This window comes from Larimichthys crocea, chromosome XIV (genome assembly GCF_000972845.2).
Source record: "Larimichthys crocea isolate SSNF chromosome XIV, L_crocea_2.0, whole genome shotgun sequence".
Classification (NCBI taxonomy): Eukaryota; Metazoa; Chordata; class Actinopteri; family Sciaenidae; genus Larimichthys; species Larimichthys crocea.
Window position 1 is genome coordinate 5,167,632 of NC_040024.1, and position 144,179 is coordinate 5,311,810.

Below are 144,179 nucleotides of genomic sequence, written 5' to 3' on the forward strand. Positions count from 1 at the left end.
ACCTGTATTTGTAATAGTATGTGGCTCATTATATACTATACATAAATGTGTGTCATGTCTTCACTGTACTTAAGGTGGTTGAGTATAATAATTCAGGGAAAATCTGTTAATTAATAGTGTTTCTCTGTAAAACTATGACTGCGCATTTCAGTAAATCTTGGGTTTTGGACATTTATTTGAATAAATGAACTGTTTGGTAGCCACTGCTGCCAGTCTTTTGATTTTTTATTTATTATTTTACTTTTACACTGTAAATCAAGTCATGATGGAGAAGTAGACGTCAGCTAAACATAAAAGTTTAAGTTTTTAAATGTAATTTAAAGGTTAAGGTCACATTTTAATGCATTAAATTCATGAAATAATTTCCGCCATTAACTTCCCTCCTTTCTAGGCTATAAGAATGAGTCAACATTATAACACAACAATGCATCAAATGCACTCAAATGAAATATTCACCTCAGAAAATATCGGTGTTGGCAGATCGACTGTGATCAAGCGGCGAGGCGGCGGCTGCACTCTCGATGTGTTTGTCCGTCTCCGCTGTGAAAGCGATGAAATTAACTGTAATGACATCATCCTCGGAGGGGGGGGGGCGCGTTGGCCGGCAAAAATAGAGCGCTGATAGAATTTATGTGATCACAATTAAATCTAAGTTATTGCAGGAGTTTCCTTATGAACTTGTTTATTTGTTCCATCCACTACACATAAAAAAGTTAGCCCTCCAATCCCTGGGTGCGTTCGTAAAATAAATATGAAACAGAAATCAATTTAACAAAGCCCTAACTGCTATTCCTCGGATGCCATTTCCCGCCGTTGCGCTCGAAAAATAAAATTCAAAGACAATAAAAGAGTCATAAATTGTGGATATCAAATGGCTTCCTCTAAGGTTTATGGTCGAATTCCCCTCGCTGATGTGATTTTGAGTCGTTATTTCGCGCCAGTGAGCATAAATGGGAATGGAATTTATATTGAAATGGCATATCTCATGTTTGATGTGGGAGAAGTGATCAATGATTTCATTAATTAGCTATACATATTCGAGCTCGGGGAATAGTACCTTCGATATTCTCACCCCCATCTTTCTCTTGGCCCTTCGAACACACCGAGCCTGTTCCCCCATCCTCTCTCCTCCTGCGCCTGCAAGGTTTATCTGCCTGCCTGTCCCACACTATCTCCCCCTCATAGGCTGGTTGAACATGACACCGCTGCAGAACTGGACCTCTGATTCAGGCGAATGCACGATTATTATCAAGGCTTCACCTCTGCCTGTTTTAGGGGGCTTGTACTCTCACAGCGATACCTGTGCGTGGGAGGCCAGTGCATGGCCTGGACCTCTTTTTCTTTCATGTAGAGAGGAGACTGTTTGCAACTTTGCATGGAGATAGGGCAATGTCAACTATGATTGCTGGCGAGTTTGTTGTTGCCAATGAAAGAGCTTCAGGTGCTTGTGAACCTGTTGTGCAGCACAAACAAGTCGCCTACACAATCAGAACTACTTTAACCTGATGGTAGCCCGACCTGATGAGACTTGTTTTACAGTAAGTACCAAATATAACTGACGCCTCCTCCTATCCAATCATATCAGTGCACCTACTCCTTTTTCGGCTCTTATTCTTATTTATGGTATTCATAGCATTCAGCCACTGTTTTATTAATTAGAAGGGAGAAAAAAAAATCACACAACAGTTCATTGGTATGCATTGCCTAAACATTAATTACATTCAAATTCATTCTAATTTGTCTTAATTTCCCCCTCTCTCAACAGAAAAATTAATACTACCCGCTGATTATTCCATGGCAGGGAATTCAAAATGCTTCAGAGAGGACAAGAAAATGAGCGAGATCATTTGCATATCAACATGATTCAAAACCTAGTATTTCTTAGAAGTGGCATCTTTTGAAGACAAACATGTGGAATAGGGGGAAAAAATGCTCACAGCTTTGAATTTACTATTGAAATCGTACACAAACAAAACTTCCCAGCCTCGCAAGGGGGGTAAAAAAACTACGGTTAATAATGATATCGCACCACCGTGAGTCGTACGTCCTCTAATATCCCCGTGACAGTCGAGAGGAAAAACTTTCTCCAAATTATTCAACTTCGGAGGCGTAATTTTACAGTGCATTGTAGATTCCTATTAAGACTTCCATTAGCGATTTTGAGGGTGTTGGAGAGGCTGCAGTGGTGCTGTTAATCAGAGCGTGGGGGAAAGGAGTGGAATGGATCTCTAATCACCCAGACTGTAATCACCTCATACATCACCTAGGCATACAGCAAAAGAAAAGAAGAACAATGAATGTATGCACATATGCCAGCATGTGTGGACAAATGAGTGGAATGAGTTTTGGACATTCCACATTAATGTGAATGCGACTTTTGACGTCATTATTGGATCAAATGACCATGTGTCATGAGAAAGTATCGCTCATAGTGACAACCTTGCACTAACTCTATACTTCTCTTCAGCTGTTGGAGTTTTGTATCTGCCCTGAACCACATTGTTTCCAGCCAGAGCCGTTAGAAAAGCCAGTGATAAACCCATTGAACATTTACTACAGGGTTAAAATGCCCAAGAATTTCCACCAGAGTTGGTTGAGACCAAAACAGAGTAAAAAAAAAAAAAAGAAGAAAGTTAATTTTTGGATAGAAATTCATAAGTTGGGCAGAAACACAACTCCAAATGTGAATGTTGCACCGTGTCTGCATGTTGTCCATAACTAAATCATCAAAAGAACATTTTTAGCTTGTGTTGTCGCCCCCAAGTGGCCAAAAAATCACTTATAGCAGCTTTAAATAAGAGTTACATTACAAAATGTAATGTAATATAAAATATGTTAGAATACTGTTCGTATACTTAATATTGGATATTTCATTTGATTATAACTACATTATAACACAGTTTCATTAACATACTGAGATGATTGATGAGTAAAATGAGTTACTTTACTTAAATAACTAAAAGTGTTATGTTATGGTGTTGCTTTACCAATAAATTAATATTTTTCTTTTCTGTTGTTCGAAAAACAAACATCACAGACAAAACTTTGTTTTACCGTGTTATATTTTAATTTCTGCAGAGACAAAAATGACAAGCATTTATTTACACAAACCTGTACAAAAGCAAATTAAATTATGTAAAATATCTCATAAATAGAAGTGGACTTGCGTTCAATACACTTTGCCATGTTCAGCTAAGCTGCGTGCATAGTGACTCATATTAAACGATGATAAATTTGTTCCTCAATTTCTATATCAACATCCAAGTCGCAGGACAAATAGTAATGGTTAATATTACAAATCTCATTACACACTGTGAAGGCTATACGAATAGAGGAGGGCGCAGACTGAACACACACCTCGGACAGCAAGATTCAAACATTTTTTTATGTTTTCTGTCAAAAGCTAAGAAAAATAACTTTATACCGCCTAAAAGTGTCCAGACTTCTGGAGCATAGCTCGGTGAATATCCGAAAAGCAGAAATGAACTAGTGTGCACTGTAGTTAGTGAAGTTGCCAATATTTTGTCACCGTTTCTTTCATGCCTCCCTTTTTTTTTTTTGTCTGAGGCTCACGCTGCCGAGTCTGCTTTCACTTCATCTGATCTCGAAATTCAAAGCACCTCCTTGCAGTATCACAGCAAACATCGCTGCGCTCTCATTTGTCGGGCCCGGGTTTCATCACCTACCCATATGCACGTTACTGTAAATCTGCACGTGAGCGTCGTTGTGTTGCTCGGCACATCCTGAGGTGTGTGTTCTGTCAGCCACTCTCCCTTGCAGCTTTTTTTTTTTCTTCTTACTCTCCCCCCTCTACACTTCTACTCCTTCTAGTATGCCGTCACATTAGCATTTTTATCTCTCGGCTCCCTCAGCTCTCAGCAGTCAAATGTCTCCAAGCATTTTTTTTTTTTGTTCTTTTTTTCCCCCCACACTATCTCTCTCTGCTTCTATATTCAGTCCTAGAGCTTGTTTCATGCACAAAGAAGGTTACTTGACCTCTGATGTCATACATGTACATGAGTGGAACACGACAAAAAAATCCATTATATCATTATTAATACTACCAACAAGCAACTTTTTGAATGTACCTGTACTCATTCGGTAATGCACTATGCTAGAAATGGATATTTCAACAAGATAATTGAACCCAGTGAACAATAGCCATTTGAGTATTAGTCTTACAGGCTCGCTGATATTTGACTGGTCGTCCTCCAATAAGCCTTTGACATCATGGGATTTCATCTAAGAGATGCAAATGTATTTCAGTCCGTTCTAAAATGCCAACCCATCTACTTTTGTAACCATGTCAACGTAATTGTTTATGCACCATTCCAAACCAACATTTTTAATCATACCAATTGGTATAAAAAGGCACAATTGCATATTTGCATTCACTCTAGTATTTTTTTTTTTATGTAGTTTTTTTCCCTTTTTTTTCAGAAGCACTCTAAATATACAAAGTGGCACCAGATAAAAGAAAGAAAGAAAAAGAATATGATCATTTCCACGGTTTTGACTGTTATCGTGTAGGAAATCAATGCATGGGATCACAAAGTAAAATACAAGATGCGGGTAAAAAATTGCAATTCTCGTGGTATAAAGTCGGTGTGAATGGAACGTGTGAGAGGTTTGAGTTTGCGTGGTGACACGAGAGACGTTGACGGAAATTTGGTTAAGTATGAAAAATTCCAAAAACAAAAAAAAGGAACAAACCGGATGGTCTTAACTGATGTACTAAGTTGTACTACATGTTTCTTTAGGTATAACAAAAGCAAGCAACAAGGTGGATTTCCATGTTTACAGGGAAAACATTTTTTTTTTTTGTACATTTTGTTTTACAGTTTTTTTTTTCTCCTTCCTTCTCAGTAAGTGAAGTAAGTTCCCATTTAAACGTGCAGTAAAAAGTAAATATTCATGTATACAGTTGATAAGTATAGGAGCACTTTCTTTCGAACAACGAGTAGTACTTACAGACTATAGATTGCCGGAAATGCAGAAAAAAAGCAGCTCCGGTCAAACCAAAGGGGTTTTGCTAACATACAAAAAAAGTTCCATTGCATCTGATATTCTTTTGCTTTATTACAGTCATGAGATTTTGCGCCTCTGTATAGCTGCGGGAAAAAAAAAAATAGAAAAGAAAAGAAACGTCACTGTAGACCAGGGAGGCACAACATCTCAACATTGTCATGTTGTGTGTGGTCAGCTTCGAGAGAGAGTAGTGGATGCTTTTTTTTAAGTTGAGAAGTCACATTCTTAAATCCTTCATTTTAACTTCAAACAAATCATGTAATGTGTACTTAAAGCAAAGTTCTCCCGGAAAGCTATTTTTCTGTGTAATGGGGGGGGGATGCTTCATCCTGTTTGCGAAGCTTTGGTTTCACTTTGACACCATTTTTTTTCCAGTAATCAAAAAAACAAAAACAAAAAAACCTTCCTGGTATCTGCGCGTACAGACGTTGCTTTTTGATTGTTCTCCATTGAGCTGATTCTTACATTCGTGCTCAAAGATGCCATCACCATGTACTTTATGGAAAGCAAACATCTACAAGTGCTAAAAAAAGGACTCTTGGACAGCCACGTCGTGGTGGGTTATTGTCACATTGGAGGCTTTGAGATAGAAGTGGAGAAAGAAGTTGATGCTTGTTGGTCACGTGTACATTATGATATTTATTGCTCAGTCTATCACACAACAAAAAAAAAAAAAGATTAAAAAAAAAAAGAGGAATAACAGTAAAAAGCTGTCCTTGCAGCTGTTTTAGGACCAGCTTGGCCATGTTTACGCTCTCCTAAGCCTATAATCGGTGTACATCTACAGTATACACTAAATATAGTCAAAACACACACACTATATACTGCATATCTGGCCCATACACACATACAATTTCAGTTGCACCTCCATAATTTTAATCTCGGCATGCCACACACTGTGCTTACCCAGGATTTTCAGTCAGTACAGCAGCGCCACTGGCCTCAGTTTAAATGAATCCGCATGTGTGATTTGCGTAAAACAGGGTTTCACAACTCGATATAGCAACAGTAGCAATCCCGACTGAGGTGATCCGAATATGCACAAACCATGTACACACATGCTTTTTTTTCCAGCCAAATGCGGCGATATGTCATGGCTCTAAATTTTGCATTTCGTAAGAAGGGGGGGGTGTGGGGAGGGTTTGGTCTCCACCTCGCCAATCAAAGACAAAGAACGAGAGACTGAGGAAAGGTAGCAAGACAAAAGGGAATGAGAGCAGTAAGCGTTGTTGCTGTGGTCCAATGTTTATGTACAATGAGTGACTTTTCACCCGTGGAGAGCGTACGCACTGGTAGGTTAGACTCAGTCATCGTTTCTGCTCGTCATACCAGCGGTGTCGTAGTCTGCAGCGAGGTGTTGTTGCAGTAAATTCCATTGGCTCTTTGTTTGTCTGTCCAAGAATCTCCCTTTTCGAGAGAGACGAGTGTTGTTTACCGGGCTGAGTATTTAAAGCTTAGTCTTTTTCCGTCCATGTACGAGTTGAATAGTTTTGGTCTGCTATTGAGCGACTTTTATCACAGTCAAGATGACGAAAAATCCACGGACAGCTCGGTATGATAGAGACCACTATGTCCAATATATTGTTGCAGCCACTGAACATCATGGCGAGAGTGCTGCACTGTTCTGAAATAATAATAATAATAAAAAATAAAATAAAAAGGCATAACCAGACACACTTTGAAGTCAAAATAGTCCACATGTACAACTTTGTTTCTAGAAAAAACACAAACAGAAAAAGAAAAAGTCTCTTTTTGTACAGTGTCATCTTCAAGGAATGGGACCTTCATGTAGGACGGGGCAGGGAGGGGGAGCGGGTTAATGCATGCATGTACTGTATTATGTAAAATGAGTTGATTATTGTACAGATTGACTGTCAGGCAGCAGATCATGTCCCAAGAGCCTCATCCCAAGTCCCCATCAATGCCCTCAACAGTTTTTCCTCCTCCTCCTCGTTTCTTCCAGGTCACGGCCGGAATTAGCACTTTAAAAAATGGTACTATGTTTATATATCCACTTAGATTTTTCATTAAGGAGCTGTTGTAAAAGTCTTTGGAGAAAGATTAGTCCTACCTTGCGTAGAACAAGGGCGGCTAAAAGCTTCTAGAGCTGTAACGGTGGTGGGTAGTAAGCAACTATGCTTAGTGTTGTGTTTTAATGCCATATATTGTGGCACAGCAGGTGCGTCAAACCCTCCCAGCTCACAGGTACACCTCCCGTCGCGTCAGAGTACCACAGGACGTGGGCTTGTACTCCCCAGTAGGTGCCAGAGGGATCTCCTCGGTGGGGTGGCCCAGCGTCTCCTCCCCACTTCCTGGCGAGCCGTAGGAAGGCGAGCCGAAGGCCTCGTAGGAGGAGGAGGAGGAAGCCATCTTTTTGTTGAGCAGGTTGCGATTGCGGTCGCCCATCATGTGAGCGGCAGTTGGGTCTCCGTTGGCCATGGCGGCCATGGCGAGGGTCTCTTGGCTGCCGGGATGCTCTGCGCTGCTGCTGCCGCTGCCGTTGCCGCTCATGAAAGTTGAAAGCTTTGGTTGTTGTGGGGTGGTGGTTGACTTGGATGGCCGTCGCTCAGGCGACGTGCGCACAGGCATCCAGCAGGAGTCCGAGTGGCCGTACTCGTCGCATTCCCGGGTGCACTTGCCAGTCATGGCTACGTCAGGCAAAGGCCGGGCGTCTAGAGGAAGCAGAAGGAGAAAAAAAAAAAGTAAGTGACCTTGTTTGCTTCACTAAAGTGGGATATTTAATGATAAACTGCCTTTTTTTTTTCGGCTAAAAAATTTCCTTGCAGTAAGTGTTTGGTGTGTGTCACATGATTGGGCTATTATGATGTCCTTAATTAGATGCGTGAATCTGTATTTTCTCCCTAATGAGGTCATCACCGCATCTCAAGGTTTGATGGAGAAGGGTGAAAACCAATCAAAACTTGCCACAATGGTTTACCTATTGTCACAGTCTGAATTGTATCACCCAGTGAATAGAATCAATCTTGTACGGATAAAAAAAAAAACAATTGCATGTTTTCATGCAGAACCCATACCACATGACAGAAACGGGAACAGAAAACAACAATAAAAATATAAATTAAAAATAAAAAAGAAGAAGAAGAAGACTCCACTGGCTACGACAACAGCCTCAAACTAAAAAACGGTGGCGTGAATCAGAGTTGAAATAATGTCATGCTTTCAAAACGTGTTTGTGCGGAGAGGGGAGGGAAGGAGGGCAGCGATGGAGAGAGTAGGTAGAAGGTAAGCTGCATAATTAGGCCTGCTGTCTGTGTGTATGTGTGTGTGTCTGTAATGTGTGTGTATGTTTACGAGGCAACACCGACAACACCCTTAAATTTCTTATCTGGTGATTGACAGGCAGCAATCACATCCTGATCTAAGTAGCTTAATAGCTTTGTGCGGCTAAAACGTCCTGATACCCTCTTAAGTTCACTAATGAGGGGGGGTCTTAACCAATTACTTAACTAGGAGCTGTCCTCAGATTAACTACGTCTACTGTATTATCGTGAAAAGCAAATTATGTGCTTACAATAGTACAACCAGGACAACAACTGTCAGACAGTGCGAGGAGCTTTATTCAAGTGCAATATGTGACGTTTATCCCGGATACAGCAAACCAAAGTTGAGTGAACGAAAAACTGTAAGGCGGGAAGGAAGGAAGGAAGGAAGGAAAGGAAAGAAGGAAGGAAGGAAGGAAGGAAGGAAGGAAGGAGTCTGCTCCAAAAGCCCTGACTGAATGCTTAAGACATTGCACAGTGCCAGAGTTAATACGAGTGCCAATGTTATGTTAGATGTAATTTATTCATGACCTGATGCAAAGTATGGAGAACCAAAATCAAGCAGAAGCGAGGGTGAGTGCAAACCAAGCCAAGCATGCCTTTGCCCATAGTTACAAAAAAAAACAAAAAATAATCAAAATAAAAACAAGAGTTTGGACCATGGCTTACTTTTAATGCTCTTTTTCTCCTGTAAAAGAAAAAAATAGAACAGAAATCACTCTTTATGTTTTGCACTTATGCAATAATATATATATATATAATTTTTATATATATGCTGTGTGAGAACCCGCAGCTGCATTTTTGAAACTGTAAACTAAAAAGACACAACAGCACCAAAAACAGTGTTTATGCAGAGCAGACACATGACTGAGGACACGATGCAGCCGCAGACAAGGACAGCGAAGGAAGAGAAGACAGAGAAATCAAACTAAAGAGCTGGAAAAAAACAAAAAAAAACAGGATGACAGTCCTCTGTAGGCCTACTGATTTGAGGTTTTAATCAACGCTGCGAATGCCTCTCAGCGAAATGTTCGACGATACTTCAAGAATGCCAGAAAAATGTCATTTTCTACTAAATACCTATTAGGATCCATTTTCATGTCACAAATTACCTTTGTAAAGCATCAACTGATGATTGCCAGTCAATATATAGCCAATGCCTCGGGGAGCAACCGCCACTCGATAGAAAAAAATCAAATAACTTTCATCAGCCCGAGCCCAAAAACGACTGAGCGGTTCTGTTTAATGAAATGTAAATCGTGAAATAATTGGGAGAAATAAAAACAACTAAACAAAAACGGAGAGACACGATGGCAAATCACAAATAGTCAACGTGCCGGCTGATGGGGTGAAAATGGTAACGGCGGCTGTGGATCATGGATGATCTTCCTCTCCTCTCCGTCTCATCTTGACGAACACAGACGTCAAAAAGAAAGTCAAGCGGATACTGATACTGATCGTCCTGCTCGTTTGCACCTACAGTCGAGCCATCAAGGCTACCTACAATGCACCATAAGGCCTCCTCAACCCTGGTCACATTTAGACAAACTCTTGGGGGTAAGCAGCCAATCTTCGGCATCGCATCTCCGCTGCCCCGCGTTCTCGTGTGCCGCTGTGTTGTGCGTTGAAAGGAGGCTGATTATTTCCTAGCCACGGTCCATTGACTCTGCAGGCTTGCTAAAAAAAATTAAAAATGAAGACGTTTCCCACTGAGCTAATGAATTGGGCTGCTATATCAAAGCAAAAATATGCTTTTGTTTTCCCTCTTGAGGTTGGACCATCGAGTACTTTAAAACCACTTAAATCCATCTGTCCTGTAGCTCCGGACAAATAAAGTACGCTGGGGTCAGCTTCAGCTTGGGCTAATTGGGATTGCTAAATTAATTTTAACGTCCCCTTGACGTCATTCATACTTCAAGAATCTCCTCTTCCTGGATTCAGACTTGATTATAAATCTAAGAATTGAAGTCCACAGAATAAAAGCATTAGAAATTGATTTATTTTTTAAAAATCATCAACTGTTGTTGTATTTCTGCAGTTAAGACACACAACATCGCTTCCAAACATATCCATGAGCCCTTTCAAGACCCGATTCAGAAATCAGGACGTAGAAAATATCTTCAAAGAAAAAGCCCTTAAGGCGCGGCGCAGCAGTGTAGCAGGCTTTTTTTGTTACATATTCAGAAACATCCCGCGAGCCCGCACTATCAGCCACAACATAACACAATACAAGTGGGTCAAGCCTCTCTGCAACACTGAGAGCCCCTCCAACAAGGAGGGCCCCCTCTATACCAGGTTACGTCCCCCACCCCCGTTGAGGCGGGTGAGAACAAGCACAGGCCGGGCGCCGCTATCTCGGTGCTCGTAATAGCCCTCAACGCGAGCCATTAGCCCTCTTTTACATTCACTCAAAAGAGCGGGGAGGCGGATGAGGGGGAGGTGACTGGCAGGTGGGTTCGAGGAGAGACGGCGTAGGAACGGGAAGACGAATTTTCGGAAGATGTAACTCCATATGGATAAAAGTCGCGCGTCGCTGAAGCAATGATTACCCAGTGGGACGCCGATGTGGAGCGGCGCTCGGAGATATTTGTGCCTCACGCTGTGTCTATACTGAAGACTTTTTCATTTTTTCGAGGGCTGAAGGCTGAAAAAAAGTGGGCCAGTGGCTGCACTGGTTGGAGCTGTGGCTTTTCTTAGCTGGCTTTTAGTCAGCCGCTCTGGCTTATCGGCTGACTAGATTACACTGTGGGGGTATTTTCAAAAAAGAACCTCCGCCGCCCGGGCTACAGCAGCGATTTGATGCGGCGTCTTTAGCGCCCGCTAAGATGCTGCAGTGGCAGCAGAGGAAAGAAAACAAAGAAACACGGAGGGTTAGACTGTTATCGCTTCTGGGCATATGCACCCTAATGTCTGTTGCGTGGGCATTTCTGGGCAATTACAGTTCAGTGTGTTTGTTTGTGTCATCGTACTGTACACTGTGTTTTCACTGCAGCGTGTCAAGCAAAGTCCACTTGCCAGTCCACAAGTGGACCCCCCGCTTCTTCACTTCTTCTTCTTCCCTCTCATTCCTCTATAAAACTCTTCTTACTAGCTCCCTAACCTTTTGCCCTCTTTCTTTCTTCGGGCCGGCGGCTTCAAGCCAAACAGCTGAGGCATTCAGAGGGAAGGAAGGGAAGAAGGGGAGGGAGTGAGAGTTGGAGTGAAGAGGACAAAACAGAGGTGATACGCCTGCTTTTTTTTTTTTTGTGTGTGTGGGTCGACGCTCTGTCTTTGACGGGCCTCGCAAGTCGGACCGGACAGCAGATAGGGGTCAGAGCAAGGAAAGAGGAGGAGGATGCCATGAGGGAGAAGGATAGACAGAAAGAGAAAGTCAAGGAGGGGAAGGAGTGTGCGCGAGCTGCTGAGTATAGCAGGGTCAGGGCCTGGGAGAAGAAGGGAAAACGGCAGATTGAGTAGAGAAGACAGCATGGCTGCCTCTGGGCCGTCACAGGCCAAACACACTGCCAAAGAGAGCAGTGGAGAGGAGAGGAGAGTCAGGGAGACGGGAGGAGAAAGAATCGGGGACGTTAGCAAAGACGGGAGAAGGAGAAACAGCGATGACATGACAACAGAAGACGTACTGTAGTCTCCAAAAAGAAAAAAAACAACACGTGGTCCCAAGGTGCTCTCACATATTAACTTATCAATCCAAAAAGACCTCGATTTAGCTCGTTTAAGGTTTCAAATTATCTCTCCGACAATGAAGCCCTGTGTTGCAGGCAGATGCCGGGGCGCCGCTCACCTCGATCTAATATGCCTCCATCACATTTCCCACATTAAGAAAACTCAAAAAATCAAAAAAGAACACACTTTTAGCCTCCAAATGCCATTAACACCGCGGGCCGCATGGTTCCAATTTGAAGCCAGAATGGAACATCTTGTTCGAGACAAGAAGGGAGAGAAAGAGTTTTTCTTTCTTTTTTCGGGGGGGAGGCACGAGAGGGCGCCTGTGTGGGAACAGCGAGTCTGGGCTCGTGATTGCCTCGCACCCCTCATCAAAGGGGCCCGCCTGTACGGACAGATCTATTTCGGCGGCGCTGAGCAATCAGCGCGGAGATGACAGTGTACATTGCTGGGTGTCATACAGATTACTCCATGCAGCCGAGGGAAGGAAAATGAAATATTTATCCTGAACAACCGTTGCTGTTGGAAATACTCATGACTGAATAAAAAGAGGCGATACAAGGAGACGGAGATAGGAATGAAACCAGCAAACAACACCAAAGAAGAGCCGCGGTCCTCTTTTTTTCTCGTCTTTCCCTTTCTACTCGTTCCCTCCTCTAATAGGGTCCCGCTTAATTAGGTGAAACTTGCCGACTAATTATGGTGTAAGAGCGCGAGTCTCCCCGCGTTTGGCTGTCTGGCTTTGCAGGGGCCCCTGTGGCATTGCCTCATAGCCGAGAGAGGTCCTCCGCATCAAAGACAGGCAGACAGACGCTGAACACACATGCACACATGTGCGACCAAAGGTGGCTGTGGGGCAACGGGAAAAAAAAAGGAAGGAAAGAGGGGAGAAGAAGGAGGAGGAGAAGGGCCTGGGAGGAGAGGAAAATAAGGTGAAGGGAAGGAAACGATCCTGAGAGGCTGAGGGAAAAAAGAAGAGGTGCTTAATTATTAACGCTGTGACGGCGAGTTCAGACGGAACAATATCCACGGGAAAAAAAGGCGATATTTGTCTTTCCCTCGCTGAGATGTTTGCGAGACAATTAAGGGAGGGACGGGGAAAGAAAGAGAGAGAGAGAGAGAGAGTCCTGGGGAGCAGTGACCTTTTGAAAATCCGAGTCACGGCGTGCACCGCGAGCGACGGCATTAATTGACGGCGTTAACGTCGGCGAGTGCACACTAATTTAAATCCGACTCTCAAATATGCGACCCCCGTTGGTTCCACTTAATATCTCGCAAGCAAAGGGGGAGTGGGCCAATTTTGATCGAAGGAGAAGGAGGGAAATGACATATTTAACGCAGCCGTATACGTACGAAACGACAATTGTTCACCGACTCGTATTTGCCCTGTGCAACCTTTCCTCGCTCTAACAGTGCTGCTTATTGGCCGGCCGGGGGAACGCTGTTGAAAGCGGCAGCAGGTGATTCATTCTTTGGCCTCCCGAGCTTCTGGAAGTATTTACCGACTTGGCGAGGGGGGTGGCTCGGGGAATAATCTGCCGCCCCGCCATGCCTTCAAGAGGTGCACAGAAGAGATGAGGAGGAGAGGAAAGGTTGAGCGAGTGAGCGGGAGGAAAGATTAAAAAAAATATTTTTTTAAGGATGCCTGAAACTCAAACTGTACGGGGAAGGTCATCCATACTTAAAGGTGACTAGATCTGCTAACTAGTACGACAGTAACCCTGCAGGTAGGCGTTGTGGGTATGATATGGTTGCTTTTTTTTTTCCTCCCAGCAGGGTCAATACTCTTTCTGGAATAATGAATGTACTGCGGCCTGCTCCTGAGGTAATTAATTGAGGAGAGATTAACTAGCATAATTTCATTCTGGTGACGATCTCTCAGCCAATTATCAAATGCGGCCTGCGCTCTCCCTCCTCCTCTGCACACGTTCCTCTTTCTCTCTCTCTCTCTCTCTCTTGGCCCATATGAACAGTCAGCACTCAGTAAATAAAGTGTCCCTGCATGTCATGCTCCCTCGTGCGTTAATAAGCGCACGTGCAGGGCCGACGCTGCCTTTTTTACGGCAGGTGGTAGTCGTGTTTAACGGAGGCATGTCTTTGCACAGGAATGCAGACGGCACAGGCCGCTGTCCTCAGAGCACTTCTGACCCCTGACCTCATCTATAAGTGGAACAACAGCAGGATGATGTGGAGAGGAGAGGGAGCGGAGTGACTCATCCACTCTGCTAATAAGAATGATGGTGCTGGCTTCCTGCCACAAACACACACAGATAAACGCACAAGACTAGTGAAATGAAAAGCTAAAAAAAAAAAAAGAAGACCTCTTAAATATGTTCTGAATCCACAGAAAATCACTAGATGCATCTCACATCTCCGTACGTGTAATTCATTCATGCCTCCGAAACAAACAAACAAAAACACCCAAGTATAGTTATAAAGGAGCTCCTGTGTTTTCTTTTTCTTTTCCTTCCAGCGTGGCACTCCGAGCTTATACAAAACACTCCGGAGAAAGACCCACAAGGATTAGCATTAGCCGCTCTGCCATGGTGCACACATGCAACGCTGCTAGCGACCGATAAAACAATACGGCTCAACACCACGCAGACAATGTGTGGTGTGGTGGGAGCAAAAAAAAACAACAAAAAAAAACCTTACATTAACCATGCAGCATGTGTGTGTGTGTGTGTGTGTGTGTGTGTGTGTGTGTCGGCATTCCCAGCCACAGACAAGAAGAAGAAAAAGCACACAGTATTATTTGATAAGACAAACACAGGATGAAGGGGGTGTGGGTGTGTAGAAAATGGTAGGGCTTAACTGAGCTACTGTGTGAGTGTGTGAGCGAGGGGTTAAATCAGTTATAATAAATAAATAAAAAGTGTGTGTTTTTTTATTGTTTATTATTCCTCTAAATTCTTCTTCTCTCAACCACCTCTCTCTCTCTCTCTCCAGTCTTTAGAAAAAGAAGTGTCATTGCTTCTCCTCCACTGTTACTCTTATCGCACACTCCCAGGCACACTCACACAATAGCCTGTTTTACACCATTAAATGGTTATTTGTCAAAATACAATTTCGATTAAATCCTCCCTAAAATAAAAAAATAAAATAGTGATTTTTTTATTTTACAGATCGTACCAATGACAGAAAACATCTAAATCACGGTGAAGCATATTCTAAAAGGGGCAAGAGTTTCCGAGATGACTTAGGGGTAGCAACTGTGGCTCTCCAGCCGATACACTTGAAATGAATGGTGACCGCGCGGAACATGTTTAGCCTTAAGCGGCGCATAAAATATGGAGCTTTGACACTAGCAGTGGATTGTGTCTTACTGTGCGTTTAGTATGACCTACATATTAAAAATGACTGTCGCACGAGTGCCATTTTTTTTTCAGAATTACAAAATAAAAGCACCCAAACCGACACCAAAGTAAAAAAGAGTCCGTCCTCCCAATCCATCACAGAGTCCAGCTTCCTCAGCAGCGGATGTCTAATACAAAGGTTCTCCTTGTCATAAGTGGTAAACAGTGACAGGCTAGCTAGTTAGCTCGTGAGTCAGCCGAATGACACCCACTACATGCTTATCATCCCGACTGTAGCAATTAGCGCCCGGCTCAACATTCGAGACGGCCGTCGTGAGTCACGACCTTAATGGAAAAGCCAGTGGTGGAAATGTGGAGGTGGCGGCGAGGGTAATTATGCTGACCTCGAGGGGACAGGCTTTGGGCTTTTCACAGTGTAGGCTGATAAACAGGCACACAGAGGCTCCACTCCAGGGCAGAATAAAAAAATAAAAAAAGGCACATTATCCCCGAGCCCTTGTTTTCCAGAGGGATTCGTTTTCTGTGTTTCAGCAGGTTCTCAGAACATGATGTGTGTGTTCTGCCTCGAAACACTGAGGGGGACCGAGCTGATCAAGGCTCGCTGATGGCGGGTAGAGCAGTGGTTATTTTTGAACTTATTTTGTGGGAGTTGTGAACATTATGCGCATTAAAATGATGACAAATTTGGACAAAATGGACCTTGGAATCAAGACAGGGCATCTGTTTCTCAAATCTAAAGCAAAAGGCTGCCTTTAACCTTTTATTTGGTACTTTTTTTTTTTGGTAATCTTGCTCATCTTTCCTCTCTGTTAATGGCTTCATTATTAAGATACTGGGATGTGACAACACTTCAAGACACAGGATTGCAGAGCGATGCCCGGGGAAACCAAACAAGTGATCAGACAGGTTTTTTTTCCAACTCCTACTGGGAAGGCTAAAAACAAACTGCATCAAATGTCTCTGCACAGCGCAGCCCCTTGATGAAAGCGCTAAAAGGATGTGCCAGTCAGCAAATAGGTTCTCCAGAACCTCTTTAATGTATCCTTGAGTCTGACCAGGGTGCCTCGGCTGTGAAAACCACCCACAGTGTTATCCTTCAAACATGGAAGGCTTCTGTGACAGCATGGAGGCTTCATTCCTACATGGCAGACAACCTTGATCAGCTCCGATGCGCATACCAGTCGTATGTACAAAAAAAAAAACGTGTCCAGATATTCCGCGTGATGACAGAATGTCATCATATATCAGGCGTGTTCTCGCTAGGAGAGGCTTGGGAGCTCGGTGAAAATCGTGATCTTTGATTTCTTGAGTGCCTTAAACACTATCCAGCCACTCTTGCTGAGGCAGAAGCTCAGAGCGATACAGCCTGATAACGCCAAGGTGTCCTGGATTATAGACTATCTCACAGATAGGCCACAGTTTGTTCCCTCCCGGAGCAGTATATTGGATTTGCTGCTGCAGAGAGGCACTGTGCTGTCACCTTGCTTATTCAGTAACTATCTTTGACTTGAAACTCAACTGTGGGTCACGCCACCTCCAGATTTTCTCTGATGATTCCTCCATTATGGGATGCATCCATAAAAGAGAGGAGGAGGAGGAGTGGGGTGTACTGTCAATGAGTCTGGTGGGGAAATCTGCTGCGTGGTACACGGAGGACCATCTGCAGCTGAACATTTGTAAACTGGAAAGGCTTAAAAAGAGGGTTACTGATGACTGTCGTCCTAGATTTGTCAATCGACATTTTCATAGTTACTCATTATTAAGATGAGATACTCAGATGTTAGAAATGAGCAAAGATAAATAGAGAAACAGATATAGCAATAGAATAAATTAGAAGCACTACAAGAGCAATTAAACAACTTGCATTGTGAGGCTTTGAATAATGTCTTAATTAAAGTGCACGTCCGGAAATAACGGTATATCATCTGCAAAAATGATTGCTTTCTGGAGCACGAAACTCTTTTTCTCAGAAACTGGCTTACAAAATCAACCTGAAACACCGTACAGAGACACGTTTAGCACCAGAAATGAAAATCTATGTTCACAGAGTCATCACTGAACCGTTTAATATTGAATATATAAATTATTCAAATGTACGTTTGGATTGGGACGACGTGCAAGTTGTTCTGAGCCTCAACTCTCCTGTTTACGTCCACCTCACTTGGTTAGGGTTATATATGACAAGGCTGTCCTACATGTCCCCACATAGCACATTGGCCTAATCAGAACTATTTTAATAGATTAAAATCGGTGTAATCCAGTCTGACTCGGTTCAGAGAGATCACAGAGTTTGTCATCTATCCTTGGATAAAAACTCGATCATCGATTATCTTTATCATGATGTAACAAAACATCTTTTCATTGGTTGAATAAGAGTCTAACCGCTGACCGTAGAAAATATGCACATCCCATACATAGAAATCACCTTTTGAGATTGACAGCATTAACAGATAGTAATGCATGTACATATTTTTATATCTCCCCCATATGTGTTTATATTCATATGTGCTTCGACGCAAGGACATTCAAGCTGTGTTGCACACTAACCCGAGTCCTCTCCTCATCCTTAAGAGGTTTTGCGTGTTGGGTCACATTATGCAGCATGAAGCAGCAAGGGGAAGAAAGGGAAAAAAAAAAGCCCATTTGAACATTTTCACTATCTTTCACTCCCTGCCCTGCTTCACCAGCTACGGAGGTGTCAGCAACAGTGGCACACCACATCTTAAACATTCATCAGCGCGTGATTCTGTTTCCAGTAACAAACGCCACAGGGAGACAACAAGGCTCTTTTCAGTCATCACTCAAAAGTCACTTCCTATCCTTTGGAAGCTCCAGATCTGGATGCGAATGCAATTGGAGACTAGAAAGCAAGTTTCAAATTAACATTTGCATGCATCACATGGATGAACAAGAAAGGGAGATGATTGGAAGTGAAATAGGCCCTGGATTGAAGTCACTAACCATGCCACCTCTTTAAACCCACAACATTCACCCTGCTTAACAGGCCAGTTTAGCAATATAGAACTACACCACCATGGCTGGAGCCATACACAGTGTATTATTTAAAGCACCAGGGGCCCAATTTGTCACTCTGGCGGGCTCATCACAGGCGAACATCCTTTATGAAATGCACTTTTCACGCTGCCTGTCGGAGGGATCAAAGCAGCAGCAGCAGCAGCCTTGCCCGTTTCTCCCTCTTCAGTTTCCCTGCTTCGATTCCCACTGACAAAATGAGTCAATTTAAACCAAATGGATCCCCTATCAAAATAACGAGAGTGAGGGAGGGAGACGGACAGGGAGAAAGAGATTCATATCATCGCTGGGTGAAGTTTGGACAGGTGGGAGGTAACTGGGGAACATGGACGCTCAGCCTTTCTTATATTGACCGAAAATGGTTGGATATAGGACATAAATGCCACGACCGTACTCGAGTCGAAGTCAGTTTTCAGCCAAATTAAATAGATTGTTAGACCAAGCTGAGCTGCTTCAATGAGATCCATGCAAGGTCATTAAGCCCTTTTCTGACATATAGACATGTGCACTATTTCTGGTCTAATCGAGACGTTTCACGTGTCTTTTTTGACAGAACATGTTTCTGGTATACCTTGAAGGTGTATTTCAGTACAATAGGACTCTTTAGTAACATCCAGCGAAGGTGTAAGCAACTACAACATCATTGGAACAAATGCGTGTCCTGAGCAAATCCTTGGGGACTTTAAAACATTAAAGTTTCGAGTATATTAGAATTCCAAATATTTCAATTTGCTGTCTCCGCAAGCACATGCTGACTCCATTGAAGCCATATTATAGCATTCAAGTTTGCAGTAACCAAAGTGGGCATGTCTCCGTTCCATCACGACCTGATAGAAACCCATGAACAGCTGGCAAAAAGATGCAGCGGTAGTACCATTGCATCTTTCCAATGGTAGTCTTAAACGTCTTGAACATGGAGTTCCAATATCTATGTAGACATAAGCTGGCCCAGAACATACAGTATATATCAGGGTTTCTATTCCGGTTTTGTTCCATCTTGGGGAATACTGAGGCTTTATACTCAAATTAATTTGACATTAGATGACACCGGGTACATAACATAACTTCACTATGCCTTTTCTCCTTTGCCTTTGAAGCACAGAAAACATGCTTCATTATTCATCCAGCTTGACAGGCCTATTTCCCCCCCTCTTGTAGCCCCTCTCCATCACCACCACCACCACCCTCTTTTTAGCAAAGCTCTCGACCAATTGATTTTTCCTCTGTCTGCTCTCTCTCTCTCTTTTTTTTTTTCCCTTCACCGCGTCCTTGATTGTAATGCTTCTGAGTTGTGGGAAATATTTATTCACATTGATCGACGACGGAGCTGATGGGTCTTTCATGAGCGTCAGAACTCAAACTGTTTTTGTCCCACCGATGTCTCCAAATATCAATCACCAGTGGGAGTAGTGAGGGCCGGACTGCAGATTAGGGCAATAAAGCCCCCAAAGGCCAGACTCATTTTCCTACAGAGGAATGGAGAAGAGGAAAAAAATATACTCCAGACACAAACAGTCTGACCCGTGATGGACTGTTTGTGTATTCCGTGATGCCCCCTACGAGCTGTCGGCGCTCAGACACAGCGTTTTAAGAGACAAATAGAACTTTTCCAATACCTAAAGCAGTTCCAGACACTGACTAAGTTCGACCCGGAGGTGCAAAGTCGTTTGGGTGCTTGTGCATGACTCGGCTTCTGAGGGGCTACAGGGAGCGCTCCGATGATAATTCCCGCATCCGCGCGGTCTCCATTAAAACTGCAACGCCGACAGGATATTTTCCGCATCAAATTTTCATAGCATCAAACAGTCTCGACAGCCCCCCGTCTTACAAACACTCTCACACGAGACGACGCTGAAGTTCTTGAAGCCTCTATGCGTCCCTCCCTTTCCTCGCTGAGTGAAAAGCAGTGTGGCTTATGTATGAGGCATGCAGACGGGGTATTGTGCCATGGTTCATAGACAGTGGTATTCCTCAAGGGCCCTCTACTTCTGTATGTGCGCTATTCCCCTGATGCACACCTTCAGCAGTGACTCACACGCGTGGACGCACACATACACCCACATCTCTGTTTGCTATCTCTCCTGTAGCATGGATTGTGCCCCAGTGAGGCTGATTATTATTTTCACAATAAAAGATCTCAAAGGCGCCCCGGTACCTCATGACCAGTTGTCACTGAGGCCTAGAGGACAGTATGAGCAACATGTACATGCATCTAACTAGTCAGCAGCAGGCCACACACACCTTACACTACTGTACAAGGCTTTGACACAATATACAGTACAGTTGGCAGCCGAGCTGGTAAACACATTATGTCTAATCCTCATGAATATCACAGGCCTGATCTGACTCAACTGCTCTTTTCACATTTTCATATTCATATAGCGCTGTCACATCCAAGATAAAAGCACATCATTCCAGCAAAATAAAACTCGGCGAAGCCCCCCCCCCCGTTCCACCAATTGCCGCACGCAAGGTCATATGTAAATGGCGAGGGAGACGGAGGCATCACAATCCGTGTCAGCGTCATAAAAATAAACTAAAAAAAATAAAAAAAATGGCAAGAGCCGCGTTTAAAAAAATACGCTTAAAAATCACTTGGCCCTCATAGCACATAGTCCTGCGTTCTCTTGTCATATGTGGAGACCAGAAAAAGTCCTGCAGCTCATTTCGGACCACATTAAAAAAAAAAAGTGTTATTGTGGTGAAAGCTTTCCAGAAAGAAGTTGTAGTGAAATACGATATTTAAACTAAATAGTACTGGATTTATCACTTTTCTGTGCACAGAGAAAATTCTTTTGATGACTCCCAACTTAATCCGGGCAAAGCTGACGGGAGTGTTTGCTTTCTATCCGGTTCACTGGTTGAAAGATTAGCATTATCTCTGTCCTTTCTGATGAAAAAGAATCCACCAAGAACGGTCTGAAAAAAAAAAAAAACGCCACACTGTACGCATATGCAGAGAGTAAGCAAGTCCTGTGAGCTATGGAAAAGGGGGGCATGCTGTGTTAATACCTGATGAGCATTGATTGAAGAGAGAGAGAGAGAGAGAGAGAGAGAGAGAGAGAAGCAATAATATGTATTTACTTCCTTTGTTTCCTCACAGGAAAGGATGGAGGATGGTGGGAGTGTGTGCTGCTGAATTAAGAGAGAGAGAGAGAGAGAGACATAATCAGCGAGTGGTAGAGAGAGAGAGTAAGAGATGCAAGTGTGTACGAGGCAGAGAGAGAGAGAGACTGGTAATATGCTTGGGAATTTAATAAGGCTCAGCGCTCCTCAATAATATCACCCGCTTCACAGAGTCCTCTGGGAAACATGAAATGTGCCGATAAAGGATGATGCCTCCCTCTGACAAACGGGGTGTGCTGCTAAAAGCGCCGCAGAAGAAGAAGAGGAAAAAAAAAAAAAAAAAAAAAAAAAAAAACAGCCACGCGCCGCCGCCGTAGCTACCGCGCATGCTAATGTGCCCCAGGCTACACTTTAAAGAATTATTCACTTTCTTCTCCTTATGCTGCGATTCTCCAGATCTCCCCTCTTTAAGGTCACACACACACACACACACACTGCACACACTTATTCAGGCTGCAGCTGAATAATGGGCGGTTTTATTCGCAGAACTGTTAGTGGACATGGGCAGTGCATTTAAGAGAGCTTCCTGTTTGGCTTTTTTTTGTGTGTGTGAGCGTTTAAGCCGGTCCAGCCATGTTGAATATACAGAAAGCTGCGGCGGAGGAAGAAGAACTGTCATGAGAGGAGGCACTGCTCTGTAGATGATTAAACGATGCAGACACCTAAATATGACACCTATATGTTGATTGTTGAACTACTATACAGCCGACACTCTCTCTGGGTGGAGTTTGGAACCTGGCTGCTCACCTTTGCTGATAGTTTTAGGGTACACTCAGACAGAATCCAGAGCTTGGGGTGGGGGTAGAGCGTTTTGGCTGCTGTGGTGAGGAGCAGCAACTCCATGTCTCGCCAATCAGACCCCGAGACCAATCAAACTCTCCGCAGTCAGCCCTGAAATGTCTCTGAAACTGAGACCATCCAGGTGGATTCACTGACTAAACTCTGATACTGTTGCGTTCCTTGGCTTTGTTTATTTCATAAACCCAGCCTGTAAATCCGTGAGTCTGGCTCGCTGCAAAGTAATGACACAGCAAAGTTTCATTCGCTTTGTGTGTCCAGTGGTTTGAGACAGAGGCGAGAGATAAAGCAAGCGGTGGTCTAGAGACACAGACAGTGAATGAGAGCGAGCGAGCGAGCGCCGGCATCGATAAAGTCGGTTAATCGGTAAAATAAAAAGTGACTCCCTGATTGTTTCACAGCGGTTACGCTCAGCAAAAACACATACCCCAGTAGTAGCACCCTCATCACCCTTAAATTTGCTGAATTTTTCCCCCCACATGTTACACTGTTGACAGGGTCACTGCCCCTTTGCACACTGTTTTCTAAAATATCATTATTTCCTTTATCTGGAACTAAAGGGCTCAGGCTCACATTACCACTTTCGCTGGTCTTGGTTTTGGCCTCAGTGGCTCAGCTGTATTAAGTGCTAATGCGTAGCTGCATTTAGCCCACCGTTGCGCTGCCGTTTAGGCCCACTACCTGCAGACTGTCTGGAGACTGGATGGTCGGATTGTTGCTTGAGCTCACCATTGATCTGCCCGGGATTACAGCGGTATCCACGTAACATAATCAAACGAGCCGGTATCTGTTACATCTGTTATTTCTCTCATAGTACTTTTCCGGAGTTTTCCGCTCATGTGTGTCGAACCCACAGTGTTCGTGTTGACACCCACATGACAAAGAAACTCTCCCCCCCCTGACCTGCCATGTCCTGTCTAACAGAAAATGACAGGCCTCTCACTCTGTTGATCCCTATGACATTTACATACACTGCCTGGTAGTGCAGGAATCACCCTAAGGCTGTACCGGGTCTTGAATTTAGGACAGGCACCCACCACCTTCTTTCCCCTCCACTCTCTCTCTTGTCACTACCTCACCAGGACCTGCTCACGCTTGACAAAAAGAACCCCAAACATGTACCTTGCTCCACTGCCGCCAAAACGGGCCGCTGGCTTTCAGACGGGGGACACAAAGCGTGAAAGGGAAAAAAACATGGCCCATTTCTCTCCCACATTTCCTCCCTCCCTCCTCCTGTTTCCTATCCGAGCAGACATTGATGTTCACATTCTTTCTTCCACGGCAGGTCTGTCTATCAAGGCTCACCTGCTCTTTTGTCTCCACTAATCCATCACTCCACTTTTCTCCCCCTCCTCTTTTTAATACCTTTTGAATATTTCCCCATTGTCATTCTTCCTCCTTCCCTTCTTTCCACCTTACCCCTCACACCCGCCCATTTCTCTCATTATCTGCCTCGGTCTCTGCTGATCGTCCAACGACTCCCCGTTGGCAAATTCATGAGATTGATCATTTTTTTTACACGGGTGGGTGGATTTACTAAAAGGATCCCCTCTCCTCTCCTCTCCTCTCCTCTCCTCTCTCCCTACCTCCCTCCATACACGACTCCTACACGGGCGCGCTTATGTGGCACCCACACCCCTTGCCGGTAACACTCTGAAGCCCTATCACTTAACATGCACTGGGCTCAACTCCCAGGAGGCGAGGGGAGAGGCTATGGGAGAGATGGGGAGAGAGAGAGAAGAAAGCGGAGTAACGTCTGAGTGGAATACTAATAAAGAGTAGCACTCGAGAAGAAGGAGAAGTGGGGAGGGAGAAGACAGTGGCTGCGTTCTGGTGCAACAGAATTACCACTTAATTTGATTCAATATGCCAGCGTCTCCGTTTTCTGTCCGTCCGGTGTTTGTGTGCGTCAGATGATGTGAATATGTGTACAACTGCGTGTAAAGTGTGGCCACAGGCAGGCAAAGATAGAGTTATAGAATTTTCCACTTAAGATATTCATATGCCATAGGGGGACTTTGGGCACTCTATTCTTTCTCTCGTCTTTCTTTAATGTGTCCGTGCATGAGTGTGTGTGTGTGTGTGGTCGTCTTCCATGAGCGGGCTGCATTAGCATGATTAAAAGGACAGTAACAAATGACTGCTGTCTCAGAGAAGCCATGTGACTATCACAACAGGATATAGGCCAAGTATATCGAGAGACACACACACGCATGTACGCGCACGCGCCCATATGCTCCCTCGTGATTTGACGTCGCTTCTTAAAGAGAGAGAGACGAAGCGGGGACGACGCAACGCGACATCCCGCGTGTGACGACTTTTTTAGAATTTACTCGATTGTGTACGTTGCGCGTGGTGTTTTTAAGACGTTCTGTATGTGTGTGTGTACGTGTGTGTGTGTGTTCAGATGCATCAAATATTAATGGGTCGCTGGTGAAGCCTCATTATCACAATTTCTTTTGGGGGAAGAATACAGAGGAGAGAGAGAGAGAGTTTCTTTCATTGCTACAACTGCTGAGTTGCAGGCAAAGGCGGGCGCTAAAAATAGCCTCAAGGTTTCATGTGCCGTAAACCCAATTCTATGCTCTCATACTGGGTGGAAGAGGTGGAAAATTACTTTTTTCATACTGGTTTTTGCTCATTATTATTCAATAACTACGTGGACTATTTCCCACTTCATTACAGCTTTTAATAATTTAGCCAAGAATGACTCGCCTGGTGCCGGTTCAGCTTTCAATAATAAGCAACCCTGAATGGATAAAGTCATTACTTTGTGCTTATCACTTGGCTAATAGTTACCCATGGCTCTGCGTTAAACCTTTTTGCAAGCCGAGTTGCACCCTTTTCCACTTCCACTCAGATTAAGGGAAAAAAAGCTTTAACCTTGTCCATGTTAGCATAGTGGAAAGAACGTGTTTCTATCTTTGCCCGTGGCAGCGTTCAGACGTTCATTAATATTAGAGGCGGAGTGAGAGAAACGGATTCTGCGGTACATTAGCAGCCAGATTTATTGACGTTTTTGCGCCACGAATGTGGCAGGTCGCTCTTAGGCTACTTGTGAACAGCGGAACTCCCCTCAACTCCTGCCTCGGGAGATAAGTTCGGAAAGATGGGGAGGGAAACACACACACACACACAAGCCGCATTCTGTCAAGGTTGCTGAGACGTTTGCGGGAACTTTATGAATGTTCTCTGTCTTGTCAGGGCACAGTGTGCAGCCTCTCACTGACAGCAGGCACAAAATGATGGAGGGTCTGCGCGTGGCGTTGCCAACGGCTGAAAATCACCTGCTGGACCTGTGGCCAGACCTTGAAAACAGACTTGGACCAGACTTTTTTTTTTGCGGCCTGTAAGTCATATTTGAAAATCTTTCAGACAACTGCGAATGCTCATCTATGAATAGCCACTTTTGGTACCAGAGCTTTCTGAGCACAAGGCCACATCATTCCAACTAAGGGTGAGGAGAGGACACAGTAGAAAAAGCTACCTGCACAAAACAACCTGAAAAAAAAACAAAAAACAGCTGTACCATTAATGCCACAGTCCTGTTTCCTCTCTTGATAAGTGAAGCTCATTTTACAGTTATAAATCAGCGCTTGTTTATTTTCCATCGCCTTGACAACACAGTTGGTAGTGTGACAAACCAAATCAATTTCATCCGCGACAAGACCTCGCGTCGTAGCTTGTTTATCAGACACTCGCTGCACGATGCTTCTGTCTGCCGCTCTCTACGTCACCATCTCCATCTGCTCCGACGTTGACGATACCTAATTGAAGTCTGAAGGCGTACCCGCGCTATGTGTTTGTGATGAATACGTGACATCAGTCCTGTTCAAATCCTCTCGACTTTCTTACGACGAAGGCTCCGCGAGATCCATTTCTTGGCTCCTAGCCCAAGCCACAATCATAACCTTTTAACCCCAGATCATATGTCTCTCTCTCTCTCTGTCTCTCTTATGCCTGAGGCAAACACAGAGCTCCATCGTTCACTGGATGGGAACTGATGTATGGGACCACGCATCGGTTCAATACCATTTAATTGTATTAGGCCTAAAGTATGAGATTAGTCTTCAAATCTGTCCAGAAGAAACAGGGGATGCTATGCGAGCGCCGGCAGTAGCGTACCAAATTGATGTGAGTCCGACACAGTTGGAAAAGGAAAAGGAGGGGAAGGAAGGAAGGCTCACTCTGGTCTCAGGAGATAATGACTGCTTGGTTTGTTTCTGCGGGTCAGCTTGGACGTTTCAGGGACGAAGAAAGTGTAGCCATTGATGTGTCAAAACTATTTACCCCCAACCCGTCCCCGTCCCCTGCCTCCTCATCACTAAATATTCCAGGCGAGTTGATTTTCATCCCATGCACCTTTTTTGCTCTAAGCTCTGAGACAAGTTGTCTGCTATGACGCTTGTGAAATAAATTAGAAAAGGGAAGGGGAGAATAAATCACATTTTCATTGGATTTCGTAGCGGAGGGAGCCTCGGTAAGAATCAAAGGAATGAGCTTAGGCTATGAAACGCCATCTATTCTTGGATTGTGCTCGTCCTATATTTTTGGGTGTTACTGTGTGTGTTGCTGCATAGCATAAATAATATGCTGCTATAGTGTGCTTATGAAATGGTTTTGTGGCATATGAAAAGCCCTCTGTGTCCGCGGTAAAGAAAAGAAAGGAGGACAAGCACTTCTCCCCAGCAGGTACACGCTGTACGTTAAGAATGCCGACAGCCACTGTACGTACAGTACAGCCTCATTTATCTGTCTCTTTTATTTCCCTCCTGTGCAGTGCATAGAACATATTGTGTCATCCTTAAAAAAAAAAGCCTTAAACAAAGCGTTTTTTTTTTTGTTTTTTTTTGCATGTGTGGGAGTGCAATGTCACGCGAACGCGCCGAGCGATCTTCAACACCATGCATAGGTTTTTGTAATTCAAACGCCGAGGCATTCTGGGTACTAAATCTCCACACCAATCGATTGGAGCTGTGGATATCATAGCAAAGCGGCAGGAAAAAAACCAAAAAAAAACACCAAATATTTAATACACAACAAACATATCAGCCGCTAACAGCTGAGTATGGATTAGGCCATCCATTCCTGAAAGTGAGCGCATGTTTACTGACACAAACGAGCTAGGGAGCATATTACCGAGATGCACATAGCTCAGTGCCACCATATGAATGTTAAATTAGACAGTATGGAGGCCTGGGATGGCTGTGACATATTGCTGCAAAGAGGAAAGAATATAAACAATAATGCTGCATATAAAGCTGGTAAAAATCACCACATTTAGATGTTATTCTTTTGGTCATATCCCATGCACTTATTTTCTGTTTCTTAGTTGACTAGTTTAGCACATTTTCATGCTCTCATCCTTCACCTTCATACTTAATCTCTTCGCCGTTTGACGGCATTTTGACAGAAGAGCACCCGCCACTGGTAAACAGGAAAAACAAATGGGCCCTGAGCTCATGGATGTAGATGGGCATTGTTTTTTATTGATTTCCACAGGCTGAGGAGCTGGTGACAGGGAGTCTCCACTCATCTGGGCAGGTTATCGATTAGCTGAGGAGGAGCAGGAGCAAGCAAGCGGCGGCAAGGGGAGGGTTGGGTGGTGGGGGGTTACATAAAGGGGTCAAGCGTGCGAGCAAAAAAGAGTTGGAATGTTGCTCGTTGGAACTGCAAAGCCCAGCCGTGTTCCCTGACACCGGTAATTAACGTGTGAAACGCGGTCAATTTCTCTCCGGGTGGAAAAAGGGGCTGTTGCAAAGTCAACATTTTGCTCGCGTAAGCAAACTGTCTCACATCCACGAGCGCTTACAGAATTAAAGTATCCTGCGAGAAGACGCCGCGCCGCAGAGCAAAGTCACACTTGATGATGGCATTAGCTTTAAATATTTGCCCAAAACAACAATAAATCCCATTACCTTTGCGCCTTTAAATAACCATCCCCGTGTTGTAAAAAGTCTGTGCTTGGAGGACAACAGTACACTCGGAGGTAGGTGAGACAGATGACATTTTGAACCCCCGCAAGGACTGAATCATTACAAGCACCTCCCCAGTGGAAGTGTGGTGGGATCAGCAATATTTCACACTGACAGAAGGACCTGACAGCAGGCGTCCACACACAAGCCCGACTCCTCTTCTTTTTTTTTATTATATATATATATATTTCAGTGTCTCTTTCTTTCTTTGCCCCCCATAAATTTAGGAGTTGCCAGATTGGATCAAAAGCGTGTCGACTTCAGATGTACTCTTTTTACTCGATCGCAAACTTCTCCGCTTGAAGATATGCGCTCGCCTGGAAAACGCGTGCGTGATTAGAAATCTGAAACTCGACAGACTTTCCCGACGTTCTTCTTTATGTTTCTAATCAGCTTCTGAATGTAAATGTGTCTTTGGCTCCGGTTGGAGTGATAGGACCAAAGTGTTTAAAATGCCCGCTGAGTGCCCCTCTATCTTACTCCGTCTTTCTTTCCTCTGACTTTGTTGCTGATGTATATGCAGAAGACACAACATTAAGACTGGTTCAGCTGATTGAACCCATTTGCTGTAGACTCTTGCCTCTATCCCCAGCACCCATTAGATAATACCTTATCGCACAACAGTCGCTTGTACCTCTCTTACATCTTACAAAGGAGATGAGCTCATTTGATCTGAATACTCATGTTCTTAATGCATTTCATTCCATGTGCTATTTATTTCCATTTGGGCCAAAGCCTTTCTTCCTCTTTAGGACCCATGAATAGTGCATCATTCTTTGCTGTGAGCGCTTTCACAAAAAAACACAAGGAGCCTTGTAAGTCTAAGTTTAACTCCGGGGCATGTCCCTTTCCTTGCCCCACTCATCCTGTACCCCTCACTTTAACCTCTTTTTTTATCTGACAACAGCTTTGGCGTCTGAACATCGTAATTCTCCAAAACAATCGAGGCGTATTAGCTTTGTAAGCTACTGACATGGAATGATGTTTGCTGACAGTCACCACGCTAAATCACTTAGGAGGACTCCCTCTCCTGTCTTCTTTCTTGCCAAGAAGAGGACACCACTGCTTGGGTGGCCCATTGGGATTAAGACATCCATCACCAATTGTCTTTCAAGTGTGAAATCTCAACTTCTACACGTTACAAAGCTGAAGTTTATCCAGGATTTGATTCCCAGTGGGATACGAACTGGCAAGAACTGGTCCCTTGGGAGTGAGTTGCCAAATAAATAAGTAAATACATCATTTATTTGGTTTCTGTTGATGTTGAAACACAATTTCAAAATTTGCCAACATACAGAAATTCGACCGCAACTCATTGTAAAACTCTCCAAAAAAAATAAATAAAATGATTCCACTATCGGCAACCATGAGTGGTGACTTGTACCATTTGCTGGGATCAATTAGGCTGATTGGCTTAGGCTCTGTCTTGGCCAGTCCAGGGGGTTGGCAGTTGCAGACAAGTTGTCCAATTAAGTGAGCACAAGTCCTTGCCAATAATGGCTGAATAATGGGCCTTAAGGGGAGCGTGATTCATCTCCAATGTTAGGCACCAGGGAGGCAGCCATTGAGTGTGTAAAAACCATAGATTTCTCTTTTCAGATTACAATCAATATCCCCCCCATGGCTTTGACAACGGCCTCAATGAAGGATTAGACTGTAAAGATGTTGGTACCCTGGGTTGATGCCAATAGTTATTTTCAGAACCACTCTACCAGCGTACAAATGTACAAACATCTGCTCGGAAGAAAAGGGTGGATACAATTGAAGTGAAGTTAGAGTTCACAGAGCATTTTTTCTGTAAATGCAATGTCCTGTTATTCTTTTGGGCTGTATTTGCATACGTAGAACACTCTGTCACTCAAATGGGACCTTATTTTATCAGGCTGGATGGGTAAACATTAGAAGAGGCCGCTAAAGACCACAAACCAATAATGCCTTGGCATTGTATACGCTCTCTAAACTTGCTCAAAGAGTGAGTTACTTCCCAAGAAGAGGTCGGAAGCGTTTCCTTCTGTCCCTCCATCATCCTCGAGAATAATAGTCGATAAGTAGTTGAAAGCCTTTCATTTCTTCTGACATCATCCAGCGCCTATCTCCCTCCTCTTTCTCTCCACTCTCTGTATCTCTTTTGTCGACGTGTCTAATACTGGCAGGTTTCTTAATGTCACATGTAAGCAGCTGTAATTTAATGCGTCGGGTGTGGCGTCTGACAGTCGCGTGTTTAATCTCTCGCTGTCGAACGCTTGTTAGTGCCACCACCTGATCATAGGCCCCTGAGTGGGAGATGCCACGTCGTCGCACAAAAGGACCATTTGAAACAAGAGAGCGACAAGACAAAAAGGGATGAGCTGGAGAATTGCTGCCATCTTTGATGCATTCTTTTATCTCTCTTGTTTCCGTTCCCCCTGTATTTATTGTATATATTGTGTGATCATTTAAGATGTAACTCGTGTGTCATAATGAGGACAAGAGGGAGTGACAAACAGAATTGGCACTTTGCTGAAGTAATAGCACACCTCCACAGTGCAGTCATTTCGAATGCGCCTCTCTAACACGCCCCTCGCTCTGCTTGCGTTGCTCTGTTGATCTCAAACACTCTTCAACTGGGTACTACTGCACTTGGTTACCTCTCTCGACTTATTTTTCTATTCCTCCTCTCTCCCCGTTATCGCACTCTCTCTCTGCTTTGAGTCCATCTGTGCGCATTGGCTGTGCGAGGGAACATGTTAAAACCTTTCTTCCCTTTCTTTCTTTCTTTCTTTCTACTTCCTTTCCTCTCCCAGGCGACCGTCTCTGGCCAACCGTGCGCACCAGCACATCGGGGTCAGCAACAAAACGGACCACATTAGCGGGGGGAAATGCACGCTTGCACACATGTGTGCGTGCTCACCCGTTCCAACCCCCTCGCCGATATCAAAGCTGTCAATCATGACGGCCTGGGAAAATGTGTGATTCGGCACGGCAACAGCCTGGAAATAACACAAATCCTCTGTGCGGGCTGTGCGCGCCCCTTCTTCTTCTTATTCCCTCTCTCCATCGCTATCCATCCTCTCCACCTCTTCCACCAGATACTCTGCCCCCCTCCCTCCTTGTTCATCCTCTGTTTGGAACATCGTGTAATCCCTCTTTCACAAGAGGGTACTTGTTTCTTTATGTACCTACTATATTGGTTGCCAGCAGATAATTGTTTAGAAGACACATTGCCGTTTTAGTTAAGATTTAAAACTCAGACACAGGAGAGAGAGAGAGAGAGAGAGGCGAGCAAGTGACATGTGCAGCCTGAATCTCATTAGATATATTTGAACATCAGGGCTGCATGAGATTTCGCTGACCACAATGCCATACAGTTACCAGCGGGGCATTATGGGAGAAAAAGCAATTTGCTGCGGCAAGGCTCAATGGCCTCATGAATCAAGCCAATATGGACAAGGCGAGAGCAGTTAAGAGACCAGCACATGCCGCCTGGAGATTTCACTTAATGCTGTTCTCCTGGAACAAAAAAAGAAAAAAAACAAAACAAAACACGCCACATCTCAAAGTACCTCAACCCACAGGTTAACAGCCTTTTGTGTTGCTTCACTGTCACCTGACGCAGGTTTTCACGCGACAGGTTTTTGGTGTTTTGCTATGAAACTTTCTCACTTAGCATTACCGTGCATGTATACAGAGGTATAAACGGCAGTTTTGGAGATGTGACACATTTGCTTCCAACCTGTTGACTTTGGGCTTGAGTTAAAACACCTGTCGTACCCCACTGCCAATCCCTTTCCTGGTAGGTAGCTGCGCCGCTCAAGCTGCTAATGATAATGACGGCAATCAAAACATTGGCACTAATGCTGTTAATAGTGATGATAGCGCTAATGAGGACACTACCTGGGAGGCTGTTTGCTTAAGCTGTTTTCCTGGCTCGACCCTCTGGGACCCGTGAATGAGGGGCCTGATATCCTGTTGCAGCGGTCCCTCTGCGGTCTCCTTTATGTCCTGAAAGGCCCTCGTCTGCACGGGCTAACTGCTAATGCACGCCGCTAATTACAAACAGGGGAAATGAGGTAACGCCGAGAAAGCCTCGTGGGGGCCCTCCGGAGATGCACCCTCCGCTCCGTCCCCTTCCTTAGCTTTACAACCCCTCGTCCCCTTCCTCCTCGTGGGGTTTACGACGAAGTTTCTAAACAGCAATTTTTCATCCCCCTGGCTGTTGTGAGGTTTCGTTGAGAACACACAAGGGGTGAGCAAGTGAGGAAGAAGCCGGGCATGTTGTTATTCTCTGCCCGCGCTCAGCCTCTCTCCGCGCGGCAATTAAAACCTGAAATATTAGTCTGCAGAGAGGCTGCATTAATGATCAATGTGGCGTAGGAGGGACGAAAGTGAACGCGCACACATAAAGAAAAAGAGACAGAAAAGAGCTCTTAAGCTAGTCTATGTTGATAAAAGCGATTTGTGTACTGTATTTCTCGTCCCCGGACAAAAGTGTGAGGGAGGAAAGGGGGTGAGGGGGATTACAATGATGTGGGACCACCTTTGTAATGCTAAATCCCATTCCTAATCTGCCAGTATTGATTGGCCATCACAAGCATCCATTTACCAAACAGGAGGATCATGGGGGAATTAGAGATGTGTGTGTGTGTGCAGGGGGACGAGGCAGCACAAGACAAGGCTCTCCCAAATGGCTGACACTGGATAAAGTCAAAACGAGGATAATGCCTTCCTTGTCATCTACTGTTTCCACGAACACGAGGGATAGCATAATCGCCGGAGCAAGACTGAGCTAAAAAAAAAGAAAAAAAAAAAGAAGGGGAACAGGTTAGAAATGAGCCCTCCTGCCTCCATTTTGGCTCGGATATCTGGCAGTTGCCCTTTAAGAGTGAGAGTCTGCAGGGTCCAATTGGAGACAGGAGCCCAATCCCCTGTCCGGTCATTAAAAGCGGTTTCCTAGAATGGCATCCATCTGCTGCTCCCTCATTACCGCCGTGAGTGATGGCGGTAATGTTCCTAAATACGGTACTGGCGAATTGTCATTGTGACCCTTGACACAGGAAGTGGACACAAGCCGGCTAATGATGCCAGCCAGTGTGGACAGAAAGCGAGCTTTGGGTTTTTCCAACTTGGACCCCGATGCAGGTGGCGCATGCGGTCGCATCATTAAGCTTAAATGACCTGTCCTCTCTCTCTCTCTCTCGAACGAGGCTTGGGTCGCTGTGGACGTTCATCCATCGCCGTCTGAGCGTCAATCAGTGTCGTCTGGTTCCCCTAACCCCCCCCCCCGCCCGCCCGCCCTGCCTCCCCCCCCCTGCCCGCCCTGCCTCCCCTCCCCTTGGACCTCATTCTTTTCTTCAAGCGCCTTTTGACAGATGGAAAACTCAAATGTGTGAAATGAGTAATAAAGCGTCGCTAAAGAGCTAAGCCGTGACTCAGCAAACGGCGCATTCACCGAGGATAAAAGCCCTTTTTCCACGGCAGCCATTTTGATTTCACATCCACGACGTCAAGTCCGAGGCCCGGCGTTATTTTCCCCCCGACGGACTGAAAATCTCTCCACTGCTCGGAATATATATATATATATATATTTATATATATTTCCCCAGCTTTCCTCTAAACTCGCCCCTCCCGCCTCCCCTGCTCTCCATCCATAGCTGCAGCGCTCACTCCCATTAATTACCTGCTTACAGAGGCTCTGCATTAGGCCTGCCAAGACACCAACAGAAATAGACCGCGAGCGAGAGAGAGAGTGAGAGAGTCACCCATGTTCTCCGGGCTTGTGAAGAATGTCTTACCCACCCCAGACACACACACACACACACACACACACACACACACACTCACAAAACGACCAAACCGCTCCTCGTTGTTTGCTTCAGACAAATAGACTCGCAAACGCCGCCTGCTAACAAACAACTTCATATGCATGCGGCGATGAATCTCAATATGCAAATAGATACAGTAAAATCGAAAACAACACAACACACACACACAAATATTACTCATCACTCCGAGGTGTGAGGTACGCTATTGTTGAGTCTATTTACCTTAGAAGAGAGATGAACTCTACGGTACACTAAGGACTAATGAGCGTATTCTCTCTGCAGCCCAATCCCCCAAGCACATCACACACAAAAACATTCACACACACACGCACACACACTTATGCAGCCTTCCTCCTCCCTGTTGCTTCTCACTTCCTTCTCTCCTTGTTGCTTTTCTTTTTTTCTCTCCTTTCCTCCTTACTTCCCCTTCTCTCTCTCTCTCTCTCCCTCCCCAAGGCGTTTCCCAGGGAGTCTGTCTGATCCGGCAGCTGTTTGTTTGGAGTGCAGTTGATAGGGCGCATGGGGTACCTTGGGGGCAAAATGGAGGGGGGAGAAGAAGAAGAAGGAGAGGCATGCGAGGTGAAGGGAAAGGAGAAAAATAATCGTCGCGGATGCCGGCGGCAGGTGCGCACACCTGGAGGGAGGACGCCGGGGATGAAGCGGTATGTGTTTACAACGTTAAGGCGCCGACTCCTTACCCAAAGTTTGGCTGACACAAGGGGCAGCCTTGATGCTCTACCCCCGGAGCTATACGACAAAAAGTTTTTGGCCCTGCAGTCAAGGTGACCCCGGCGTATACTCTGACAAGGAAAATACAATTTTTTTATCAATGCGCTTGCAGACAGAAACGTGGCGAGTGATGGAAAAGATGTAGCGGCGAGCAATATGCAAAGTCGTCTATCGTGATGTATCTAATCGGATTTTGTGATATTGCTATAAATCATCTAGTGCATTTTCAGGAAAAAATCAATCCGGAAACTGTTTACCGGATAATGTTTTCTCATGTTTTTGGCAAATCCAGCAACTTAAATCCCTGACAAATCATCTCACTGATGCACTTCTATAAAAAATCCAATATTGCTTTCAAACATCTCTGCATCTCTGATTTGTACCACTGCCCACAATGGCCTAATAAAAGCAAAATCCTCAGATATCCTCTCATCATGTACCTTTAGTATCACATTATTAGGATTTTATGTTAGTCCTGCCGTGTGAGGATTAGAAGCAAGACACACCATCAACCGAGCACCTCCATTTAGAAGCTTTCATCCACGCTCAAAGTAGCACACGAAGACCAGAACATTGATTGACAAACAACAAAACTCTGTTGGACGCCGATTCGTCATGTTGCTAAGGGAACCCGAGCGCATGCTCCCGTAAAACGCACACTTGTTCCACATGACAGGTACACAATAAAAAAAAGGGACAATCTAATCCCATAAAAGGTGTCTTTGTGGTATATGAAGCTGCTGCACTGCAGTCTATTTCACTTTGCCGGTAATTATCACTGGCTGCCTGGAAGACGGAGACAGTAATGCTTCATTACAAAGTGCAGGAAAAAAAAAAAGACTGAGGACAGTGAGGAGACGAGTACAGACCGGGGAGGAAAGTAGGCGATGAAGGGGTATCATTACTGGCCCATTTGTCTCAAAAACACAGGGGCAGGAAGGAGTAGATTTCTGAGGGAAGAGAGAAGACGCACGAGATGACGAGATGTATGAGAGAGAGAGAGACCCTTCAGAAACTAATCCAGTTCAGTCTCATGGGACTGCTGCCTGTCGGTGTGTAGACCTATCGGCTGCTGCAAAATGAACAAAAAAACCCGGCGTAAATGTGTCCGACTTCGATTCAGTTTCATTATTCCAACTTTAATTACTTGCCCAATTTGGGGGGCTATAGCATGCCGTGATTAAAATGGACACTATTTAATAACCCTGGCCCGCCCCCCTCAAAAAAAGAAAGAAAAAAGCAACGCACCTTGAAGATGGAATAATTAAAGCGGCGGCGAGATAAGATTCATATCGTCCCTCTCTCTAACTCCCCGCAAATTGGATGTGCTCCAACGAGAGGGCAGAGAGTGAGAGCAGCGGTGTGAGGGTGTGGGAAAGGATTTGACGGACAAGTGAGGTGAAAAAAAAAAAGTTGATTTGCACGTGGAGGGAAAAAAATGCTGATTTAATATTGATTTGAGCAAACTGAGGCATCAGACTCACAATGTTTAACACCGCTGATACTCGGGGAAAAAAAAGTGTTGTGAAGGGTAAACGGGCTGGAGAATGTGGGTGGGTGAGCAGGGTTGACTTTGCATGTGTCCAACGGTGCCCCCCCAAGGGAAGGGCTATTTAAAGAACGGGACGGACAGCGAGAGTCTCCCTCACTACTCTCACCAAGAAATGAGGAGAGAGAAGTGGGGCAGGACATTTTCAGTGTCCTCCACGCAAACGCGCACACATATCCGGACTGGAATGTGAAGCTCTCATTCACGTTTAGAGAGAACCAACCACACATAGCTCTTCTTAATCGTACCCAGTGGAGGCTTGTGGGTCAAAAAAAAAACACACGGACAAATCTTCCGAGGTTTGCTCTTCTTGTCACTGAATTTATACACCCATGCTTTTGACCAAAGCCAGGTCTAGGTTTCTGTTTGTACACGCGTGTGTGTGAGTGTGCGCGGGCAGGAAAGGTTGCACCGCATGACCGTTTGTGTGCCACTGTAGCCGCTACTAACCTGTGCGCCCTCGCGGCCCTAACCTAGCGAGAGTGCCATGGCTCGTTAAGCTGGCAAGGATGATTAGGTCTGACGTGTATTTACCGTAGCCACGCAAAGACACCCACACATACACACCGCCACTACACAAATGGCCCATTTTTGGCCAACAGCATCCCCTCCAGCCATTTTACGACTCTCGCTCTTTGACTCTTTTTCCTTCCATTACACCCGCCCCGCCTGCCCCGCCGCCCCCTCTCATGTCTGTTTTTCATCCCCCGGTGCCTCCATCCTGGTCTCCAACGATTAGCGTCATACCTGGCTGTGAGGTTAAAGTGTACTTCTCACAATAGCTTTCACATGAATACACTGTAATCTCGTAAGATACGACGTGTCCGAAAATACTGAATGATTTACGAGACGACATTCAGAGAGTGCACGTGAATTAAATGCACCGCAATGTGTTATCTTTTTTTTCTCTCTCTCTTTCTCTCTCTCTCTCCCTGGCTTCCAACTTCACAACACTTCATCACATCACTAGCTGATACGTGTGGCTCCTTCACGGATCTGTCTGTGTGTCAAGGGCTTGCATTCGACACTTCAACTCGAGCAAACACATATTTTTTAACACGAGCAGAGACCTTGCAGATCTGGCTGTTACAGTACAGTTAGTGAGATGGCTACAGAATGCCCCAACCTCAGTGGAGAAAAAAAAGCACAGTCCTTGGTCTTTGAAAAAATGATAAGGTAGTTTACATTTTAAGGCACGGCGTGGTCAGTCATTTTATGTTTTCTGAATACTTTCAAAACATTGTCTAATTATAGAAACATAATCCAAATAATGCTGCATCAGATGCATGTAAAAAAAATTAAAAAATACGGTGAAATACCGTAAAACCATAACAGTAAAACACTGTAAAGTATGTGATTAAATATTGCGGTGGCTCTAATATAAAATACTGCTTTATTTTAATGCTGTATAAATAAAGGTTTTGAAATATTCCATGCCGTGTTTTACAGTCTTTTACTGTCATGGTTTGGCATGGCTTTGTTTGCCAGAATTTTACCGTATACGGTATAACTTTTTCACGTTTAAGGTTGGTGTTTTATTCCATATTTTAAAAAAAGTCTGTAGATTTTATGGTGAAAAACCGCCAAACCATGACAGTAAAAGACCGTAAAGTATGTCATTTAATATTATGTTTTTTTACTGTACAATTAACAGTCTTTAATATAAAATACTGCTTTATTCTATATACATTTCTATGAAATGCCCTATAAATAAAGGTAGGAAATGGGTAAAACTAAAGCTGCCAGTTTTTTTACCGTTAAGAAAATGTTTTTTCTTAACAGTGTAAAGCGGATGTTTACCCATGTTTGTATGCAGTGTAATATCCAAAATATCATACCCACATCTTAACTAAAGACCTATTTAAGTTTCATAGGTGGGAATTTTGCCTGCTTAAGCTTTTAAAAGGGCTTTCAGAGTTCTCTCAGTAAGTGATCCAAATGAATGAAGCAAGGGGAGAGACTAATGCATCGAGATGGCGAGAGAGCGAGCGAGCGAGGGAAATCACAGCATGCTACCCTGGGCTCAAGCAGATCAGCGCCGTCTAGGTCAGCACATTTGAAGTTAAAGTCAGTCTTAAATGGGTCTTCAGACACCCTCAAATAAAGCCGACAGACAGCGCTGACCTTTACAAACTACTGTCTGCAATGAAGAGGGAGGGTGAGGGCAGGAGGAGAGGGTGGATGGAGGATGGATGGAGAAAACAGCCGTGGCTCGAACTCTTTCTAATTGAAACTTTTCAATTGAAAGGAAGAAAATGAAAAGAGGAGCAGGTTCTGTTTTGACTTGTTCTTTTTCAGCAAACTCCCCGCTACCTACCCAACACCTCCACCTCCACCACCACCACACTTCTTCTTATTTCTGCAGCGTGTTTATGTTCAAATCTAGGTTGCTTCAAGTATGGGAGCGGGAGAAAAGGGTGTTATTTGGAGCTTGCGTTTTTTCTTCCCACCCCTCCTGCACCGCACGAATAAATTTAACGACATAGTGACTTAGCTTTACGCTGTGGTGAATTAGAGCAGTAGAGGGCCAAGGTCGAAGGCCCGAGATGTCATTTTTCTTCTCGTGTTGCATAATTTAATGACCCTGAGCATTCGCTTGTTAATTCACTCATTCCGAGGAGTCCAGTACTTCAACTGAGACATGGAGTCGGATGAGAGAGAGAGGGATCGGGAAAAAGAACAACTGGAGATGACAGCGGGGAAAGAAAAGTTTCACCGCTGCTGAGCATTATTGATCTGCGTTCGACTGCAAGTGTCCATCAGTGCGAAACGAGACGCTTTTTAATTGGATAGCAAAGGGAGTTTTTGATAAGCTAATCTTTAAAGTAAGAATAAATATGTGTTCTGAGTTTGTCAGACCAAAGAAGAAAGTGTTATTAACCAGACAGCCAAATTCATATAAACAAAAAACATCGAGAAGTTTATGAAATTAGGTGTCAAAATCAGGTAAAAAATTAGCAGTATTCTCAGCTCCAGAACTCTCAGGGGTGGCTTCAGCGTGTCATCGAGCCACCCTTTTAAGGACCGCCCACAAAATCCTGGGCTGGAAAACTGGTGAAAAACTGGTTTTAACTCCACATTTCATTAAAATATCATTCAAAGTCTTTTTACGTGATTTATTTTCCAACATATCTAATGTGTTTGCCTTTGCACAGACTTTAAAACTTTACTAAAATAAAGGAGTGTCTTTTGTGAGGGTGAGGTCGGTCCCTATAAATCTCACCCGTAGCGCATGAGTTATTTGTTTATGCGTGACATGTCTTGGCTGGGAAATGCGTGTCAAATGAGCAGGTGGGGCGGTCATCAATGAAGACAATTAAACACCTCGGAGGCACTCAGCCAAATCTTCCCTCTGTCCCTTCTTCCTCTGTACCCTTCCTCTCTTCCCCTCTCTCTGTCTCTGACAGATGATAATTCAGTGGGAGTAAGGGGTCACGGCCTGACAGAGAAGGGCATCATCAGCTGTGATAACCATCGCTGGACACAGACAGTCAACAACAAGTTGGCAGCTGAAAACAACAACAGACGCGAAGAGAACTTTTCAAAGGCACACACACACACACACATAGGCCTGGGTTTTAGTTACAACCTCACACACACACACACACACACACACTGGACTATGCTGCTCTCTGAACGTGTATGCGCGCACACGTTAATGCTGAATCGGCAGGTTTTAGATGAAGGGTGGCGCAGGTACACTTTGTGCTGCGGACGGAGGCACACTGCTTACTCATCCTAACTTGACGCCGCTGTGTACACCGAGACCCGGAGACACACAAACAGGCAGCAAGACACAAAACGTATCAGCGCCCGGTCCCTGTCGAGGTCAAAAGGGCTCTCGGATTCTCTTGCATCATCTCAAATGCTCGCTAATTACAAGGAGTTGATGGGTATTATTGTACCCTCTCTAATTGCTGGAATATTCTAGAAGGACAAAAAAAATACTTCCCGTCACTTGCACATCCTCAAAGGAGGGATTATAGTCCCAAATTGGAGTGGGGGGGAAAAAAAAATAAATATCAGTGTCACAAATGGGGATCGACTGTCAGCCTAGCTAATTATCCCCGTTGAAAAGAGCAAGCTTCATTTCCCGGGCTTACGTCGAGGGGAATCATTTGTGGCGACCTCATCCCTGACTTTATGAAAAGAAACATTACATTCATAATATTACCAAAACCGCCCCACACAACTCCGCAACCTCCTCCTCCAACTCTCATTTTTGACGGCTAATTCGGCTTTTTTCATCTCAGAGGCTTATTTCTAATGCATATTAACGCATTACAAGGGGGGGTATCCGCCGCCGCTGCAGCCCACACACACACACACATCACGCCGACACATGGGATAAAACATGTAAGCTCTCGGTCACAACCACAATCAACAGTCTGCTGAGTGATAGCTCCTGCACGGCTTTCACACACATTAGTGCTTCTTCACACCGCCCTTCCCCGTAACCGCTCCGCAAAGAGAGAGGCGCAGCTCGGGCCAAGAGCCGGAGCGCACCTCGATCTGAGCGCGGCGAGGTCAAAGCCGGGGGGCACTCAACGCGATCGATGCTAACGCGATTAGCAGGCACGCCGCACGTCCGACCGGAGGCTGCCGCTTGGCGCGAAAAGGCGCTAGCGTCGCGGCGTCCTTTCCCGTCACAGAGGCGCACATGAACCCAGGGAACAGATGTGTATATGTGTGTGTGTGTGAAGGCTTGCCCGTGGACCATAATCCATTTATGACTGTAAACACGGAGGAGGTTGGGGGGGGCATTTACTGTCAGACACCACTTGCCACAGCTAGTATATCATCTCCCTGTCAGCGGGTCTCCGTGAAATGATTACAGCTACAGTACGGCGACGTTACCTTCAGGCTTCTACCTTCTAATCAAGTCTCTCATGAAGACGCTCATCATTTTTCATTACTTACATATTTCCACTGACCAACTGATCACGTTTCACCCGGATTTTTATATCCCAGTACGATAAAAGTTATGTTTTTTTTTTCTGCAGCAAGAGCAGACTGATCAGATTTACAGTAAACAAGCTTCCAGGATTGAGAATCGAGACGGGGCAGAAAACATACGGTGCTGCTTATGAGTTCTTCGGAATACGCCGGAGAGCAGAGAAACAACAAAAATAAATAAATAAGACGAATTTTCACCCAAAATTGGATCTTATTGTTTCTTTATTTTGATAATCAAAAGTCACGCGATTTCTCTCACAACATACGTAACAGCCGGACACTGATACAAAGAATATATAAAAGCCATAATGATAGATTTTTGTTGTGCACGTAGCTCTGGCAGGTCGGTGTCGATGCACCGGCCTTGTGCACGGGTTTAGCAGTCAACATTAGAGACGTGTTTTAATAGAGGTTGACATTTACACGCCGAGGTTCCCAAAGCCTTTGGACTCACAGTGGCTTTGCGTCCTGCTGCTCATGTCACGGCATATGGGTGAGAGTTAAGCCGACGTGATATGTATAGAGAGAGAGAGAGGTGTGTTTGTGTGTGGATGTAACACAGAGAGAGAAAAAGAGCGAAATAAGGAATGTGCTCCCCATCTCTGTATCTGATGTGTACACACAGAGCGGGCGATGACATGCACTCCATTTCCCATTATGCAAACATCTCTCCTCACACTCCGCCTTGCTCCCAGACCATAACTTCTATTATTAGAGAATGGCTTTCTCTTCTCTCTCTATCTCCAGCTAGCTGTACTTCCTTTTTGTGATGTTCACGAAGGTGCGGCGGCCTTGCCTCTTCGCGGAGAGGGAACACAATTAACTAGCCCGCAAACATTTAAACCAGAACAGAGACTGTTTGCTCCAGCGGGAGTTTAAAAAAAATATAAAAAATACATCACCGATGACTTTTCCTGTAGAGCTTTTTGTCTATTCAGCCAGACTGGAGGTAACTTTAGGTCAAGCAATGTATGGCACAAATACCTGCCCAAGGTTGTCTGCAAAGTCTAGATCAATATTTCTCCTGCTACTGGCTGCTGGAACACTGGGTGCACAGCAACATAAGCAAAAGAAAAAAGAAAGAAAAACCCTTTTGCACTCTAGCTGTGTTTCCAAAAAGGATGGAGCGAGATCCCCAATGTGGAATGTGAACTATTGGATTCGTCTACTCGAGCGACGTGATGCTTGGGTGGGATTTCAAACCCCCCCTGGTAAGCGCGTTGGCTCTTCGTTTAGCAATAACAGCAGTGGGACTAAAACCAAGACAAAAATATAATTGTGCTATTCGTTGAATGCATATTTATTAGAGGTTCAACGATACCTCCACCTCAAGCCAGGCACAGAAAAAGCAAAGAGAAGCCGGTGGATTTTCAAAATAAAACACCCAGACAAAACAGACATAAGCGAAAGTAATTAACTACGTAGGATATTTACACACGTGGAAGCATATTTAGAAGCACATAAACTAGGACAATGACTAAATCTGAGCAAGTAAACAAAGTCTGGAGGGGGGGGCGCTTCTGAAACGCTTCCCGGTGGGGTTTGAAGTCGCGTGCAGGACGGACCAAAAACCATGGCGCGTACACAACATGCCGGAAACGTGTGCGGTAGCGACGGAGTAGTCAAGTGCAGATCCACTGAGCTTTCAGCAGAGTTGATAAAATAAATATAAAATTTGCGTATTGTTCAATTCATAGTGCGTACTGAACCGAGACCACTGTATCGGACGGTTCCATACAGATACATGTATTGTTGCACCCCAGTGGATATCATTTCCCCTGCAGTTGCACCACATGTCGGTGACTCACTCGGATCTTCCGTGCGACCTTTAGACGCACACCCGTTGATCTAAACCAAACACGCTTACAATAATAACTCCCCTCTAACCTCCTCCACGTTGCTTTTGCTTGAACATCTCACGGCAGCATAACACTGTTTCTACACATCGTCAGAGTTATTAGTCTATTATTAGCTGCAGCAGAAGCAGCCGCCTCGCTCCACTCCCCCTCCATCCTTACTGCAGACGACGCAGAGCGCTGTCATCCTACATGGCTGGCTTCTAATTGGATACAGAGGAGAGTTTTCACGCGCTGCGAACGGCCATCCAGTGGCGGGAATCAGATTTTCAATTAAATAAGCACCCCACCCCCCCACACACACACACCCTTTTAAAAAAAATGACAGAAATAACCGTTTTTCTTTAAGGAGGTGGCAAGCTGATTACTCCAGCGGATCGTATTGAGGCTTTAGCACATAAGCAGATGATTACAGCGAGTGAGTCTGAGAGGAGGGATGGTGGTGGGGTGGACAGAGGCGAGACAACAAGGAAGGAAGGGGTGAGAGGGACCCTTTTATACGTCGTTTCAGTATGCAAACACACATGCATGCATTCAAACTGTATGCACACACACAGAGTGGGAAGCTGGAGGAAAAGCGAGGCAGCTTCTCGGTATCAGAGGAGACTCGTGAGGAAATATGGCGCAATTTTATTTGCTTTTGTTTTGTTTTTTTACGCCTCTCTTCCTGTCAGGGTGAGTAAAGAGAGCTCTGTCCAGTGGACCTTTACAGTCCACACACACACACACATCACACTCTAGATTCAAAAACCCCCCGGTGTCACTAAGTGTGGGTTGTGAACATTTGCCTTTTTCTTTTTTTTTTAATTGAAACAACTTGTTGTAGGTTGTTCTTGATTGATTCTTCATTCCTGCTGCCTTCCGTCGTTTCTTTTTTTTTCTTTCTTTCTTTTCCTGGCGCATTAGTCTGTGGCCTCATTTCCACTACAACAACGACGACAAAAAAAACAAGTGATTTCATGATGGTGGGAAACTTTGTATTTTCTGGCCTATTTTCAACACCAGATGTACCACAATTAACATCCTGTTTTCAACACGCAGGCACATACGGATCGCTCTATTCAGCGCCAACTGTTAGAATAGATCCAGTATTTTATGCTCCCTTGGCTCTCTGAATTAGTTTCCCCAAACACAGTTTAGCGAGAGAATGCCATTGATTACTTTAGTATTTTATCTGCGGCAGCTTCAGAGAATAAGGCTTCGTTTGGAGCGTGCATGTGTGTGTGTGCATGAAAATGTGTCGTTGCGTTTCATTAGAGGGAAGTGCTTTCTGGATCTTAACCATGCGTTCTTTGTTTTCCTATTTAGTTCATCAGCATTTCAGATTAAACTGACACAATCTCCTGCCTTTGAGTGCGAGGACGCACACACAAGAGTCTGCTCGGGTTGCATAACACCTTGAAAAGAACACAATTGCGTCGACGCGCTCACCCACGTACGTCTCTCGCTATCTTCTTCCCTTGCTCCTGTCATCACCTTTGTCAAGAGGATAAACTCTTTGGCTTGCAGGCTTTTTCTATCAAAGCCCAAGACACTCGAAGAAGAAGAAGAAGCTCACTGTCTCCAAAAAATCTGTTTATACACCGTGTACACTTTCAGCCAGCTCTTACGTTCGCCTCCCTCCCTTTGCGCCTCTCCTCTGACGCTTGAGAAACAAATTGCTTTGTCCTCGTGCAGAGTTCAGCCAAAGAACATGAGTGTTGACAGCTCTGGTCTTCTCAAGAGGAGAGGAAGGATTACTGCAATGTATGTGCTGAGGTAGATTAAGGCTTTGACGCTATTGATTTTTATGATTTTTTTGGGGGGGGAAACGGGTCTTAAGCGCGGATAAACGGCGAATGAAATCACCAAAAGCACGGGTAGTTATAATAATAATAATAATAATAATAACACTAAAAACCCAAGGAGGGAGGGATAAAAAGAGCAAACAATCAAGAAATGTCTGCTAAAATGCAATTTTCGCCCCAAACCATCTGTTCTTGTTGCTCATAATCTGCAGTTGCTTTTGATTAAGATTAAACCTTGCCCGAGTTGAGCCTCGTTCTTTGCCTTCCTTTTTTTTTTTTTTTTTTTTTTTTAATAAAGATGAGTGATTTGAACGGTGATTTGTGGCGCCCCGGAACAAGGTGAAGTGTGTGTGTGTTTGTATGGCTGTGTGTACTATATGCATATACAGGGCTTGTGCGCGTGCGTGTGTGTGTGTGCATATGTGTGCGTCCTTGCTCCGTCTGCAATCGCTCAGGGATTAAGATGATTTATGCTGCCCTGGCGTGACTTCAGATTCACAACGTGTGGGGTGATGAACCATCATTCATCTCTCTCTCTCTCTCTCAAACACTCCCTCTCTCTCTCTTTCCCTCGCCGTCTGTAAATATCAAACTTGATGCCTCAATTTCCCCCCAAAGTTGAAGCGTCTAACAGTTTCGATCGGTATTAAGATTCTCGCCTCATCTGATATTTAGCCATTCGGCATGAACAAAAAGGTGTTTTAGTGCCTCGAAAGAGCGCCACGTCGATTTTGGCGAACAAAAACGCTCCTCCTGTAAAGCTGTCGGACTCAAAAAGGGAAGTTCAAACTGTCAAAATCGATCCGGCAGCAGAAACAGAGGCGCCTTCTTTCTTTTCTTTCTATTTTTTGTTTGTTTGTTGCAATAAACATGCTGCCTACATTACCCACAAAGCAACACAACCGCCGACAGTTCGTCAGTGGTGGCTGCTACAAGCCGCTACCCTCAAGCTACAATACGGACTACAGAGGTCTTGTAAACTCTCTCTTGTGTGTGTGTGTGTGTGTGTGTGGCAGTCCGGATACGAGACAACTACCCAAAGAGTAGTCTCAGAACGAGTTCATCATAACAGCTATAACTGGATAATGACTGCAACTTGTTTCCCTGCGTTAGTGTGTGAACCCAATCTGTCACTTCCAGAAGATTTTCAAATCCGAGGTGTACACTGTGTGTGTGTGTGTGTGTGGGAGGGAGGCTAAACAGCCCTCCTCTGCATCTTGCGTACACGCGACGAGGAATACAGTAGCCCGGTGCGACAAAAAAAAAAAAATCTAAAAAACCACTAAGCAGCATGCCGTTTTTTTACGTGTGTGTATTTTACCCAGAGCACAAATGATTCTCGAGCTTTTTCATTTGCCAAGACGTGAACCCTCTTCCCGTTAACATCCCTCCAACAATCGCGCAAGGCGATACAATGTACGCCAAAAGCTGATCTCGGGGCATTCGCTAAACGAGATGGAGAGAGATGTGTTAAAATCCGCTCCTTCACGTATGTATTTATGTGTATCTGTGTGTGCGAATGGACTCGCGAGGCACATCATCCGGGATTAGGACGCTCTGTTTTGTCAGCACATCGTCGGCGGGGGCGCATGCAGGGGGCGTCTTTTGTCATCATGTCAGTCTTTTCCTGTTTCCTTTTCTCTCTCTCTCTCTGTCTTCTTTTTCATGCCTGATGAAAGTTGAAGGGTTGCTTGATGCTTAGACAAAAAAAAAAAAAAAAAGTCAGAAAAAGTTAACAAAAGAAATCAAAGAACGGAGAGCGAGGGAGTTACGGGAGTTAGTTTTAGTCCTCGGTTGACCGTCGCTCATTAGTTGTTGTTTTTTTTTTTTCGCCACTTAAATCTAACGCGTGCCCCGCGGAGGCACCTCTGTGACTAGTTTCACAACCTTTTTTCCCCACTAAAGTGATTGCCTCAGGGTTAGTTTGAGCCGCAGACAAGATAAATGCTATTGTTTTAGCCTTCGAGGTAGCCATTAGTCTGCGGGCGGGACCGCAAACAAAAAGGACAGGAAACACACACAGAGTCCCGTGCTTTGCCACAGAAACAGGTGTGCCCTTATTCAGCTTGTTCAAAGGGTTAATCTTTTCTTTGGCCTCCCCTCGGGGTGGCGGAAGGGGGGTGGTGGAAGAAAAAACAACTCACCTGGCTTTTGCCTTTGTCAAATCCCTACCTCCATTGTTTGCTTTCAGTGTCGCATTACCTGGCTCTGATTGTGTCCACTGATGTGTTTTGGCTTTCCCTTCTATTGTGGCGTTTAAACGGAGGCTTTTCACTTCGCCACTTTTAGGCTCACAGGAAGTTGCTCTTAAAATGCCATGAGTCATCATCTAAGAGATACACGCCTAGGTGAGCCGGAGCTTAGCGGACGTCACGGTGAACGGTGCACAAAAGGAGAGAGGAATTTTTTTTTTTTCTTTTTTTTGTAAGGCTTCTTGTTTTTGTGACCTTGAGGTGAGAAAACACACCTGAGGAGGCCCTCCCCTTCACGGCCAGGTGTGCCCAAATGACAAATGGCGCACGTGTGGGGTGGGGGCAAGACTCAGGTGAAATTTGTCAAGTCACGGGCTCACTTCAATTACTGGCTGCCAATGCATATTCATCCCAGCGTGAGGAAATGTGGTGCCCCCCCTCTACTCTCGGAAATAATTCCTGAGCTGTCAGCAGGATTTGTTTTATTCCACGGTGGCGAACCCCCGGCGATGCATTCCACTCGCCGCTCTTGGTAAAAAGGGTGATTGAGAGGGAGGAAAGAAAGAGAATGAGGGGCATAATGCCTTTATGGGAAGAAAAAAAAGACAAACTAAACGCGTGTGTGTCTTCCCTCCGTGCAGGTGCTTTATGTATCGGAATAAACTGTTCTCGTTGGGAGCTAAGAGCACGATGCTAAAGCTCCTAAATGGGTCAACAACGCGTAAGCAAGCAGCTTCGCGCTCACACAAGAGGGGAAACAGGGAGAGTGCAAATATTAGCAAACACACTCAATCCCATCCCACTCCTTCATAATGCACACACACACACATACCACACCGATTTCACGGCCGCGTGAACGGTTCAAGCGCGCCTTTTTGTCTTAAGTGGGGTGAGTCCTCGGCCTTCATAAAACATGCATGGGCGCTAATGCTGACCGTTACGAGGGGGGTTCCTTGCCTCGCGGTCGCCAGGGAAACCGGTACGATGGACTGAAATGGACAGAGCGAACGCACATTAAGTGACTCACGGCGAGAACAAAAAAAACCCTCCCCTCGCTTTGCTTTTTTTTTTAGATTTCGGGACGAGTACAGAGAACGATTGTTCAGGGGAAGAAAAATAATGAGCTTGCAAACCGCCCGTCCTGAAATACAAATATATATATACATATATACTTATGGGACTAATGCATACATGACCCAGAGTGTGTCCATGAGAGAGGAAATGATGAAATTCCTCAGCGAGAGGAACTATGGAGGATATTGTCCCTCCAGGTGAAAGGACTGTGCACACGTTTGCAAGCATGCATACAGCTGTGTAAGGAGGGTTTCTGTCAGCGTTTTCACACGTGTGTGTGTGTCTTTATGAAGATATGCGAGTGTGTGTGTGTGTAATAGTGTGTGGTGTGTTATGAACCCCTCCAGCATCCACCCCGGTGTCAAAGGTCGCCGGCGTACGCCACTCGCAGACCTCTCTAACACGGCCAGGCTCTGCCACGGGGCTCGAGCCGCCTCCTCTAAACTCTGTTAGCTTTTCATTTCAATCCCTCCCTCCCCTCCCTCTCTCTCTCCCTTCCCTTTCGTCTCCCCTCTGCTTCCTCTCCGTATGAGACACATTAAGTGTGTCCTCAAAGGGAGAAAGCGGGAGGATAAACCCCCTTCTCCCATTGTTACGCGCTTTCATCTATTTTTATAAGGCGAAGGAGCGAGAGAGAGAAAGAGAGGGGATGGAAGTAAAAATAAGTCCTGGTGGGCCGCTGTAGTCTTCTTGCACCGCTGAGAGTATGATGCATATGCACTTGGCTTCATATGCATGTGCAGGAATGTGCACACACACACCTCCAGGTATATTGCACGCGCATGTTTGAACACACGCGTGCACGTTTCCTGCAGCATTCAGTATTGATCCACGCCGCTTCCTGTCCGAGGTAACATCTGGCTTTGACCTCGCGGTTCAGCCTTTACAAGCAGCCTCATAAATCCATAACAAACTCTGCAAATCTTAGCGTTGATTAATCCATAGCTCCTCATGAAGCATGCGTGTCTGTTCATGTGCGAATACACACTTTATGTGTGTGTCTACAGAGCGTCACAGTGTGTTTTAAATCACGTATTGTGTGTTTATGTAAATGCAAATTAAACGCTCATTATCATTTGATTGACATGATCAGTCACCTTGTTGGAGCTTAAGCTACCGCAACCCCCCACCCTCTCTCTCTCTCTCCACATATCCCCCAGCACACTAAGACCATCATCTCACAGTAAAACACACACACACACACACTGATTATCATTAGCTCCCCGCATAATGCCTGCAGCGAGCGTTTGTTTGCGCGTGTTTTGACAGTTTTTACAGCGTTTTAGCTACATCTCTGACTCATCAAAACCGGCCCGGATTAAAAGACGAACACAATGTCAAATTCCTAAATAATTGTGACCTAATTGGTATCAATTAGCGGTAGCAGCCTCCTCCGGCTTGGCACAGTGTGGAGTTTCCTGACAAAAAAAAAATCACTTTCCCCCCCTTCCCTCCCTCCCTAGAAGGAATGCCAGTTTAAAGCCATGCCTGCTGGAGATGTGGCAACGGCAAGCTGTTCCGTAAATAGGAACACGTGGGTGAACCCAGACAAGGTGGCAAAGGAAAGGAAAAGCAGAAGAAAGTTTGGAGATTCTTCTTTTGAAAGTTTGAATCGGTGTCGGGGACAAAGCGGTGGGCGGCGCGGTGTAAAGTCGCCGAAATCGTTAACCCTAACCCTGTGTAGGGTCAGGGTTAGGGTTAACCCTAACCCTCAGGTTAACCCTAGGGTTACGGTTAACCCTACACAGTTTACATTTCCTACCTTTAGAGGTCGAAAAGAACAAATGCACTCAACACACTCTGAACAATTTTGGCCCAAGTGTCGCTAAAAATAAAAAAAACCTGAACACGTTTGTGTACGTTGGCCGAGAGAAGGTTACATCTGGTTCCCGTTCACTTTTTTTGGGTGCTTTTTCTCAAAACATCCCTCTAATCATATAAATGTGACGCGTTCGATAATCAGAGCGGCATTCCTCGTGTGCAAAATTAAATCACGCCGGCAATTTTTTTTTTTTTTTTTTTTTGTGCATGGAAAGAATTTGTCGAGCTCGACAGAGAGAGAGAGAGAGAGAAAAGAGAGAGAAGAGCTCCGGCCGAGTTGTTATGCATCAATTTTGTGCGCTGTGAGATATGAGGAGAGGGGGTAGTGAGAGACGGTGTTTGCACATAAAGTATAGTATGTTTGGCGAGAATGCATGAATGAATGCATGAGCGGCCCCGGCTTGGTTGTCGGTCTACAGAATGTGTGAACACCTGAACGTGTCTTTTTCTGAATTCTGTTCTGTTTGTGTGCTTTTTCCAACAAATTCCCCCGAGGTGACAAAGAATGCCTCTATTCTTCGGCTTTTCTCTCTCAGTGTGAACACGCTGCAACATATGCACATACATATCCGTATGTATATATATAAATATAGAAATATAGTGGTCTTCTCAGGCTGCTCGGCCCACATTCAAGGATCAGAAAATATACAAACAAATACATAAACACTTGCAAAGCAAGTGGCGAGAGAGACAGAGAGAGAGAGATTATTGGCATCCCTTGCAGCTAGCCTCCTCCCATGCTACCGACTTCACACTGGGAAAGACACGGCACCCACTGTGTCCCAGTGCTGCACACCTGATGTTCCAGCATGCGCCGGCAAATGTGATCCCTTTTTTCGCTCCGCGCCAACCTGTTCGGAATCTTAACCGGGAGGGACAAAAGAGGAGGAGGAGGAGGAGGAGGTGGTGGAAAACAAGCAGAAGACAGAGTGTCTGGGAGGAAGGGGGGGGGACAGAGGGCGGGAGGCTTTGGCTGAGTGCCTCGGAGGTGTTTAATTGTCTTCATTGAGGACCGCCCCTAGCACTACTCTCCCCACCGGCCTACTCTACACCTTGACACACATACCCGAGCCAAGGAGCGATCATATCGTGAGAAAGGTGTGAGGTGTGTGTGTGTTCGTGTGTGCATTCCAAATTAACAGCTGTCGGAGAAAGCGACTCTATTCCGTACGTAACAAATGCCTCATGCACCATTTTGGAGAGAAGCCAAACTGCGTGTCGGGGCCCCCGCTTCGTCGCACCTAAAAAAAAAAAAAAATGCACATGACTGTAGGCCCTCATTGAAAATACAGTCATGTCTCAGCAGCCATTTCTGCTCCCCTTCTCTCTTCTTTTCTCCTACAAGTGCTCGGGCTGGCTTCGGCGCATCCGCGTTGTCGCGAGAAGACAATGCAAAGAATCCAACCTTCGAAAAAAGTATGGAATCCGAAACACTACGCTCGCCTTATTTGTGCTTTTTATTGCAAGCCCATATTCTGTACATACACAGCCTTGAGTGCAATAATAATAAAGTGGCTACCCTTTTTTTCGACTCTCAAGCCAAACGGCCATCACGGGCTGCGTGACGCTTCTTCTCTGTGTATCAGTGTTTGTAAGCCAGCTGAATGGCTTTTTTAATCTCTGTCAGGAGTGGGTGTCAAGTCCGCCTCTAGCTACACAAAACACCACTGCTGCAATTCCATTATCCACGCTCGGACCTCCACAATATGTACGTGTGTGTGTGTTTGTGTGTGTGCCCACACACTATTTTTCTGACAGTTTTCTCTGGAACTAACATCACGGCGAGCGTAATATTAAGTTATCAAGTTGTTGTTTTTTTTTGCACTTAACAAAGCTCCTATTTAAATAGTCTCATCATTACTTTAGTTCATTTAAATGGTTCTATCCAAATTACAACAAGAAGTTTTGGTCCCTGCAGTTTCAGCCTCCAGCCAAATACAATGGAGCTGGATACATTTTTTATTTGTGATGATAAAACATTGAGGAAAAACAAGCCGAAAAAAAAAGGTTCAGTTGTGATCCGTTAAAAGCTTGTCTATGCAAACAGTATAAAGAACGGACAAACAAGCCGTCTGTAACGGCACCCACCTGTCAATCAAAGCAGCCACTCTGTTAATTATGCATAACTTTAAGCCTTAATATCATTTGAACAGGTGACTTCTATAAAAAATTAGACTCGGTACAGTTGTCGTGAACGGTCAAATTATCTATAGAGACCAAAACTGTTTTTTGTACCAGGCTGTAAACATGTTTATTTCTGCTGTGAAGTTGGACATTTGAACATGGGGACTTATGGAGACTGACTCACTTCTGGAGCCAGCCTCAAGTGGACGTTCGAGGAACTGCAGTTTTTGGATTCACTTCACAGCCACGAAAGTTCCTGCTCGGTCAATAAAATAAAAAATAATACAAATATATCTTTCCTTCTCTGATATTTTGTGTTTGCTCGCTCTTAGAGGTCTGAAATTGAAAAAATAAACAATGTAGCGTCTGTTATTTATCATCCTGTGACCCCTCGACAGGGTTTCCGAGTCTCATTTTTGGGGAACTGCGGCTCGAGATAATCCACAGAACAAATAGTTTTCTCGACTGTTTCTTTGGTAGAAAGTATTTCTAATCAAAAGTGACCACGGTGAGGACTGTGAGGAACCTAGACAATTTTTTTTTGTTTTGTTACTACGCTTCCCCCCCTGCAGATTCCTCGGGGTCGCTGCACTTCATGTTAAGAGCCGGCGTTTCTCGAGCTTAATTCTGTCAGCGTGGTGCCTTTTATAGGAGTTAATACGGCACTAGGTGGGTTTTTTAAGTCCGTGTGTGGCCATGTGGAGAGACGGCGAGGACGACAGGACCGTGGATGTGACACTGGGGTATGATTTGAATACCTGCCTGCTCCGGCTGAGCAGTGATCAATCATCTCTCTGTCAAGCGCCACTCCCTGCTGGCAACTTCTCCATGCATGTAACCCCATCCTTCACTTCTTTTTCTTTCTGTTTCTCATTCCCTATCTCTCTTTTTTTTATTATTATAAATTTTCTCTCCATCTCCTGGTCTCTCTCCAGCCCCCCCTCCCGTGCAGTGTGTTCATACTCATTTACTCTCTGCCTCGCCATCCTTTCCCTCTCTTTACCTTCCCCTCTGTGCGTTCTCTCGCATCGACTCGCCAGGCCCTCTTGTTCTTTCTATCTCCCTTTCGCTGTCGCCTTGCCTGAGGATATCTCGGAAAGAAATCAGGGGTGTAAAAAGGGACAGATGGAAAATGAATGAGAGACACGAGGCGGTGGACCGCAGAACGCTACAACAAACCCTGCTGCAAAATGTGCAAAACATCCAAACACAAACGTTTCCATGTAACTGACAATTATTCCTTTTGATTTCTGCCCCGATTTTAATTTCCAAATTAGTGTTTTTTTTTTTAAACTCGTGCACACATGGACCGTGACCTTGGGGAAGGCGATGTTGGGGTGGTTGGAGGGGAAAAAAGGCGTGTGTAACATGCTGATTGATAGCGCGGGCGCCTTCCGCTGTGGTGATTTTTCACCACACCGCTCTCCTCTGTCGGGTTGTGATGGGCACACACACACACACACACACACACCCATCGAAACTCCCATCCCTCTAACCAAGTTGAGGGAAATCAGACCTAAGACCAGCGCCGCTGCCGCTCTCCGCTCTTGAAATATGAATGGTTTTAATTAAACAAACTCGCTTTGCCATCTGGCCCTACAATTGGGCTTGCCTAATGAACGGCGTTCACACACACACACACACACACACACACACACACATTATTAACCAGGCTAAGCAGCGTTCCAACGGGCAAAGCGTCGTAAATAGAGAGAAACAACAACAATGGAGTGATCTAGTGAGGTGCTTCACGGAGCTGGAAAATGATGCAGTGCCTCATTGTGCTGAATGAGGAGTGTGTGTGTGTGCTTAATATGTGTATTTCTTTGTGCGTTTTCGGGCCGTCTGCCTCGTGTTGTTGGGTTTGTTTGTTCCCCGAGCTCGTGTCAGCGTTAGTGAACGCTCACAAGGCGTCTGTGCTCGCTCGACTACCTGACTGATAACTGCTGTGATGTGCCACTTGTCTGTCCTCTCTACTGGGGCCCGGGCCTAGCCAACACTAAATGATGATGTTTGTAATCCAGCGGTGGTACCCCGAGATTTCTCAGCAGGAGAGACAGGAGAGAGATAGTCTGCCATGTGTTTGTGTGTGTGTGTGTGTGTGTGTGTGTTTGCTAGGGGGGTGGTTGTCTGGCAGCCAAAGCACAGGAAACGTGGGAGGCATGCTAACGTTAGCAGCCGGTACGGACGTGCTATTACTCTCTTAGAGGCTACAATAAATTTGCACTATTCATCTGTCTTAGCAGCCAGCATAAACAAAATCAGGCACCGGGCTTCTGTGTGGTGATGTAGCGGTGGATAAAAAGTTGAGTAAATGAATGTGTCATCATCCAGCACACATAACTCCTGCAATATGGAGAAAATAGTTCCTTTTATGGGAAGGTGTTCCTCCTTAAAACTAAAAACCTGCAGATTCCTTTTGCCGCTACAGCACGTTGGAGGTAAAGCTGTGCTAAAGTCATACATAAGCATTTATTCTATATATTAAAAAAAAAAAAAAAAGCCAATGATTTACGCTGTGGGTGAAAAAGGATGGATCATTGGCAGTGCACAGCACGCCGCGTATAGCTGCGCTTATATATATCGGGCAATATTACATCTAACAACGCCGGGAGCTCAGACACCTCACTCACGATGAACGGGCGAATAAACACGGGAAGATCTAGATCAATAATAAAGCACCAAAGTATTTGACCCGGCGTTCATCTGGAGCGGCTTTTTGACATCTGCAACGGCCTAATCGGGTGTTTGACTCCAAACACTCAGCGTTTATGAATATCTGATGAGCACTGGGGTAAGCTTATGAATAAGTGAGGGGCCCAGCTGTGCATCGAGAAGAAGATCAAGACTTCATGAAATGTCGCAGCCGAGCAAATGTGCAGAGCCGAGCGCGGCTTCGAGAATTGCGCTTAAATGGATGTGTTTCTCGCAGGTAGCTAAAGACTAGGAATTTTTTGTGCGCCGTCCAACTGGACGAGTTCCTGACGTGCAGCTGTCTCTCACTCTGCCGAAGCAAAGTCTGTGAGGACGAAGCTACAGAGGAGTCTCGTCTGGTAGTTCCTGCAGTGTGGAATAGGTCAAGAATGTGTTCATATTCCCGCGGTGACCCCAGCACTCCCTGTTTATGTGTTCATATTCCCGCGGTGACCCCAGCACTCCCTGTTTTCTTGAATCAGTTTTGGAGGAATCTGACTTGGATGGAGAGGTTGGTTTTTTTTTGTTTTTTTTTCCCTTCTCTTCACACTCCCCGTGGAAAGAAGTCAACCAATAAAAAATAATAAAGTTCGAAACCTGACCTTGATGGAGATGAGGAAAGAGAAAACACGATCCCTTGGCACATCTGTGCAGGGTGGAAAGAAAGAAAGGATGAAGAGCGAAGGGCTGAAAAACAGACTTTGGGTGTGTGTGTGTGTGTTGTGTTTGTCTGGGTCCATGTTAGTATGGATGCCTGCATATGTGTGTCGAAGATCGGGTGCTTGTGTGCGTGCATTCATGTGTGTGAGGCAGACGGGCAGCTGCACTGGAGCACGATTGTTCCTGAACATTGTGCGAACATCGATCGACAACAAGCAAGTCAGAGCCGGGGAGGAAGGAGAGGAAAAGAAAGAAAAAGGATGGATTCAAAGAAGGGACATTAGCCTTTGTCCACATTTCACAAAGCGACGGCAGCGAGACATGATGAATCAGTAACACGGCGAATGAAAAAGACTCCGCAGTTTCCAAGTTTTCAAACTGCCTCTTGTGATTTTGAACCCAAGGTTGTAATCTTTGATAGTTTTGAATTGAGCTGTCGTTTTCTTTCATCTAAACACATTCACATTTCAAATCAACACAAAGTTAGGGCGTTCTATCCTCCGCTGTCCCTGCTTCATTCTGGTCTGACCCCAAAAAAGAAAGAAACACCCTCGCCACGAATCATTGTCGCATTACGCACGTAAACGGCTGCAATTACCCGAGCGCCACAGCAAGCCATCTGCTAACGTTAGTTCTCCCCTCTTTCCTCATATAACATATAAAGCGAACGCAGTGCCGACTGTGCGCTCTGGCTACAACACGAGGGGGAGTGCTAATGATTGTAGTTAGGATCCCTCAAGAGGCCTGCAGCAGTTTGCCAATATTTGCCCTAACCTTAGATGATTGCATTTACTTTACACCGAGGTGTTTAGCTGATGCCCTCATCCGGTGTGACCTTGCATAAGTGAGCAAGCGGGGGCTCGACATCTTCCTCAAGGACACACACAGCTGTTTTTTTTTTTTCTGTGATTGAATGACAAGACCTAGACAAATTAGTCTCTCAGACCACGAGGTCACCGGATCGTATCTCCACATAGCCTCGGTACAAGCTGTAAGAGCTCCGAATTGTATAAAATGCGCTGCGAAGATGTGAGATTTCGAGGTTGATTTGAGATTGAAAACAAAACAGACAAATATTCACATTGCACTCGCACACACTTCCAATCTCACTTGTACGGCTGCCTTTCCATCTACAGACACACACACACATCGGTTTCGGCTGATCTCACTAAAGATAGCGAGCAGCAGCAGAGCATGTTGTTTCTCTTGGATGGAGACTGATTCATGAATTGACCTTGACTCCGTTCCTCCAACAAATCTCCTCTAAAGCTCCAGTAAACTTTGCAACAGCACTCTCTCAGAGAAACCGTGGAAAGGAGAGAATTAACAACATGTGCGCGCCGAGCCCGACACCAAAATTGACTGGGATCACATTACCATATATCTCGGCCCGATGTGCTAATTGTAAAAATATTTCAAATTGGACACTATTTTATGACACATGACACGTTTTTGAGATTCAATAATCCATTTTCGGATTAATCTGTGTTTTTGTTCTCACGGTGGATTTGATTGACAGTCTGATCACGCTTTTCATCTAACTGGGTGGTCGTCTATCGACTGTCCCTGTCCAATTATTAAAAAAAAAAAAAAAAAAAAAAGACTTTGAAAATTGATATGAGTATTTTAATTGGGTCTAATTTGGCCAGTAAACGAGTGTCTGTTGTGTGACAAAGGAGATTTTTAAATATCCACAAGGTAGTCCTATCAGCTCACATTAAAAGTCTTTCAAATCCCTCTTAATCTCCATTAAGGCCCCCCCCCCAAAAAAAAAAACATTCGAGGGAACTCACTGTGGACACCTGTGCAACTGCCTGTTTGATGCGCACATCTGTCTGGTTTCTATCCCCCAATCAGGGTCATTGCAAACCCATAACAAGACATTTAACCCTCTTAGATATTCCCCCAAGGTAAATCCATCCTGTTGTCCTGGCTTCAACTCGTGCACACAATGGAACCTTACATTGACTACATGGATTTTGAAATAAGTAAAGACGTCATCTACAAAACATCCCCATCTAAAAAAAAAAAAAGAAAAGAAGCAAGGATGTGAATCTTTAAGCCATTTGAATATCCTTATCCTAAGCTGCAGTGGGGAAGCCTCTGCACTTAGGCTTAGCACTCTCAAGACAGCTACTCCTTGTTAAGCATCGCCTCAGACTCCTAGACTATGAATGGGACCATTACCCCCATCTCTCACTGCACACCCAGATACACACACACATTCACACATGTTTTGGCCTTGGTAGGAAACTAGCTCAGGCTAGCTGTGAGAAAGTTCTGCAAGGGAAGATGCATTACTGTGCCGAGGGACTGCCTTTACAATCGGACCCATTGCTTTCCACTGCTCCCACTCAATCTCTTTCTCTCTAGGCTAGTCTTTTCACATTACAACCTACAGAACATCAGTTCTACGTCCCAATTGTAGAAAAATGAACTTCTTCATAAGAGCCTCGAGCCAAACGCACAGTGCAAGTCAGTACGGCTTCTAAACAATCCAAGTTGGGTATTAGCCCCCCAATGATACGCCCCCAACTTTACTACTTCCTTTCTTGTCGAAAAAAATCTATCCTCAGTCAAGTCGAAACCTAGATGACAAATGAAACTCAACGGGAGTTGTAAAAAAAAAAAAAAGGTCCAAAAGAAGAAGAGCTGCCGAACTGAAAGGAGGAAGACGATCTGAAAGGTGTTGATCTGAAAGAATATATCTGTTACATATATTCCCTCGTGTAGCCCCTTTGATCAAATAAGCCTGACGTTTCTGAAACAGAATCATAGGTTTTATGATAAATCCCACACCTCGTCTTTCCATGAGTTTTAGCGTTAATAAAAGTTCGACAGCTGCCGTAGCCACAATCTCAACACCACGCCAGCTACACAACAGATCTGACTAACCATTGCCAAAACCCAACTTTCCAAATCAAAAACACCCAAAGGAAACGTCTACTTCTACAGAACCTCACATGTTTTTGTGTGTTACTGAGACTGTCTGCCATTGGGCGTGCTACATGAATGCTCTAGGCAGTATGTGAGTGTGTTTCCTGTATCTTAGCGTTTTCTTAATCTCCTTTCAGTGTTTGCCCCTACCATTTTCCATGTGCTCTGCCTCACCGACACTGCCATCCGGCGTTGTCCTCTCGTAGCTGTCCTCGGGAAGGGGAAGGGCGCCCAGCCGGGGGCCCGACGAACTCTTGCTGCTGGGCGTCTCCGACTCGTCCAGGCCGCTGTCGTAGCAGCTCTGCAGCGATCCCTGCTGGTGAGGGTCCTGGGGCTGGCTCACCACCGAGAAGGTCACTCGGCGAAACGGCTACAAGAGAAACCAAACGGCCGGGGGTCACTATAAAAGGGACTTTTTTTTGTTTTTTTGTTCTTACTTTGTGACGACAACTAGGGAGTTGGATCCTCTGGATCTTGGGAAGGGATTTCGGGTCAGGATGAAACAGGTCAGGAAAAAGGGGGGCAAGGGTAAGGAACTGGAGAAGGAGTCGCAGAAGTTTGAAAGCTCCATTTTTTAAGGACATTTGCAGTAATGCCACTGTCCTGACCCCAAAAATAAGACACACAACCTAATCTGGTCTATCACAAGGGCCAACAAAGGCCTTTTATTACCACAAACAAGGTCCTGCCTTTCTTTCATCCTGAAAACTTTCAATAGGAAGACCTTGTAATAGGACATGCAGGAAGCTATACAAAGGGAGCCTTTCACAGGCTCCCTCGAAGCTCTGGGGACCACGCAGACATGGCAGTTGGCTAAACCTGTATGTTAAATACAACTAAGGAGGCACCGGGCTTATTCGCTTGTTTATTCACCCACTAAAAAGAGGACAAGGTGAACAAGCGCTCGGCCCTGTAGGAGGTCTGATTCGATGCCACAGAGCGAAAGCACAAACGCGAAGGCGAAGCGCGTACAGAACCGGAACAGCTCCTCGACTGCATGTGCAAAGGCGCACAAGGTTTTGCTACATGAGCTGTGTGTGCTCATGCCGTCAATATGGGTAGTCCGCTCTAACACGTTATCGAGCAGTGTCCTGAGTTAAGCAGTAACAGAGCATGTCATTAAAAGCCGAGGCCTCTTTCTCACTGTCTCGGTCCGTTTCCCTTCCTCCCTCTACATCTCTCAATCCCTGTCTGAGCGTTGTACAAAGGTAAATGGCAAAGAAGAGGGGTGATGAAAGTGGGGGGAATGAGCATGAGGCGAGGAATGAAAGATCAGGCTTGGTCATTACCAGAATAAATGGCATAACAAATGGCTAATGCCATTCATTAATTAGATACAAACACAGCCAGAGCCGTGCCTCTGTTTCTGTGCATCTTCTCCTCCAGCCCCTCGCTGGACCTCATGTTCTCCTCCCTCCCTTCCTCCCTCTGCCCTCCTTGTTTCCTTGTTCCATCATGAGAATATTAAGCAGAACAGAGGCCCCATTACTCAAACATTTTCTCCCCCCCCCCCCCACCTGGCTCCCTCTCCTTCTACTTGCTCCCAAACTGCATCACCTGGTGACGTAAAAAAAATACAAATCTGTTATGATTGATAATGGCGTCTTTAATTTGTACCTGTATCCAGAAACCTATCTGACACCGTCGCTTGATCTGAGAGGCAGATGCCAAAACATGTCAAGCTCTTCCTCATCCCGTCAGCAGATGTTTAGCATGTCTGTCTATTTTCCTAAAAAAAAAGAGTGACGAATGAAGCGTGAACGCACACATATATAGGAGACATCAAGTGTTGACAGGTCCCCTTATAAAGGTGAACGTCTTTTGTTACTTCGTCAATCATCTGACACTTTCTGTAAGAACCTATGACTCTTTGCCAACCGCATACTGTGGAAGATTTTTTTCTCTCTCATATATATATATATATATATATATATATACTATAATAATACTTGCACTGGGAGAAATGGGCTTCCTTTTTCTGTGTGTGTGTGGGGGGGGGGGGGATAAAATACATTTGCATTTATTTATATATTTCCGTTCTCTCTCCTTCTCTCTGGCTGGCTGGCTAACACAACAATCTTGGCAATAAATCATGTTTCCATGTAATTACAATCAACACTCAACAAATGAATTGGTATAAATATTCATGCAAATTTCACTTGGATAGTCAAACATTTGTTGCATAATTAAAATCGGTGGCCCAGAAGGAGGACTGCTTCCTATAAGTGCAATAACACTTGAAGAGATGTTAAGATATTAAAGCATCTTTTTTAAAATATTTGTTTGTTTGTTTTAACTCTATTTCTCTCAAACACTTGCGTGTGCGGTCAGAGAGGGGAAAAAAAAAGAAAGAAGTACTTCGTCTGGATCAGATTTAGCAGAGTGCCACACTCCTTGGGAAACACGGTTTTTCTAATGATACGAATTAAACGACTGTTGCCTAATGAATTGCTGGCGAGGCCGCTGCAAAGAAAAAGAAACACTCCAGCAAGCGCGCACCCAGGGAAAATTGAGTTTGGGAGAGAGAGAAAAGAAGCTGACGGGAAGGAGAGAGAGGAGGGGGGGAAAAAAAGAAAAGTTAAATGAACAAATAGATTTTATTCACCTGAATTTCCCCTTATTTTCACTGGAGGGAGAGCGAGATAGAAGAGAGAGGAGGAAGGAAAAAAAAAAGCACAAAAAAAAAAAGCTAATTTGTTTGCAGACCAGAAATGGAGTTCATGCGGAGATCGCCGGAGGCTTTGGATTAGAATCTGCAGCAACCACCGTCTGCACAGCGACCTTCGCTCCCTTCATTCTGTGTCTTTTAAATAAATGAATAAAATAAAAAAGCGATTCTTTCTCAGTCATTTTTCTCTTTATATTGGTGTGCTTATGTTTCGTTTTGTGTGTGTCTCTTAGTCGTAGCCCGGGATGAAAAGATGAATTGTCCACCGCGCTGTGTGAAATCACATATAGCTTTCTGGCTTTCAAGTACTCAAAGGGAAGTCGATTTTTTTCGGGATTTGTCACATGGACAAACCACGGGGACAAATTAACAAAATGATCTGCCACACTCACGGGTTTGACGGCTGGAGTTTTGTCACCCTGAAGATACTTTAATGCATGAGTGATGGCGAGGGAGATTTTACGTTGTGAGAAATAAAAAGCTGGCTGTGGGTGTTACAGTGCAAGTGTTCCCCCTCGCTGTCCGTCCATGCTGTCACATGGCACACGGTTGACCTCCCTCTCACCAGATACTGGCCATTTTCAGACACTGCTGCGTTTTGTAAAGCCTGACCGAGTACATGCCCTTTGATGCAGGTCCTCCTACCTCCTACCCTGACCTCCCGCCCTCACGGTCCACTCAGCTGCCAATCAGTCTAGCGGTGACCCAGCCAGAAACACAAGCAGCACACCCGTACACAAGTAAATTGAAATGTCATGACCTCGGTAACCATTTATTTTTAAAGCAGAGCCACTTCCAAGGATATGCTTGGGAGGGAGTTCAGTTTATTGACAGTCTATGATGTGATATTACAGCCTTGGATTCAGAGATTATAAAAAAACCCAAACAAAATCTTATCAAATTAGCACTTACACACACATATACCGATGAATAAACTAAAGCAAAACCGCCACGCTGTGCCCTGCCAAGAAGTCACCACACTTTAAATGTATGGCTTTCATTAGGGTTAGCACTAGTTTGTTTTATCTTTACCAGATGCTTAGACCCCCATTCCAGGTCCCGCCAGTTGAGTTGAAGGCCTCTTTGGGGTGTGCCTGTGATTGAAAGCCAGCTGTGACAGCCACGGGTGAGCGAATCCGCCATCCCAAAAAATGAACAACGCAAACAAGCCACAGGTTTTATTGGGAGCTTGGCCTGATCCTATTTCCTGAATGCTAAAGGGGAAACACATGGTCCGACTGACTCAAGTGGCACTGGAGCCAATAAAAACACGAGCGCGCCACTCAGTGTCAATAATGTGTGACCTCTTGGATTTGATTTTCATTTCCTCTTCTGCCCCAAAAACTAAACGTCCAGCCGCTGTCAGCAGCACTTTGTTTGAGCCGCACTTGCGCTTTTATCTCCCGGCAAACCTTGAATGGGTAACACATTGTTTGGAAGTCGAGCGCTCTGCCTTTGCATGAAATCTCGGGAGTTGTTCGGATCAGAGATCCCCACCCTGACGAATCGCTCCAGGGTATACGGTAGCTTTAATGTCCGAAAACATTCTCATTATCGGACCTCCAATCGTCCTCCCATATGAAATGCCACTCACGATGTGATTCAGTGCATGTACCGAACACACAATGGTGACTGTGTTTACGCTCTACTGCAACCCGTCATCCGTTCAGGAAGACTTTTGAACCCGTTCTCTCTGGATGTCTGGATTTATAATTAAGCCCACCTTCACAAGAGCCTCTGGACAGAGTGAAGGATAATGGAACGATGGAGGTAGGTCTGGTTGGGGGGAAAACACTGTGCGTGTGTGTAATTTCAGCTGTAAATACCTTTGGCGGATGGCAGTGACCCACTACCGTGAACCACAGGAAGTAATTGTGGCTGGGCTGGACTTGGGGCAAGGGGAGCAAACATAAACTGCAGGGCCAGTGTCTTATTGCAGTCAACCAAGGGAAAGATGGAGGGATACGGAGAGTATGAGTAAGTGAGATGGAAAGAAAGATAAAGAGGCAAGTCGAATGTGTGTGTGTAGGGGTGATGAACAGATTCAGAGAGAGTGAGAGAGGGGAGCGACACACGAGTAGTGCCAGTCGGTAATTAAGAAGCCATGTTTCATTTTTAATGGGCAACCAGACAGTGACCTGTGATATGCCACCTGAGACTGGCATAAAGTGGCAAATAGCTACAGTACACCAAACAACATACTTCCTGGGGATTAAATTGGCTTAAGCCAATCACGGCTGCTTGCCCGTGCAAAGCTCAAACGCGGGTGAAGTGTAATTCCAGCGCTGTGAATTAAAAAGATCATGAGATACACCAACGCTGAGGCGATAAATGAGACAGATGCCCTCAAGGTGAATGTCTGACTGGAAATCAATTGGAATCTGATCAGAGTGGATTCGGGTTCTATTTGGGTGCTTCTCAGTTGCGGTTAATTACTATGTTACCTGCTAAGCTGAGCGCAGAACACCAGGGTACAGTAATCAATAATAAGAGGCCGTTTTTTTCAGGATGGTTCCTCAGGTGCGTTAGGTTCCAGAGTGACCAGGGGAATTTCGTTAAAAAAGAAAGAAAGGAAAAAACCAGGGTTTGAGTAAGTTGTAAGAATTCTGTCCGAGTATTTGGCTCCAGCTTTGTTGGTGCAACCGCCTGCAGAGTCTCAGGTATCATGTTCTAGTCTGACTGATAACTTTGGCCCTGTCGAGCTCCAGCGCTCCTCTTTCGCTTCCTCATGTTCAACCCCCCTATCCTCACCCCTCCTCACGCCTTCTTTCGAACTTCACTCCTCCGCACACATTCCTCCCAGGTCACTAAGGATGGAGAGGAGGAGGAGGAGGAGAAGGAGGAGGAGGGATATTTCCAAAGAACACCCAAGACTCCAGGAGAAGAAGAAAGGAAGAAAAACAAAGCCGAGATAAAAGAGATTCTTGCGAGTTCGGCGTCTGATTTTTTTCTTTTCTTTCCAACATTATCTTCTGAGTCAACAAAGATGCAAAAAGTGTTTTTTCCCCCTTCTTGTTCTACTCGGTTGGGTTTGAAAAATTGTGTTTTTTTTCCCCGACATCCTTTTCAAGACAGACAGTCTCGCAAGGGCACCCAGCTGCTAGTTCTTCATCTTAACTGCACACGGTAATGGATTTGAATATAATCAGCGATAGTTAGATTAGACTGACAGATTTGAATGCCAATCATTAATTCACAGCAGAGCTGCGAGGTCAGACAATCCACACGGGCACAGAAGCTTGATAATAACATTTTAAACACCTTTATAAATACTTTTATTGCAGGAGGTGCAGACATTATGGGCAACACAGCACACAGTCTCGTTAAGAGTTGATGATACCATTAGCACTCTCTTGTCGATCTTTCAAACGGGGAGAGTGTTTTTTTTCCCGTTTTTTTTTAACCGTCCATTTTACCATGTGGTCGTTTTATGATCAGACAGCACACCGATCAATTGAATGTCCTTCAGCGCTAGTCCACTGGCGTTCCTTTGAGTCTTTACTGACCCTTTACTGCTGTCTTTGGCAGAGGAAATAGCTGTATAAATATATGTGCTCTTGTAAGGAAAAGACTATTTAATAAATCCAAAAAGACAGCAGGAAGCCCAAAACATGAACTCCCCGATGCTTCAGACAATTGTATGGTTGGGGCTGAGCCATTAAAAGTTGATACAAGGCATAAAAAGTCCCCCCAAAAGAACTCTGGGGGGATAAATTCTCAGAGCTCGCGCCTTGGGAACTTGGATTGAGAACAGGGAAATGGGAATTTAAAGTTGGAGAACCTAAAAGTACAGGGGGTGAGGGAACAAAGAACGGGAAAGGAAGGGAAATAGATGATAAGGAAGCAGGAAAGTGGGTGATACTTCCATCCCGTGCTTCATTCTCTTCCTTCATCCACATCGCTTTAGTCTCTCTCTTTTCCCAGAGTGTTTGGAATGCCTTTGGAAGAGTGCCACTGCTTGCACTTTCCTATTAGCATGCACCCCATGTGCACAGCCGGAGAGACAGACCCGAAGAAAAAAAATTAAAAGGGAGAAAAAAAAAAAAGAGAGATCACACATGCTTACTTTCTTAAAGTCTGGGCTAAACTTTTAATTGCTCTTCAAGTGGCGGATTAGGCCACTGGTGTAACAGAGATACTATTCTGGGGGGATGCGTTTGAACATCTTCAGAAGCTTAGCCCAACCCCTGACCTGCTCTGAATGGCAAAAGGAGGAGTGTTTTTTTTTTTGTGTGTGTGTGTGTGTCAGCTGATGGATGGGGTGGGGGTGGACATGGGTTGGTGTTGAGTGGCAGTGGATTAGCTTCAAGCTGACAAATAACACTATTTGTAAGGATTGTGCCACTTTTTCCCCCCCCCTCTCCGGCTCTCCCATCATGACCGAGCCTAGTGTCGTCATGTAGCTGATAGAATGAAGCTTCGTAATTCATAAAGCGAGCCGCGTCATTGTCGACCAAAACGGCTAATGTGTTTCCATTTGTGCTGTGGTGATTTTTTTTTTTTGTGGATTTCCAAAGCAACGTCCGCGTCTGTCAATCGCGAATTATGTTACATCCTCTCATTATGAATGGATGGGGGCCTTCTCCTGTGTCACCATGTTCGAACCACTGCTGCTGACACAAGTGCTGGCAGACGCTGGGAATGAGTGTCAACCAAAACCCTGACCCTGGTGTTGCTTACATAGAGTCTGCCTGCAAAATCCTGAGATCGCGTTTCCTGCTTTTTTTTCCAAATTCGAACCCCCTTGTTTCTAAATGGCACGCCATTCAACGCTAGCTCCTTGCGTACTCAGGCGTTCAAGTATCTCTTCTATCTGCGAGCGTAACTCAAAGTGTGTGTGTGTGTGTCGTTGTCATGTCATTTCACATGTCACCCTGCCGTCAGGTTTTCAGTTCTGGCATTGTGTCTACACTGGGTGGAGGAGGTGGTGGTGGTGGCGGCGGCGCTGCATCTGACCAACGGCCTACTACTGTCAGCTCGTGACAAGCCCGGGGCGCGGGGGATAACGTTAGCTTGTTGTGACACAGGTCTCTCGGTGTCAGCGGGAAAAGCATGACACGGCATCAACGGACTCCGGGAAATGGCGCGGTAGCGGCCAAATGCCAGGCGCTGCTGAGCCTTGGCTTCTACGGATATGGCGGCACAGCAGCTCACTTGTTTTGTTTTTTTGTTTTTTTTTGTGTGCTACCTATCCTCATACGAGCACAGATGGAAGATTTGGAAGCCTTCATATGCCATATCTAAAGAAATTAATGTCACCACAGAGAGAGAGAGGGGGGAAGAATGTAGCGATAGGATCTACGGGGATAGACAGATTGCGGAGAGGAGGATAAAGAAAGGAGACAAAAAAAAAACTGAGATAAGGGAAGGAGAATGAGACAGGCTGATAAATGATTCTTTATTTACCGTCCTGAGTCACTGATGACAGATAACCTGCATTTAGGGGATCAGGGCTGCCATCCAAACAGGCAAAAGAGAGACGAGACAGATAGATCGGGGGAGGTTAGAGAGCAGAGCCGGCTTATCCGCTAATGAGGCGTTCTATTTGAGTATGATCACGCAGGCATGTATCATTCAAGTGGGATAAGTAGTGTGTGTGTGTGTGTGTAGCGCCTGTCCATGTGTGTCATATTTAGTAACAGACACACTTCCCTCGTTTCATCAGGATGGTACCAGCAGGTGGCGTGTCTCTGCCTTCATGAGATGAATGCCAATTGTATGTCCTGATCATATCACTCACACACACACACACATGCTTCCCTTACAGGTCCCATCCACCACCTGCTCCTAGGACAATTACGATCCAAACAATTATGAAAACAATTGAGTAATTAAACCCTAATGTCGGGACAAATAAACCCGGCGGTGAGACGGGAGAGAGGATGAAGGAGGATGGGGAGAAAGGAAAAAAAAAAAAAGCCCAAGGCAAGCGAGGAGGAGAGGAGAGGAATGACTAAAGAGCAGCGGGATAGGAAAGTAAATGAAAGAGGTACGTGTAGTCGCTCGCGTGTTACTCTCTGCTGGTGCCACATGAGGATTATGAGAAATGGAACACACCCCGCCGCCTTTAACAGACCTCCAAACTTGGCGGTGGAAAGATATTTCTGCCCCCACATGTCTTCCAGTCATGTTCACCATCCCTCCATCCCTCATTCGTCACCTCAACTTCAAGCACCCCCCCCCTCACCGTTATCTCCTTAACTCCTCTCCTCCTCTCTCGCCTATCTCCGTCTCTGTCACTCCCCCCCCCCACATCTCCCTCCGCCGGCCTCGCTATCTCCGTCGAGATCACGCAAGGTCAAACCTCCCCGACATTTGATGGATGAAAATGGAATTAAGATGAAAGCACACTTTCAGATAATGAAGATACGCGGCGGTTAGAGATTAGGACGCTGAGGGAGGCTGCCCGAGAGGTGCGGACCAAATTAATATTGAAATTTCTGTGTGTTTGGATCGAGACCAGACAATCCCCCGTGTGTTTTTTTGTTTTTTTTCACCCAGAAAAGGGGGTGGGGACCAAACAAAAATGTTTAATAGTGTTTGAGGCGGCACTTTGTTGCTTTGTTTTTCTTTGTGTTTTTGCACGACGCAGTCCACCTGTGGGGCTTTGTCCGCAGTGTTCACACATAAATATCTCCAATTTACATCTAAAGTTGGTTCGTTTGCGTGTGTGTGTGTGTTTGCATATAGACATGCGCCTATTCAGATATTTGCATTGACTTCCGACTTTAGTGAAAGTGACACACTGTAGGCAGATACGTCTTTACAATCCAATCTTCTCCCCCATCTCAGCACTTCTAAAGGGGTGTGTGTGTGTGTGTGTGTGTGTGTGTTCGAGGAGTGTGTTACAGAAGATAGGCGAAATAGATAAGCCCCCCCACACACACCACCTCCCTACATCAAAGATAGACGGTCTATCAAGGCTCTGTATCGCTGTCTGATGACGGCTGATACGCGCGCTAATCCGCGTGTAAAATAGTCCTCTCCCTCCGAGGCGACTTCTTCTTCTTCTTCGAGTGCACTTAGCTAACGGCGCCTCTCTTTTCCGATCCCGCGACGCTCGTTTCTCGCTTTGACGCAGCGAAGGAAAGAAAAAATAAGAAGAAGAAAAAATCTTAAGGTCTCATTTTAAGCTCCTGCCCTATTAGCTCTCATTACGCAGGAATTTTGGGGCAGCTAACGGGAAATTTGATAATGGCGTCAGGTTGGTTTTTTTTGGTCCCTACTGTCACGAGAGTGCTCTCTCCAGCACAAACACATTTAACATCGCAGCTTTGTTTGTCCCCCTCTGGTATTTCTATTATCTGCCCAATAAGTAAAAAAAAAATGCAGAAAAAAAAACAAAAACACTGCGGGAGGAGTACAAAAGAAATATGCGTAGTTCAATTTGGCCCTGTTTCTGTCCTCTCTCTAAGCTGCAAGCTGTTCCCCCTTATTGAATAAGAAGGGAAAGGGAAGGAGAGGAAAAAAAAAAGCGTGGTCAGGTTACATAGGAGACTGCCAACAATGAAGCTCTTTGTTAAGACTTTAAGTAAACAGGCAGAATGCAGAAAATATTCTCTTTTTTTTTTTAATCAAAGGTTATCCGAAAAGGTCAAACAGGCATGATTACCGGACACCTGCGCCTGTTTTTCGGTGAGCTGTGTACCAATTGTACCGACGCAAGTATCTACAAGTGTGTGTGTGTGCGTGAGTGTGTTTCACCTATCACCTTACCGGCAGCTGGTATCCTGAGAATAAAAGACTCGACAGTGAGATGGCCAGCGGAGGCTGGAGGATGAAGGCGGGTGGGGAGAGCGGTGGCGGCGATGGCGGTGGCGGCGGCGGTGCGCGGGGCTTAGCAGATGGAACGTATCCAGTGTCTCTCGTTCATGAAATAACCCCAACTCACCCTTCCCTCCCTCCACCTCCACCTCCACCTCCTCGCGGCGCAGGTGAAAGCACCTGACTTGTGTGAGGACAGGGAACGCATTGAGGGGGAACAGAGGAAGAATGGTGGCTATTGAAGTAACCTAAGCTAGCGGAGAAAGATAGACGCCGTGCGCGTGGACATATCAGACGACGCACACACAAACAGTCTGCGCAGTGACAGGCACCCGTTCTGCTCGCTGGTTTCATGAAGTAGGTGGTGTTTGGTGGTGTTTGGTGGCTGGCTTGCGGAGGTCAATGACTCAGAAGACGGTTATTGATTTAAAACGACGTCCGCGTGACAGATGATAGTGACGAGCTGGGTAAGAACGGCGCAGTGCATCACGTGCGGCATCATCAAGGATCCATGATGGCGGATCAATATGGAGGCATGAAGACGGGAGAGGGCGGGTTAGCGATATGTGTGTTTGTGAATGCTATGAATAGGCTTTTCCTGCGTCCTTGTGGAAGAGATGAGGGATGCGGCGGCTCTCTCCCTCTCTCTTCTTGCTTTCCCTTTCTCCGCCTTCACCGAGCCACAACAGAAAAACGACAACAACAACAAAAAAAACAACATCAAAACTCAAGGCCAGAATTGAAGCTGTCACATAAAAAGACAAAACATCCATTTCATTTGAGCTCGTATTACATTGCCATTTTCCGTCTCTTTGATCTCGGAACAATGGCCGGGATTGACCTCATACTCGCCCCGCCGCTCCGCAACACCTAGTTTCCGCCGAACCGGTTTTCACTCTAACAATTTATCGAATATATATCGAAGCTGAACATGTTGGATGTACTGCTTCCCTATATCGATAAAACAAGGCGGGCCGAGTCATGACGCTGTTAATTATGTACAACTTTGAGCCTTAATATCATCTTAACAGGTGAGTTAACCCTCACAGTTGTCATAAACAGGGAAAATGAACTATAGACCAAAACTGTTTTTTTATACCAGGTTGTAAACAACATTTCAATATGGGGACTTATGGAGAGACTTGTTCTGTAGCCGGCCTCAAGTGGACGTTTGAGGAACTGCAGTTTTTTAGCACTTCCACATGGGCTTCATTTGCAGAGGTTGCTCCGCTTGCTCCCTATTCATCGCATCATAAAGCGGGAAAGCACTACACCCCACTGCACTAATGATGGCTCTCATCAGGGCCGGCTAATTCAACCCCCCCCTTCACTGTGTAAATTTAAAGACAGAGGTCACGGGAGGCAATTCATCTAAAGCTGAGCTTAAAACAACAATCAGAGCCGCCTGGCCCACATTTTTATGCTAACGAGAAAATTGGGTGTGTATTATTTATCTGCAGTGCAGACCACATTATTATGAATTTGGGGCACTGGAGGAGTAGTTATTTAGAAGGCTACAGTTTCTGTTATTCCCCATGTATTTACTTTGCCTCCCTCCTCCCATTGCTGCGCCTCTGGTCCTCTTCTTCGGCCAGAATGAAAAGCAGGTCAGGCGTAAATGACAACTCAATAAGCTAAGTATAATACGCCAAAGAGTGTGGAGCGGAGGCCGTAGTTGTTAGCATGCGGCACTACATCTCAAAATGTTCGCTCTCACGGGAGGCGGCTTGAAGAGCGTTGGCTGGCGAGGTGGCTGTCCTTGTTCCCCGAAATACATCTGCTGAGTCTTATTGGTACTTCAGGGGTGTTTTAATCGTACTGTAACATCTGTAGCGGCTCAGTCACACACACTTTCAGCATCTACATGTTTTTAAATCATAACCCTGCTGGTGTTTTTTTGCAGAAGTTGTCAAGCTGTGAAGGAGAAGTCATTGCGTTGCTCTTGTTGTTTTTTTCTCCCGGATGCCGACATACGTCAGGTATCAGCCCATCCAGATGTGATCATCGCCATTAGTGAGTTTGTTTGTTTTTTTCGGCACCAACAACTTTTCATTTCTCATCCATCTGTCAAGAACATTGCCCACCAAGTCATCCATCACACTCAATCTCAACTCCTTAATTCCCGCGTCTCTCGCTCCGCTTATCGCAACACTTTGGTGCCGAGGCGTAATACTAACAAGGATGGGGGAGACGAACGGCTTGTTGGGTCGTAAATCCGCAGATAAGGTGAGCGTAGTAGACCTTGGCGGAAGAACTTTCTGGTGTCTTCACGCTCACATGCCTAAGCACACACACACTCAAACCCACACACAGGAATAAAGGTCCCTGTCATTCTTCCCTCTCTCCCGCTAATGAGTTCCATTTCAGTCTCACATTCCTTTACACGACCCTATCAACCTCAGTCGTGTTGAGTTGCAATGCCACCTCTCCCTCCCTCCCCGCCTCCCTCCCGTCTCTCTCTCTTTATACAGTGCTTTCCAGTGCAGCTGATCTCCGTCGAGCCCTACAATCTAGTTAATATTTCATCAAGTGGGGAATTTCACATCTGTAGGTCACATTCTGGGCCTTGGCAATTAGAAACTCAAACAGCGACCTGGCTTGCTTCTTTAATTCTCCTTCTTCTTCTTCTTCTTCTTCTCCTCACCCTTTTTTTTTTTCAAAGGGAATTAACAAGTCGAAATTAATTTGTGCCCTCGCGCTGAAGTCCTCACGGCGCCAATTTCGCAGAGAGTGGCCCGAGAGCAGCCGGAGGCCCTGATGATGAAGGTTGATGAGAGGCTGAGATAGCGAAGAGACCACCTGAATCCGCATGAATGAAATCCGGGCGTTCAAACTGTCGCGCAGTTAAATCGAAGTCGACCACGGTTTGTCTGCCGAGCGCAGATTCTCTTTGGTCTCGGACAAATCCCCTCATTTAGGAAACGAAGGACGCGTTATCGCCATGGTTGCTGGAGACACAATGAACCAGGAAACCCCGCGGCTAATTATAGTTTACACCGCTTTGTGTGATTTAGACAATTAAATACCTCATAGTGCAGAGAGATAAAGGTGCGTTTGTGTTCTTTCTGTAATGAATTTGTGTCTTTTTGTTTGTGGTATCATTACATGGACATCTGTGCAGGGCGCATTAAGTGTGTGTGTGTGTTGTAGGCTTACCCTAGATACGGCATCCGAACTGGATTAATAACGCGGCCTCGGTTAGCGGGATCTTCGATTAACCCACCACGTATATACCTCCCTCCGCTACAAGTATAGGAACGCCCTCCCTCCCCGCCCCCCCCGTCTCACATCCGCGATAACACCCGGTACAAGATGGTGTCAGCGGTGAGTGAATGTAAAAGAGGAGCCCTCACTCGTTCTGCATCGTTGTAGAATTCAAATGTAGGACGAGATAAGAGATGTGATCAATGAGCCATTTGCTGTTAGTTCCAACGAGGAAGTCGACACACAGCGGCTGTGGGATGGATTTAAAAGGATCACTGGGCCCTTTATCTGCTTAAGACACCGAGTACTGAGTTCATACAACATGCATGCAACATACATCGTGCTTTTATAGACTGCTAGCCAATCAGCAGTTTGTGCCTGTTCGGTGCTTTTGACAGAGACTAATGTGGGTTAGGTAGGTAGGTACATCTGTGTTGCTGATCTGGGACCAGTGATTATATACGACGACTGAGCTGAGGCCGAGGCCTGACCTGCAAAGCACTCTAATACATGACCTCGTGAACTTCCTGTTTGCTGGTCTGCTAAGAGTTAATACTTATTGATCTGTTGTTGTGGGGGACGGAGTGTGCGGATGGAATGAGAAAGAGATGTGAAAAGAATTAATGTTAAAATTTAAACCCCCCCAAAACAAAACCACTCTGGCAACCACAGGTCCCTGCTGGGCTAATTTAAGCAGGCAAATAAGAGAGGCAGCCCAAGCAATCTGGCAAAATAAAAACCAATGCTCCCTGCTGCAGCCAGCCAACCAAGGCCATCACACAGAGAAATGGCGATAATCCACTGAATCTTTTCTCAACCTCAGAACGTGAGCCCGGTGACAGAAAAAGAGAGGAGAGCGCGACTTTTTTTGTTTTTCGTCCGACACGGGGTGCGACTTTGACCCCGACGCACCCACAATCGAAACCCAGAACTGTCCGTCAGCCGTGCGTTTAGCCAACCAGACAAAATAAATAAATAAATAAAATAGCCTCAATCAACACAGAAGCCGAGGCTTGTCAGTCACACATTAGCAGCCAAGTCACCACAAGGCAGAGGAGGAGATGAGGCTGAATGCTTATTAGCGGCTGTGAAATCTTAGCCCCGAAGCTTCTCTTGCATTCACAGGCTTTCAGTCAGAAAGTCTTTTCTTTAAGAAGATGTTTTTTTTTCTTCTTTTTTCCTTTTGCACAAAATTATACAGAAGTGGAAAAACAAGGAGAAAAGGATGAGGCACTATTTTGTCCAAAACCTGATGTAAGCACATGAATATCTCCCACTAACTCCAGAATGTTATTGCAAGCATACGAAGAAAAGAAGTTTGATATAGTATGTTCTCAGAGATTAGGAGGCTCTCGCTTTATCCCACGCAAATTTGCTCGGCAGAGGGAACGCTGATTGGTTATGTAGACTTTGGCCGTGGACTGGAGGAACATTTGCTGTACATTTAAATTCACAATTGTTGTTTTTACTATTTTATCCGAGCTTGGACAGCTCACAAACCAGCAGTGATGGGTTGTACGTGAACGAGCCGGTTCTGAGAGCCAACTCCCGTCGGGGTGAACCGCTTAAGCTGCTGGTAGTGGTACAGGCCAGGTACACGCGGATTTGAATGCGATGATATTGGAGACTGGGAAGATGTGTGCAGAATTTGTAAAAGGAACAAGGGTCAACGATAAACCTGGAAAAGACTGTGTTGTTTTTTTGTTTTTTAAAAAAAAACTTTTATGAAAACGCTGAATAAAAAAATGAACCAACACACAAACCGTTCATAATTGCTAAATTAGCCTGAAAATAGAAGCCTGGGAGGTCTTCCGAGGGAGCCGAGCCAAAAAAGACGAATCTTTTAAAAGAGCTGAACTTCCCATCGCTAGAAACCAGCAAGCGGAATAATTCACATCTACAGCAAGAGCCAACGTGTGAACAAATGCCCTGAAACATTCATGAACACACACACACAAATGCCGATGGACGTGGCGTTTAAATGGATGTGACGTTAAAACAGGTTCAAGAATCACACTCCCTTCTGTCCCTCACCGCATCAATGTTGAACTAACGACGTCTCAACACATTTGTCAAACAGATGCAGCTGCTTTACACTTAGCTGGAGGAAGATGCAATATGCATCAAAAATAAATAAGCTTCATGTGTTTCTTGTTTTCAGTAACGATTCATGCTGTCAGTCAGAGCTTGACCGGGTTTTTGCACACAAAAAAAACAAAAACAAACACCCTCTCGTTGGGTCCACTCAATAGTTGTCATGAGTCATCGCTCCGAGCAATTACTGCGATAATAAGGGGGAACTAAATATACATCAGGACAGCAGCGTTAAAGGAGGTAGAACGCTGCATCTCGGATCAGCAAACCCGGGCATCGCAACGAAGGTGGCAGGCTAACGGGAGAAAAACATATTTATAGAGGCGCCTCACAGTCGAAGCATATGTGCTTCGGATTGAATTCCACGAGAAGCGGAGAAGACACGTACCCCCACTGGCATGTTTTACCACTTCATCCCGCCTCTCGGCGTGTAGCAACCCCGAGGATTGACCATCAATCGCTCGCCGTCCCCGTTCAATCTGCTCGTTGTTTGATCTCGGGCGAGGCAGAGCCAAAGAATAAACAACTCTATCACAGAAGGATTTTTTTTTTTTTGCATACAAGAGAGTGAAAGCAAAGAGATACAAAGCAAACAAATAAATGTGCCAGCCCGTATGAAGAATTCCGGGCTGCGTAATTAGGCAACGTTCATAATACATGACCGGAGGGAGAGAGAGAAGAAAGGTAGAGGAGAGCATTTGAGTGTGGAGGCAGGGGTGGTAATGCTTGATCCGCTGTCATTGATCAGATGCGTGTGTGTGTGTGAGTGTGCTTCCATCATGCGGCTATTTGTGTGCCTCCACCTGTGTGTGTGTGTGTGCACGGTGTGATGGAGGCAGAGGGCCTGTGGCAGGTAGAAAATGGCCCGGGCCTTTTCATTTGACACCGCTGCGCCTTCAAACAAACTACCCAGGGCCCCTGCGCACACCCATAATCCATTCAAGGTAGCAAGCAATTTTCATTATTGACTGGTGAGAAACACAGGCAGAGAGAAAGAGAGACAGAGAGAGAGAGAGAGAGAGTAAGTGAGACGAGATGGAAAACAAAAAGAGAAAAGCGTGGCTGAGCGGGGAGAGATTGAAAAGTAGTAAAGAAGGGGAGAAGTGGAAGAGATAGCGGGGTATTGGCGAAGAGAGGAGAGAGAGGGGGAAAAAAGAGAGGTTGAGTAAAATAGATTACAAATAAAGAAAGAAGAGGGTCGAGCAAAAGACAGGGTGGAGCGGGTGGAGAACGCCAGAGAGAGGGAGATGGACGTGATTAAGAGTGATGTGTTCGGGGGCAAAAAAGGGAGGTGGAGTCGCAGAGGAAAGAGAGGATGCAATCATAGGAGGTGCTAATGTATGGGTGCAAATATAGGAAGTTCATGTTTACCAATGCCGGAGGTGTTACAACCTGTCATCTTCTGCGTGAGCACACACACACACACACACACTTTTACAGAGTGAGAGGGGTGGAGCACAGTATGCTAATCCAGACCTTGTAAAGAGGGCCAGGGTTGGGGCGACAGACATGGTCATGACCGTGAGCTGATGGATGGGTTGAAGCAGATTGTTCACACACACACACACACTGACAAACACACACTCTGCGACTTTTCCCTAAAAGCTCAAACTCCTAATACAGATTTAAACCCAGGTGAATCTCCGACCGCCACTTGTCATTTCCACCCCCACACCCCCACCCCTGCTCGCAGTTTTACTACAGTAGCGGGCTTTTAAAGATCTGTCAAGAATACTGACGGGGCCTTTTTTTTGGGGGGATAGACTCATTGAAATGCAGCTCGGCAAGCCACCGAAGAAGAAACAAGAGGGAGACGCAGATAGACAGAAGAGGGAAGAGGGAAGGGGTGTTAACACTTGAGAGAAATCCCTCTGCGCATTCAGGTAAAAACACGCAGATTTGTACGCTTTAACCCGTCGCAACCAACCCACAATGCAACCTTTTTTCTTTTCGTTCAAAGCGAGCTGTACATTATTCACCGCAGGCCTGGTAGGGGGGCCCAAAAAAAAAAAAAAAAAAAAAAACTGCACTCAACAGCATCCTCTTTTACTTTTAAAAGAAAGGACGGGGGGTAGAAAATGAGAGAAATGATTGATATTCCGTCCCCGTCTTGTTCCAGTCGAGTGACAGAATTCCTCTCCCTGTGTTGTTCCATCTCTCTAACAACCTGCCAGGAAATGAACCTGTTCTGTTTTGTTGGACGTTTTTTATCTCTTCTTTTTTTTTATTGTAAATAAAGAATGACACTTGATTTGTCACCCCCTCCCCGCTCCTCCTCCTCCTCATCTGCGGTAGTGTGTGGATAGATAGGGTATAGGATGCCTAGATGATGGCTGGCGCGCGCCGCCGTCGTCGCGGCGGCATCCATCAAACCTCAACAAAACAAGCGATAAAAAAAACGCAGATCACGGCCAAAAAACGTCTCCCTTGTTTTGCATTCATAGCTCACGCTCCCCCACTTTCCTGCTTCCAAATCCCTTATGCTAACATCCCGGTGCGCCTTATCTTCTGTTCCTCATCCCTCCGTCACGTCAACTCCCTTTCTCTCTGTCTCTCTCCCTGACACACACACACACACATTACACTTACAAGGAGTGTGTCTAAGATTATGAGTCTCTATCTTTTCTTTTTTTTTTTCTTTACGACTGGGGGCCAGGGCCCGAAGTTGCCTCTGTCAGCACAATAAGGCCCTATAATGGATGGTAATCATTCAGCGAGCGTGGCAGCTATGGCTAGCCTGAAAAAAAAAGAAAAAGAAAAGGAAATAAAGTGGGTGAGTGAGGGAGAGAGAGAGAGAGAGAGAGAAGCTTGGCTCCTCTGCTGCTAATCTCAGCTAATGGCTTCTGCAGAGCCAGGAGAGAGCTATATGCACTAATAATGCAGCGGGGGAAGAAATGGAGGGATTGGTGGAGAGGTTTGTCGTAGTGTGTGTGTGTGTGTGTGTAGGGGGGGAGTTCAACTGAGTGTTCACTAAGTGTGGGAGGGGGCAGAGGGTGTAAAAGAGAGAGCAAGGGATGGAGGAAAGGAGGGGTGAATAAAGGAAAGCAAAGTCAGCTTAAGCACAGGGTTTAATAGCATCATTATTATGGGGAGGAACCCACTGTGGGATTTGAAGCTAAACACACACACACACTCATACGCACAAGTCAATTTAAAGACCGCATCAGTGAGCCATTCATCAGATGTGCCCAGTAATGTTCAGCTATGTTCACACAGACATTAACATATTTCACTGAATGTTCTTTATTATTAAAGAAATAGTTCAGTATTGTGGGAAACACCTTTATTTTTTTTGTCTTCCAGAGAGTAAGATAAAAAAATAAATAAAAAAAGATCAATACCACCAGTTTGTTAGCTTAGCATAGCATCCTAAAACCACTCAAACTTGTTTTTATATTTTGAAGTTTTGCACAGATTAAATAAATAACATGTTTATTAGTGAGCTTCAGGTACTGGTAGCTGGATTTTGTACCTTTAGACCAAACTAAGCTCGCTGCTTCCCTTTTCTTCCCATCTTTATGCTAAGCTAAGCTAAGGTAATCGGCCATTGGTGAGCTTCAAGTTCTGGTACATGGATGTTTTGCTTTTAGACCTAAGTTAGCTGCCTCCCTTTGTTTCCAATCTTCATGCTAAGCTAAACTGAGCTAATCAGCTTCTGGCTGTAGCCTTAATGGACCACCATCAGGGTGGTATTGATTTCCTCATCGTTTGACATCAAAGTGTATCTCCCGAAATGTTGAACTATGGCTTGGATTAAAAATAATTACTGAACTTGTTGTCTGAAAAAAAAAACACTTATTGATTTCAAAGTTCAAAGTTATTATCTTGCCAAAAAACCTTTCCTGTGCTCATAGTTTGTGCTGATGGAAATATTTGTACTGTTTGAAAGACTGAATGTAGCTCCATTGGTATTTCTGGCCTGTGCAGACTGTGACCTTTTGTACCAATCAAACATAACATCTGACATTTTTATTTATTTATTTAAAGAAAACAGACCAAAACCAAAAATCCCCGTGACACAAAACAAACTAGAAATACATTCATCAATTGCAAAATATAAAATCTTTAAATAGCACTGTGAACAATCATTATTTGACAATGTTGTCCATTGGCTGATGTTGCAATGAGCACCATGCTTTGAGGGATTGGACGTTTGTCTAAAGGGATTAGCTCAGGGGATAAGCAGAATGTTTCCCATATCTCTTCAGCCTAACTGAGCAGAGAGACAGCAAAATAGTGCTTGTTTTCTGCCTGGCTCATTTTACATTTCCAAATATATATTCATCCCTTTATCCGGTTTTCATCATCCGCAAGGTTATGCAAGCATGAGCAGCGACAGGGCTATGAGGTCGAACGTATGAAAGTCTGATACCAAATTACTGTTGTCCAGAGCTTATGCACAAGGACCGAAGCTGGGGATTGAAGGAGAGACCAGCGGGCGCTTTTCTCTCATTACGCCAACAGACACAGATGGCCGTGGCCAGAGCAGGGGATCAAATCCGTTGGACAGCACCCAATGGGTGAGCCATAAGGCTTCCCGTGGTCACAGACAAGAGTAATTGGGAGAAAAGAAGCTTGAGAGAAATAGCAAGAGGAGAGCAAAGTGTAGAGGGCTCAGTATATGTGGCAAATGATGAAAAACTTAAATGACATTTCTTTTGAGAAATAGCCGTCTATGTCGTCTCAGATCTCAGACCAGCAGTGGGTGTCACTTAGTAATGATGAGAACATTCATCCGTATCAACTTGGTCAGACGTCTTCAATAATTCTCGCAGAGGGATTCACAATAGATGATGCAGGGAGGATTTCATACAAATTTCTTTGCTAGACTGGTCTCAGTAAAAAAAAAAAAGGACAAAAAAAAAGCCTCCGTTCAGCAAAAATGGGTCAGATTTTAGCGTCCGGCCGAAGGGACAAAACAGACGTCTTCTAAACACAAAGCCACGCAGAGGACAGAGAGGAATGAGTAGCAGAAAAATGGAAGCTGACATAAAAAACGTGATAAAGAGAGGACGTGAAAAGAATGAGAGAAAGAAGATGAAGGGGTTATAGCAGGCCGATGTGTGTGTCTTGTCAGCGTGGTCTCCATTTTTGAGCCACACTGGTCACCACTGTCAGACTAAAGTATCAACAACTCTGGACGGATTGCCGCAATATTTGGTTTTAAGAAATATTGTGACGACTGTTAGGGGTGGATCGCTGTGGAATCTTCTACACATATTCAAAGATCCCATAAGGTCAACATTTCAACCCGTTCCATTCTTTGGTTCATGAATAAACAAACACCTGCTAAACTGATGCTAGTTAGCAACTGTTAGCATGCTAACAAGCTAAGATGGCAAAACTGGTGAATATCATACCAGCATCTTGTCGTTGCCCTTTCAGGCGTGTTGGCGTGCTGTAATTACCATGGCTGTTCATGCTTGTTTCAGTGCTAATCGGCTGCATTAAGTGTGTCTTGGATACGTTTTTTTGCAAAAAGCAGTGAGGGATGGGCCAATGGAAAAGGCCTGTCTTCTGTCATCTATCATTTTCTTCACATATTTAAAGGAATTTGGTGAATTTGAATTTGGTAGTCCACCTAGTGCCACCATGAGGTCAAGATTTCTTTGGATTATGAGTAAATACCTGCAAAAGTGATGCCAAAACTAGTTGCTTACTAGCAACTGTAGCTTGAACAAACATCAGCATGCTACCATTGCTCTTTCAAGCACGTTAGCATAGCTGTGCAGCTTCAAAGAGATGCTGTTCATGCTTGTTTCAGTGCTAATCGGCTGCATTAAGTGTGTCTTGGATACATTCTTGCAGAAAGCATTGGGGGATGGTTGGGGCCCTACATAAACGTAGCCGATGGCGAATGGCCTATAGTCACCATGTCTGTCTTCCGTCATCTGTCTTTTTCTACCTCTCTTTACCCTCATTTCTTTATTCTCTGTCACCCTTCTTCTTCATTTCATACTTCATAGCTCTCTCTCTCTCTCTCCACCTCCTGCTTTCTGTCTTGCCTCTCCTCCCACTCGGCTTCCAGGCTCTGATGTATGCCCTGTGAAGACTGATGTATGCCTGTTTAAGTGATGGATAAAGAACATCCATCAACAAAGAGTTGCTTCGTCACTTTGCTCGGAGTGTGTGCGAGCGAACGTGTAAACAAAGCTAATACTATCAGAGGCATTAGACATCTGTTTCTGAGTGTGAACGTGTGTGTGTGTGTGTGGCGGTGTGTCTCGGTGTAAACACACCTCATTGAACCTGCTTCCACCTGCCGTGACTGACTAGAGGTGGTGTGTAGAATGCTACCTGCTTCTTTCTTGTTGTTGACATTCAAACAGTGTAGTTGGTTTTGTTGCTAGTGAAGTGCCAGAGGTGGAATCCATCTGGCATTATAAAGAAATGTGTTGACAAAAGAGTGCATTCCTGAAATACAAGTACAGTTGAGAGTGTGTGTGTGTGTGAACATTCATGTGTCGGCATGGTGTGCAGGACTAATACCCACAAAAGAGCCATGAATCATCTTTACACCCTTGGTGCAAGACCTTTCATCCATCATCGCCGTGTGTTTGTGTGTGTGCACGCAGGTTGCTGCACTCCTAATTTGACCAGAGAATGAGCGAATGTTATCATTTTCCTGCCCTTGACCTGTTCCCGCACCAGTAGACAGAAACACCAGATTGAGAAAAGATTGAATGAGGGGGAACCGGAGAGCAAACTAAATAAACAGGAGAAAGAAAAAAAAGAAAGCGGCGGAGGAGAGAAAGATACTGCTGCAGGCATCAAAAGTACAAGACAGCTACAGGGGAAGAATATTATAAATAGTTTTGAAACTAGTTTTATTGTCTTCTGTGGCTTTTTCTATCCATGATGGAAAATCTCATTTTCAATAACACAGCATGTTGCAAATATTAGATCTTCTCCGAAACCCAGGATGTGGCCATACTCATCACAAGATGTCATCAAGAAAGAGTTACCCTCGGCGGATGGATTAGCTTCAGTCTTCCTCATGCAGACTTTGACCTTTAGGTTGTAAATTGCTGATGGTTATCAGGAGACGAGCAAAAAATAGAATGACAACCGAGAGGAATTTGATCCCTCGGCTAAAACTTTTGGTCTGTCAGACAAGTTTGAACCCTGAAAAGTTTGTTAAAATGTGTCCGTGTCCAAGGTTTTTTTTTATCTCTTTGCCCGTCAGTTTTCTCTCTCTTTTTTTTGACATTATCAGGTGTTCTAATATGATTCTGGCTGATGTGAGCACGCACGGGCACACACACAGACACTTCACACGGCGTTTGATCTGGCTCGCACTGCGGTGACATCCCGTTGCCAGTAACGAGGCCTGCTCTCGAGGAAGGAGAACCCGAGGTCAAAGAGGCAACTACAATTCCACGGGCTTTCATTTAGCGCTCAGCTCCAACCGCCGCACCTGTCTTTGAGCCGAGATTAAAGACCTTCAAAAATAGACAGAGGGAAAGAAAAAGAGGGGGTGAAAGAAAAAGATGGAAGGGGGGGAGGGAGTTCAATGACAACAAAAAAAATCCCTCAGCTGTCAAAACTCAATGTCATTGTATCTCAAAAGGGAATAGGTAATTGGCTAGGAGAGATGGGGAGAAGGGGACCGGAGACAAGAGGGGACCTGGGCGAAGGTTCTTCTTGTTGAGGTATGCTGCACGCGTTGCCTATCGCCTCAGGCAGGGGGAGGCGCAGCTCCTCTGAAACGGTTCTAAAACGGTATTGATGTCAAAAGGGGAATAAAGCTCAACAGTACTTCCTATTGTTGTTGGGTGTATAAAAAACGAAGTGGTTGCCCCCCCTCCTGCTGAGATGCGGGGAAAAAGATATCGGCATGAGTCATGAAGAATCACCACAAGCTGCTCAATGGATAACCAAATCGCTCGCTGGGAACAAGGGGAGGGTGTCTTAGTATGGAGACGGAAATATTCTGACTTAATTCTGCGGTCAAAAGCAAAATGTCCCAGAAGAGGCGAACAGAGTGGTTCTTTTTGTCAATTGCAAGGACACCTGTTTGGGGGAAATCCATCTAAACCTCAGCAAGAGGTCCTTGTGCAATACAAGTTCCTCAAACAATCTTCACAAATGCTCTGTCTCCCCTTTGGACGAACAATGATAGGGTGATGGCCTCTATTTATCCCTGTTCATTCAGCCTGCTCTTTAAATTCCTGTGTTGCTTGTAGGAATGCATTCAGTTGAGGGGGTCAAGGGAGGCCAAGTCGGGCGGATCAAAGGGCAGACTGAGGGTAAGCATCACTTCAAAGTTGGAGCCGTGTTGTAGAGAAGCAAATCTGATGATGACTGAGTAGAGACGACACTTACCGACATACCCAGAGCAGCCTATCAATAACAGTTTCCAGTTCTGCACCCAACTACTTAGATGCCCTTATGCACCTCAAGGCAAGGCCTGCTCAAGGCAGTCCAAACTCTTCTCATCTGTTGTTCCCCGTTGATGGAACGTCCTACCAGTTCCTAGCAGATCAGATCTTTACCTTCAAAAACCTCCTGAACACCCAGGTCCTCAGAGAGTACCTCCTTTCCTAGCACTACCAAAACTGGACATGTCCTAGTCGCACTTGATTGTATCCCTTTTTTGTAAGTTGCTTTGGACAAAAGCGTCAGCTCAATGACTAAATGTAACTGAAAGTTTAACTAAAAGCTCACAGTCCTCATCATCTCATCTCGTCCCCGTCGGCTCCGAGCTCGACTCAAATTGCAGCGAACGAGTTTCGTATTTAGAGATCATCAGCATCAGCTTTGACACTCTAGTCCAAACAGAGCTCCCATCAGTGACAAAGCCCCTGATTAACTATTAAAAACCGAAGTGTAAAAACAGCGTTGACATAAAAACCTGTTGTCGTCTTGCCAGGGCTTTAGCTCTCACTCAACCAAAACAAAACCTCATCAAGTATAATGTTTCAGCATCGAATGCGGAGGCGCCGAAAGCCACATTTGAAGCATCTTCAAGCTCATAACACCAGATTGTTTGGGTTAAAAACGTTCATCTTCTGACCTGCCACCCAATAACTCATTGGTAGATAAACTCTCTGACACCATTTGGATACATTACTAGGTTTATCCAGATGGTCACTGTCCAGTATGTGAGTGCACAAATGTAATAAAAGGCAAAGTGAGGATTCAAACAGATATCTTTGCAGCACTCTGCCTTTAATATTTCAAGGTTGTGAGCATAATACTTGCATGCACTGGGAGAGGGAAATTCACTTCAAAGGAAGGGTGTGTTTAACCTAGAAAAAGAAATAGCAATTCAGTTAAAATGGATGGTTTCAAAGTGTGTGTATCTGATTCTCTAGTGTTTGGCTACGGACCCAAATCCGGCTCGTAACTGTACGAGGAGGTACAGCTGTCAAGGAACGACTGCGAGGGTTGGTCGGGAAAGACTATAGCAACGTGAATGCGCGCTTCTGTGCGTCGATATAAAGACACACAACACATAAGCTCCGTCGCCGCTTTTCAGCGAAGATGTTAAAGCGATGCGGCCTGTGTGTGTTCCCTTTCTCTCAGGCGCTGCCTCATCTTTTGTGCCTTTGACACGCTTGTACGTTGTGGGTTCTTTCCTTCTTTTTTTTTCCACGGTGCTATGTCATGATCAATTTACCGCTCGGCACATGACGGCCCCTAGCCGCCTCAGAGGATTTGAAGGACTGTGTGCAATCCCAGCCTTTTCTTTTCTTTTCTCTTTTTTTTTTTTATTTTTATTTCCTCTCCCACATACAAAACAGGCATTTGTATTTTTATCCCGCTTTGGCCTTGCTGAGTGAGATTGTGCTCTCCAGCTTTTAGCCTCTCTGATTCAAGGTTATTGTTTGGAAGAGAAACAGAACCGAATCTCGCCGAGCAGACACCTATTTTGAGGCAAATCTGCCTCATTTCTGCTCTTTTTTTTCCAGCCCTACTATCTTTCCAACTGCGTGAGGTTGGGGTCAATCTGGTAATTTTACAGAACTCCAGCTGTATGTGTGCACCTATTTGTGTGTATCCATTTGTTTGTGTGTGTGTGTGCGGAGAGGGAAAGAGAAAGCACTGAAGCATTTTGGAAACATCAGGACCAATCAGTGCTCATTTGTTCAGGGACCCCCGAGAAACTGAGCTCATTGCCTCACATAGTGACAGAGTGGGAAGAAACCATTGACAAGTGTTGTTCTATGCAGCTACAGTTTGTTTGTGCACCTGCCTGGTTTTTTTTAATGCGCTCCTGCCAGCCGCTAAACACATATTTGGCTCGGCACGTGTTAAAACATTAAAGCTACATCTCCAGCAAGAAATGCACAAACATGTTTCTTTTCAATACATGTTTTTTTTGAAGGTAGAGAATAAAATGCTGAATTACCAGGCTAACAATCCACCCAAGCCAAAAACATGCTGTCGTTGGACATTTGCAATTCAACAAGTTTCATCAGCGGTAATGCATGCTACGCCGATCCAGCCAAAGTATTATATTATCATTCTGCTTTTGTATGCAGGTTGGTATCGCTGCCACTGGCAAGGCTATGGCTGCCTGTGTGTGTGTGTGTAGGTGGGTTCGCATTATTAAGCTGGCCGGGACTGAATGTACTCACGCAAGCTGCATCGTGTATTGCGTCGCTCATTCACTTTCTACCTCTCCTCCTTTCCCTCTTCCATCCTTTGTCATCTCCCTCTCTCTGATTCCGCAGCTATACCTGACGAGAGTCCCGGTAGATGGCGGACCTTTTCCTTTACTCCTCCTTTTAATTGAATAATGCACTCTAGTATAAAATAGCCCTTATTAAAAAAGGTCCATCTATGGATTTAAATGCTGAGGCGGACACATTTTCCGCATGCGGAGGTAAGCTAATGCATTCGGTTACGTCGCAGTAATGAAGTGGAAATGAGAGTTGACTCCTGTTTGTGTGCTTACGCAAGAGACGGGTTGGCGGTACGCATTTGACCTCGTGGCGTAAAGTGTTTGTGCGTAGTCTTGTGAATGCGGCGTCTGTTCGGCCTTCGACCTTTCGAGTGCACCTCCGAGATGAATCCATATGAATGTTTCAAGGAATCATAATATAATCAATAACTCGCGCTGTTCGTCAGTGCTCTCGCTATCCGTAAGGCAACCAACGCGGAGCATCCCGAGGTGATGCATGGCAACCTTCGAGAACATCAATACTACAGCTACTCTACTCTACTGCACGGAGTTAACACGAGTAGTAGTGCCTTCTGGTAAGATGTATCATGATGTAAGTTCTAAGCATGACAAGGGTTGCAAAGTGGTAGAACATTTCTGGTAAATTTTCCGAAACTTTCCATGTGAAGTTAAGCTGGGGAATTTTTTGAAATATAAATGAAAATTTATGGGAATTAATGGGTATTTATGGGAATTAATGGGAAGTAAGTGAAAATTGGGGGTAATTTAAACAAACTGTATCATATCCAAACATAGAAAATGAATGCTGAGTTACATATTACTCATCCCTCACGACCCCACCCATTCAAAACTTAACGCCCCATTGGAAATGTGAAATGAAAAGTCCCATTCAACATGTAAATCAAAAGCATTTTCCATCAAGCTTCTCAATTCTAGCTTCTGTATACTTGCCAAACTCTTTCAGGCAATGGCCTTATCAACATCCACCATGTTTACATCCTCAACTAACTACGACTCCTCCTAACCCTAAAATACATTTTATACATTACAACTATATTAAAGTTCTCTGTTAAGGGCCAACCTTCAGGTTTGTAAACTGCCAGTTTATTCCCATAAATTCCTGTTAATTCCCATGGAATTCAACTCTGAAGATTCCCTAAGCATGACACACTTTAATGGTTATTGCTTCTTATAGGCTCAGAAAAACACGCCCGAGCTGAAATCAATGCACATTCCTGTTTATTTATTTTGTTTACTCGCTCACTTAACCAGATTTTTGAATAAGGGGGAAATTCCCTCAATGTGCTCTGGCTGCGGTGCAGAATGTAAATCACTCCGGATCCATTTTTAGTGTTAAGATTTCAACTTAAAATGCATATTACATCACCTCACCTGAACTCTTACCCCAGAAGAAAACAAACACACAGACAGTGGAGTTATAGCTGCCTGTGTTTAGATTGGTGGTGGCCTCGATTTCAGTCTGACCCGAGACCAGCTACAAGGCAGAGGCAGCTGCTTCCTCCCTCTGAGACCCACCTCATGACAGAGACAAAGACTGAGGCTCTTTCAGCCTGCTTTAGCACATCCTGACTCTGCTCTCCTTCTCCTGAATCTACCGACAACAAGAAGCCTAATGTAATTTATTTACCGAACCTACACCGGCAGACAGAGAGCAAAAAGCCATGAAAAGGGTGTCAGCGGTGTGGACTCCATTGATAAAAGTTTGTGAAGCAAACCTTTCTCCTTTCTTTCCTTGAGACTGTAAACCCCGTGGTACAATTTCAAATTAACCAACCTCATCCTTGTGTGGATATGAGATTTCTTCAGCTAATATTGATATGCAGAATTTTCTCATTATCCCGGGCAAATGAAACCGCTACAAACAACACCCGGGCAACCGTGTCTCATTCGAGGCGTAGAGAAAGAGAGAGAGAGGAAAAAAACGGGGTTGAAGAAAGAAAAGTTAATGTTTAATTTGTGAAAACAACGCCCTGACTAATGAATTCCCCCAAGTTTGTTTCCTCGCTTACAGCTCCTTGTTTGGCTTTGTTTTAATAGAGCATACAGATTTAGAAAAATGAGGGGAGCGGAGATAGGTGTTTGTGCAGAAAACACCTTATTTGGACTTTTCTGAGGTGATCCGACCGTGCTGTGCCAAAATGAGATGTTGGAGCTAAGTGTAAGACAAGAAACAGCTTACATGAGGAGTGCATTGCCTGAGGCATTTTAATGATCCAGGGGTCTAGAAACGTGAGCAACAGACTGGTGCTCCTCTGAGCCCCAGACATGAACTGAATTATTACTGTATACAGAAGCCAACATCTCCTCATAGCATCGCATAAATCTAGTGCAAATGAAATAAAAAAAAATAAAAAAGATAGAAGAAGAAGAAGAAAAGAGACGAGCCGAGTGTCATGTTGGTCTCGAAGATCTGAGGGTATGAGCTGGAAGAGAAAAGTGTGGGGGAGTTCAGGATGAGTTCAGAGGAGCCTGTTTCCACTTTTTTTTTTTCCCAAGTCGAACATGTTGTTAGGTGAAACCTCAGCTGTAAATGCAAGATCGCTGTTATTATAAATGTAGCAACTTAAATATAGAAGACTTTCAGAAATAAAGTTTTGTCGGCTCATTTCCCTCCCCGATTCTTCTCCTGGAAATATTCAGCACCCAAAATGTGTAATAGTTGACTCATACCACCCTCTATGAGTGTACCTTTTCTTTCTTTAAGCAACCTTTTTTTTTACAAAGGGCTAAGAAAATGTCTGGAATTTATACAACGCTTGCGATATGAGCAGCACGCCCTCAGCTTTTCAAACTCCTCGCTGATTGTCTAGAAGTGCTGCTGCGGCTCTGAAGTGGAATAACTTTCCCAGAGTGCCCGTGAAAAGAAAAAAAAAAAAAGCACAGTGTTTCTTTGCACGCGACGCTAACAGACATACCGAAGACATGTACACTTGCAAGATAGTGAGAGGTTGAGTGAGGACTCAAGAGGAAGGAGAGTAACGATGTACCTGCAGGCCGCATAACAAGAACAGAAGCAACTGTTGAACTCTGTTTTGACAGCACATCATTACCAGGACGGACACTCCCTCTTAAACATAATAGGAACAGTGGCGTCGGCACATGCTGTCTTTCATCTGCTAAAGAATTTATTTCAAGAGTGACAACACAAAACAACTTTGCGTGCATTCAACTGGACGACCCGACGATTTCCGAGCCGTGCTGGGAGAACCCAGCGGATCGTTATGTTATTAACCCGAAGCTGTTGCAATAACATTATGCCTTTAGCTTCTGAGGAACAAATAAACTGATCTGAGTCATCCACTTCCTTTCCAGGTTAACCCAGGTATGTCGAGGCGTGCGTTCTGGGAGCGCCGTACTTCGACCCGCTCGGCACTTTTTGTTTATTCCCATCACGCTTAACCAAACATCACATGCCGACAGGTGTTGGAAAATCCCCCCGCACGTTCTCGGAGACGACTCTTAACTTAAGTCATTACTCGGAAGACCTATTGCATATTATTACCCCTGTATGAGTGTTTGTTTAATCAAATAAATAAGATTAATTTGCACACGTAGAGCATACACACAGTCCCCGGAGGATGAGAGGAGTGTGTTTGTTCCGACTTATCACAATAAATGTAATTACACGTGGTATTTAATGGGGGTTTTTTTTTTCTTCGTCGGCCTCTAATTAGTGATCACTGAGAGGACTGAGAGAAAGACAACAAAACAAAAACAAGACAGACTTGTTTTTGAGCTCCTGGCTTCACTCCGTCTTCCCTTACCTCCCCTGAGGGGAAGATGCCTCACACGCAATTTGATTCAGAGCCGAGCTCCCGAATCCAAACGCACTCGACTTCAGACGACGTTAACACTCGTAAGGCCTCTCTGCCGTGTATTTACAACCTGCGAGATTTCGCCCGTTAATAAGACGAGACGTGTACGTGGAAGAGATGAGACAGTACATTTTTTTAGCAGCGTTCAAAGGCCTTTGTCTTTGGCCGGAGAAAAACAAGGCATACAGCTAAATATATGTTTTTTATTTGAATATTTGATGAAGTTAAATGAAGAAACAGGTGATAAATATCTTTATATATATCTGTTTTTGTGTCACGGCTTGTAAAGTCTTCTCATCTCCTGGCTAAACTTCTTCCACCCTTCGTCCATCATTACCCCTCGTCTGATACGGGCACCCCACTGCTAGTGTTGTTTCTCTTTGGCTGATCTTCCCAACTTTTTCATCTTGTAAGAGTCGAGCTAAATTGCGTTACATCCTGGGGATGTTTCTAGCCTCAGATGTTGTTTATTAAATCCAAAACCCCTCTCAGCAAATGTAAAGGAAACAACACGACCCAAAAGCTTTTTTGGATCGTCTTTCGGACTTAAAAAAAAGTCAGGAATGTTTGACTGCTAAACAAAATAAATTCTTTCAAGACAGTGTAAAAGGAAGAACAGAGGGTAGTTCAAGCGTGGAGACCTAAAGCTGCTGTAACATCTTCTAGACGCAGGCAAACAGCGAGGTGCAGAACTTTGAGCTTTGTGGTGGACAGATAGAATATATTTGCAACAATCTGTCATGTCTAGACAAGACATGCAAAGAAGTGGCAGGCGCCGCAAAAGACAGGTGCTCTTTTTTAAACACTCCTATTAGAGATCGGAAGTTTGAATAACTTTCAAATAGGGAGGCCTGCTGTTTATCCACCATTGATCCCAACTCCCTCCGTCCATTAGACCACAATCAGAGGACCGACGGTTGTCAGTAACCACCATAACAGGAAATCTATACTTAATACCCTTCTTATTATGAATGCTCATTTTCAAACTTCAATAACAGAGCAGCAGCAGCAGCAGGAACGTGGGTATTTATCATTGTTCCTTCACAGTTAGGTGAGGATAAGTGAATTTATAGAAGGTTTTACTCTGTCGTTGTAGAAAAATACCCCTTAGGAAGGATGCAAACAATATCTCACTGTTGTAATATGCAAACCTGCGTCTGCTCGTAGTTTTGTAACTTGTAAATTTCAGCCTCATTGATATGCCGGCGCAAAGAAAGCGACCATCTTCCCCCACCAGAAGCTGCAGGGTGGTTTTCTAGTGTTTGTGACACATCACCAAAAAGAGCAAGAGTTTTAAAATTGAAGTGTGCATTATAGATGTATAGATAGCTGGGGTTGATACTCGCGGCGAACCCCCGGAGCCGTTCTGGGCTGTGATGAAACAATGACCCAGGAGCTGCCAAATTTAGAGACAAGCTGGGTCTCCCAGGAAGCATCTCCATTTGGGCTGGAATGGCAAGTGTGACCCTCATCTCTCTGCTCCTCACCTCCTACTAATTGAATCAGGCTGCTGCCCGGGACAATTCAGCATGTGTGTATGTGTGAGTGAGTGTGTGTTTGCAAGAAGTCCGTTAAAACCCGGTTTAAAAGCGTTAAAATGGGCCTGACCCTCGCTTCAGATGACTCATTCCGATATATTCCGCACACGTGTGAAAGGATTGGGAATATTACGTCCACACACACACACACACACACACACACACACAACCCCGTCAGGCTCTTAGGCCTGCTCCTACCAAAACCCAGAGGGCAAATATATAACTCCACTAAAAAGTCATGAGACTCTTTTTTAGAAAATTTCTCCTAAAATCCCTCATGGACATTCCCTGGGAAATTATGCATTATAAATCCCCAACCCGAAAAAACCCCCACTTCTGATGCTGGGCTTACTATATTCAGATGCATGGTTTAATTAAGAAACAGTGGAATAAACATTAAAAATGTATGATTGGAAATTGCCACAAGTTCTAATTCTTTTTTTTTCTTCCTCCTTCTTCTCCCCTCTCTCCTCTTGAATATACCAAAACAAAGTTTAAGCACTCTTTGCGGCCTTCCCAGGTCATTAATTAAAGGAGGTTTTTTTTTAACGTTCTGGTGGAGACTTGGCACCATCGAGGGCCAGACACGGACACAAAGAAAAGGAGGCTCAAGGGGGCAAACACTTGTTGGATTTCCTGTCTTTCCTCACTTTGTTGCGCTCATCGGCGTGCAAGAAGAATTAAACGGGGCCTTATAATTAGTCGGTAGTCTGCTTTAAGACTGTTGAGGTAAACAGGGTTTAATTAGGAAGGATAGATCTGGGACAGATGTTGTGCAGGAGGGGATCACGCTGTGACTTTTTTTTTGTCACAGTGACAGAAAATCTCGCTATTCCAGTAAGACAAAAAAAAAAAGTGATTGTTTCAATCACGCACATACAGTACGTGACTAGCTTTAAGAGCTTATGTTAAGTATGTTGAAGACATAATGGACAGGAGAGACAAAAGCATGAAAGGAATTCCAGCCAGCACTTGTTTGCTGTAACTGTATCCCGAAATGTAAGGACAGGTATCTCCTGAGAATGTCCTCCCGACTTCCCCCCCCCGCTTAAGTGGCAGCTACACTGCTTAAAACCCGCTGATGGGATCGCGGACCTCCACCCAAAGGCTTAAGCCGCCGCTAAAACCTGCACCACCTCCTCCTCCGACGGGGGCAGTGAGTGGCTGAGCGAGGATCAGCCCCGGGGCTAACAATGTGGCAAGTCGGCAAAGGCGTTTTTGGGAAAGTAACAAAAGCAAACACACCTTGAAGGCAAGGTTTTTTTTTTATTTTATGGATTCTAAGCCTTAAATAACTACCGTCCACTAAGCTGGGAGAACGGAGAGAGGGAAGGAGGCGGGGAGGAGTGTGAGAAAGAGAGGAGGGGACGTTGGTGAGTGTTAAAACAGAGATGATGAGAAAGCCGAGGGAGAGAAAGCGAGCTATGAGGGGTAGATGATGAGGATGACAGAAAGTAGTGGGAGGGAGGGAGGTAAAAAAAAAAAAAAAAATCACACATTCTTGACAGAAGCAACATGGCAGGGATCACACAGCTATTTTTCATTCACACTCCTCTGCATTCGCACATGATTCCAAAAAAGGTACCCCGGGCCCCAAGGAAGCCTTCCAGCAAACGCTGTTTGCCAATTTTTCAAACCTGTCACTCCCTTTCGCTGTATCAGCCCGCGCTGCAACAAAAGAGGGCCTCCTCGTAGCGCTGTCGCCTATTGTTGTTGTCATTGTGCCCGATGTGAGGTAAACACGTGAGGAAGTGTCGTCCATCCCACACACACACACACAATGCATCACTCTCTAATGCCGTTACTGTGGGAGGGGGACGGCGTTGTTGTCCCGCGTTTTGACAGCGCACAACATCCAGTGGGTGTTTGAGAAATCGCACGAACGGCTGAAAATATGACTCGTGCGTATCGGCGGCGATGGCTGCACCAGGAGAGGGATGTTGGGGGGAAATTGCACATATTGCCTTGTCAGTGACGGTGGAAGGTTGAAGTGGCGCCGGTTGCTTAGTAATTTTTCTGTCTCGACCCTTTTTTACACACCTCCTGGCTGAGCTTCAGACAGTCGAGAGTTATACGCTTACGTCGGCACTGCAGGTGAAATTCCTGACGGCGGCGCGGCGTCAGTGCGCAGACACCATTTCCTCCCCTTGCTTTTATCACACATGCGGCGTTCACTGCCCACAGTGTTCATTATGAGCTTTGACACAAAGTCTGCAGAGACGATTTTGGCTGGTAATCAAACAGGAGCCAAGAGTGTGTGTTCCTGAAGGCAGCCTGCCTGTCGCTGACTTCAGACTAACGGGCTGGAATATTGTATTTAAAGAAGACACTCTTGCCTCTAAAAAGTGCCTCTATGCGAGGTTAATATTTCATGTTTGATTAAAATTTGCATTTGTTGAAACAGCCCTGAGCACGACAGCGAAATAATACCTGTTCGTGCCGGGTGAGGGTGTGTGCTAATTGACTGGGAAGCTTGTGGAAAGGGTTAAACAAAAAAAAGGTGCCTGAACATGTTAGGGGACACCTCAGGCGGACACATTCATGTCGTCACATGGGCCAAGTCCCACTTCATTAGGAGTCATTACAAACACTTCCTGTCATTCAAGCTTCTGGTTTAACCTTTTGGCGGATGGCGGATGCATTTCTGGCATACCTCTGACTCCGATAGGGCGCTTTTACATCTCGCCGCCTTCTAATCTCACGCCGCTCACTTCGCTTCATTCCTCCCGCGCAGGAATACTTACAGTATTTATCCAACGTTCCTCCTGTTTGATCTTTGACACCGGTTCCTTTAATCTGTCTGAATGAATTCATTGCTATTCAGCCGTCACGCTCCCCTCAGATATGGGATGAAATATAGAGGGCTCGTTTCATCCGTCTTTGAGATTCATGGCTATTTGATACACAGGAATGTTTGAAAAACACTAGATTCCTTTGTGGAGCATCGCTTCAAATGATAGACTTGACCTTGTAAGGCATGTCTTTTCTCAAAAGGAAAAGGTTGCATGGGAGACTCAGATCTCGAGTCAAAAATAATATGGCGGACGTATTGTTTTGAAAATGTTTTACGATGTTAAACAAATTTTCCCAGACGGGAATGGATGTGAGAAATCAGTAGGCGGGCTTGAAGTGGCGCAGAGACACTATAGCCTTGAGTTAAAGAGCAAAGTATTGTGCGGCCACTGATGCTCTCTCGCTGTCTAATTTGATCTCATGAATCAAGAACTCAAAGTGGAAAGGGCAGTAAATTACGGGTCCCTAAGGAGCTGTGACACAGGCGAAGAGATGAGCCCATTGTAGTAAAGCAACCGCTGCTAATTTAGTGTTCAGGGATCCTTCATGTTTGAAATGCTCCCCGCTTGCCCAGGTGGCTTTATCAAAAGAGTTTAGTGGAACATGACGTTCCCACGCTTCATCCAACTCCGGGCCAATGCTGTTAGGATACAGTGCCTTTTTTTTTTTTTGGAAGGGAAAGGAGGGGGGTTGTTTTGCCCCTGAGCTCTGCTTTTGGCAGCGATGTGTCTGAATTAGTGGGTACAAGCAAGATGAGAGACCAAAAAAAACTCCAGGCAGAAGTCGCAGTGGATAGGGGGCGAGATACATCGCCATAGTAACAATGGATAGCCCACCAAGGATTCCTAAAGCAAACACCAGGCATACGGTTTCAAACAGCGACTGAGGACCCCCTCGCCAGTGTGTTCAAACAAAATCTCTCTGGCACAGATAACGCTGACATTTTAAACATAAATTACAAGGTCTCCAATTGTCATGTCATGTCCCCAATTCACAGAGAGAAGAGGCTGCCTCGGGGAAGAAAAGCTTATTCAAAGAGATTCAAAGGAGGAGACACACACACACACACACACCCTGACGTAAATCTTTCAAACGTGGAGGAGGAAGTAAAAGGAGACGAGGGCGGTTTGCATGTTAAGCACATTTGACATCAAATGTTGGCGCAGGGATTTCTGATGGCGATTCAACAGGAAGTAAGAGTCTCCCTTGGAAGTTTGGCTGGGTGGTGGTGGTGGTGGAGGGGGGGATCTCCACCACACACTCGTAAATGTCAACCAGGGCGCTTGTCAAAGTCGCTACAAGCCCCCCCCCCCCCCTTCACGTCACATGTTCATAAGAGCTCTTCACCGTGTGATAGGCTTCGCTTTATGCACTTACGCTCCCAGCGGGTTTTGCCTCCTTCCTTGCCGAAGTCTGTTATTAATATATCATTACGGACAGATTAAATGTGATGAATCTGACGTTAAGTGAAGCTTATCAAGCACAGGCCGCGTTTTGAAAAAAAAAAATAATAATAATAAAAAAAAAAAAGTTGAGGCCAAATATGAAAAACCTGCTCGTGTTTAAGCGGCTTTGTTTACCATTATTCTAATCATTTTACCGCCCCCGGACATGTCAATTTGATTGATACCCTTGCCTTTCCCGCAATCCCAGACCTCATCAACCCAGCAGCAAAAAAAAACACACACAACAAATGTAACAACATTCCCTATTCCCCCCCCCCCCCCCCCTGTGGGCTAGCTCCCCCTCAAGGCACTTCTCACCACTGAATCCACTCTGTAATTTACAATTGGCTATTGTGTCCCAAGTGTTGCATTGGACCAACTCAGAGTAAATGAACCATGTCAAAGACCAGTCTCTCAGTTTTGATTACACCCCCCACCCCTCCCAGCTTCTTTCTCCTTCCATAATTGCGGCAAACTGAGCAAAAAAGCCGCTATTATTCAAGTACCTGAGTCGCACCCACTCATTCACGACAACCAAAAAAAAAAGAGAAAAGAATGGATGTTCTCTGCCAGCGGCCAGTTTGATTGGATATTTGTAAGAACACTGTTGCAAAGAGAGAGGGGAGAACGAAGGAGGAGGACTTCATCTGAGCAGATACTGTGAAGAAAAGGTGAAACCAAAGCTAGATAACAAACAGGCTATAGGGCAAGGTGCCGCAAATCAATACCTGAAACCATATTAAATGTCTGGAGCTCCTCAATCCACAGAAGAATTTGTCTGACTAAAGCCAGCATTACAGTCATCTCTATTTTATTTTGCAGTTTGAAACAGGACAGGCCGATGGGAATTTACTATAGGCCGTTTGTTCTGGCAGAATCATACAGAGGTCTGCTGTAGAACAAAAAAAAAAACCATCAAATCTACCACAGATGAATCATCAAACAACGTATGATCAGTTTTGGGGTTTTTTTTGGACACATCGCTCTAATATTTAAAGGTCCAGTGTGTGAGGATTTAGCGGCACCTAGCGGTGAAGTTGTAGACAGCAACCAACTGAATACTCTCACATAAAAATCAAGAAGTCCACAACTAGATCAGAGTTTAGTTTGTCTGTTCTGGGCTACTGTAGAAAAATGGCGGTTCAACAACATCCTAATGAATATTGTATTCCATTCCTGTAAACAAATACTCCTAAATGTTAGACGCTGGACCTTTTAATAGGGGTTATTTATATATCTAGTGAATGGTGCCAAGAGTTTACGGTCATATATGACAATAAGAATCATAAAATCTTCACCTTTAATGGTCTGGAAGCAGCAATAAATGGCTGGAACCATTCATTTTTCCATTGATCAACTAGCTGATCATGAAGTTTACAGCTCAGTTGACCCCCCTGTGCTCCATCTCCATCATCAGGACGCAAAAAATACAGAAAAAGCTTAATAAATCTGTGTTACATTCAAAGTCCACGTCTTGCCGGAGGGCATATCTGTCATCATCCGCCTCATGCTGATCACAAACTAGACCAAGATTGCAGCCTTATTCACATTTCAATGTGTACTGTACGCAGCATGATAACACCAAGAAAAAGAGGGCAAATTGAAAACAGTAGCATTTTCGCCAAAAAAAAAAAAGAAGCTCTGGCTGGACCTCATATTTCAGCTCGTTCGATAGCAGCTACCCAGCGAGGCCGCTCGTAAACTCCAGCTGCCCCGTGACCTTCATTCTTCAGCAGGCAGGCAGACTCCTCCAGCCTCTGACAAGAGTTATCGGGCCTGGCTAATAGCCTGCTCCCAGGTAAGGCCTCATCGATACAGAGGCGGTGGCGGGTAGGGGGGGCTTCTCCTTCTGCCTGTGACCGCTTTGCTAATGAATATTTCTGCTTTTTTCTGCATACATTTACAGGTGGTACTCGCACGTCTGCCCTGAAATACGCATTATTAGTCAAGGCTGAGTTCAATAAATAGCATCAATGGGGCAAAGGAGCTCCCGGTGCCTTGCTCGAAGGCAGTCACGGGTCACTAAGAGTCGTCATCTGCCCAAACTACTCGAGTTTGTCGCTGATTTTTAACAGTTTAAGATAAAGTATTATCCTTCAGGCTCCATCTTCCTGTGTGCACATATGTGTGTGTGTGTGTGGAGAGAGAATATATGTAATAACCAGACACACATATAAATATAATGAACTGCATTCCTTGGGTAAACACAGCAGCAGCACACACACACACACACACAGAGAGGATATTGAAACCCTCTCAGGCATGTCGCCGTTCGTGTGCCTGGCGTGCAGGATGATGGAGAGGCTGAACTGTGGAGGCCCCCCCCCCGTTTGCTCTCTCCTCTCCAGCCCTCACAGGATACACAAACACACACACACACATTCATACTGTACACCCACGCACTTTATCACACTTTTTACACATGTGTGTGTGTGTACCCGCCGAGTACACATGCACAAACTTTCACACACACACACACGTCCCCCCAGGCTTTGATGGATGGTCGGTGAGTGCTCTACCTCCTGTTTCATACACATATAATCTCATTTGGGGGGGCCACATGGCGGGGAACCCGCACCAAAACAGGGCTAATAGAAGCAGTCAAGCTGTCCTGTCCCTCCTCCCTTCCCAAGTCAAGTCATATCCATTATATTCCGGCTGCTTAGCGAATGTGTAAGACCGCAGCCTGTTAATAAAAAGTTCTATCCTTTGGATAAAAAAAAAAAAAGAAAGGAAAGGAAAGCTTTCGGTTGCATTATTTATTCCGGACGATTCTTTAATGTGTCTTATGCAGTCAGGAGATCTCGGCGCATCTTAATATTTTAGCAGTTACTTAATACAATAAAAAAAGAAGTGTGTGCCTAAAAAAAAAATCAATGTGTACCTGAACCCAGGGTGAAGGTTGTACCTATTAAATACGCTTCGATTACACCGTTGAACTTGTTAACTTTTCCCCTGTCAACAGAGGAACACACACACACACACACACACAGAGTGACCTATCGTCCTGCTAAGCCCAGCATATTCCCGTCACTTAAAAGTGTCTTCTTCTTCCTGTCAGCTCCACGTTTAATAAACAAGTTCACTTCACACTGAAGGAGCTTTACAGTTAGCTGCCGGAGCAAAAGGTGGCACTTAGGGGGTAAATTATGGATCAACACGTCTGGCTTTTCATGGCTCTTATTCTCATTTTCACGAAGGCCGCGTGTGACAACGTGGCTGACGCTGGATGGGGTTTAAATCGCCGCTAAGCCTCCTACACCTCCTCCTCCTCCTTGACAGGGGGAGGTTGGGGGGGTGACCACGGACCTTGCTGGCAGTTCCCTTGACACCTTGGACCCCATGTGAGTAACACTGACAGGGGAGTGATTCATCTGATTCATCGCCACGGTGAAGAGAGACAGGCGCAAAGAAACTTTGCCCATCAAGAAAAACGCCACCTGTTTGAATTACTCATCTCGACGACGACGCATTTTTGTAAGGCGATATTTTTTTTTGCAATTTTGATGAGGTACAGCGTCGGGGTAGACAAAACAACATTGTTTTTGCTTATTAGTCTCACAAACAGCGAGCCTCACATCCGATCCGTGTTGTGATCCAGCTCGTCGACAGAGAACTATCCCCCAGGGTTGTACAGCAGCCGAGCTAAGTGATGTTCTCATTTAGCCGGTTGGAGCTTCTACGGTTCGATACAAGAGGACAGCTATAGAGAAGAACAACAAGGCTAGCATAGCATATCATAGACCTTGGGAGCCTTGTAAAAGTCAATTTACTGTACAACCCTAACAATCGCAGTGAAAACAAGTCTGCAATATGGTGAGTATGCAATGATTGATAGTGCCACAGGAAAGGCAAATCTGCAGAAATGAATCGGCTTTATCCTGGTGAGCCCTATCTAATGCGATCGCTGCCGAGTATGAAATGAAATTCCATTTTCGATGACATCAAATTGAAAGAAGCGGCGAGAAGAAGGTGGCATCTCCGACACTGCCACTTACAATCAGTAGCGTGGAGAGCAATCAAGGTGGCATGCGGCTTAAATTTCTTGTCTGGTTTTCGTCTCCGCCGCCTCCCCCTCTCCCTCTTCTCTCTCTCTCTTTCTCTCTCCCCTCCCGAGCCATTTTTTCCTCTCCATCTTATCATGACAAATGTTGCAAACGAGGTGGGGCTTCTTCTTCAATCGTCAGTATTTATTTTCACGTGAAGGCGAGCGAGCTCGTCGGCACATATATCTTTTTACGTGGGGACGAGTGGGAGGGAGATAAAGAGAGACGGGAGGAATGACTTCTCATGCATTCCCCTACAGGTAAAAGGAAACCCAGTATTAACATATTGTGCAGAGGTATATGGTAGAAAACTGTAGGCAACCTCTCTCTGAGTCTGCACCTTTATCAGGTAAGTCTAATCCTTAAGATTAGTAATTGCCTTAGAGCGAACGCATTCAAATCGCCAAACCAAATTATAGCAGAAAATGCTGCCCGCTGCAATTTCACGAGTATTACCGTGCACTCTTACTCCTTCCATCTTCCTCTCTGAACATAAACAACACAAGCCCGAGCAGCCCCATAGATTGAATTAAGTCGTAATAGATCCAAAACTATTTTGATCACAATTAGCCACAGTCGGCGGTACGCACGGCGACACACAACAAGGACAAGTGCTGATAATAATGTGACAATAAACAAACCAGCTCATTGCACGTAATCTCATTTCTCACTAAATACAAGATTTCCAAATTGTTTTCTTTCTTTCTTTCTTTGTTTCCTCGTCACCTCCATCGGCACACACTCAATTCCAGTATTTAAAAATAGTTTTGTGATAAAGAACTGTTTTCTTGTTTTTGTTCTTCTGAGTGATTGCACGACTGCGCTTGGAAGTTCTTCAGATTCGACGGTTGGTTTTACTGTTATCGTCATTATTAAGGAGCAAACTGTGGTGCTGCTACTTTCTCCTAAAAAAACACTAAGCTGACCTGTATCAGCGACCGCATACGGGTGGGGGGTTGGTGGGGGGTGACCAAACACGTTGAAGCTCCTGTGGAACCTCTTATCAAGTAATTACTTTATTGAGCTCAATGAGGGACTGACTGCCACAACAAGATAAAATCATGGCCACGAGAGCCATCGGGGGAGAGTTCTGTGCCTGCAAAATGACTGCCAGAGGAAAAACACACACACACACACACACACACACACACAAAGGTTCAGACGAGTGCTGGAATGATGACTTAATCAGGCACTCTGACAGACCCCTAGAAATGCAGCGTCACTGGGGGGGCTCCATTTAGGTCAGTTGTGGCTTTTCATAGGTGTTTAGAGGCAGCTACGTTTTGTAGGTTAAAAACAAATGAGGCCTGAGGCAAAGCACTGCATTTCCATATTGGTTTCCTGATCTTCCAGGAGCCTGAAGGGCAATCGCATCCGATGTTTTGGCTACAAAACACCATTCAGGTGACCTCCCATTTGCATGGTGATATTGTTTGTCCTGTGCGCGTGAGGTGAGGATTTGCCCTATGCAAATCCAGACTGCCGCCGTGGCTGTAAATTCAGCTTGTGCCAGAGAGAGAGAGAGAGGAACAGCTGGGCCGAGCGCGGGAGGTGAACGCCGAGGGGGGGTGGAGGGTGCATTGGGTTAAGGGCGATGTCCGAGTTATGCTCGGTGCAACAGCCCTGAGGCGGAGATAACCTGTTATGAGCGCGTGGAACCGGGCCTGCCCTGAGGGCCTGCGCTGGGAGAGCGTAGACTACAAGCTGCTGTGGCTCACAGCTGATTAAAAGTGATCCACCTGGGCACGAGCGGCGCTTTGAAGCGCAATGATAAAACAAAAGTTGATGGCTTGTGCTAATTCGATGGCTAAGTGATTTCATTCCTCACTACATTACGGGGCCGGACAGCATTATTTTCTGGCACTGGATAGAACAGGAGCTGCTGCCAGAAGTAATAAAGTTAAGTGTTCTGTTAAGTGCACGCACTACTCATCAGCCTTCAGATGTGAGGGTTGGACACAGGTATGTAAGGAGTTGATAGACTATATTATAGCAGGGAAAACTATGAATAAAGCTGCGATCAAAAGAGTTACAGGAAGAGATGAAATGTCAGATCTGTTGCCCCTCCTGTCCAAACGCTCAACAGCTGCTGGGTGACACGCTGGCTTCTCCCTCACAGTTAGCACAGCTTAATGACTGTTTAAATGGCTGATGGGCTAAAAAGAAAGGGTTCGCCTCAGCGATAAACTCCCTCAGTTGCCTGGTTACCTGCCCGAGCAGGTTGCCTGTGCAGTTATTGTAAGATTAGGTAGGCGAGGAGAGAGAGAAGACGGCAACCTGATACCTCGGGGATTACAGTCAATGGTCAGCACTATTCGCTCCGTCCCCCCTATCCCCGTCTTTCTATCTTTCCACCCGACCCCCAGAGTCCCTTGTGAAACAGTAGGGGCCATTCTCTATACCGCAAACAGGGCCGTCTTTCTTGTGCCTGTCTCTATCTCTTCCAACAGACTGACAGAAAAAAAAAAAGAGAAGAGAGAGAGAGAGGGAGCGGTAAAAGAGATGGGTTTGTGGGTGTGTGTGTGAGTGCGAGAGAGTGAGTGAAGAAACGCTGAAATAATGAAAAACATGCCTTATGAACACCTGCCATGAATCTAATCTCCATCCGTGTCCAAACGTGATAAAAATCTACAATTTAATATGAATAAATCTCAGGAAAATTAAGAGCAAGAGTGCTATTTTTGGATAATATAATAAAAGCATAACGGCAGTGGTGTTCGCTGACATAATCACCGTCGTCCACTAATCCAGATCTTGCATAAATCGCTCCCCTAACTGAGAGCACACGAGTGTCCTTGAGTGCTTTATTATGTCTTTAGCTGTAGTGGCACTTCCAGTTAGAAAACAGAATATTTTTAGATGCAGCATCCCTTAAAAAAAATCAAGAGCGTGACCGCTTCACTACTTAATCTAATATAGAGGTGGCTGTTTAACGCCATAATTGGAGCACATGAACACACACCTTCTCTTCAATTAGCTCTCTTGTGCCGCCATTAAATTACACCCTATTCACCCCAACAGAATTTATCAGCAGTGAGTATTTACTGAGCCCATGGGATATAAAAGGCAATTTCAGTACCTGCTCTGTTATTGTATATTAAATACATAAAAGGCTGCAGCGCACAGTAAACATGGATGATATTGCCCAGCAGGCCATTTTCTTTCTTTTTATTCTATCGCGATTTTAAGCATCACAAGAAAACGCTCTTTGTGCCGTTTTTCCACGACCCTGTGTATTCGGACACATGCACAGTTCATAAAAAGTCACCACAGCTTTAATGCAGAGAGTAAATAAATAATTATATAAGTGGAGCATAGTGACACACAATACATGCTGCTGCCGCAGCAGCAAATAGAGTGCCCTTTTAATTATGCAGGAGACATCGGAAAGCAACAGCACTCCTCACACTCTGGGAAACAGCTCAGTGAATACACCATATTAGAAGCTGTTAGAGACAGAGAGTAAGGGAAGAGAAGAGGGGGTAGAAGTAATGATTTAAGAGAGGAGAGAAGTATGGAGAGATGGTGAGGGGAGGTGGATATAGATAGACGAGAGTGGAGATTTAAAAAGAAACCGCCGCAAGAAAATAAAGGCAAGGCGGAGAGAGCGTCGTGAGGGAGGGGCTGTGGGGAAGAAAAAAAGGAATACATAGAGGCCGAGCACAGGTGGGTGCAAGGAAAGTAAGGAGAGTTTGAAGAGGGGAAGGCGACTGAGCATGGAATATTAAAAAAAAACAAACGAAAGAAAGATATCTAGAGGAAAATAAAAACATAAAAAGGGGAACAATCCCAGACAGAACAGCACTCCGGTATTCTAAAGCAGTAGTGCTGACACCAAGTAAAAGAAAGATCAATAATTCATTAGCCTGCCATAGAAAACACATGAAACAGTAGCGTCCTTTCTTCCTCTTAAAAAAAAAAAGGCAAATCAGCCGACTTCATTATGCATTAACTTTCTGTTTCTTGCACACATCGGTGTAAAAACAAAACAACCCAAACGTATAAAGGCCGAGCTGATGAAAGCACACATTTTTCCTTAAAATTTCAAACATCACATCGTGCCACCTACACTGTTTTCCAGCATTGCAAATGAAAGAATTACTGAGAAAGGAGAGAGATGGTTGAGGGGGGGTAAGACTGGCTGGAGGGTGGATGAGAAGAAAAGCAGGTAGAAAATGGCAGACATTTATATACGAGGCGGGAAAAAAACGATAAGGGAGTAAAAGAAACGGAGGCACAATACGGGAGGTGATATAAAAATGTCCAATTTCACTGCTCAGGTCAATGAATTGATGCAGAAGAATGTGAATATGACCTCCTGGCCAGATGTTCCTATTTAAGCCCAGACGGTAAAAACTGACTCACAACCCTAACAAAGCCATGTTTGTGCTGCAGTCACTCTACATCTACCTTTCTCTCTTATCCCCTTTTGTTTTTTTTCCCCTCCCTTTCACAAGAAGACAAGGCCGCCTTGTCATAGACAGAGGGCAGGGCAGGGCTTGACATGGCTAAAGGGAATGTAGCCGGCTCCTGGCTTGTTCCCCTCTGGGATAAAATAACTGCAAACCAAACCCTTATGTGAGCTGTCTACAGCACTCTGACACATCCTTGCCAAGGTTAGTGGTTGTGACAACCGATGGGAAAAGGCAGCCTCAACACATGCCAGGATAAAAGTGAAAAAGTTGGCCGCGTTCGGCCGAGTGGTAACAATAACCCTTCGTAAGTTAATCTAAACCTTTCTCTTTCCTTTTCAATATTACATGTGAATGGCACTCCAAACCAAAACAGATCAATACCGCTTAGCACCATAAAGGCAACAAGACTACTGAGACTTGCCCTGTCAGAAAGCATTATGGTGGAGAGAACACTAAGAGGAAGAAACAGAAGACATTTAAGAGTGGTGGAGGGAAAAAACAACAACATGGAGACATGTCTTCTTACCTGTTTGTTGTACTTGTTGATAGTTTGACTGCTGTAATCAGAGCAGTGGTCAGATCCAAGCGAAATGTTATCTCCGGTGCCAACAAAGGTATTGGCAGGGGGCAGGTCCTGAACTGCCTGGTGCTTTTTACCAGCCGTTGGCGACTGTGGATGAAGCTGGACAGTAGGGAGTGGTGAACTGGACTTGTAGTGTCGGGCCAGATCTGGGCTCCCCGGCCCTCCGTTGACTGAACGGTAGCGACCCATGCCAGGACTGTCCGACAGCTTCTCGTTGACGCCATCGTAGCGCTGCCCATTGGGTTTGGAGGCCTCTACAGTGACGATGCTGCTGTAGAGTGGCTGTTTTGACTTCTGTTTCTTCTTATCCTTCTTGGGCTTCTTGGACTTGTCGTGCTGCTGTGGTGTGAAGAAGTCTTCGTGATCCTTCTTGCCGGCCTCATAGCCATTCTTATTCTTGGGACGGCAGTAACGGGCCATGACAACAACTAGAATAATGAGGATGACCGTCATGATGCCTGAAACTACCCCAATCACAATGCTTAACCGCTGTTTGCTTAGATCATAGTTGGGGTCACCGGCAATGTTGGTGTTGAGAGACGTGCTCAGGCTTTTAGCCACCTGGGCCTCCACAACTGTGGAATTGGAAAGGGTCTCATTAACGTACACATGAACTAGTGTGGTGGTGCTTTGTGAAGGCTGGCCGCTGTCATTCACCTGGACCACTAATCGGTGAAGGCCATAGTGCTTCTGCTCCAACTTCCCCACTAGAGAAATGACACCAGTGCCTCCATCAATTTCAAACAGCTTGAAGGGGTTTCCCCCAATGATGCTGTAGTTCAGGTCCGCGTTGATGCCGGTGTCAGTGTCAGTGGCTATGACGGTTCTGACGACTGTTCTGATGTTACTGGAGGGAGGAAGAAGGGTGTAGGAGCTGTTTATTGGGAAAGTGACAGTTGGTGGGTTGTCATTTTCATCCATGACGAAGAGAGAAACCGTGGCGGTGGCGGATCTGGGAGGATCACCCCCGTCCACAGCTTTGACACGAAACGTGTAAGTAGTTTTCTGTTCTCGGTCAAAAGACAAGGTGGAGAAAATAGTCCCAGTGTCGTTCTCAATTGAAAAAATGTCCTCCTCTTCTTCAATGAAAAGACTCATTTCTGCATTTTGGCCTTTATCTGCGTCAATGACTGTAACCATGCCAACTGGGCTGTTTGGCTCAAGGTTCTCTTTGACATAAAAGGTGAATACATCCTGCATGAACTTTGGTTCGTTGTCATTCTTATCGGCCACAAGGACAACCACTGTTGCAGAGCCCTGAAGGGTGTTTATGCCCTTATCTTTGGCTATCACTTTGAATTCGTAGCGCTCCGTTTGCTCTCTATCCAGAATGGTGTTTACTCTGATGTCTCCACTGTCTGCATCGATAGAGAAAATCCCATTTACTGACGAGTCTAGGGAATAGGCTATTTCAGCATTCTTCCCACTATCTGCGTCGATGGCTGCCACTGTTGTCACCCTCTCGCCAGGGGCATTGTTTTCCGGAAACGACACCTCTACGACGTTCTTGCTGAAGACTGGAGGGTTGTCGTTAGTGTCGCCAACTTTGACGATAAGAGAGTTATTACTTGCCAGACTTGGGCTTCCAGAGTCCACAGCCACTATGACCACATTGTATTCCTGTGTGGCCTCGTAGTCCAGCGGTGCAGATGTGTGGAGGAAATATTTCTTTTTATTCTGCTCACCCTCCATCTCACTGGCTGGTTTGAGCTGAAAAGGCACATCTCCTACCACTGTGCAGGTCACGATGCCATTTTCCCCCTGGTCTCGGTCTGACACCTGAACCAAGGCAATGGGTGTGTCCACCACAACGTCCTCAGCCACGTTGGCTATCCCATCTTTTAAGAAAATGCGTCCTATTTTCCGTATCTCAATAGCAGGAACGTTGTCGTTCTCATCCTTGATGTTCAGCACCACGGTGGCCTTGTCCATTTTCGGTGGCTGGCCTCGGTCACGGGCCATTACTGTGAACCTCAGCTGGCTCACTTCTTCACGGTCGATGCGGTGCAACACACTCAGCCACCCTGTGCTCTCATCCAACCTCAATAGCCTCCTTACAGACTCTGTGGCTGCCCCAAACACATACTCTATTTGACCGTTAACCCCCACGTCTGCATCAGTCGCTTTGAGCTGCAGTATGGGGGCGCCAGGGGAGCTGTTTTCTGGTAAGTCGGCTTCATAAACGCTCTTCTCAAACCGTGGACTGTTGTCATTCACGTCGGTAATCATCACCCTAAGAATGGCCTGGGAGGAGCGCGGGGGATCTCCTCCATCCCTAACGCGCAGTGTGAGCTCATAGGAGTCTCTCTGTTCCCTATCAAGGGCCCCTTTAATGATGAGTTGGGGCTGCTTCTCTCCATCAGTAGTGTCAGCAACTTGCAGTTCAAAGACGCTGCTCCTGCTCGCGCCTTCATCAAATCTCCTCTTCCCTGAGTATGAATCCCCAGAAGAGCCAGAGCGCCTTGAGTTCTCCCCATTGTCCTGGATCAGCTCGTATCTCTCTATTCCATTTCTGCCAAAATCTCTGTCTGTGGCTGTGGGCAGCAGATAAAGGGTTCCAATGGGTCTGTTTTCCTCCACAGACAGTGTCAGGACAGGGGAAGGGAATGATGGGGTGTTATCATTTATATCTAGTATGATGACTTTCCCCTCAAAGAGATCTACCCAGCTCTGGGCTGGTCCTATCACTGACACTTCAAAATCTATAAAACACTCATTTTCATCAAATATCATTTGGCACTGCTGTAATTTTTCCCGGTCTATGCGCCTCTCATTGGTGGTGAGCTCACCTGTTATGTTGTCTATTTTGAAAAAATCAGAGCCTGATTCAAGCGTGAATGTCACCTCACCGGACCCGGCAACGATGCCCAGGTCGGCGGCTACGTTCCCTACTCTGACATCGGCGGGTCCCTCCTCAGCCAAACGGTACCGGAGCACTTGCTTGGCAGCGGGCTGATGCACAAACTGCAGGATGAGCATGCAATAGTACAAATAGTCCACTGCACCAGTAGTCCTCATTGTTCTCCCTCTGAAAAAAATGTCCACTTAGACTTGAAAAATGTCCCAAAAAAGAAAAAAAAAAAGAATTTAATCACTAGGAAAGAGTCCGAATATGGAAAAGATATATTTTCATTAAGAGCAAAGCCCTCTGCTGTGGGATGCGTGAGACTTCATCCTCCGGACGACTTCCTTACACCGCTCCTGCTGCAGTGAAAAAGCAGCAAGTGCACGGGGCTTTCGTCTCTTTTTCTCCCCCCCTGCGCTTTTCCTCCTCTGGCACTAAGGTGTTAGTTGCTCTTTCCTTGTTTTAGCAGGAAAAAACACCGCAATGATATATATATTTAAAAAAAAATCACACACACACCAGAGAGGCTCCGTGCGCTCCGGGCGGTGCCACAAATATTTGAATTTCATGCGCGTAAAAGCCAAAAAAATCTTACTGTCCGAGCATCAAAGTCAATTCAGTCCATATCCCGCCGTTTTTTTACTCACAGTTTGTGGTTTAGAATCTCCCTTTCTTGGGGTGAGGCTGCAATATTCCTATGTCCGATTATATGTCCAGTGAGATTATTTAAATGCCCGCGCAGTTTCCAAACTCATCCCACGGCGAGTGCGGACTGGCGCGGAGCCCTGTCAACGCTCCGGGTCTGGAGGAGGAGGAGGATGTGGATATATGAAGCAAAAAAATGATCTGTCCGGTTTGCCTACTCTGCTCTCTTTCCTCCACCGAGTCACTTGCAGCAAAGCAGACTGTGTATAGTTCTCTCTCTCTCTCTCTCTCCTCTTTGCGAGGCAACTCCACAATGCACACAAAAAAATCAAAAATCAAGGCTGTGTTAAGAAAGAAAAAAGCAAAAGATCAAACGGAAAGAACATTTTCAAAAGCGGTATATCCGACGCAGTTTGTTTTATTTTGGAAACGTTGCTTGAATTCCTCAGTTTGTCCAGCATATTCAGCCTGTTCCCTCACCTGCAGACGCGCCGCATGTGTTGGCAGCCCCTATCTGCAGCACTGTGAGAGGGATTCACAAATGATATTGCAGTCTCTCCCTCTCCTCTCTCTCTCTTTCGCTCTCTCTCTCTCTCTTTCTCTCCACCCCCCTACGGTTTCTTCTCCCCCCTCCTACCCCCCAGCAGCGCACGTAAACAGGGTCGGACTTGGTCTTGATCGCCGGGTCCAGACGCAAGCAGACAATATTTGACTGGGGAAGAAGAAAAGGAAGAAGAAGAAAGAGGAGAAAAAAGGGAACAGAGGAGGAGGTGGAGATGCCTTAATGTTGTCGTTTTCATCGGTATTTTTTTTACGCAGACGTGTCTCGCCACTTTTGTGAGCACAGTTCCTGATGCTTCACATTTCTGCTGTTCCCGTGGCGATGTGGCTAGATTCAAATAATAAGAATAATAAAAAAGAATCATCTGAATGTATTTTATTGCAAATTTATTACATTTTGTAGCTGACGCCGGCTGGTGCGGGGATTGTTTGCCGCAAGAGATCCCCCCCCGTGTGACAAGAAGAGGCACATTCAAAGCGTAACTTTTACGCACTCGTAAGGGTGATATAAGTTCATCATCTTTTAATATGATATGAAACACACTTCCAGAGCTCGGTCCTCCTCCGTCGCTGCAGGACAGGCGAGGCTATAGACGGGACGGGGACTGTGCTGTGTGCGCAGTGCTGTGGTTACTAATATGAATGCGTGTGGTCGCCAGTGGCTGGTGCTCTCCGGCGCAGCGGGCTGTAAGGCGTCTTTTTTTTTTTCTTTCCTCCCCTGCCTGTGTGCTTGTAAAGTCCACTCAGCATCCAGCAAATCTGAGACGGTGCTTATCAAATCATTTGCATAAAGAGGAATAAAGGCAGAGAATCCCTCCTGCGTGGGTCAGACGATCTGAACAAGAAGGGGTTTCTTATTTGGCCACTGCGCAAACCCAACTCCCCTGATTTGTGTGCGCGGTGTGTGTCCCTACCCACAGCTGCCATCCAAGTACTTGTGATGGGAACAGTCTTGATCAAACATCCGTGTGATGTTGGCCATCACTCGGGTCAGAATTACGCGTAAAAAGCCGCACTTTGTGAGGTGAATGCGCACATTTTTCGACGCTTGCGACGGATTTATACTTACTACAGCACGAATGCGCATTTGCGCCGCTGTGTTAAGTGCAAAAAAAAAAGAAGAAAGTCTCATTTGGATTTGTTTTGCTCTCCTTCTTTTTTAAAAAAAATATAAAGACAGTGTCTGAAATTATACAGTGAATGTGTGTAATGAAGGAGTGAGGGACAGGAGCGAGGTAGAGGGAGGGGAAAGGAGGAGGAGGAGGGTGGAGGAGAGCCAGTCTCAGCAGCTGCATCTTTCTCAGACGGCTGTCTGAATTCCAGCAGTGGCTTTATCCTTGCTTACTAGCGCCCTCTATCGTCACATTCAAATGAAACCCGCCTCATGTGGCTGAAGTACAGCAGATCAGAAGAGAAGAGGGTGAATGTATTCATGTTAGAAGGTACAGAAGGACGTGTTTGTTTCATCCCAGAGCTGATTTTCTCCAAAATAGTCGATTATATATCGGGTATATATTTGTAAATGTAATTCAGGGAGGTGTATATATGAATGTAGTGAGTCAGCCAATAGAATATTTTTATCATAGCAAAGTTGCATATGATTCAGACTTTCCTCAGCATGACGAATATGAGCATGTTTTGACCAACAAACCAACATTATGCATGCGATTCATGAATTATACATCCAAATACAGGCTTCCTTTCCTCATACCAATGGATAGTTTCCACCCATAGTTTCAGTGTTGTGTTCATATAACTTTTGGACTGTGTATCCCAAACTCAAATTTAGTTTTTCTGATATAAAAAGGTCAAGTTTTACCGTAAAAATGTCACAAAAGTGTTTTTATTTGTACAAAATGACGGACACATGACATTAAAAAGTATAGAATAGATACTTTATTGACCCCTCGGTGGGGGAATTCTTTTTTTTCAGTCATATGCCTGAAATACATACACAAAAGGCTCACAGATATGCAAATGTGGAGAGATTTGGCACTCTGGCAGCAGTTAGGGGTTCAGTACCTTGCTCAAGGGCCACTTGAGTTGAGCTGGCCTCCATATTTTGGTCTTGAACCGGCCACCCTCCGCATGCCAAGCCCCAGTTGCTTATAGTTTGAGCTACTGCTGCCCCAAAAACTGCTGATTATTAATAACCATGAACAAACACTGAAGTTTGAGTTAAAAAAGTTTGAACAAGTCATTGCTTCGGGTCGTTTTCTACACATGGGTACTGGGTGAAATAGCATTGGTATTCTATCGGCCCAATTTTGACCCAGTAATTCTTAGTGTGTATAGTTTGTGGGGAAAGTATGACTACTTTATGACTATGCTTATTGGAAATCTCAGTCGTATCAACCCTAAAGGCAATTTAAAAAAATCCAAACATGGATCTTTCTTGACAGCCTCGTATGCACCAGCCACTATGAATCCACCGGATCAAACAATAATCGCTGTGTGTTCCAAGGCCTTTTGGAATAACCAGATACAATGTGGAACTGAGCGTGTAGGCGATTCGGAGACAGTGTTTACTATCAGAACGATGAAGATCGAGGCTGCAAATCATCACTGAAAATCATTATCATAGTTGTGTGGAGCATCGATCTCGCTCTCAAGTGGGTGAGTGGTCTAAAATGATGCCAGCGAAAGCACTCGATGGCGTTACAAAGACCTCATCAGTGGAAACGAGGTGTTTTTGAAAAACGAGATGTGACTCATACTCCTCATGCAACCAGCGATGGCACGAAATTAAAAACAAGTTCTGATAGAGGGGAGTGATACACCATTCCCTTTTTCTTCTGCCTGAAAAAGTCATTTCCTGACTGAATCATTTGCATATTAAATATGCTGCATAATGCAAAGTGACTGGAGCTTTAGAATGCACATCTCCAAATATTTACCTTCTTTATTTCTGCTTGTTTTGCTCATGCCCCGTAGACAGTCTGGAAGTATTAATGAAATGCGGCAAGAGAAAATGAAAAACTTTGATGATTGCACCGTCTGCTATAAACATAATAAGAGAAGTCTGCCTGTCTATACCAACACCTCTGTTGTCGAGTGATGTGAGGATGGACGTGTTGCACACCATCGATTTGACGCATTTGTGCAGGTTTTCTGAATGCAGCCGATACCGAATAGTTGAACGTATATATCAGTTTTCTTCCCGACCTTGTACATTCTGTCACGACAATGTTTGTAACCACGCTGCAATTAGAGAAGACACACGCTCTCTGTATTTATCGCAGGTTCTCTAACAGCAAAAAGTTTCATGACAAATGTTTGCAGTTCAAAACGATTACCTGAGAGTACTAAGCGATCACACTTACACTGCTCACAGGTAGAGTCGCTAAATAAGATTTCAAATCCAAGCAGCAGGTCTGGCTCCTCCGTGAATATTAACGGGGAACAACACAGAATGGAAGACACAGAAAGAGCTTTTTACGTGGAAGGGTTTTATTGTATTTACTGCAAGAGAACAGACTTTTACACCTGAGCAGGAGACTTTGACAGCATCGCACTGGCACCGCTGTATTCACACATAAAGGGGAGTTGGCACAGGATCTAACAGATGTATTTTGGGCCTTACCCCTTAATTCCACAGGGCACGTGTCAACGTAACGTCGCAATACTCTTTTGGTTTATTCTCCACACCGCTTCATGCTCCACCAGGAGCGTTTTGCCCAGCAAAACTTTGTTAATTTAACATTTTTACTTGATTCACGTGCTTCTACCATGGGTAAGAAGGTTTATATTACGATTAAGAGTCTGCATAGGGTGTTTTATTTTGAAAATTTACCAGTTTCTGTAACCAACTTCTGTCCAGCTCGTTCTGTTCTTTGTTGCTGGTCGTGGCATCTGTAATAAATAGCGGAGAGCTGCTTCTGAAACTTGCTAAGACACTTCTGGTAAAGTTACAAGCATCGTCTAGAACCGCTGCAATCAAAACTCATTGCCACCGTGCCCGGTGAAAGGTGACCCATTCATAAAAATAAAAGAAAAAAACATTGCTCTATAGCACTACTAGTGGTCAAAAACTTCACAGGATACCTTTTAATAAAGTTAGTTGAGTTTTTGAGCCTACCCACCTGTCACTTAGACATCATGGTGTTCATGAACTTTGTCGAAATAGTTCAAATTCTTCATATAAAAGAGCTCTTACTTTGAAACACTGCTCCAAAGGCTGGTCAAATTACAGTCAGTCGAATCAGAAGCATTTACTGGAACATTTCTGATAAATGCCTAATTACAGCAATGAACTCGGAGATGAACAATCTACCACCCCAAGCTTGGCCACCGTCATTACTACTCTGCATGGGGTGATGATGGAGGAGCTTTTGGTTGGATGTTGGCATCAGCGTCAGGAGCTGGAAGCTGTACACTGCAGGTGCAGCTAAGCGGATTAATAAAGGGGATGGTGATTAGTGATTGGCTTTAGGTGAGAGGAATTTTAGCTTTAGGCTAACTTGAGTGAGTTCTTTTAGTAGTCGGTTCATTAACTTTGAAAAAAAGAAGAGTGGATAAGAGAAAGGAGGCTTGAGAAATCACTGCGGAGTCGAGGAAAAAGAGTAAAAGTTCATATATCTGCTACTTTTTTTTGACTGATGCTGCTCGTGAAATGTGAATGCAGGTGATTTGGTGATACCGAGCTCTTTTACATGTCTCATGTTGCTTTTGTGATTGCAAGTTCTCCTTTGTGACTAAAAAAATCATGCTAATTGGCACTCAGCTGTGATGTGGTTACCCCAATGTTAGCAAATTTTTTCCAGCAAGGCAGCAGGTATTTTTTTTGTGTGTCTATTTTCTGAAGACACTAGCAAGTTCTTTCAAGTGGAAATACTGCATGTTCAAGTATTGAAAATGGAGATTTTGCATATTGTAACACAGGCAGATGAAATCCTAGATACAACTGCCCAAAAGTAGGTTGTTTTTAAAAAAAGAACTGAAAAATGCTTTATTATGGATATATCAGAGATATATCGAAGAAAAAAAAAAGTTGTTTACAGTTTTCAAAGTGTGAATTTTGAGAAATGTGAGAAAAAGTATATCAGGTCCACAATCCACAGGAAGCTGTGACTCTATAAACAAGGTCATTTAAAAAAAAATTTTTTGCACCATCCTCCATTTAGTGTTTTATTTTCAGTTTGTTACAAATACTGGGAAAACAACTTATAAGATGGACTTAGGATGTATACAGATCCTCAACTGGCTTTCATTTATGAACGTCTCGTACATCTATTAATGTCATGTCATGACAGCTGGATTACTCTGTGATTCGTTCCCAGAGGATTTCACGAAGAAAATCAGCACATTTCCTCTCTATAGGGAGACTCGCCTGGACTGTTAATAACACGGTAAATGGACGCTTTGAAGTGGATGCTTGACTGATCACATTGGTGTGTTTTTCTTGTTTTTTTTTCCCCCGCTGGTGCTGAGCCACCAGGTGTTTGGCGACTCGGGGCGAATGTACTCAATTAATTATGACATTGCACTTTACAGCACCAGCAGCAGCAGGGCATTTAAAAAGTTAAGAAATTTAAAAAAGAGACATGTTTGTGTGTTATAAGAACATTGCAGATATTATTAATTACCTTGAACACCCAACCAGGGGTTCTGTTAAAGGTCCAGTGTGTGAGGATTTAGTGGCACCTAGTGGTGAAGTTGCAGATTGCAACCAAATGAATACTCTGCCACGCCTCACCCTCTTTTTTCCAACCATGTAGGAAAAACTGAAACTGAAAATTACATAAAAAGCAAAAGTTCATCTAGATCATTGTTTGATTTGTCTGTTTGGAGCTACTGTCCAAAAATGGTGGTTCAAAATGGCAGACTCCATGAAAGAGGACCCGCTCTCACTGTAGACTCAATATAAGACAACGAAAACAATAATTTATATATTCAGCTTTATATACACATACTGATGAATATTATATTCAGTTCCTGCAAAGAAACACTCCTAAATCTTTTCTCTATCTGATCTCACATTGGACCTTAAAGTTTACCAGAATGGGTTTTCTTATTGGTCTGTAATTAATCTATTGTAGATGTATCTATGAGCATGAAATGGAAGCAGAAAGATGCCCCTATCAGATCTATCTTAGCACAGAAACAGCACCTACTCTTGTCAATGTGCTTTGGACACCCCCTGATGGTCGGGGGAATGAGCCTAACCCTTAGCGTCCTTATCTTTCTTCCCGCCTTCCTGTGAGATCATGCATCGTTGTACGGGTCAATGCAAACATCGATTTGCAGTTTGGATGCACGCATGTAGGTTTTCCCTTGTACAGTTTGTATGCCTCCATCTGGATGTGTCATAGACGTTGTCCCTTGTCAAGCTTTGGTGGAGGCCATCGCTGTGACCGCAAAACCTCAGGAGAGACGTACAAACCAATCTGTCAAGAACGTGTAAGAGACAAAAAAGAAGTCAGCAAATGACGGGCGGGCAGCCGGCCAGGCTACTCTTAGGCAACTCTTTGTAGTGCTGCCCGAGAGGTAATATGTCATGACATCCTCCACTTTGAACAGCAGAGAGAAACATCAACAGGGAGTGACTCAACAGCGCTGGAGAAGAAGCGTCCAGTACTGTGGTGGTGGTGGTGGTGTAGCTCACTGAGCCTTTTTCTCTCCAACTCCCTCTGGCGAGTTGCTATTTTGAGACTCCCGACGCCTTGTTCTGCCTCCTTCCCCGTGGGCTTAGCGAAGACTCTTGAAGAGATCACAATACACAATGGAGTTGCTTCAGAAAAAAGTTTCAGTACTGCCCAGATCATTCAGGTAGTCACGGGGGGTAAACTGGATGGTGTCATGCTTTAAATATGAAAAGGAAACAGTGTTCTCATTGGCTTGAAAAAAAATGGGAAAGTAAAATCCAGTGAGATCATTGCTGGGTTTCCTGAGTCATATCTACCATTGATTTGACACCATGAGTGATACAGCGTGTTGCTGCATTATTAATGGATGTACTCTGAAACGGGAGGTCTTTGGCTGAAAATACGTCAAAAATTACATGTCCAATATCCATCCAACCAAACACATACACATCATTTGAGCCGAGCAAGCACGTAAGGCGCTTGGCAGACCATTGGGATTAAGTGTCTTACTCAAGGACATAATAAATATATATATTCTCAGCTGTACTGTACAAGGTGTACAGGATTCAGGTCTGGTTTGTACTGGGTTCAGCTTGTTTCTTCCCCACAGGACAATCTGTTTCATTTATCCGAATGAAACAGTAAAACAGGAGATTCCTCAAAGCCTTTTTGTTCCAAAAAAAATGTTCTCGCTTGCCTTTCAGAGCCTGTTAAGGTAAATCTGAGTTCTCTTTCAAAATATATTAAATATGTTGGAAAATAGTTGCTGGAAACACATGAAAAGACTTTGAACGATACATTACTGAAATGTTTAAAGACAAAACAAAAGATTTTTTCCAGTAAACGGTTGGAGGGATGCATGCACCAGAAAATTGACTTGTGTAATATTTATGATGAGGCTTAATTATTCCATTATGTTCAGCTTTCATTATGAACGATATATTTCTGAAATGTGGAGTTAGAGGTTAAAATCTTTTTCATTAAATTATCAAATGTTTATTTAGTTTTATTGTCCGTGAATTCCATTCTTGCCATTGAGAGGTTTCAAAGGAAGCAACCACTTACAAGTATTAGCCTTACATCTGTCCCATCAGTACAAGGGGCATATACATTGTAGGCATTAGTCACCCCCCACCCAGTTAGTCAGTCATTCAGTCCAGTCACAACTTAATCGCTGACACCAGTGACACAAGGGGACACCCTGCTCTTCAAAAAGCCCCTCAAACTTCAAAAGGCGACCCTCTCAAAGCAGCCATTCAGAGGCCCCTTTTCAATGGGACGAGGGTCGCCGTGGCCGTCATGAATGGATTGATTCGGAGCAGAAAAAAACGCGGTCCGAGCGCGACACGTATTGTGATAATTCCAGTGTCAACACTCCGTACTCCTCCCCTTCCACCCCGCCGATCCTCAATGAGCTCGGGCTCTCGTCGCGGAGATAAGGGGCCTTGAAGATGTGACACATAAGAGAGGGGAGAGTCTGGCACGATCACGCTGCTAATTCCACCACCCCCTTTTACCCCCTTGAAGAAGAAGAAGAAGGGGAAAAAAAAACTCAGTCGGAGCATGCAACACTGGCCACATTATTAGGATCTGTTGACGGAATAATAAGGACGAATTACCCCTCCTCTTCCTGTGGCCCTCAAAATCGCAGAGCATACTAAATCTTGCCCCTGTGTCAGTGGCTGCCTGTTATTTGCATGCATTAAAGTGAAAATAGCGGCTGCTTTGTGACACTCATTTTGTGTCAGTGCAGATAGTCACAGATTGCCTCCCCCCCTCCTCCTCCTCCTCATCCCTCACCCTCCCTCCCTCAACTTCAGCAGACGTGTGGAAAACATTATGTGTGAAGGGTAGTCATTTCCAATGCATAGTTACTCCTTGAGTGCCACTGCTATGTTTATGTGTATGTGTGAGTGTGTATGTGTTTGCCTGTCTGTCTGGACTGCCGGTGTGTTTATCTGTTTATGAACAGCGTCGGAGTGTTTGTGTGCACTGTCCTACTGTTTCGGCAGAAAATAAGAAGACACCTGCTCGGCGATTCGGAGCTGGCTGTCAAAAAAAAAAAAAAAAAAAACAGGAAAGAAAAGTGTGGAGAGAGAGAGAGAGAGAGAGAGAAAGAAAAAAAAAGCCAGGCAGCCCAGAGATATATCTATTCTGGCTCCCTGCTTCCCTCAAGCTGCCGGTAGGAGACTTCAAAATGGCTCCACTCCCCGCCACAGAGTGGGCTCTGCCCTGTCAAAATGTCTTTGAATGGAAAATACAGACTGAAAAGTTTCCTCCTTTCCCCTCATTGTTTTTCTCTCCTGCTCCCTCGTTCTCTCTTCCTCCGCCGCCCCCCCCCCCCCCCCCCCCCTTTCTGTCCATCCTTCATCGCACACAGAAAGGGCATCTCATCCTCTCCAGTGAAGCTCTCATTGAATGCTGCCTTTGCTCTGAGAAAAACACTCTCTTCCCTCCCTCTTCTCTCTCTCTCTCTCTCTCGCTGGAGCCTCGCCAGAGCTCTCTGTCTCGGTGAGGTATCTGCCAGTCACTCAGAAGTCCATTCTTCACTAAAACATGATGTCTATCTCCTGGGTCCTGTCTGTAGAACAGTGCGGGTCTTGGTACCTTTTGTCAGAAGCGATTATGATCTGTGTAGCCGACGGAATTTGCAAACAAAACTCGGGGAGCGGGACGACGTGAATCAGTCGGAGGTCGATTATCAGGGGACATTTGCATGTTTGCTGGCCAAAAGTATGTGGACACCCAGTCATTTTTTTACCTTATTAATATGCAGCCATAACAGCCTCCACTCTTCTGGAAATTTTGCTCTCCAGAAGATTTTGGAACATGGCTGCAGGGATTTTCTCCCATTCAAGCCAGCGAGTGCATTAGCGGGGTGTGAGTACGGGTACGAAAATAGCTTCTGATTTGATGCTGAGTAATGCTCAGGCTGGAGTCACTGACACTGATAGTGATCAATGATTTTTTTTTTTTTTTTTTTTTTTGCAAGTGGCTAATCATTTAGAGCCATCGTCATTTGTCACGATTACATTACTTATGATCAAAAATTAGCAAGTCAACAACTTTGGTAATAGCTAAACATCAAGCAAGTGCAATAACACAAGACGTATTACCCAGCTAATGTGCTCTGACCATCACTTCTCGCTCCTTTTCTCTTCTTAGCTTCCCTTAATCAGCATCCGGATCATTGCCCACTTGCCCAGCTCTGATTCTGGCACAACACTCTCCCTGCTAGCATTCGCCTGTGCCCAAGTCCTGAAAAATCTCCTCTTCCAGGTGATATAAAACGCTTGTGGTGCAAACACTAACCCTCCCTTGGTGCCCCGAGTTCATAATCTGGTTAATAAACTGAGCTGGTGTTAGCTATACGATCCAGTTTCACCGAATTCAGTGAAATAGTTGAGCCAGTGTTGCGTACGTCTTGCAGGTGATCGTACCTGGAGCGCAAAGTTACATAGTGCAAGAGCTGGTGTACGCGGCGCACAGTGGGGACTGACAGACAAGTGATTATTCAAGTGATTACAAGTCAGTGTTGCATCAAATTACCTGTGCATGTTTCCAGGATGTCATCAGATGTGATTAAGATGTATCCTTCTTTTTTTTTTTATTTGGTTAAGATGATACTCAAAACAAGACTTGATGATCTTATTGGTGTTGGATGGAGTCATTATTTCAATTCCTTCCAAAGGTGTTGGATGGGTTTGAGGTGAAGGTTCTGTGCAGGGCCAGTCAAGTTTCACACCCAAACCCAGAAACAAAACAAAACATTTCTTATTTCCCAGTGCGCTTCCCGAAGTGTTGCCACACAGTTACACAAGTGCTATTGTGGCGCAGTGGTTCCCTCGAGCCGTGGGCGCTTCAAGCACACAAAGACTTTTCCTGGCAGATTGTTAAATACATTTTAGGAGGCATGAACAGTAGTTTACCACTAACAAACAAAAACACAGATAAATGTCCCCCCAAGAAATAAATGTAACTCCACGGTGCCTCGAGGGGTCCAAAGCCCCAGGGTGTGAAAGCACCGATTGGAAATGTTGTTGCGTGTTGTCGCGCATACATTTGTCCATATAATATAACAAGGGATTTGAGAATGTGGACTGTCAGTCCGATGTCATGACAGATATGAGCAGAATAATGTTTAATTATGGTGCCATTGAAAATGTCATCTCACATGTAGCACATCCATCAATTAAGAAGCCAATGATCATTAATTTCATGGTATGGTCACTTGAGAAATCTATCTGCCTAAATTTGGTCCCCAAGGCACCTTACATTTATGGTTAATCTAATACTTCTCCCATAACCATGTCTAAAAACCCATTCTGCCTGCGCTTTTCCCATTATTTCAGGTGGCTTCATCACCTGTGGCCAGAAGGAACTACCTAATGGCCATTTTCATTTGATAATTGGTTATCTTGACATTTCAAACTGGCTCCATAATTTGTTCGTCTCTATTGTGAGTGGCTCGTTAATTAGAGTGTGTCTGTGCTTAGCTCATCATTTTCCCGAAAAAAAGGATTCGAGGTCATTGTCGAATTACACGGTTGGCATTCTTTGGACACGTTCATTAAAAAATGGCAGCTTCGCCCTAACCAGCCTAACATGAGAACTTTTTGAAAATCTGATATGCCTAACCGTGAGGAGCAGCCACAGAAAGAAATCTCTCAGAAAGAAAGAAAAAAAAATGACCTGAGGAATCCCAGACGTTTATTTATTCAAATATCTGCAAATGTGCATATCGTCCCGCCGCCACTGCTGCTGCTGAGACTGCTGCTGCTGTGAGATATAGTCTTCAGGACAGAGGGTGATATGTGCCCTGACAGGAGTGAGAAAAAAGGGAGATCCATGTCCGCTGACTTAACTCCAAGGGAAAAGAAGTAAATGTCCTTGTGAAAGTCTTCAGATGAGTGATGCCTCAGACTAAGCCTTCAATCTCGCCACAATGCTCATCTCAGTAATAATTCATTCTGCATCCTCAGAAATGGAAAATATTGATTTTCAATGAATAACACCCTAAACCAGCATGCAGCCCTGCCTAAGATTGCCAGTAAAGTAAAAAAAAAGAAATAAATAATAAATATATATACAGTGCATGTGTGTATATATATATATATATATATATACCACAAAAATGCCCTCTACCACAAAAAGAAACACAACTCATGCATCCATAGCAAGCGAGTCAGCACCCAAACTAGTTATTGTTATTACAACCACTTAGGAGATAAGTCCTCGTTACGTTCAAGAGGCTCGAACTGACAGATAATAATTGCTGCCGTGTTTGTGTTCGCTATTATTATTATTATTATTTTCATAGACACAGCTGTCAACAACAAAGTGTTGGGATGTGTTTCCAAATTTGAAATCTGCAGAGGTTGAATATTTATTTGGCATTCGTACTCAGAGAATTTTTTTTTGTCACTACTATCATTTTGTGCTGCCTTAACAATGAGAAATAGCAAAAAAATGTTCTTTTTAATTGAACTTTATCTGATTTTAGCGCCACGATTTGTCTCTTAATATCATTAATTATCAAAATAATTAGATTCCAATAGGTCACAGCTGTCCTGTCTGCCCTCCTTTCAAAACCCCCTTATAGACTACGGTACAACCCACATTGGAACACATTCAGCTCTGCTGGTAGCAATCCATTACGTGGCTGTATCACTGACAGTGATTCGCCAGGATTAATGCGATCATCAGGATTGATCAATAGATTATTTGAGATTAATGCTTCAGTTCAAAAGCTGCCTCTTGAATTACTCATTTCCATACACTCCGACATGCCTCTGGAAAGATTGCAGAGATTATCAACTGTATTTTTCCCAAACTTCACATTAATCTCAACGCTTCACACCTAGCACCTGTTTGTCCACGACGCAGCGTTACAGTACTTGGTCAACATCAGGAAAAAGGCACCAACTGTGCCGGATGATGTTCATTGAATACAGCCACAGGAATGTTTCCATGGATAAAAAGGGCTCCAGCTTTTACTGATGTGATTAGAATTAAAAGTATAATGCTTCAAATCCTCCCGCATGATCTCTTTTGTTTCAAAGCACGTAGAGATGACAGAAGGATTAAGGTACATCGTTAATTTTTTTTTTTTTTGCGTCGATCTGTGTGCATCAGTTACAGCCGGTGCTATTAGGCTGTTTAACATTCATACATTCATAAGAGAAAATATTCAGCAGATCATGAAAAAGACAAATCTGCTCTCTTCAGTGTTTGGCAGACAGAATTTAAAAATCTGATCCTGTGTGCACTTTTGGAAATTGGCATCTGTGTAATTCACACTTGAAGCGCAGGAACATTAGAGTAAATGAGTTAAGTAGTAATTATTTTGTTTAAAAAAAAGTCTTACTGTGGCTTGATTTTTTTTTGATTTTTTTTTTTTTACTTCTGCTTGCGAGTCTCTGCAAAGCTAAAGGGATAATATTACTGGATAATATTTTGTAATGCAATACAGACTTAAGCGAATAAACAGTGACATACATGACTTAAACGTTGACTGAAGCTTCAGAGACGGAGAATGTCAGCAGACGTCAAGATCAGATCCATCAAACGAACATAAATGTCACATTTCCATCATTTGGTTTTTGGTTTTTCCAGCCACAGTGACTGACAAGCATGCCAGCTACAAACAGCATTTGAATAAAAACAACTTTGGAATCACAGGGAACCATATGTATCCTTACGAGGAGTAGCATTTCTCTGACTTGAGCCCCCCGAACGTCAGCGTCATGGAGTGTTGCTGGGATTAGCGATGTAATTCCTGAATTTCAAAATGTAATCCTTTATACCTTTACTTGAAAAACATCACTCTTACTAAAATGTGTTACTGCCAAACACCTGTTTACCGCCACTGTCTGATAAGAAGAGTGGTTGGATGTGGTTTTAATCCAAAATAGTAGATCATTTACTCGACTTTTCAAAGTAAAACTCTGTTCTGTCGTCCCTTTGTGAGTCCATCAGCAGAAGATCAGCAACTATTTATTTATTTTTTTCACAAAAATTTAAAAAGTTTGTTGGTTCCGGCTTCTCAAATGTTACAAATTGTTGTTCCCTTAGTCTGTAATCTGTTCATCTGTGATTTGCTGCCCTGATATTATACACTGAAAAGCAAAATTCACAAGGCCGGACAACAAGGCCGGCAAAAGTACGCTATGACAAGCCAAAGGATTACATTTTGAAATAAGCCACGTTTGTCGTTGGTTTATCACGACACAAACATGTCCACAAAGGCCAATATTTTTAAAGAAATTCCTTTTCAGTGGTCAAAAATAATAATAAAATGTCCGAAGCACATTTTTTTTGTCCACATTGCAGAGGACGAGGTCTTTGCCAAGCTTTTTGTAAGTTAAGAATTTACTGTGTGTGTGGGTGTGATCCCTCTCCCTCAATGGGCCAGGCAGTGTCTCACTTTATACCCTCTGAAATCACTCAACTTGTCCCTGGTTACCACATTACACTCCAGCTCTCACACTGTCTCTTATCTGTCCCCTCTCCCCTGGCCTTTGATACACCCCTCTAGCCTCCACCAGTTCCCCAGGAGTGCAATATGTTGTCCACTGGTATTGATCAGGCACACAAGGTTTTGATTAGCACACTTGGCTGGATAACGTGGGGGGTTTCACTGCATGATTGTACTCAACCATTGCATTGTCTCGTTCCTCTTTTGACCAGGGAGTACTTCACTTCATTGGAGTCAGTGATTGGATGCACCCTGGACCCTGCCGATTCTACCCTCAGGGGTAAAAGATCCGCGAGTGTGATCCGTTCTTCTTCACTTGAGTGTTTTTGTGTTGGTTTTGTCACATGAAGGCAATTTAAAGGCAGGCGGCAATGTGCAACCGAGAAGGGTTCGACGCGGAATAGATCTAACCGTTGAAAGATCTATTTAGATGAAAGAGCTGATAGTTGGTCACATTTGGAGGAGAAAAAAAAATTAAGCTGGAGGAGATCTCACGTTCAATAAAGAATTTCACAGGCGAATCCATGAAGAAAAGCCTCCAAACAAAAGAACAGGCATGAGGGGAGATGTGGGGTCGATACGGATGTTTAATCAAGAGGGACGTCCAAGCTTTTTCTCATTTGCAGGAGAAAGAAGGAGACAAGGGCAAGCTGTTGGCCGGTCAGGCATTCTGACATTGCAGCTTAAGAGTCAGCCACCCATTGGCCTATTCACTGGTCAGCCAATTAGGTCTTGGCTGTTAAGGTTTAATACCTACAGTTAAGGCTACCATTGTGTGCCAACTAATGCTATTTCAGGCTTTCACTCACATTGGAAGTTTTCATTAAATCCAGAAGAATGCCAGAGCTATTCACACAGAGGCTTGAGTTAAAAGCTCTGCATTTTCATATTTCTTTAACTCCCAGACCCTTCCCCTCCCCACGCATCCCCGTCTCCATACTCATGCGAAGACACAATCCTTCAAATAAAGTCTCTTGTAAGAGCAAAGAAAGTTGATTTTCCAGTTTGACTCTGACTCTCCTTTTTCTTATTTGACTTTTTCAGATTCCTACGCCGCAGCTGAATTCACATCAGGTGTTTTACAGGGTCAGGACGCTCTCACCGTTTTAAAGTTTTACAAACTCCTACTCCTTTGTGAAGTTTTTTCACTCGGGATCTTCGCGTGACTCATGCACTTTCTTCCTCAAAAGTCAGGAGAGAGTTCGAAGCGTGACTTCCGTTTCATCTGAGAGGTTTCCACAAACATTTCACGGTCATCTGACTTGATATTTTCGCATCCTTGTTCCGGACTGAATCATTGTAAACAGTGCCCCTATTGAGAATGAAACTTATCAAACAAAAAGGCAGGGGACGGGCACTGGCACATTCCTTCAGTTGTGTTCATTAGTTGCACACTCGCTGTGATGCATGCTGGGGGATGTTGGCTGGGCTTGGCCGACCACTCGAGCACTGAGCGCGCCAACAGATGTAGCGTAGCCTCTCCAAACAGAGGGGATCTGACTTGCTCAAACTTGGCCAGGAGTCTGGGGAGTTGTTGATGGAGCCGGAGGAGAGAGAAGAGGACGAGCAAAGAGAGAAGGGGATACGCAGAGAGAGACAGAGAGAGAGAGAGATAAACTAGAAGGCTAGAGGGAGAGAGGAAGAGAAAGGCTGGAAGATAAAGAGAGACAAACAGAGATGGGTGGGGGCGGGAGGTGGGAGAAGAGTTGTTCCCCAGAGGGATCACTCTTGGTGTCTCACTCCACTGGTCCTTCTAATGTGTGACGCTCAGGAGATTGACAGACTGTGTAAAACTGAGCCCACAGGAGAAAACAACAACAACACAAGTCAGACACATGAAAACGGCAACTCAACTGGGCTGTGCTGAGAGAAGAGACTGCGATGGGGGAGTGGGATGGACAGCAACACTGGTTGATGTGATCTTTACACATCCTGGGAAGGTTAGCTGAGCATGAGAGCCCTTTGTTTCCTCCAACACTCATCCTGGTTCACACTCAGTAACGTGAATCTGAGAGTCTTCCGCCGACGATGCAGATATTTTTCACGAGTTCACAACCTGCTTTTTTTCCCCCAAGTCTTCCCATGAGGTAACACTGTTGTCAAAGAGTGTCAAACATAGTTTTTCTGGTTGTCCCTGGAGGTGAAAGTAGAGGAAAAGCTGCATTTGTGCTAATGCTGGCCTCATTTATGTGCTGTGTCCCTGTTAAATGAACCAACCATGAATACAAATATGAAGAATGATAATGCAGATATGCTTCCCCAGGTTTTGAGATCCTTCCTTTCATTCTTTGTATTATATTCTTAGCCCTTTTTCATTCAAGTCTGTATGGGATGACTGTCAATGAGAGAGGTACAGTGAATGACCTGCAACGAAGGTCAAAACGCAGACATTGCTACATGTGGTCTGCGCCTTAACCCCTGCATTGGAGACAAGCCCAATGCTTCCCATTGTATTCTAGGAGTTAGTCCGCATCCTCGCTAGAAAAGACTTCCGATGGAGGGCAGAAAACGTTTTCCGCAGCTACAGTTGACGTTGAGTTAAGAGTCATGGTGGGTGGATGTTGTTTTCCACCACCGACCACTAAGAGGCAACAATGAGCCCATTCCGCAATCCAAAAGAACCTCAACTTTGACAAGTGAGGTAAGACTCTCCTTTACAAGAGAGAAGTCTTTAAAGACTACTGTAAGTGGTTTGGCTGGTTGGTTCCCCAACCCCAAGATTAACAGCAGTGCACGGCCACTTCCCCACACTTTTAAATAGAGTAGGTGGGGGAGACTTCTGGGTCTTCCATTCTTGAGTAACAGTACACTTACGTGGACTACTTTCTGAACTCTATAAACACTATTAATGCAGTGCTTTGTGGATTATCCAGTCCAACTACGACTTTGCCGCATGCTGTCCTCATGGTAATATTTCAATGATTTGATCAGCATAAATGGAAGTCCATCCACTTCCACTATCTGCATGACTAGATCCCTGAAGGGTAAATTACTTACGTAATTTGGTTGAACTCACCCTTTTAAGGTATGATTTATTAGCCGTCGTGAATAGGTTTACATTCTCAAACACCATCGTAATTTAAGAGAAGGAGAAAATGTCTTTTCATCACTGCCGGTCACGCCCACATAAACTCAAAGCAATTTCCTCTTTATGTCTTACTATCTTGTCCACAAAAACTGAGAAGACAGAGAGAAAGCAGGATAAGCCCATTTTATGGGCCTGTACGTTTTCCTATCTCCCCACTGGCACACCTTGCATGATATAGCTCCATATCAGACAATGTGATGCTCCCATCCTAAAATTGAAAAATGCCTCGGGCCTCCGCAATCCAACACTCTCACATCCTTTCCATCATGTCTGTGACGCATGAACATATAATTGACTGCAAAAAGGGGAGCTTTTCACTCACATGTATCTCAGTTTGACCTTCAGCAATGATGGAGTGAAAATGGCCCGAATGAAGATGAATGGCAGGCGTAGTCAGCTCTATGACCCAGTGCTCCTCTGCCTCCGACTAGCGGGTTTAATATGGCCACGGGATAATTCTTATTTAGAAACCATCATCATCTCCATCATCACATGCATCCTCAGAGTTATGATTCAAGGTTGTGTGTGAAGCATTTATCACACATGCTGCGTGGTGGTGTGATAATCATTAGCATACATGACACGCATTTTCGCTTTCACAACTGAATATGCAAATAGTGTAACAATTGGTAACATGACAGGATATTTATGCATTCCTGCAAAATGGCAATGTGTGGTGTGTTATAGTATATTTATATGATGATATCTATATATAATAGAGTATATTAAATCATATATATATATAGTATATAATATCTCTATCATACACAGACCTATTATCCATAGCTCTACTAGCTATAATTCTAAGAGTTTCCATAAATGACATTTTATTTTGCAAACGCACATATTTTCTCCCAGAATTGAAAATTTAAAGATTCCATTTGTTGTTGTTCTCTGTAACTCGCTGAATTATTATCACCGGAGTAAATGTGTAATATATATACAGATGCACACTCCATTTTATATTTAGATGCTGGATCGTGTGGCAAATATTCTCTGTCTGCTATGAATTTGCAGAGGACAGCCAATTGCCTTGACATGTTTTTTGTTTTTTTTTTCTTTTTTTTCCCCCCTTGGTGTTATAATGGTGAAATATTAATGTGGGCAAAGCCCATAAAAAAACAAAAGCAGCGTGGGCTTTTGTGCAAAATGATCCACTTTATGTGAATTTATGGTCTGATTGTTGGAGCTGATTTGTTGTTGATTTGGTTTTATTAATGCATTAGGTCATCGTATCAGTACTAGCTTGGGGTATGATGTCATTCATTCATAATCCAACACAATGAGTGAAAAATGTGTCTCTGTTTTGGTGCAGTTCACATGCCGTACATGTGTGTGTGTGTGTGCTCGTGTGTGAATATCTGTGATAGCCGACACAATGATGTGTGCCATATGGGAGCCATAACTCCATTAGCACGTAAACAGTCTGCTAGGCTTACTTGGGCGGGACACGGATACAGACACCGCTACACATGCACAACACACACACACACACACACACACACACACACACACACACACACACACACACACACACACACACACAGAGAATTGGCAGCAAGTGCAGTATTAAACTAGTAGCTCGTTAAAGTTTAGCTCAGGTGAAAGCGTGATCTGAGATCAAATTAAACATTTTCTGAAGTCTCAAACCAGACGGCATGATAATAAGACACAATCATAGACCGCTTTAAAGGGTCAGTTCACCCAAATCCCAGACTATTTTTTTTCTCTAGTGAGCTCAACCTACACACCTCCCCCATACATATCGGCAGATCAAAAGGTAGAAGAGGTGAAATGAATAAATTAGACCGCAGAGATCTCAAACCAACACCTCCCACTGCTCTGCGAGTGTCCCGCGAGCTAGTGGTCAAGTCTAGTTTTAGATGATGCGGAGAGTGATCTGGTTTTCTAAAATCACATTTTATTGGATATGTTCACGTAGCACTATAAAAATCACAACTTGATTATAACATGGTAATAGCCAGGTAATAGTTATGTAATAAAGAGGTAATAGTTAATTTATGCCATTTAATTACCAGAGCAATAAGCAGGATATATGTTAACAGTGGGTAATATTAGACTGAAATGAACACAGGGTCACAGGACTAGAGCTTTAGAAAAGTCTTTAAGTATTGAAAAATGACGTTTAACATGATGTGTGTCTTTTCGGATTACTCTGGACTGTCCACAAACTTCACTCTCAGCACCCTTCCTTTGGAACACACCCATTAAAAACCCGTTCACATCAAGGTATGTGGACAATCTTCTTCAATGTTCTTTTGAAAAAATCACTGCTGAGTTTTCATTCTTTGAGGACCCCCAAATACAATTCCATTTTCCTCCATTTAAAAAACAGAGACACATAAAACCAAAGCTGCCGTCACGCAGTAAGTGAGAAAATATGTTTCGGCCCTTTAATGTTTGATCACATGTAACTGCGTTACATCTCATATCTGAATGATTGATTTGTGTGGTGGACTAATACGAGCCAGACAATGAGGACGCTTGATTTTTATATATACCACAAAACAGGATGATCTCCTGTCAACACGTGTCTGACTCCATACATCCATACAGGCGCTCTCTCTCTCTCTCTGCGTCTCGCGCATAGATTCTGTTGCGTTTCAATGCCTCATCACCACTTCTCGCCTCGGTGACAGTCATCTCACATGTCACACCCCTGCTTGTGTGTCTGCGTATGCATGTGTGACACATCTTCCATCAGGAATCGCCAGCTTGTTCTGATGTGACAGCGCCGCCTTGAAGTCCCACGTGTTTATGTGTGTGTGTGTGTCTATGTGTGTGAGTGTTTAATGTCGGCACGGTGACCACTCATGACACCCACGCACAGAAAGTGACACATGAGCGCATTGCGGCCGCGCGTCACAAATAACTTGACTTTTTCGGGTGTCATATGACATATACAGTTCTGACCGTGGCTGTTGTGGAGTTGGACGGCTGAAACAAAGCGCGTGTTGTTTCATCGCCTTGCTCAGATGGAAGGGGGCTGAAATTTGAGTGTATTTCCATCTGTGTTAGCTCGCTCGTGTTTGTTGATACGTGATGGCACGCCGCATCATTGCTAAATGCGTGCTCGTCTGAGGAGTTAAGCTTGCCTGAACACTGGAGAGCAGGCCAATTACATAGCCTGGATTAAACTGCAAATCCCAGCTATAATGAGAACCAATCACAATGGCCGCGGGGTATCATAGCAACCGGCAGCACTCGGATGGTTGTTTTTTGGGCATAGTGCAGAATATTGTTGGTTGTTGTTGTTGTTGTGATGGGAGTACAGATGAAGAAGAAGAAAAAAACAGACATTGAGAAAAAGGGAAAGGGTGGGGGGGAAGCTGGAGAGTATAAATATGTGCCGGGAGACAAAGAGAAGGCCAGAGAGGAAGATGAATAGAGAGTAGGCAAAGAACAATGCTGTGAAGTGGGTGAACTGACTGTGAAAAGGGATAGAGAGAAGAGACACATGAAGGAAAGATACACTGAGCGGGTAAGAGAGAGACAAACAGCAAGACGGACAGAAAGAGCGGAGACAGAGGAGAAAACATAGAGGGCTCTAGAAGGAATTAGGCAGCTTAGAGGGCATTATGTCAGTGTACATAGGATTTAGAGCATAAGTCTGGATTATGGCCTTTTGCTTTGATAGAAAATGCCACCTTATAGGAAATGGAGCTGTGTTTTGTTCTCCGGGCAGATATCAAAGAGGGCGTCCTGCTGCTTTTTGGAATGCACGGTCAGAAGGTGGGCACTCAATCCCTTTGGCTGAGGAATTCAGATGGGATTTGTAACGCACAACCACTCCGTTTCTTACTGTGTGGAGCCAAATGGACCATGGTACACAATGACAGGGCGAGAGACCAAAGTGACGGGCCAGGGTATACGGGCATGCAAGGCAAATAAAACGGACACACACATACACACAAACGCACGGGGAAGAAAAGGGAGCTCGCTTTAAAATGTATGCCATCGTTCGTTCTGTTTAATTTCGCTCCATTTTAGATAACTTTTTTTCCAAATTTGAGGTGTAAAGGGAGAGTGAAGATAAGAAAAAGTTACACAATTACAAAGTTGAGGAAATATATTTTAGGTTTGAATTCAAATTTTCTTCTCTTGGTTTCTTAAAAAGACCTCTCCTATTTAAATTAACATCTAATTCTGTTGCTTTCTATTCATAAAGCATTCCTAGAAGTAAAACATCCTTTATTTCTTTTACTATAATTTCAGGTTTGTACTTAAAGTCTGTGTTAAGTAAGAACATATATTTGTTGTTGAGTTTGTCAGATCAAAGAAGAAAGTGTTATTAACCACCCAGCCAAATTTGAATGATTAGAAATATCGACAAGCTTATGAAATTAAGTGTCAAAACCAGGTAAAAATAAATTCTCAGCTCCAGGACTGTGGGGGCGTGTCCTCTGAATGTGTTGAAGCCACGCCCACTCATGGAAGCAGCCAAGCAGACGTTATGAAACGACTGAAATGTGTCAGATGAGTTCAGAAAATGACATGACTGACTTTGTTTAATTAATATTTACCTCTCTGCTAGGGGTGCAGCGGTATATATGCTCAGGGTGGCCTCAACGTGTCATCGAGCCGCACTTTAGGGACCGCCCACAAAATCCTGGACTGAAAACTGGTGAAAAACAGTTTTAACCTCTAACTGCACATTTCAGTAACATATCGTTCAAAGTCTTTTCTCGTGTTTTCAGCAACTATTTTCCAACATATTTAATGTATTTAAAAGAAATGTCAGAATTGCCTTAACACGGTCTTTAAACTCTGTTTTGTATTTACATTATATAACACTGCAGCAGGTATACACATCACATACTGAAGAAGTGGGATCTGTCACACAGAAATACACAAACAGTTTGATCTATATGAGAAAAAAAAAAAAACACCTACACACATGCACACCCCAGATTTATACCACTTTTCCCTCCTGCACGTTCATTGTCAGCCGCATGAAGGATACCCTGTGATTGGTTTGAAATCCTACACAGTCCTCCTACACGGTAATATACTGTTTTGCACCATGGAGCTCACTTCAGGTGCCTCAGTAAATAGGGCCATTGTGTGGAGTGCATTACCCAAAGGTTTTACTCCCCATCTCTCCCTAGCGGTTCATGGCAGGTCTCATATTGGCCTCGCTTTTCAGTGTTGCAGTCAAAATCATTACGGGGGTTAGGGCTAGGAAAAGGCTTTATATTCTGGAAGTGGGTGTTTCAGAACACTGTAGGACAAGAGTCATGTTTTCTTCTTCACCTCATTCATTGTAAAATGGCATAGCAGCTCATTGCAAAGTGATTAATAGCACAACTGAAATAAATTATGCGGCTAAAAAAACTAATTGAGGGACCGTACTGATGCTTTTGCATGTTTTAGCCCATTAACTACTAATTATGCATACTACATTTTACACCAACACTTTTCAAAGCACACCTGATAGATTTCACACCCTCCAGGCAACTATTGGTTTCCATTTATTTCAGTACAATGAGGAAAATTACCTTGCAGAGATTTTTCCTAAGATGGTAACAGTCATATTAGCCTACATTACATATGATATGGCATTTGCCATATGATATTAATTACATGTATGCCATTTTCCAGCAGGGACCGTGTCACGATTTCTTGGTGGCACATTTAATTGGAAAGAACCAGCTGCTGCAAAAGCACTGGCCTGATTAAGAAAGCGAACACAGACAGAAATAATACATGTCTGTTTGTTTCTTATAATAAAACAATTCAAAATGATCAAGTTTGAAGGTACCCTGTTGTTGACCATTAGTAGTACTACCGAGTAATGCTTTTATGAATGTTTCCCTGATTTGTAGTGACACTTTCCCGCTGCCAGTTTCTGCATTCAACATATTTTCTAGGGCTCAAGGTTGCACACAATGTGTTTTGAATAGAACAACTGTCAACATGAATTTGTTTGCACGAAAACTCTACAGGGCTCCTTTAAATATGGATAACTGCCGTATAGGTGGTCATTACTGTAGTACACAATGAACAAACTCTACAAACGCAACACTGACACATTTTAGGATGATGTGGTGAAGCAAACGGTTGGATGTTACAGAAGATACAGAATAAGATTATCATTCATGTGTATGACAACCTGATGAGTCCAGTATTCATGCCCCCTTTTAGCTCTGCTTCGGTCTCTACTAACATCCAACAAAGCGGCAACCTTCATGGCTATGAATGCGGAAATTCCAAAAACTGCAGTTCCTCGTATGGCCACTTGAGGCTGGTTACCGAATGAGTCAGTCTATATATGCCCCTATGTTAAAATGTCCAACTTCACAGCATAAATACACATGTTTACAGCCTGGTACAAAAAACAGTTTTGATCTCTATAGGTAATTTTTCCATTCCTGACAACTGTACCAAGTCTAAATTTCTATATAACTCATCTGTTGAAATGATATTAAAGTTATGTATAGTTAACAGTGCTGCCGTTTTGATTGACAGGTGGATGCTGTTACAGGTGGCTTGTTTGAGCAACCATGCTTCATTCAGCCCCATCCAACAATCCACATCTTTGCCTGTTTATTTTTGCCCCAGCTCATCACAGACGTCACGGATACTACGCCCAAGTTTTATACTGTCTATGCATCCGAATCACTGCAGTGAGGTTTAAGAGCTTCAAGAGCCAAAAGGGAGTGAATCAAAACAGTAACAGTAGCTTAACGTAGAGCTGAGGAGACCTAGGTGATAATTCTGTAGTCAAGTGATGCACTATTAATATAAATGTAGTGATTTTAGGTGCTTTAATACTCTCTTAGAGTCCAAGGTGACCTCTGCAAAGTGCTTGTTTTGTAGGAAAGAAGAGCTGGACCTTGATTAATAATAAAAATGATTAATTTTTTATTTTCAGTTGAATGTTGTTCCATCATCTAATAGATAAATTCTACTTTTTCAGCTCTGCTTTGCTGATTGCAGTGTTGTTTACAGCATGCATGCTATTTGCTGTACCATACAACATTTTCCTATATCTCAGGGTCTGTTCTGTGTTTTTCCGAGGCGCATGAACTTTCAGACGCAGCAAGGCATCACCTTGTTCCCCCTTTAATATCTAATCTCAGTTTGCCACTTTTGTATTTTTCTATCGCTTCTTTTGCCACTCAGAAAAGAGCAGGAGCACGGAAGACGAAACTGTCTGAACTCCCCAAACGAAATGAAAGTTATAAGGGCGATGTTACCCTGAACAAGTCGCCCCATCATGGCATGACTTACATTTACACAACCCCCGAAGGCATGAGAGCTCTGATGTCTCCCTCTCTGTGTTTCTGTCTCTGCCTCACTCTGTCTTTCTCAGCGCTGCAACTTGATGTCAAATAGAGTCAGTGCCCACACCACAGGCCTGAGGGAACGGAGAGACAAGTCTGCCTTTCTGCAGTCTCCTCTCTTCATCTTTCCCCTTCACTCTTTTTTTTTTTTCTCCGAATAAAATGGCAAAAGAAAATCCACAGTTTAGATTGTTATTTAAGAAACGTAATTCGTTTCCTGCCATGAGAAACTGGCATAAAGGGAAATATATCGATTAAAAGGAGAATACTTTCCTCCCGTGATTGGCATTTATGTGAAATTTGCTATTCATTTCAACCAAACATACAGCATGTGAGCACTTGTACGCTTGTTTAATTATTACCGCAGCGGGTTGCTGTGCACATATAGCGATGTGTAACGTGCATTTCAATCTACAACGGCAGCACTATTTTTGGATATGACGAACAAGAGATTGTTTAATCAATATGAATGGTTTTCACCAGCTGTCCTTGGCTTTATATATATATATTTCAAGGAATCTGACAATGAAAGAGAGCACATCGAAGGGAATTGCGAGCGGGCGCGTGTGGAGGGATTTGTTAAGAGACAATAAAGAATGGGAGTGGGAGGGGAAGGAGGAAAAAATAGACGAGGGGACAATTAGGAACTGCAAGCGTTAGAAGCAGTCAAGACACAGATTGAGAGTCGCAAAGGAGTGAGAAAGAGAGAGTGTAAGAGTCTCTTGTGATTTATACGGTTATTATCTCTTGCACTTGTGGGTGTGAATGGAGGCTGTCATGCATGCACCCTGGCAGGTCTCCTCTCCCTTGTGTTTGGGGAACGGGGCCAGTCCCCGGGGCCCAAAGTTTGGCATTAGCATTCTGCGCGGTAATGGGCCCCCATTTGCCGCTTGTCACCATAAGATAGGTGGCTTCGTCCTCGCCAGAGACCCTCCAGCTGAGCGCGGGGCCCCGTTGTTCCCGTTGTGCTCAATGACCCCTCTCGTTCTGACTGTCGATTTCCTCTCTCTCCCTTCTCTTTCTTGGCCCGCTCCCCTTCCCTTCTCTTCAGGCGCAAGAAAAACCAACAGACTACAACCACATCCGAAAAGGTCCATTTGGTTATTCTTCGCCATCAAACAGGCATTTCTTTTTCTTTTTTTTTTCTCCACGTGAATGAAAGCTGAATGGTGCCGTGCAGCCGCTGAACTCTAATCCCACATCGTCCAATGTGAGTAGTTATTTTCCGGTTCCGTGCGGTCATATTAGGGTTCATGATAGAACAGATGCCGGTGTGTATGCAGGCTAATGAGGTAGCAGAGTACGGTTCAGAGTTCACCCTTACTCTCCACCGTGGAGACCTGAGTTTGTTTGGAGCCGTGCCCTCAGCTCCGCATCGGCCTGCACAGAGGAGACAGAAGATCACTAAGGTCCTGACCATACTACAGCAGAGAATATTAATCGGAAATTGGTGGGGAAAAACATTATTTTTTTTTTTTTTTGCTGGAGCTGTGAAGGTTTAGAAAGACGAAGGGGTTGCTAATGGGCTGAAAATGTCCACTCGGAAATTACAAACACAAACATATATATCACGTGTCGAGCGTATTAGGAGTGCGTTTCATAACCTAAAACCCAATGAATGTCAGAGATCAATGACTCATCAATTTTGCATGGCTGATCATTAGTGTATGCTCCATAATGGCCCACCAGCTGTTCTGTGAAAGCCAGATCCCTCATAGACGGAATCAGTGGTACTCGCTGACGTGTCGCCTTCGTTTTGTTCAAATAAAAGCCTCTCTGTTCAAATATGTGCAATGCTGACATACGCCATATGTCTGCATGCGTGTTTTTTTTTTTGTTGTAATCTGTTTGCTTATCCTCGTTCACACCTCACACAAGAGCGGCTAACTGGGTCAGAAAGCCGAGAGAAAGGAGGAAAATCAAAGTTCATGTTGCCTCATGGCGACCCATATTACAGAGTTTGAAGATTAGTTGCTGATTGATGCATCGGCAGCTCTGTGAAGGTGTTTTTCGGAGCTACTTGTTGCCCTGCCTCGCCTTGCCTGGGATCTGTCGGCGCATAATACCAGGCGACAGCCAGCCTGGTGTTTGTAGCGCAAGCCAAGAGGGATTATGGGTAGTGGGCTTTAATATCTGATTTTAATTAGCAGTTTAACACAGTGATCACGCCTCATTAGGGAACTGGGGATGCTGAGGATGTGCTGGAGAGTAAGAAGGAAAGAGGAAGGAATATAGATGCTTGCAGGGGAGGCAAAAAAAAAACAAAAAACAAAAAAAACTGTTTTCCATGTGATAATAGCTGATTAATTCGCTGTCGACACTTTCACCGCCGAGCTCCACTTCAAGTCACCGGTTAATCACAAAACATGCCGTTATTTTGACATTTTGACGCAAACACATCGACTCCATACACATATACTGTAGACACGGCACAAAGGATGTGTTATATCGTGGGACGTGTACATTATAAGCCCAACACTGTATATATTTGATGTTTTATAGCTGAAGCGTCCTCGGCTGGCTGCCAGGATTCATCTGTTTGTGTGGAATTCCCCTCAGCCTTGCCCTTGCATGCCACTTAAGGATTTAGAGTGAGTGTATCAAATCTGTGAATAGTCCTCTCTAGCACTGGATAAAAAGATTAAGGCATTTTAACCCCTAGGAACCCAATGCCCTCTTGCTCTTGTCATCCAGGAATTAGTCTGGCTCTTCCAATTGTGTCCATTTCCCGGTGTTGACGGCGCGGCGAGGTGGTGGGACGCTCCGCGGGGGCAGCCAGCGGGCTTGGCACTCTCCCAGAAATGCTGCATGGCTTGGTGAAAACAGAACCCTTGGTCTCGGTAATGGTATAATGGGAGAGGAGGGGGGTTTGAAAGGCTCCAGTGGTCAGCTGGTAACACACCACTGCTCTTTTTCTCTCTCCCCGGTGTTCCTTTTCTTCATCCTCGTCCCACTCGTTGACTCACTCCAACTCTCCTCTCTCTCTCCTCTCCTCTTCCCTATCGCTGTCCCCGCGGTGCCAGCAGCTGTCTATATATGGTGAGATGCATTCAATCCACTTTCAATCCCCTGGGTTTAGTTCAGGGGCCGCGCTCATTTTGTCGGAGGCAGTTTCAACCACCTCTCTAACCCCTTGTATTGCTCTCTGCCTTTTCTCCCTCACATTCCAGCAGTTTTGAAAGGGAGCAAAATAATGCACTTTATAAATCCCTCGACACATCCTGCGGAATAACAAACACCCCACACTGATTTATTTTTTTTTTGCCTCAAAGTAAAACTGTCTAAGTGCAATAATGCTAAGATCTCGCCTAATTCCTTTGTTTTTCTCGTTCTGATCATTTAGAATTAATGCCTGAGTTCAAACAAGACGTTCCTGAAAATCCCCCGTAATGCTACTTAAACAAAGCAAACAATCGGAGAAACTCATGCTCTGCACTAAATAGGTATTAACACATTGTACCGTGTTAGAGAAGAAACGCCAACATTAAAGTATACTCGAAACAAGTAGGGAAAGTAAAAATAAAAAAAAAGAGTTAATACTCTAAAGAGCCCATTAAGCCAGGGGATACATGGGAATTAGGGCCAAGATTAGTATCGCAAGTAGAGCAGTGGGTCTGCATCAGAACTCAAAGTAATGACCTGCGATTGAGGATAAGATCCATTGCACCAGATGTTGCTCATCTCTCATAACATGTTTGTGTCACTCAGACTTTCTCCCTAATGCCTTCATTTGATACCCATATATCCGTTGTTCTCCCTCTTTAAAGGCCCTCTGGTGTCTTCCAGATATAGACCAGCTCTATCACAATGATCATCTAGACGGCGTGATGGATATCTGTCTACTTTGGTCTCACCACAGACATCTGAGAGTCTGAAATGAAAAGAGGCATGATGTTTCCGTGCTGTCATTCCTCTTTTTTCTTTTTTTTTTTCTTTTTGAATGAAAATCAATGCCAATAAATGAGAATGCACGTTTAGAGTCTGTGTAACAAAAGAATAAATGTGTGTTCTGAGCTTGTCAGACCAAAGAAGAAAATGTTATTAACCACCCAGCCAAATTTGAATGATTAGAAATATCGACAAGTTTATGAAATTAGGTGTCAAAATTGGGTAAAAATGAATTCTCAGCTCCAGGGCTGTGGAGGCGTGTCCGTTGAATGCACTGAAGCCACGCCCACTTGTGGGAGCAGTCAAGCAGGCATTTTGAAGCGACTGAAACGTGTCAGATTAGTTAAGAAAATGACATGACTAACTTTAAAAAAGATGAATACATCTCTATATCTCTGCTAGGGGTGCAGGGGTATGCTCAGGGTGACCTCAGCGTGTCATCGAGCCACCCTTTAAGGACCGCCCACAAAATCCTGGACCGAAAACTGGTGAAAAACTGTTTTAAACTCCAACCAACATATTTATAAATCTCAGAATTGCCTTTACACAGACTTTAAGCATCACCTGCTACAACTACCCTTCCGAATTTTTGATGATTTGTGAATTTCAAATGTTTGATGAAATCACAGACGTCTCTGATTTTCATTTGGGAGTACCATTCTTCAAACCAAAGCCTAAACAGCATTGTTTAGTCCCGGCTACTTCCACTGTTGGCTGGAGAGCTTAAGTCAGGAGGTGCTGAGAATCTGGCTGTCTTTGCTGTGCCTCATTGAGCTTGCCTTTTAACACCACCATAATTAGTTTTTACCCAGCCTCCGGCCCTGGGTGTCTGGTTTTGTGGGCCGTGTCTCTCAAAGAATCGAACCTGTCTGGCAAACAGAAACAAACTGCCCTGCACGACTCCACTCGTTTGTACACCTCCCTACCAGATTGCTTATTGAACAGCGGGCGTGACAGCTTAAGGGCTGGTGGAGGGGGGGCAGAGAGGAGTCAGGCAGATCCACGCCAAGCACAATGTTTCAGGACACCTCTAATTTTTTCATCATTTAAGTTGTCCTGTAATTAATCTGCCTGTACATTTAATTAAAAAGAAAAGTTGAGGGTGTAATTGAAAGCAATGCCTGCCTTGTGAGTCAACCCGGAGAACAATGTGAGTGGTAATGCATCGTGGCAGCGGGGATACATCACGTTAGTTAATCTGAAGTTGACCTCAGAGCAACTCGGGAAAAGAGAGACAACAGACTCTTTACTGCGCCAAACCTCCTCCGAACAAAACAGACAGACTCGCATTTGATTCTGGAAATGAATCTGTCATCTCACAGATACTCGCCTAAATTAGGCAATCTGCTGCTTTCACTGAATTGTTTTCCCTCTGTTCTTCTGTTCACATTCACACAAAATACGAAGAGATACATCCCACCGATTTATTACAGGACTTCTTTGAAGCGTCAAAGGTGAAAGACGGCTCATCAACACATCATGCTCTGTTCATAACAGGCCAAATGCACCCTGCTACAACAAACTTACTTCTAAGGCTGCATTACTCTGCACCCTCCGACAAAAAAAATGAATAATGGAAGAAAGACCAAACCGTGCACAGTCAGCTCAATTGCTAATGGCACGTCACGCTTGATTTTGGCATGCAGCCATTCTCAGCCAAACAACATCTGTGACATGTGTGTGCAAGGAAGGGGAAACAAAGCAATTTCAGAAGTCATTTGAGCCGAGTCAGTGATGGTCCAGTGACAATGTTTTGTGCTTGTCGTTAGGGAAAAAAAAAAAAGCAAGGCGAGTAAATGAGAGTGAAAGAACGACAAGTGGCAGGCAATACAAATAACACTGAGTTGATTTTACTGCCTTGGTGAGCCAAGACTTGGTAGACTGTTATGTCACGCATCATGGCATACGTGGCATGCCCGTCATGGTCGAGATTTCACTATTTGTTCTATTTTTTGCATGTGATTGAAAGGTATGCCTACAACTTCAAACAATATCTGGAAAGTCTGTGATAATTTATACAACATGATTACACATTTATTGCTCTCATACTTCTTGCAAAGTACATTAAGGAAGGTATTCCCTTGATAACCCCTCACTGACTACAGAGCTACATTAATGCAGACCTACTGTATACACTATATGTATATTTGTGCCATAGGCGCTGTATTTGATCTTGGCTCATTTATATCTAATTTAAAATCAGTTATAAAAAAAGAAGAGTACATCAATTACGTATAAAAGGTTCCATCTTGGTGTCGACATACCGGTAATTGGTGTCTAGAACTTCTGTTCTCATTAAATTTACTAATGACATGTTTATGGCTGACTTAATGATAATCGTTGATGAACAGAAACAATATGTCTTGATCTTAATATAGCAAGTGGATCTGTATGTTTTCTTTAACATGCACTTTATTTTATTGGTGCCTCAGTTTGATTTACTTTCTCTTATCTTCTGATAGAGACGATGTGTTGTATTAAATGCTAACCAATCTAAATTACTGTACTGTTCAGAGAGGTGTTCCCCAAGGCTCAGTCCTGGGACTACTTTCTATTTCCCTTAATGATCTTCCATCAGTCTGCTACATAGATAGTCACTATTTAATACATCAAAATCACATATCCTACTTTTTGCAGTTTTATCTATCTATCTTTATTCCAAGCCTCTAAAACGCTGTCTCTAATTTGTTCTGCACTTACTACAGGTGTGATTAAATATAGCCCATGGAAGGTGCTTTCAACCACTCACATAAGCCAATGCCTGATAAAAGCTTTGTACGATGGGCTTAAGTAGTAGGCCACTGTAAGGAATACCAACATCATAGCCTGGTTTCTACTTAGTTATACGTAGGTAGCAACTATTATTGATGAGATTGATGCAACTGTACAGGTTCTTGTTGGTCAACTGACATAACTGTTTTTTAATTGACATATTTCTTCAGTCATAGCTTAAAAAATATTATGTTTGCTGTTCACACCAAACCAAGCAAGGCCTGCGAGCTGGTTTAGTCAGCTGCACCCGACTCATGGGAACATGGGATTGACTGAAAATGTCACTTGCTACTGATTGGTTGGAGCAAAAACAAAACAAAAATATACCCCCCACCCTCTCAAGAAGAAATCTGCCAACATGAACACAATGTCAGGCTTAATGAATGAAAGTGAAACGAAATGGCAGTTCACTTTGATTATCAGGCTGCTTTTTTTTTTTTTCCAGCTCACTGTTTAACTCTCTGCTCTGTATACATAACCGCAGGCAGCCAGCCATTTCCAACAAACAAAACTAACAGAAGTCAAATGTATGCTGCTCAGCTTGAAGTAAAAACAGTGCCTGACGACTTGCATCAAACACAGAAAACTGAGAAGTATGTTTGACCCAACCTGACCCAGAAACTTAATTCCAATAGGATGCTCTATGCTGGCTGGATTACCCCTTAGTCCTTGATTGGATTCGCAGCAACAGGCGTGAACTGACCGATGAGCCCTAAAACCCAATTCAGACAATGACTTCATTCCAGAGCTGCCTTTGGAAGTGAGAACTCTTTGCATTAGCGCACAGAAAAAATCAAGTAAAACAATCTTGAGCATTCTAATGGCCAGGCAATTACAGTAACTCCCACATTCATACAAATGGCCCCAGCGCAAGCCATGAGTCATTAGGATCAATTTTAAAGGCCGAGCTCTTGCGCAGTGGTGGAGGGGTGAGGGATGAGAGGGGTGAGGGATGAGAGGGGTGAGGCGAGGCGTTTGTTTACCTGCACGTCACTCGCTCAAAGGCTGGAAGCAGGATTGACTGAGAAATTAAGATGATTTCAAAATGCCGTTTTGTGCACAGCAGGCAACGTCCAGTAAAAACAAACATATTTCACTGCCATTTGCCTACGCATGACTTGGCTGGGACCTGAGTATTGAATATGCAACTCTGAGGGCACGCAACAAGCAATCTAATTACCAAACTAATGACTTTGCTTATAGTTTGTCATCCTTAGTCTCCCTGCCTCTTGTAGATGTCTCTATCATCTGTTTACTTAGCTGTTAGGGAAGGATGACACTTTGTGTGTGTTTGCGTGTATGTGTCAAAGCTCTTAGTTCAGGCTGTTTAGTGCTCTGGCTCACGCCCTCCACCCTGACACCGCTCTCTTCTGCAGAGAAATATTGTGTCTTTATTTACCATTGTTTAATCAAGATGGTAGATGGGTTGAGTTTAATTAACCCAAGTCAGCGATAAATGTAAATGCCAAATGTCTGCCAGTGCTACAGCATAAAGCTTTTTACGAGGTAGAGCCCTTTTCTCTGAGGGGTATAAAGCAGCTCCGTGCTGACCCGCTGGTTCTGGAATGGCCCGGGGGTTGGTAATGAATCCTGTTACGAGATAGGGGAAGCGATTGGGAATTTTACACGCGATTCACATAATTCTTAGTTACATTTCTCGGATGACACAGCTGTAATGTTATCAGACAACACTGTTCTGTTGTGTTCACGTGTGAGACACAGTTACAGTCTAGGATCGGTTTTAACCACGACACAACACTCTTAAAGACTTGAACCTGCTTATACCAAGATGACCGTTCCTATGAATGAATGGACTTTTAAATCTTGACACTCTTAAAGCAATAGTTTGACATGTTACTGAGAGTTAGACCATGAGATTGATACATTTGCATATCTACGCAGTAAATATGTAACTAAAGCCACTGTCTGGTTACACATTAAATCTGTACAAAACCAAAGTGTAAAAACAGAATGTTCTAGTTTTATAGGGGTTATGGGCCGAGCAACTATTTTCCGACATATTTAATGTATTTTGAAAGAAATATCAATACATAGACTTCTTCTTTAATCTTGTAATTTAACCCTCGAAAAGAAAACTAATGAGCATATTTTCCCTAAATGCCAAACTGTTGCCTCTAACCGTCCGGTTAGATTAATAGGATAAAAGAAAATGTGTCCAGTTCATGCTTTTGACATACAGTATAATCTATTGACTGGTTTTGCTAAATTACATAAGAATTAGCCTCTCGTTCAATCTCCCACACCCCCCCATGAAGAGATTTAAATTATAGATCAAAGTCATCCTAAATGCGGTAGGACTGATGATCAAACGCATCACGTTCTCACACAAAAAAAGCGATGTATGGTCTGTGGAGTGCATGACTGTCTACCAAGAGTATTACGAGCCTGCTGTCAGTGAAAAGTGTCCGATGTGTTTTCACAGTGTGATCAACCTGAAAGACCTGTCTGGACTGCAAGACTGGTGTTTATCACAGCTGGTAGATTGTGGCCGCAACACCGCCAGGGTTATGGAGTTCATTTAAACACCAATGGTAAAAAAAAAATGGACTGGACTCCTGGTACAAAGTATTTTGGGTAAAGATATAGCATATCTCTGTTCTTTCCCCAAGGTTCTGTTTTACTTTGTTGTATTTTATCGATTTTTATTTTAGCACTACAGACAATCATATTCAGGTACACGGCAGCAGCAGTGCTCGAGTATTAAGGGATTTACCAGAGGCCGTTCATGTATTTTCTCCACCTAATTGCATTTAAGTTCCTCAATCATTCTTTGGACTAATTATTCTCACCCTGCTTCCCCTGGCTCCTATAAAGGGGTGGGAGGGAGCAATAAAAGAAGGGGGAACACGGTCCAAACTTGAGTCTTTCTTTTGTGTGGTGACATCAGTGCAAGAATTATTCTTGTTTCTAATAATGGGAAATGGGATATGCCTAAATAGCCCGACTCAATCCTGTGTGATGAGTATTTCGCAGCGATATCACATTTCCAACTAGTTCCTCGCAATTGGGATTATCGTCAGGGGTATGCGGCTGCGAGAAATTAGGTTCACGGTTGACTTGGTAACATTTCAACACGGTGGTAGACACAGCCATTAAACAGCCTTTCACGCATTCATTCATTCACTAACTCTGTCGCTGACTCCCACACACACACACACAAATAGATGTGGTGGCGCAATGTGAAAGGATTATGATGAGTTGGAGGGGGGAAAAAAGTGGATTCCCGCTGCTCTCATCATGCAAGGCCTTGCACATACCGACCCCCCTGTTAGGAGCTCAGGCCTGGCAGTACTTCCAGCTTGGACAATACTAAGGCTGACCACTCTTCAGGTGGGTTTCCAGAGTTACAGCACAAGCAAACAGCAAAAGTTAAAAATAACAAATAAGGAAAAATAATATTGCGTATGGGTGGTGCAGTGGTTGGAACTGTCGCTTCGGCGAAAACGCAGGTTTTCCATTGATTTAAATGGGTGTCGTCCGTTTCGGCTATGGCCATGAATCCACCTGAAATGTCTCTGAAACAGAAACTATCCAGGTGGATTCATGGACTAAACTCTGATACTCTAACTGTTGTGTACTTCATGTATCCAGCTTCTAAATCTGAGTCTGGCTCGCAATTTACCCTGAAAAATAGTGCCCAAAGAAGTTTAATTTGTTTTGTGGTTGAGAGAGAGAGCGAGAACACTTTGATCCAGTGACATGGACAGTAAATGAAAGTAAGCGAGCGTCGGCCTGGATAAAGCCGGTTAATCAGAGAAATAAGAAGTTATTTTCTAATTGTTTCACAGTGGTTATGTTCAGTACAAATCAGCACACTGCCACTCAACTACACAGCGTTTCACTGCAGTGCCTGATCCTGTCTGAATGCAGCTTTAGCTGGATGGATGTATATACACGTGAGGGATAAGAGCACTTGTTCTGCAGCGTGCATGGACAGAGTTCTTCTCCATATTTTAAAAAGACACCTCATTCTTTTACTAAGGGGACAATCCATTAGCATCACGCCCGTTTATTTCTGTAATAGAATACCATATCTACTTCAGTTTTGAAAATCGTGAAGTGCTTTGGAAAACAAATACTTGAAACATGCTGCGGGGGGTTCAAGATGGTCAGCATAACAGCACCAATTAATTAGTAGAAACGTGTCATCCATTCCATTCTGCCCTCAGGGGGCATTGTGATTTACTCATTATGTTAATGGAAAACTTCTAAAGCACGTTGCATTTGAGTATTTAGGAAATAAATTGAAAACAATAATTCTGAATATATTCTCACATGCGCTATATTGTTGTTGTTTTTAGGCCACGTCACAGTTTCATGTATAATTCATGTGATCGTTTTTTTTTAAGTTTAAGTACCATTCACCTTTGTTGTATTTTCATTTGCTTGAGTCCATTAAAGCTCATTTGCAATCTGTTTTGGATATCACAATAAAAGCATATAAAATTCCACAAACTGTGCTAATAGGTGCGAATGTTTGGTTAAGCTATCACGCTGTTCCATATCTTTTTTTTTTTTCTCACTGCATCCTCTCAGCTGCCTCTCATAAAGCGGCTTAACGACTCCCGGGGCCATTTTCACACCCACACTTGCTGCTGTACCTAAAATCAGTTTGGGGAGTTTCAGGCAGTTAACTTACCTGAGGCTATTACAGCTATTTTTACTTGCCAAGTGCTTGCCACTGCGAGACAGTCTCATCTCCAGTTTTCCTTTTCCCGACGCCTCTCCGGTGCCGCTGCTATTTGATCAAAGCTTTGTCCGTCAGATTTTATTGGTTTATACTGATGCGATGGGAATGAATGAGAAACAGGCCTGTGAAAAGGTCAGGAGTCAAATGAAAAATATGAATATCTCTCTCCCTCTGTTTGCTAGAATGATATGATATTTGGAATGTTTTTTTTGAATAATTCATGGACGACCGGTGACAGTCAAGTGGATGGTCCACATAACAGCTCGCTGTCAAAATGTTAAATTCCTCAAGCAAAACAAGCATTTCCCAAAAAAAAAAAAAAGGAAATTTACATGTCTTTATTTTATCTGGAACTATTACGTTAAACAGCTCGAAATACGGCACCAGGGAATGATTACACTAAATCCATCTCCAGGCTAGCTTCTCTATCATGTCATGTCGGGGCACAGTCGGGGTGAGGTAGTCTTTTTTTTTTTTTTCTAACAGTATTCTCCACACCAATAACAAAATTGATCTGTCTGCATGCTGCAGCACTTCCAGAGTAAATGCGCATTTTATTCTTTTTTCTTTTTCCACTTAGGGAAATTAAACCAAAGATGCTGCGCTAGATACTTGCACCCACACATCTCTGAGCATCTCTTAAAGAAAAAAGAAAAAAAAAGCTCTGATCTGAGGCAACCTGCTGGCTACATAAGCAGTTCATGAATCTGGATTGAGAGAGAGACGGCGTGTGTTTTAAAACCAGCGGGAAACTCGAGTGAATGCGTGTTAGTTTGTGGAATCAAGAGATTTGTCATTGTTGTCGTTTGTGATTCTCCCGACTTCTCCCCCGTCTGTCTGCCTCTTTCTGCTGCGCCTACTGTTTATCTCCCCTCCTTACCCTT

The 144,179-nt window shown here is 44.4% G+C and overlaps 1 protein-coding gene across 4 annotated transcripts; it reads right to left on the reverse strand.

Annotated features, from left to right (window-relative positions):
• Window positions 1–4,351: 4,351 nt before the first annotated feature.
• On the reverse strand, window positions 4,352–107,245 carry pcdh7b (protocadherin 7b). 4 transcript variants are annotated; one of them, XM_019276808.2, is made up of 4 exons: window positions 103,361–107,245; window positions 58,552–58,771; window positions 8,979–8,997; window positions 7,574–7,700 (listed from the first exon to the last, which is right to left on the reverse strand). In XM_019276808.2, the coding sequence occupies exons 1-3, from the start codon at window positions 106,433–106,435 to the stop codon at window positions 8,981–8,983; spliced, it is 3,312 nt and encodes a 1,103-aa protein (XP_019132353.1). In that variant the 5' UTR covers window positions 106,436–107,245; the 3' UTR covers window positions 7,574–7,700; window positions 8,979–8,980. The 4 variants fall into 4 exon arrangements, with proteins under 4 accessions (XP_010733584.1, XP_019132351.1, XP_019132355.1 ...); XM_010735282.3 differs by lacking the exon at window positions 8,979–8,997 and having other exon boundaries at window positions 4,352–7,700; window positions 58,576–58,771; XM_019276806.2 differs by lacking the exon at window positions 8,979–8,997 and having other exon boundaries at window positions 4,352–7,700.
• Window positions 107,246–144,179: the final 36,934 nt, after the last annotated feature.

What these genes read in the sequence shown, in the direction of transcription:
- pcdh7b (XM_019276806.2), bottom strand. Translation starts at nt 106,435, where the DNA reads ATGAGGACTACTGGTGCAGTGGACTATTTGTACTATTGCATGCTCATC. An exon ending in TCAACAAGTACAACAAACAG is followed by an intron (nt 58,772 to 103,360) that starts GTAAGAAGACAT and finishes TTTCTCTTGTAG; the next exon opens with CCGTTTCGCCGAGTGACCTT. An exon ending in GGCAGAGCACATGGAAAATG is followed by an intron (nt 7,701 to 58,551) that starts GTAGGGGCAAAC and finishes TGCTTCCTCTAG; the next exon opens with ACGCCCGGCCTTTGCCTGAC.